The 144,179-nt window shown below is 40.6% G+C and overlaps 5 protein-coding genes and 1 long non-coding RNA gene across 8 annotated transcripts; 1 reads left to right on the top strand and 5 right to left on the bottom strand.

Annotated features, from left to right (window-relative positions):
* Window positions 1-5,952: 5,952 nt before the first annotated feature.
* Window positions 5,953-19,715, bottom strand: LOC114703458 (membrane-spanning 4-domains subfamily A member 12). The gene is made up of 6 exons (XM_037202269.1): window positions 19,264-19,715; window positions 10,304-10,435; window positions 9,543-9,599; window positions 7,036-7,152; window positions 6,223-6,333; window positions 5,953-6,045 (listed from the first exon to the last, which is right to left on the bottom strand). Exons 1-6 carry the CDS (start codon window positions 19,534-19,536, stop codon window positions 5,953-5,955), a joined length of 783 nt encoding a protein of 260 aa, XP_037058164.1. The 5' UTR covers window positions 19,537-19,715.
* Window positions 19,716-37,573: 17,858 nt separating this feature from the next.
* Ms4a1 (membrane spanning 4-domains A1) lies at window positions 37,574-51,817 on the bottom strand. 3 transcript variants are annotated; one of them, XM_037204854.1, is made up of 8 exons: window positions 51,636-51,817; window positions 51,343-51,438; window positions 45,555-45,728; window positions 44,982-45,101; window positions 43,575-43,634; window positions 41,710-41,946; window positions 40,524-40,625; window positions 37,574-39,256 (listed from the first exon to the last, which is right to left on the bottom strand). In XM_037204854.1, exons 3-8 carry the CDS (start codon window positions 45,711-45,713, stop codon window positions 39,032-39,034), a joined length of 903 nt encoding a protein of 300 aa, XP_037060749.1. In that variant the 5' UTR covers window positions 45,714-45,728; window positions 51,343-51,438; window positions 51,636-51,817; the 3' UTR covers window positions 37,574-39,031. The 3 variants fall into 3 exon arrangements, with proteins under 3 accessions (XP_037060749.1, XP_028740175.1, XP_037060750.1); XM_028884342.2 differs by lacking the exon at window positions 51,343-51,438 and having other exon boundaries at window positions 51,636-51,815; XM_037204855.1 differs by lacking the exons at window positions 43,575-43,634; window positions 51,343-51,438 and having other exon boundaries at window positions 51,636-51,816.
* Window positions 51,818-51,963: 146 nt separating this feature from the next.
* On the top strand, window positions 51,964-107,188 carry LOC119087848. The gene is made up of 2 exons (XR_005091338.1): window positions 51,964-52,409; window positions 98,091-107,188. It is a non-coding gene; the product is annotated as an uncharacterized LOC119087848 (long non-coding RNA).
* Window positions 58,574-68,466, bottom strand: Ms4a5 (membrane spanning 4-domains A5). The gene is made up of 5 exons (XM_028884191.2): window positions 68,204-68,466; window positions 65,226-65,354; window positions 63,650-63,706; window positions 62,221-62,373; window positions 58,574-58,959 (listed from the first exon to the last, which is right to left on the bottom strand). The coding sequence occupies exons 1-5, from the start codon at window positions 68,354-68,356 to the stop codon at window positions 58,873-58,875; spliced, it is 579 nt and encodes a 192-aa protein (XP_028740024.1). The 5' UTR covers window positions 68,357-68,466; the 3' UTR covers window positions 58,574-58,872.
* Ms4a14 (membrane spanning 4-domains A14) lies at window positions 75,946-89,364 on the bottom strand. The gene is given in 8 exon segments (XM_037204846.1): window positions 75,946-77,750; window positions 77,753-78,139; window positions 78,185-79,111; window positions 82,229-82,327; window positions 84,444-84,593; window positions 86,575-86,628; window positions 87,166-87,294; window positions 89,096-89,364. Coding segments are annotated over 8 exon segments (3,444 nt in total). The 5' UTR covers window positions 89,234-89,364; the 3' UTR covers window positions 75,946-76,190.
* Ms4a7 (membrane spanning 4-domains A7) lies at window positions 94,282-104,842 on the bottom strand. Its single transcript, XM_028884341.2, has 6 exons — window positions 104,718-104,842; window positions 100,902-101,036; window positions 99,432-99,488; window positions 97,988-98,194; window positions 95,198-95,299; window positions 94,282-94,479 (listed from the first exon to the last, which is right to left on the bottom strand). The coding sequence occupies exons 1-6, from the start codon at window positions 104,814-104,816 to the stop codon at window positions 94,411-94,413; spliced, it is 669 nt and encodes a 222-aa protein (XP_028740174.1). The 5' UTR covers window positions 104,817-104,842; the 3' UTR covers window positions 94,282-94,410.
* Window positions 107,189-144,179: the final 36,991 nt, after the last annotated feature.

The following is a 144,179-nucleotide window of genomic DNA, read 5'->3' on the forward strand; positions in this document are numbered from 1 at the left end:
TTGGGTATATGCCTAAGAGTGGTATCTTGAGGTAGGTTGATTTCCAATTTTCTGGGAAGTCACCACACTGATTTCCAAAGTGGCTGTACAAGTTTGCACTCTCACCAACAGTGGAGGAATGTTCTCCTTGCTCCACATCCTTTCCAACATAAGCTGTCATCAATGTTTTTAATCTTACCTGGATTCATTTTTAAAAACAAATAGTTTATTGAATTTTACCAGCTGAGCCATGCTCCAGGCAAACTCTTTTCTACATCACCTGTTCATAGGTAATCACTGTACCTACAATTTAACTTCATTTTTCACCACTCCTCTGGCTCCTCAACAGCACTTCAGCATGTGACGTGGACGTTTAAGCTGAGTGTCACTTCACATGCCCATTCAGTACTCACTCCTAGTTTATAATCCTGATTTTACAGATGAAAAAGCCAAGTTGAAGAGTAATACAGTGGAGTACACACAGCCAGAACTGATGTGGAGAACCATCCCTGGACCTTGTGCTTTCTTAACAGTGTTCTTTACACAATCCCATGACAGTCACAAGCCAGAGCCTCTCCTAGCGATGGCTTGGAGGAAATAAGGGGTGAGAAGGTGAACTCTAGAGCTCCATTTAGATTGCTGGAGTAAGGTTCTCAACTCAAGTATCTATAAACCAGATGATTGTGGAGAAGACCCTTAATGTTCTCAAATCTCTCATCTTCAAACATGGAAAAAATCGATGATGTGTGTGTCACAGGAATGCTACAATGCTGAAATAAAATAAACAACATACAGGACTCAGCATATTGTTCTAATAGTGTAAATGCCAAAAAGGAAGAGAAAATAATTTGTAAGACAGTAGTTAGTATTTCATTATAGAATAGCAATTAAGTGATGTAGAAACTCCAAGAAAACTCGTTATGATTTGCATATACATAGGTGCCTATGTGTATTTACATATGTTTGTAGTAATTTAACACATATCTATGTGTATTTTCATATATATAGTATATTTAACACATATCTATATATAAATTTTATATAGTGATAGTTGGACAGAAAGCAGTAGTACAATATATTTTTGAAGCAATTAATGAACAAATGAATGCTTTCTTAAAATATGCCAGAATGAAATTAGTAGCAAGTATGTAACCTCTATGTTGGGACATATTTCTGTTTCAGTCATCTTCTCAAGTATCAACTCACAGGCACAAGTTTAGAAATCTTAGACACATTTAAATGTTTAACCTGCTTTTATTGTTTAATATGTTTATGTAACATTTGTTTAATATTTTTTATACATTACATAAATATACATTTTATTGTTATTTTTAAACTGTATATATGCTTAACATTTACTTGATTTTACTTTCCACTGGCAGCTTGAAGTTTATGTGGTACAAACTTCCAACAATGGGGAACCTTGGTTTTTTTCTCCAGAGCAAGAAATACTGCCCTCTAGAGTAGGAGCTCAATAAATACTTAATGAGTGATTGGATGGCAGTTACTCCTATCTGGATAAAACTATCACTGTATAAGAAGCTTATGCCTTCATCTTTGTTTAAGTTGCTAGACTAGGTTGCCTTTTTTATCCTACTCTGAAAAATAGCAAGTGCAAATCTTAGGCATTTGAGACCCAACTTTTTTAGCATCTTTTGATGATTCAGTACAAAGAGAAGTTGGTAAGTTGAGAATTGAGAGGCTCTATGACATTCTAAGGCAGTGGTTCTCAAACTTCCTACTGGTGCAACCCTTTAATACAGTTCCTCATGTGATGGTGACCCCCAACTATAAAATTATTTTCATTGCTACTTCATAACTATAATTTTGCTACTATTATGATTCATAATGCAAATATCTGTATTTTCTGGTGGTCTTAGGTGATCTCTGTGAAAGGGTCGTTTGACCCCCAGGTTGAGAATGCTGTTCTAAGTTAGGCTGGAGACTCTCAAGAGTGATTCACAGGACATAGTAGCTTTCAGGAAACAAGTGTTGGAAGCAGTGACATCATATTACCTGATATAAGCACCCCAAAGGAGGGTGAACTAGACCTTCCAAAGTTACTACAAATCTGCTATAGGGAAACAAGCTTTGCCAACTTACTGGTTTCCTAGCTGTAAATCTTTGGTTGTTTCCAAATATGAAAAAGTAAAGGTCAGTAGAAGTGGATGTATGTAGGTACCAGACTGCTTGGGTTCCAAATCCTACTTGGGAGGTACTAAGTAACTCTTCCCTTGAAATAATGCATGTAACTTCACAGATGCAAAATTTCTCATCTGCTTCTTCTATGACTTTTATTTCTCTGCCCCATCTATCTATCTATCTATCTATCTATCTATCTATCTATCTATCTATCCATCCATCTTTATATATCTAGATTTATTCCTATATAATCTAGTCTGATATATGTATATTTACATAACTATAGTTATATCTATTTATCCATCTGTCCCTATCTGATGCTTTACATTTGAAAACTTCCAATACAGATAAGCCTTATTTATATTCAAACTATTTCAATCTACCATTATCTCACTTGCTCTTCAACTTTTGTTTGCTTCATGCCAGAGTTCTGTCATCTTAAAGCCGTATTAACCATAGAACACACCCTGCTGGCTTGCTGCACCAAGCACACTGACATAAGATACGTGTTCAGAATGAGACCAGTGCATACAGAGAGCTAAATACTTGTTAATATCATTGTTATCACTTTTAAAGAAAAGTGAAATATAAAATATATTACACATTTATTTTAAAAGTCAACCTTGCTGAAAGCACTACTTTTATAGTTATTTTATATGTCTAGACAGGTCCTTCTTGTAAACAGCTGCTAACACACAGTGTTTCTTTAAGGGAGTTAAGTCACTGGGTTCCAGCTGGTCCAAGTCTTTAACTGGCAAAAAGTTTGATCTTTGTCAGATCCTTCCTCATGTGTCCAGCTGCCTCTGGCAGCGAGCTGTCAATCAAACAGCCCCTCTTCTGATGGCCTGTGTGTCAGGGACTCCTATTGCACTTGAATGCTCTAATGACACCTTGAGGACACACTATCCCACCTGCAGGTAGCACTGCACTGAAGCCACGGCCCCTGTTTCCCTGCCTCCATTCATGAAAAAGACATCACTCAAGAAAAGCCAGAGTACCCTTGAAGTAATCCTGATTTCCCTGCACTCCTTGCAACTGTTTTCTTTAGGCATGATGAGAGGACTTCACTGATGCGTCCACAGAAAGCTTGTGATTGGTTCACCACTGTGCCTAGTGGAACTGGAAGCTAGGTAGTGATTAGTGGCAATGACATTGCATCGTTTGTGTGTTGTGCCACTCTTCTGGCCACACAGCTAAGATATTTGGTTCACTTTTCAAGTCAGCCCTGGGGTACCCTCTTGTGCCGTACCCTTGTTTTGTAACAGTAGACCCCATCAAACTGTTTCTCTTGGAATGATCTTTTCTTGTCTACTTGTGATCTTTGTCATGAGCAGAGTGTGCTAAGTTGATAACTGAAAAGAAGAGGGGACAGAGTAGAGAACACAGTTCAAGAGTTCCAGGGAGGGATCAGAGGCAGAAACTATAGGGCAGTGAGACAGCTGAGATGACACAGGATAGTGGGGTAAAGCAAAAAGAACTAGAAAGCCAAGACTACAGAAGGTAGAAGGTTGTGAAAGTTAAAGCTTGTGAGAGACTGTGGGCTCTATTTGGCTGGAAGAGGTCCAGGGAGGTCGCAAGCCCTAAGGGGCCAAGGTTCTGATCTTCAAGGCCCAAGAGCTATTATGATTGCTGCTGTTAGGAGCCTCAGGATCTGAAAGCCAAAACACTGCTTTTGCCTGTTAGTGCTAACACTAGTGGCTGCTGAGAGCCATTGATGGCTGATCACTGCGTGTAGGGCTGTTGACAGTGGAGACCCAGAGCTATAAACCCCCAACTTGAGTACCTAGACCCGTGAGTCTATTCCCTTGGATCCATGATCCTCTGTTTTTCAGGACTAAGAACTATATAAGTCCTTGGATCAATTAGTCCAGTCCATGGCTCCTTGGCACTCAAAGACCCGAATTGCCTGTGCTGAAGAAGCCACCCTTTGCTTTTCTGTGGCTTCCATCTGCATAGAGTAAAGGAAGCTTGAGATTTGGGTAGATCGATATTAAGTGAGATTACCAAACTCATAAAGACAGAGGCCACACATTCTCTTTCATATGCAGACCCTGGCTTGTGATATACAAATACATACCCCCACAATACAGATGTAATTGTGAGTAAATCTTTCAAAACTTGGAAGGAGATCAAGAAAGGAGAGAAATATGTGACGAGGAAGGATAAGCACAAAAGGACACATGGGACATGAAGGAGGCAAAGAGACTGGAGGACTTGAAAGGAGGGGTCAAGGGTAGTGGGAGGGGAAAGTGAGGGAAAGGAGACTATTAAAACACACTTTGTCCAAAAACACCGTGGTGACAGGCTGTCTCACAGCACTCTGGTTCTTACAATCTTTCTACCTCCTCTTCCACCATGTTCCCTGAGCCATAGATGTATGATTTGTGATACAGATGTATCCACGGGGGTTGGTGACACCCAGGACCCATTGATCTCTGCATTGTGTCCAAGTGTGGTTTTCTGTGATGGTCTTCATTTGCTATATATATTGGATGAGGGGTGGCAGCTGCACTTATTGGTGGGTGTAAGCATAAGATTTAGACTGTGGTTAGGAATTATGCTGGCCTAGTAAAATAATGGTAATAGGTTCTCTTCTAAGATCTATGACCTCACGCGTCCTGAGAAGTTGGCTAGGTTTCTAGTAACAGGCACAATTTCCCTCCTGTTGAATGGGCCTAAGTCCAGTTAGATAGCTGTTGGCTACCACTGACGGTCAGTGCCACTCTCCTCACCTTTATGGGTATCTTGCCATGCTGGTCATTGTTGTGGTTCATGATTGTCACAGTTGGGTAGGACTGTTAAATGCTTCCTTCTCTTAGCAGCTTGTGCAGTGTTTTCTGGTACTATGGCTACATAAACAAGACTGGAACAGTGGCAGTATCAATTGACATGCTAGTGTGGAAGGCGGGGAGATCTCATGAGGTCCTACTCATGGACACAGAATTACAGAGAACCAATGACTACTTAGAGAGGGAGAATTAGCTTTTTTCATAGATGAACCCCCTAATTGGTTATCCAGACAAAGTGGTCAGCCCTGAAACCATAGGCACACAAACAACCAAAACAGACTAAGCAGGTTATATGTATGTGTTTGTGCATACATATATGTAATAGCATGGCAATAATAAAAAAGAGGCTATCAATTTGGGAGTGTGGGGACATGGGAAAAGTTGGAGGGAGGGGACTTGAAAGGGATTGTAGGGAGGAAAGGGAAAGGAAAAGTGATGTAATTATATTTTAATTAAAGATGTATTAAAAACACCCCCCCAATTCCACAGTGATATCTAAGATCGTGTATGGTAATTTATAAAATAAAAATTAATAAAAATATAAATACCAGTCAGCTGGTTGGAGATTATGTCGATGTATAAAATAATGAGGCCCCCAACAAACGCCGCTGGACCTGTGGTTTCTGAACATAACATGGGGAAGATGACTAAGGAACTCAAGTGACTGGACACTATGTAAACCTCCATTCAAGAAACATCAGCCTTGCCAACATCTGTCAGAAAGATATCAAAAGAGGCTTATGTCCCCTTGACATTTTATTGTGGAAAAGGTAACATGAATAGAAGGTTTCTAACGGTAAGAGCACCGCAGAGTCAGTTTTCAGCCCCTTGTCCTTCCCCCTTGACAGCTGCAGTAACAGCAAGCAGAAAGAGGCCCTGATTGAAGACCCAGTGACTGTTAGCCTAGGAACAAATTCCAAATACAGGCACTAAATAGATTTGTAGGCACCGTGGGCAGCAAAAACCAGCTTCATAAGAATTTTTTTCCAGAGAAGTTTTACTATATCAAACTGTACCAGTGATTCTTTATGCCTGTTATTGTCTAGGAGCATATGCTGTCATAGCTTGGAGGATCTGGGAAAGACTCTTGCATCAAGGGGTTGGCCGCACACACAGTTGGAATAGCCAGGACAGACTAGAAAGGATAAAAAACAAGCAGTGTTGTTAACAGTCCATTCATTCTCCTCTGTCCCAGCAGAGTGGAGTACAGAGAGCTCTGTAGTCAGCCCACAGTGGAGTTTGGCAGCCATGTGAGCCTGCGTTTCTGCAATGTGTGTTCAGGTTATTTTTATAAAGAAGAGACTCAACTTACCCTGTTGCCATGGAGCATGGCTTGGTTAGCAAAGTAGGCCATGACACTTGCTATGCTGAACTCCAAAAAGGAAAACATTGCCAGCACACCTGTAATTCCTTTCCCAGAAAGCTGAAATCAGGAATACATAGAATGTGAGGCTGAATGTGAGGGTCTCAGGTAGATTTCAGAAATGTCCCGACTCATCAAAAGTGCTATCTCACTCATGTTCAACTTACTCTGTGAGTGGAATTTTTTTTCATAACAGCAAGGAGACTGTTGCAAAGAAAAAAACCATACACACACACACACACACACACACACACACACACACACACGCACTTATTTTCTAATATTCCTAAATAGTCTACTTGCTGAAAGGAAAATTCTTCTGGTATTTTAAAGAAAAATCAAAATTAATTTTTATTTTTCCAAAATAAGCATTTGATGACACTAAAGAAATAATCAGAGGGACTTGATTGCACATGAGCAGACAATCGTCATCTCTGTTTTCATTCTAAAAAAGCACTCAAAACTTTGATATCTTATTTATGCAGAATTTTAAAGTGCTGAAAAAGAAATTCTGAGTATATTTTGGAGCTGCCAAGCTCTATCCATTGTTTCTGCGATGGCAACAGGGTGATCTCTCTGACTTCATCTATCTACAAATGTAATTTTCTCACTTTGTTTTTTAGCAATCACATTCCTAAGAGTAGGGTTAGAAATAGAGAGACTTTTCTCAATGGAGCTGCTGTATAATAAATAGGAGACAGCAATAGATATACTCTGGCAGTGAGGAGAGAGCAGTCATATGGTCCATGTCAGGGTACTCACCACCATCACATAGTTTTGATTATTGTAGCCATTGATGTTCAGATCCCACAGGAACAGAACCACTCCAACAAAGGCACAGATAGCGCTAATGATGTTCATTACCAGGGTGCTTTTCACCTGTTGGAGGCAATAAGAACAGTACATCATGAAGAAGACAAATGAATTTAAAGAGAGTGGGAGTTTGTTCAAGTTAATGGTTCTTAATCTTTGACATCTTATTTTAGTTTTGATCATAATGAGGATTGAACTCAAGGGCTGATGCATCCTAGGCAAGTGCTCTACCACTGAGCTATGTCACTAGCATGAAGCAATATTTGAAGTTGATAGAATGCCTTTCTTCTGTCCTTCTGAGTAGTTGTGAAAATTGCTCTGTATCCTAAATGTCAGTCTTCTCTAAAAAGCTGTAAATATTGGAAATAATAGAAATATAATAAATCATATAAATATAATTTGAATCAGAAGTTCATTTACTACATTTACATATGAGCTTTGTTCACAATAACAGCTCTGCCTTGTGAGACCCACAAATGGACAATGTGCAGAGAGTGAGAGACTTTGGAGCACTCAAGCCTACATGAGATGCCTTCATCAAACCCCTCCTCTCAGGGGTCAGGGGTCTACGGGGAAGAGTTTGCTATTTTTTTCTTTTTTTCCTTCTTTCCTCCCTCCCTTCCTCTGTCCATCCCTCCCTCCCTCTCTCCATCCCTCCCTCTCTCCATCCCTCCCTCTCTCCATCCCTCCCTCCTTCCTTCCCTCCCTCCCTCTCTCCCTCAGCCCCTCCCTCCCCCTTTTCTCTCTTCTTCCTTCTTTCTTTTTCCTTCCTTCTTCCCTCCCTCCTTATTTCCTTCCTTTCTTTCATTTTTTTGTGAAAGAGAAAGAACATGAAGTTGGGTGAGTAGGGAGGTCAGGAAGATCTGGGAGGAGCTGGGGGAGGGAAGAGGATATATTAAATACATTGTGTGAAATAATTTAAAGTAAAAATTAAAAAACAGCTGAGAGAGGGAGTGCACACCTTTAGTCCCAGCACTTGGAGGCAGAGGCAGGGCATCACTGTGAGTTCAAGGCCAGCCTGGTTTACAGAGTGAGTTCCAGGACAGCTAGGGTTGTTACAAAGAGAAAACCCTGTCTCAAAATACAATACAATACAATACAATACAATACAATACAATACAATACAATACAATACAATACAATACAATACAATACAATTATACTTTGTAAAAACAATAAAAGAAAAAACCTAAGATTGTTGTTTTTTGAGATTTATTTAATTTTTTTAAAATTTGTAGGTGTTTTGCCTGCATGTATATCTATATACCATGAGCATGCAGTGCCCAAGGAGGCCAGGAGAGACCATCAGATCCCTTGGACCTGGAGTTACAGAGATCATAAAGTCACTGGGTGAATACTGGGAATGAAACTCAGATCCTCTAGAGGAGTGTCAAGTCAGTAATCTTAACTGCTGGGCCATCTCTCCAGCTACAAGAACAAACTAATGGGCGTTATTTTCTGATAGGTATTTTGTTTTATATTTAAAATGATATCACTTTTAACACTTACAGCCATCACACATGAGATGGTCCTAGTATCTGACTTTATACATTCCTATCTAGTTGTACCACTCCAAAAGACAGTCTCTTTCTACACAGACTCTGGCAGGCAGGACCTATACAGAAGAGGATGCTCTGGTTTTTTATTTTTATTTTTTAATTTTATTTTTTTTGTTTTTGATTATAGTAGATGCAACTAATCAGAGCTATGCTGATTCTAACTTTAGCTTGATCCATTATTTTATCTGGAGCGCATAGACAACATGATTCCATGTTCCCATTTCCCCCTTTTTTTGTTCTCGTGCATAGCTTCACACAGTCTTGAAACGACTTCTTCTCTAGGTTTAGGGGAAAATGCCTTTTTTCCTGGTTTGCCATTAAGCCAGGAAATTGGACAAGGGGCATGCTGTGGCTTGGAACGTTAAACCCCCATCTCTGTGGACATTTCCATGTGCTGTTCTTGTCCTCTGAACTAGATGCTTTTAAAGATGCAGCTTAAAGAACTGACAACAGAGACAACCTGAATAAGAATAGGAATTACACATGAGTGAAAAGTGAAGATACAAGATAGAGCCGAGAAAAGGCAGTGAACACCCCAGAATTTGTTATTGAAGTGGCACATAGATGGGTTTTGGCTTCTCGATTCCTCCTTGGTTTTACCTGAATGCTGTGTGAACCAACAGAACCTGGGAGCCATCGGGTTAAAGCTTAAACAATACTTATCTATACTAATTCCCACTCTTGTGATTCCAAGAGCCTGGATGTGGTGCTCTGCCTTTCTCAGTGGCAAACTGCTTCCCTCCCCTGCACCAGCACAGTCATTACCCAGCAACTGGCAGATATTTTGAGAGAGCTTCCGTCTGCACTCTTTGAATCTATTATCTCAAGTTTTCCTTGCTAGTAAATCAAACCAGTCTTTAAAGGAATTTAAAGTAGAAATAATTTTTTTTAACTTACCAGACAGGGAGAGAATTTCTTGAATGCTGATATGGAGAGTGAGCCAGACACAATGAACTATAGAAACAGACAAATTCATGAATGGTAGGTTCTCTGCTGTGCCTGGGACTGTCTCCTTATACAAGATGTTGCTCTAGCTATGTATGTTTGGTTTTACTTACCTACAGCTCAGTTTTTTAAGACTAACTCTTGGGGGATACATCTCTGATTCCCCACCCTCATTTTTTTTTGCATGTAAAGAACACCTGTTACAGATGACTCTGAGTTTGTTTGGATGATTGTGCCTCCTACTTAACCTCATCTTATCCTCAGCCTCATCTTGTCCTCATCCTCATCTTGTCCTCATCCTCATCTTGTCCTCAGCCTCATCTTGTCCTCAGGCTCATCTTGTCCTCAGCCTCATCTTGTCCTCAGCCTCATCTTGTCCTCAGCCTCATCTTGTCCTCAGCCTCATCTTGTCCTCAGCCTCATCTTGTCCTCAACCTCATCTTGTCAATGGCCTATTTTTGTCATGTTTCAGATCATCCCCTTTCATGACTCTCCATCCAAAACATTGGTTCTTGATCTGCACATGCATTTGGAATGAGTTTAAGCTGCCAATCTAAAGTGGGGGTGACAGGCCCTCCTTTCTTCTCTCAACCAGAGAGATTATTTCTCAAAGCCCTCTAGCCCTCAGACATGTCATTCATCAAGAATTGAGCTGTAAACAGGCTGGAGATACCCATATTGTACAGGAAGAGGTGTCCTAGGAATCTACTCACAGAGACTCCACCCCAGAATGGATATCCACCAACAAAAGCAGTAGAGGAAAATGTCCAAGACACATAGGTGCTCATCAACCCAAGAATAGCTCCAAAGCCAATGTGCATCAATCCAATTACGATATGGACTGCCTGAAAAGGAAAACAAAGAGGCATCTTGCTGTGGGATGGTCTGTATGTCAAATTGTTCTGATTGGTCAATAAATAATACACTGATTGGCCAGTGGCCAGGCAGGAAGTAGGTGGGACAAGGAGAGAGGAGAATTCTGGGAAGCAGAAGGCTGAGGCAGAGAGACATTGCCAGCTGCCACCATGACCAGAAGCATGTGAAGATGCCGGTAAGCCACCAGCCACGTGGCAAGGTATAGATTTATGGAAATGGATTAATTTAAGCTATAAGAACAGTTAGCAAGAAGCCTGCCATGGCCATACAGTTTGTAAGCAATATAAGTCTCTGTGTTTACTTGGTTGGGTCTGAGTGGCTATGGGACTGGCGGGTGACAAAGATTTGTCCTGACTGTGGGCAAGGCAGGAAAACTCTGGCTACAAATGGTGCCCAACGTGTTGGCAAAAGTTTCTACCTAAAACCTGAGAAAAGATTCTAAAATGGAGCTAAAAACAGCTTCCTAATTGTCTCTCTCAAATCGCAGTGGGAGCATGGGGGTTTGATGCGAGCTCGGTTGCAGATGCAGGAATGAGGCCTCTGCAAGTGGCACATTAAGCTGCGTGGTGGAGTTAGCCTTTACTAGTACAAAACAAAAACAGGTTTCTGGGCTACACGCTGCTTGGATAAAAGCACAGACCCACAATGGCTCCCAGAGCTGGCGGAAAACGTACCACCGCCATGTTGGGAAGCTGAAGTGGGAGGAGCCAGCAGCCACAGCGCCGTTTCAGGCTTAGAAGGCTGCAGTTTAAAGCAATAGGCTCAAGGTAATATAAAACATAAGCCACATAAAGATGGATACCACACAGAGAATCTGGATTATGTTCTCTTTGATACTCGTAACTGAAGAGAAACATTTGATTGCAAAAGCTGTTGAGTTATGCCAAAATGTGTATTTTAAAGGTACCTTAACTTCAAAATTTGGATGTAAGGATATGTTGCTTTGGAAAGGAGGCTCTGCTTTTGTTTCCACAGAAAGCCAGAGGCTATGGATTTGTTCCAGATTAAGATACATCAGGTTTCACCAGCCAAGACCCCCTGAAAGGTCTTCGATGACACCATGGCCCAGGTGATCCAACATCCAGAATCGTTTCAAGGCAACTGGCTCAGATGATACAGCCTCATGGACTATTCCATGATCCTAAAATTTTCTTTGTGTCCCCATAGATACAGCGCCCCCTCCAGCAGGAAGTAGTAAGAGAAGCTACGCCCAAATTCCCAAATATACCAAGCTGGCTTTGGAGATGTGTAAAAGTTAAAACCTTCCTTTTAAAAAAAAGAAAAGGGGAAGTGCTGTGGAATGGTCTGTATGTCAAATTGTTCTGATTGGTCAATAAATAATACACTGATTGGCCAGTGGCCAGGCAGGAAGTAGGTGGGACAAGGAGAGAGGAGAATTCTGGGAAGCGGAAGGCTGAGGCAGAGAGACATTGCCAGCTGCTGCCATGACCAGCAGCATGTGAAGACACCGGTAAGCCACCAGCCACGTGGCAAGGTATAGATTTATGGAAATGGATTAATTTAAGCTATAAGAACAGTTAGCAAGAAGCCTGCCATGGCCATACAGTTTGTAAGCAATATAAGTCTCTGTGTTTACTTGGTTGGGTCTGAGTGGCTATGGGACTGGCGGGTGACAAAGATTTGTCCTGACTGTGGGCAAGGCAGGAAAACTCTAGCTACAGCATCTAAAAATGACTTCTTTATTTCTAGCCTGTGAGGCTTTATGACTGCAGTTACTCCTGTTTATTTACTGTCTGTCTTTCCAGGATGCTTGAGAATTCACCCAAACAGTGAATACTTTGATGTATACTGAAACAACTAGGGAGGGGGGGCCTCAGGTAAAAGAGTTGTTTGACATCTTAGCCATCAAGGAAATGCAAATCAAAATGACTCTGCGATTCTATCTTACACTTGTCAGAATGGCTAAGATAAAAAAACACAAGTGACAGCCCATGCTAGCAAGGATGTGGAATGAGAGGAGCACTCTTCAATTGCTGGTGGGAGTGCGAACTTGAACAGCCACTTTGGAAATCAATATAGTGGTTTCTCAAAAAACTGAGAATTGACCAACCTCAAGACCCAGTTATACTACTCCTGGGCATATACTAAAGGATGCTGTACCATACCACAAGGATACCTGCTCAACTTTGTTCATAGCAGCTTTATTTGTAATAGCCAGAAACTGGAAATAACCTAGATGTCCATCAACCAAAGAGAAGATAAAGAAAATGTGGTTCATTAAACAATGGAGTATTACTCAGCTGTTAAAACAATGGCATCGTGAAATTTGCTGATAAATGGATAGAAATAGAAAAGATTGTAGGAGCCTGGCTGGGATACTGGCTCCCACATTTACTCCAGGGTACTCTGGAGGAGTGAGGGATAAAAGAAGGATAGAGGGGAGAGAAACAGATAGAAACACAGGATAGCCTCAGGAGGGCCTGGATCCTTATCCACTAGCCCCTCCTATCTCTTCTAAAGGGCTATTTATAAGAATGCCAAGGGGTGGAGCAAAAGACCTCCCCCTAGCTCAGCCAAGTGTAGACCTTTCCAGTCACTTAGAAACCATGCACATGGTCAAGCAATCCTCTAATGCAGCTCTGCTGGGTAAAGCAAGTGCTGTGGGATGTCTTTCTGTATGTTGTGAATATGTGTTGCTCTGATTGGTTGATAGATAAGGCCATTTGGTCTATGGCAAGGCAGCTTAGAGGCAGGTGGGAAATCAAACAGAAAGACAGGAAGAGAAAGGAGAGGCAAGGCAGACACTGCTAGTTGCCGCCAGAAGAAACGAGATGTAAAGTACTGGTAAGCCACAAGCCACATGGTAAGTTATTGATTTATGGAAATGGGTTAATTTAAGATATAAGAAATAGCTAGCAAGAAGCCTTCCCTAGCCATAGTTTAAAAATAATATAAGCCTTTGTGTATTTATTTGGGTCTGAGCAGCTGCAGGGCTGGGCACGACACAGGAAAACTTCCAACTACAAGCAAGCTCAGCTCTCACTAGGAAACCTTTGTGGGTCTCCACAAAAGATTATGCTGAGTGAGGTAACCCAGACCAAGAAAGATAAAAATGGCATGCACTCACTTATAGCATGATATTAGCTGTAAAGGTTAACCATGTTACAATCCATAGACCAAAAGAAGCTAAGTAATAAGGAGGGATCAAGAGAGGACACATGAATCTCACTATGAAGGTGGAATAGAATATACATCACAGGTGGATGTGTGTGTGTGTGTGTGTGTGTGTGTGTGTGTGTGTGTGTGTGTGTGTGTGTGTGTGTGTGTGTGTGTGTGTGTGTGTGTGTGTGTCTGAATGGGGAAGGGTAGATATGGGAACAGGAGGTATCAGGTGGGGAGAGGATAGAGGGAGAGAGTACTGGGAAAGACAACTGGAACCAGGGGCCTCTCTAGGATGAGCTAGAAACATGGTTCTATGGAAACTCCCAGGAATGTATGAGGGTGACCCTAGCTAAGACTCCTAGCAATGGGGGATACAGAGCCTGAATGGCCATCTCCCACAACGAGGCAAGACTTCCAGTGGAGGGATTGGGATCCAAACTGACCCATTTAACCGTTGACTTACAATTTGCCCTGCTTACAAGATAATCTGGGGGTAAAAGTGGTATAGAAATTATGGGAATGGCCAACCAATGACTGATCTAGCTTAAGACCCATACCATGAGAGGGAGCCTACCACTGACACCGCCTGGAGGGTTAGGACCCAGAGTCTGGACAGCCCAGAGACCCAGGATAGAACCAAACATGCCTGGTCAAAAAAATAGTCAATGAAATGATTCCTAATGATATTTTGCTATACTTATAGATTGTTGCCTAGCCCAATTGTCTTCAGAGAAGCTTCACCAAGCAACTGATGCAAACATATGCAGAAACCCACAGACAAACATTAAGCAGACCTCAGGGAATCACATAGAAGAGGGGGAGGAAGTACTGTGAGAGATAGAGGTGCCAAGACAAGAAAACCACAGAATCAACCAACCTGGGCTCATAGGGGATTACAGAGACAGACTGCTAGCAAGAGAGCTTGCATGGGAATGACCGAGGCCCTCTGCATATAATGTTATAGTTGTATAGCTTGGTCCTCTTGTGGGACTCTTAACAGTGAGAGCAGGGGCTGTCTCTGGCTCTGTTACCCACTTTTGGGACCTTTCCTCCTACTGGGTTGCCTTTTCCAGTCTTAGTAGGAAAGGAGGTGCCTAATCTTACTGCAATTTGATATACCATGACTGGCTAATACACATGGGAGGCCTGCCCTTTTCTGAAGAGAAAAGAGGAGGAATGAATGGGGGTGAAGGTTGAGGAGAGGGACTGGGAGGAGAGGAGGGAGGGGAAACTGTAATTGGTCTGTAACTGTAAACTGTAATTAATAAAAGCCCTTGTTTGAGGTGTCAGTGAGATGACTCAGTGGGTAAGGACATTTCTTGTCTAGTTTGGTGAACAGAGTGTGATACCTAGACCCCATATGGTAGGAACTGAGTCTTGCAAATTGGCCTCTGACCTCCATGTTTGTGCTTGCGTGTGTGAAAACTCTCTCTCTCTCTCTTCTCTCTCTCTCTCTCTCTCTCTCTCTCTCTCTCTCTCTCTCTCACACACACACACACACACACATTATAAACATTTTAAAAGAGGCCTTGTTTGATTTATGAATGGTCTACAGAGAAGCCTTTAGAAATTGTGATTACTTAAGCATCTCTTAGTGTCCCCTGTGAGTTTGCAAAGAATGCTGTGCTGGGGTGACAGCAACTGTCTTGCAGAAGTAGCACAGCTCCCTGCCCAGGCAGTGCTAGTCATGAGAAAAGGAGTCAATGAAGATGAAGTCACCTAGAGTATTAATCATATGCCTGACAATGCTCTAAACATCTTGCATGTCACTCTACTAACCACTAGGTGGCAACACAAAGCCATAAGAAATCAAGTGCCCAAGGGTACATAGTTATGAAGGGGCAGATGCCCAGAATGCAGGGTAGTGGACTGACTCCAGAACTCATTTGCCATCTGTCCTTTCAGGCTCAGCTTGGTTCCACCCATTCTGAGTTGTCTTGGTTATTATACTAGTCAAATAGACTTTTTTCTTCATAAATTCCTCTTGCATTTTAAGAAATAAAGCATGTGGTATTATTTGCTTTTATATTCTTTCATATTTTTTAATTTAAAAATTATTATTATTTTATTTTCTGTGTATGGATGTTTTGCTTGTATGCATGTCTGTGCATCACCTGTGTGCCTGGTGGTGCTCAAGGATGCCTGAAGAGGGTGGTCAGATCCCTTGGAACTAGAGCTACAAACAGCTATGAGCCAACAAGTGGGTGCTAGGAGTGGAACTGAGGTCCTCTGCAAGAGTAGCCAGTGCTCTTAACCCTGGCACCATCTTTCTAGTCCTTGTTTGTTTTTGAAATGCTCGTATGCAACTGTTATCATACCAAATAAGAGGTATTTTACCAATGATACGGGATAAATATTTTATTTCTTTGTAACTCTTATCACCACTTTCTTTGTAGAGTAAGCGCGGATTTCTGTAGTTGAAGGTGGATATCACTCTGTATAAATAAAATGCTGATTGGCCAGTAGCCAGGCAGGAAGTATAGTCGAGACAAAGAGAGAGGAGAATTCTGGGAAGTGGAAGGCTGACTCAGGAGATGCTTCCAGCTGCTGCAATGAGAAGAAAGATGTGAAGGCAGAACTGGGAAAAGGTACCAAGCCATGTGGCTAAACATAAATAAGAATCATTTAAGTGTAAGATTTAGCTAAAAAGAAGCCCGAGCCATTAGGCCAAACAATTTTAATTAATATAAGCATCTGTGTGTTTATTTGGGTCTGAGCGGCTGTGGGCCCAGGTGAGAAAAACTTCCAGCCACAGATTTCTGAGAAGCAACATTTGCTATTTTGGTCCAAAGCTCAATAACATACCTATAGTCTATGTCTTCTCAAGTTTGTATCTTATCTATCCAGGAAGACTATTGCCACAGAAACCTCTGTGTTTATTTATTTCCTCAATGAATAGGTACTGAATATAATTAAATTGAATTAAAAGAAAAATAACAATTTCATAAATGTGCTAAAATAGTAATATATTGTTGAAATGCACTGAAACTTGTGAAAGCCATGAACCTTCCCTCTGAGCAAATACTCTTGCACATCCACATATGTACATCATCCTTTAGATACAGCTTCTGAGAGCTAATGGTCTTGTTTTAGCCAATGCTACATCTGAGACTGGAAACTCCTGTGTATGACTTCAGATTTGTCTCCACAAGTTGTTCTCCAAGAGCACAATCTGAGTACAAATTTCCCATCCTTACTGTCATCTTGATGAGGGGCCGTTACAGCTTTAATCCCTATTGGCCCCTCTTTTCTACCTATATAGCCTTGGGTTTACACTTCATTGATTAAAATTGCCCATAGCCTTACCCATTTTGACATTCAACTTGTTCTATGCTGATTTCTTCCCAATTTTCCTTTGTGTTGCTGTGAAAAATATCATAGACACAAAGTAACTTAGGGTAAAGAATTTATTTTCAACCCATAATCCCAGGTTATAGTCTATCACTGTACAGAAATCAAGGCAGAGACTTCAAAGAGCTAATCATATCACATGAGATAGAAATGCATGCACACCTGCTTGCTTGCTTATGCTCAGATTGATTTCTCCACTCTTATATCGCCTAGGACTCCCTTCCTAGGGAATAGTGTCACCCATGGTGGGCTGGGTTCCCCCATATCAATTAACTTAATTAAGACAAACCCTCAAAGACATACCCACAGGGCAACACAATGCAGACAATCCTTCATTGAGTCTCTCTTCTCAGGTGATTCTAGGTTGTGCCAAGTGGACAATTAAAGCTAACCATCACAATGGTTTTGAATGGAGGGGGACAGATATCCCACCATTTGTGGTCCCTGAAGTATAACTTGGGGTGTAGCTTCATAGTCCTCATGGAGAGGATCCCGCTTCTGCCAACTGTGTGTTTTTGTTTTTTTTAAAGCAGAACTTCACCTTTTCTTTAAATATATTTAGATTGCATATATTTTTTTTCTACCAGAAAGAATGCTCCAAATGAATCCTTGTTCCACACAGGAAAAGCCAAAGCTGTCTGCTCCAGATGTTCCACCAGGTATGCCCCCATGTCCCCTCTGGCCTCCTTCTAGCTGCTCCTTCCTTTGTGCATTCTGCTCTCTTTATTGGCCTCCTCTTGTTCATCAATTACATCACACACATTTTTCTTCTGAAAACTTTACACTGGTCATTTTTTCTTGTCCTGATATGTGTGGCTCACTCTGAACTTCATGTGTTTGGAATGCCCATCTTGATGAACTTCAACTTTCTACCCATTCACTGCCTGCTTTTTCTTCTCCCTCTTATGCTCTGTATATTACTTACTAAATTTTTAAGTTAGCATATAAAGTACTAGGATTCATTATGGCATTTTCAATTGTTGAAATTGTTGAAATTATTGATATTTTCTTTCTCCTCTCATCTCATCTATTTCTCTGTATCCTCCTTATACCCTTCCACTCCCAGAAGCCTCCCTTCTGGTTACATGTTACATGTGTCTTATTGCTCATCCCCTTTCCTCAACACCTCTTTTTCTCTTCTTGGGATCTCCTTTCTAGTTTCATAGCCCATACTCACATTCATACTCATGCCCTCATGACCCCCCCCCAACAGTAAAAGAGGATGTGCATATGAGAGAGAACACAAGATTTTTGTCTTTCTTAGTCTGTGTTACCTCATTCAGTACCTATGTATTATTATTTTTTTTTTTACCTCCCAACACACTCTCTAGATTGTATCCTTGTTATATGTACAGCTCTATTTCCCCAGCTAGGCCCTAAGTCCCCTGATGGCAGAGACTGTGCCTGCCTTGTACTCCCAGATATTTTCAACAACTGTGTGGATTGGCTTTGTGAACTATGAGTTTGCAGGTAACATACTCCACTTGGCAGGCGAATATCCTTCCCAGTGTAGACTGGCTGCTGGAGTGGAGGGTGGGGTACTGTTCATTTTTACTTGCCTGAAACACTGTGACTTGACTAGACTACCAAAACCACTAGCTAGTGAATGGCTAGAAGAATTCCAATACATAGTGGGCACCTATTGTCTACCAACTCCTGTAGCCAAGATTTTGGAGCTGTATACAGGAAGAGATGTGACACATTGGTAGGAGTGTGTGAAGAGGTATGGGAAAAGATTAGCAAATGATGGTCACTTCTGTCTAAGCATGTGGAGTCTTTATGACAAGTCAGGCTGGCTTTACAATGTGTATAGGAACAAGATTGTGGGTATCCAGTTCAAATCAACTTTTGTGAAGTAAAGCAACGAAGACGTAACATTTCCAAGGTTTTTTTTCACATTCTGTTTCCCCCAGACTGATAGCAGCTCCATTCCCTTTAAAACAATTATCAATGATCTCTTTAAAGTTAATTCATCTTTATAGGATATGCATTTATAACCAGTCCAAAGACAGAAGTGAGGTTGTCTAAAAAGACTTTCACAACAGTGAGATCAAGTGAGAAATAGCTGGGCTCCTGTCATGTCACCATTACTGGATCTTCCTGCTAGGGAGAGCCTTCTGTCAACTGTTAGACTCATGACTGAATCTAAAATAAATTAACCCAGGGTGACTCATACACAGACTGATCATTTTTTTCTGGGAAAGACAATTATCAGAATAATTCTCAAATGTTTTTGCTCATTGGACAATATACTATTATAACTGACAGATGCATGGAAACCTTGCAAATGCAACATTAAAATTCTAGTGGCAAATATACTCACCCCAAGAGCTATTGCTGCATCTTTAAAGTTGGTGTTAGTTGTCGTTATTCCTGGAGCTGGATGTACCGTTGGCACATTTTCTAGACCCAGCTGACTGGTAGTGAAGATTCCTGGAGATGTAATGAAGGAAAGTTGCCCAGTCTGTACTTGGTTTCCTATATTTAAAAACCCCAGAGGTTGTTGAGGATGAAGAGCCATGGAACTTGTTGGTGGGTAAGGATTGGGAATGGTGACATGCATTCCAGGGTAGGTAGTTGTCTGGGAAGACGTCATTATGTCCTAAGCAGTACAAAACATACAAAAGTAACACATTTACCAAGATAAGAAATTAAAGGATATCTTGTCAAGCATCAATTTTCTATGCAAATGGAGAGAGCTAGTGATAAGCAATAAAAATATGATTTTTATTTGATCTTGGAATGCCATATATCCTGGGGCTCAAAAGAAGTAAAAGAGGGGATGATGGAAATTAGTTAGTTTTCAGTTCTTCATATTTAGTTTTGTAGTATCTTCATGCGTGTGTGTGTGTGTGTGTGTGTGTGTGTGTGTGTGTGTGTGTGTGTTTTCCTGAGTTCATTGCTTCTGAAGGGTAACAGAAAGGCAGGGGGACTGAAATGTCAGGACTCTGAACACATGGTCTGAAAAAGTGCTCCTATAAAAACGCCAGTGATTTGATGTACCAGTAGGTTGTTTATATAATTTGTACTTTAGACAAAGGGTGAAGGCATCCCTTCTCCAGGGCTCTTTGACATCTGTGAATACAAGAAAATGGCTCACAGAGAAGATCTCAGAAACGAATCTAAGAATACTGAACACAATGTTTTTGGTGTGTAGTCTTTCCTTCTTTAAGGATTACTAGTGATTTTTGTCCACATTTAATCATGGAGAGCTACTTCCAATAAAATCCCCTTGTTCACATTGGGTATGAGATATTGAATGAATAAGAATCCTCAAGAGTAGTTTATCTAAATAACATTAGGGAGACTAACATCAATGGCCATATGTGAGCTAGTGACTTTCCCTAACAAATGATTTTAATCTTGGACCACTTTCCTTGCCATCAAGTTGCATTATTAACATCAATATAGTTTTCTATCTGTTGCTGTAAGAGATTAGCAGTAAGATAGTGAGGTCTCTCCTAAGCAGGCTTCAAATGAGCTAAGGGTAACATTCATTAAATACCACAGGGTGTGTGTGTAGTGTTCAGTTATAAACATCAATCTGGGTTTAGAATTCTGGCTCTGACACCAGATATGTGTTTAGAAAGTTTGTTGAACTTTCTTTGCTCTTATTTCTCTGCAATACAGTACTAAAACAATAAAAGAATACCTTCCTTCTAGGGCTACAAGGAGTGATTCCTCATGACATGCAAATAACTGCTGAAATAGGAACCATGCATTTTGTTGATCCATTTTCTGAGACTAAATAGTATTCCAGATCTTTTTAGCCTCCAACCTGATACTTCACTAACTATGGTGCCTTGAGCAGCTTTCTCAATTAATTCACTGTTAGTTCCTGCATCTAAGTTGTAAAAAAAAAAAAAAGATGTTGGCATTTAAATGGTTGGTACAAAGTTTGAATGATGACAATTTTTATAAAGCTGTTGTAAGAGTTCCCAGCATAGTACAAGAGTTTGATGAACATCAGTAACTATTGTGTTATTAGAACCCAAAGTCTATTTCAAGTAGAGGATGTGAGTCCATTTGGTAAAAAGAGTTGAACTTCAAAGAGTCAATTCCAAGAGCAAGGAGACAGGAGATGGAGGTACAGTAATGAGTCAGGACAAGATTTTTCTTGGGCTTAAAAAAAGTACATACAGTGAAATAATTGTCCTATGAGAGATAGAGATAGAGATAGAGAGAGAGACAGAGACAAACACACACACAGAGAATATTATTGTCTTTGCTGCAGATCATTGCAAATTTTTACCTCTGATAAATTTGTTAGGAAAATTTCAAGATTTTTATTTACTATCAGTTTCTGATTTCAATATGTTACCTAGTTGCTCCATATGGAAGTTTCACACAGAACACAAACTACTAATATCTGACTCTATAAAACTCACACTAGCCTCAGAATGTATTTGTGCCAGATCAGGCTGTAGTTTTAGAAAATGATTAGGAAATAATCCAGTTCTGTATTTTTTGATTCATACCAAATGACTTAGTATGTATATATGAAAGTGATGCCTGGATTGTAGGGGACCAGCCCCCACACTTATTTACCCTAGGAACTCTTGAGAATTGAGGGATAAGAGACTTAGTTAGAAATAGAGAGTAAAGAAACAGAGAGAAAACACAAGATAGACTCAGGTGGGCCTGGATCCTTATCCACCGGCCCAGAACTTTATTCCAAAGGTCTATTTATAACAATGCCAAGAGGTGGAGCAAAAGACCTCCCCCTTGCTAGTTAGACCCTTACAAACACCAGGTACACAGGTCCATGGTCCAATCAACCTCCCATGAAGTCCTGCTGGGTACAGCCACTAGGAAACTTATTAGGCTCCAACACTGGATGACAGATTAACTGATTATCCAATCAAAATGAGGATCCATATAAAGCGAAGCCAGTGAGTTTGGTCATGAGTCAGGTTTTTTTTTTTTTTTCAGAGTTATTTCATTTTTTTTCACTTAGCAATTGATAAGCTATTTATCATCAGTTGTCTTTTTTTTTTCTAAAAAAAATGAGAACTAGCACAACTATTTTTTAAGCACATGAATACATAAAAACACCCAAGTTTTGATGAAATTTAAAGCACAGGGACCACAACAATAAGAGAAAAACTAGCCAATAAGCTAATTTCAAATAAAAATGGGAAAAATACGATTGTAATTTCTTTCTAACTTTCTTTGAACAGAATGGAGATGATGCTATCATTTAGAATGTATTATAGCATATAATGAAACACCAGAGCGACTCATAAGCATTTTCACAGAATCATGCAGCCTATACATCTAAAAACATCATCTTTCAACAAATATAGAAAAATGCTGACCCAGTGAAGGATGAGCCCCCTTGCTCTTTTCCAAAGAAGCATCTTTAATGACTCATATTCAGAAACCAAGTGCTTCAGTGTCTGTTTTTCTATGTGGTACCGTGGTCACCATATCATCACCAAGGAGTCCTGTTTGTTCGTTACTATTCACAGAATTTCATACGTTCTTAGCATTAGATTTATATATGTGCAAGTGTATGTGGCTAGACCTGAAGTGCCTTTAGCCTGCCCTGTAGTAATTGTCTTCATTTCTGGGTTTCTCTTTCCCTCATTTATCAACTATCTCAATACAGATTCAAGAACTTGCTTCCTCTCTACAACCCAGAGAATAAAATGCGGCAGCGAACCCACCCAAACAGACCAGCCCCATTTCATACCCACTAAGAAAGAAAGGCAGAGTGATCTCAGTGGACTTATGCAGCTTCCCCGGCACCTCTGACTTTTCTTTTTCTCAGCTCCAAGATCTGTTCTGGTCTCAGATATTTATCTGGAGTTTATAAGTACCTTTACTTCCTTGCGTCAAACCAGCCTATCCCATCTTTATATAATTCCAAAGTCCTTTTATTGCTCACTTTCACTCTATTTGTGAATTTGGAAATGCGCTGTGGTTTGCACTTTCCTCTCACTTATGCTGGGAAGTATGTCTGAGTTTTTTTTTTAATATTGCTTTTTTATTTATTAATTATTTTTTCATTTATTTTACATCCCAGCTGCAGTTTCCCCTCCCTACTCTCCTCCTATTCTATTCCCCTCCCCCCTCCCCCCTCCACTCCCCCTCCGTTCAGAAATGGGCAGGCCTCCCATGGGCATCAACAAAGCATGGCGCACCAAGCTCCTCCCCTGCATCAAGGCTGGGTGAAGCAATCCAACCTGGATGATTGGTTCCCAAAAGCAAGCTTAAGTGCCAGGGACAGGTCCTGATCCCACTGCTAGGAGTCCCACAAACAGACCAAGCTACACAACTGTCACAATCATGTACAGAGCCTGGGTTGGTCCCACGCAGGCTCCCTAGCTGTCGGTCCAAAGTCCCTGAGCTTTCATGAGAATTCAGGCTAACTGTCTCTGCAGGTTTCTCTTCAGGACCTTGACCCCCCTGGCTTGTACAATCAATCCCTTCTCCCTCTCTTCAACAAGACTCCTAGGGTTTGGCTGTGAATCTCTGCATCTGCTTCTATTAGTTACTGAATGACGGCTCTCTGATGATAGTTAGAGGAGTCGCCAATCTGATCACAGGAGATGGCCAGTTCTGGGACTCTCCACTATTGCTAGAAGTCTTAGCTGGGGTCATCCTTGTGGATTCCTGGGTGTTTTCCTGGCACCAGGTTTCTCCTTAATCTCAAAATGCCCCCTCCATCAAGACAACTCTTTCATTACTCTTCCCCTCCGTTCAGCCCCTAACCTGCCCAACCCAATCCCTTATGTTCCCATCCCCCTCCTCAGTTTACTCAGGAGATCTCTTCTATTTCCTCTTCTGTGGGGACCAACAGAGGCTCCCTAGTAAGGCCTTAATTAAGGTCAGAGACTCTGAGCTTGCTTTGCCCAGCAGGGCTGCATAATAGGATGGTTTGGCCAAGGGTGTGGTTGCCAGGTGTTTTGAAGGGTCTATGCTTGACTGTATGCTGTGCTTTGATCTTGAAAGGGAGAGGTCTTTTGCCTCTTGGTAGTGTATAAAGAGCTCATTAGAATAAAACTCAAGGTATTGACCCAGGGCCCTCCCAAAGCTATCATGTGTCTCTGTCTTTCTTGTCATCTCTGCCTATATTTCTATTTAATTCTTCCTCATTCCTCTCTTCTCTCCCCAAGAACCCTTTGTCACGTTGGAGCTGGACTCCAACAGCTTTCCCAGGGAAATCCATTCATTTAGGCCCTCCTTGTTACTTAGCTTCTCTGGGGCTGTGAATTGTAGCCAGCCTGGTTATACTTTACTTTACAGCTAATACTCACTTATGAGTGACTACATAACATGTTTGTCTTTCTGGGTCTGGGTTACCTCACTCAGGATGATTTTTTTTTAGTTCCATCCATTTGCCTGCAAATTTCATGACACCATTGTTTTTACAGCTGAATAATATTCCATTGTGAAAATGTGGCACATTTTCTTTATCCATTTTTTTTTTTTTTGGTTGTGGGGCATCTAGGTTGTTTCCAGGTTCTGGCTATTATACTGCTATGAATATAGTTGAGCAAGTGTCCTTGTGATATGATTGAGCATCCTTTGGTTATATGATTAACATTAATATAGCTGGGTCTTGAGGTAAATTGATTCCCAATTTTCTGAGAAACTGCCATATCAATTTCCAAAGTAGCTTTACAAGCTTGCACTCCCACAGCAGTAGAGGAGTGTTCCCCTTACTCTACATCCTCTCCAACATAAGCTATCATCAGTATTTTTTTTTTTTATCTTGGTCATTCTGACAGGTGTAAGATGGTATCTCAGAGTTGTTTTGATTTGCATTTATTTAAGTGTATTTCAGCCATTTGAGATTCTTCTGTTGAGAATTCTCTGTTTAGATCTGTACCCAATTTTTAATTGGATAATTTGGTATTTTGATGTCTATTTTCTTGAGTTCTTTATGTATTTTGGAGATAAGCCCTTTGTCAGATGTGAGGTTATTGAAGATTTTTTCCCATCCTGTGGTCTGCCGTTTTGTCTTACAGAAACTTTTCAGTTTCAGGAGGTCCCATTTATTAATTGTCCATCTCAGTCTCTGTGCTACTACTGGTTCAGGAAGAGATCTCCTGTGCCAATGTGTTCAAGGCTACTTCCCATTTTATCTTTTTTCAGGTTCAGTGTAAATGGATTTATGCTGAAGTCTTTGATCCACTTGGACTTAAGTTTTGTGCAGGGCAATAGATATATATTTGCATTCTTCTATGTGTTGACATCCAGTTGTGCCAGCACCATTTGTTGAAGATGCTTTCTTTTTTTCCATGGTATAATTTCAGCTGCTTTGTCAAAAATCAGGTGTTCATGGTGTGTCGATTTACGTCAGGGTCTTTGATTCGATTCCATTGATCCACCTGTCAGTTTTTAATAATCTAGCTTGAAGTCAGAGATGGTGATTCCTCCAGAAGTTCCTTTATTATAAAGGATTATTAAAGAGAGGGTTTGCTTTTGTCACTTTTGATGACCACGACTCTGTGGACAAGATTGTTATTCAGAAATACCATACTGTGAATGGCCACAACTGTGAAGTCAGAAAAGTCCTGTCAAAGCAGGAGATTGCTAGTGCTTCATCCAGCCAAAGAGGTCGAAGTGGTTCTGGAAACTTTGGTGGTGGTCGTGGAGGCGGTTTTGGTGGCAATGACAATTTTGGTCGAGGGGGGAATTTCAGTGGTCGTGGTGGCTTCGGTGGCAGCCGTGGTGGTGGTGGATATGGTGGCAGTGGGGATGGCTATAATGGATTTGGTAATGATGGTGGTTATGGAGGAGGTGGCCCTGGTTACTCTGGAGGAAGCAGAGGCTATGGAAGTGGTGGACAGGGTTATGGAAACCAGGGCAGTGGCTATGGCGGGAGTGGCAGCTATGACAGCTATAACAACGGAGGAGGCAGAGGCGGCTTTGGCAGTGGTAGTGGAAGCAATTTTGGAGGTGGTGGAAGCTACAATGATTTTGGCAATTATAACAATCAGTCTTCAAATTTTGGACCAATGAAAGGAGGAAACTTTGGAGGCAGAAGTTTTGGCCCTTATGGTGGTGGTGGCCAGTATTTTGCTAAACCATGAAACCAAGGTGGCTATGGTGGTTCTAGCAGCAGCAGCAGCTATGGCAGTGGCAGGAGGTTCTAATTACAGCCAGGAAACAAAGCTTAGCAGGAGAGGAGAGCCAGAGAAGTGACAGGGAAGCTACAGGTTACAACAGATTTGTGAACTCAGCCAAGCACAGTGGTGGCAGGGTCTAGCTGCTACAAAGAAGACATGTTTTAGACAATACTCATGTGTATGGGCAAAAAACTCCAGGACTGTATTTGTGACTAATTGTATAACAGGTTATTTTAGTTTCTGTTCTGTGGAAAGTGTAAAGCATTCCAACAAAGGGTTTTACTGTAGACTTTTTTCACCCATGCTGTTGATTGCTAAATGTAATAGTCTGATCATGACGCTGAATAAATGTGTCTTTTTTTTCTTTTTTCTTTTTTTTTTCTTTTTAAATGTGCTGTGTAAAGTTAGTCTGCTCTGAAGCCATCTTGGTAAACTTCCCCAACAGTGTGAAGTTACAATTCCTTCAGGGTGGTGCCAAGTTCTATTTGGAATTTATTTATAATTGCTTGGGTGGAGAAGCCATGGTCTTCAAAAAACCTTGGTGTAGTTAAACTGCCAGTTACTGTTGTGACTTTAATGAGTTTTACCATTAAAAGGGTCATCCAAGCAAAGTCACAGTTTGGTTACAATAAAATGGTTGTTGGCACACCCTATGCAATATCAAAATTGAATAATGGTATCAGATAAAATAACAGATGGGAATGAAGCTTGTGTATCATCCATTATCATGTGTAAATCAATAAACGATTTAATTCTCTTGAAAAAATAAAAAAAATAAAGGATTATTTTTTTAGCTATCCTGGTTTTTGTTTTTTTTGTTTTGTTTTCATATGAAGTTGAGTATTGTTCTTTCAAGGTCTGTGAAGAATTGTGTTGGGATTTTGATGGGGATTGCATTGAATCTGTAGATTGCATTTCATAAGATTGCCATTTTTACTGTGTTAATCCTACTGATCCATGAGCATGGGAGATCTTTCAATTTTCTGATATCTTCTCCAATTTCTTTCTTCAAAGACTTAAAGTTCTTGTCATACAGGTCTTTTACTTACCCCAAGATATTTTATATTATTTGTGGCTATTGTAAAGAGTGTTATTTCCCTGATTTCTTTCTCAGCCCACTTATCATTTGTATATAGGAGGGCAAATAGATCCATATCTGTCTCCCCAAACCTCCCCTCTTCTCTTGCCATCCATTACTCTTTCTCTTCAGAAAAGGGCAGGCCTCCCATATATATTATCAGCCATGGTATATGAAGTTGCAGTGAGACTAGGCACCTCCTCTCCTACTAAGGCTGGCTGAGGCAACCCAGTAGGAGGAAAGGGTCCCAAAAGCAGTAACAGAGTCAGAGACAGTCCCTGCCTCCACTGTTAGGAATTTTAATTCAGGAGAAATTGCCCAACTGCAGAGATAGATTTCTTTTATCCCCCCCTTTTTTTTATTAAGAAAAGTTTTTCATTCATTTTACACACAATCAAAGATCCCCCTCTCCCCTCCCCCACCCCTAGCCTCCCCCTCCCAACCCACCCCTCTCTCCCACTCCCAAGAATGAAAGGCCTCCCCTGGGGAGGCACATCCAGTAGAAGCAAGTCCAAGCCCTTCTCCCTGCCTCAAGTCTGCACAAGGTGTCCCATCATAGGTAGTGGACTCCAAAAAGCCCACTCATGCACCAGAGATGGATTCTGATCCTACCGCCAGGGGACCCCCTGATCAAGCAGATCAAGCTACACAACTGTCTCGCCATGCAGAGGGCCTAGTCCAGTCCCATGTAGGCTCCACAGCCATTGATCCAACTTTCATGAGTTTCCTCTAGTTTGGTTTGGTCATCTCTGTATGTTTTCCCATCATGGTCCTAATGCACTTGCTCATAGAATGCCTCTTCTCTCTCTTTGACTGGACTCCTGGAGCTCTATCTGGTGACTGGCTATAGATCTCTGCATCTGCTTCCATCAGTCATTGGAGAAAAGCTTTATGATGAGAATTAGGGTATTCACCAGTCTAATCTCTCGGGCAAGCCAGTTTCATTCATGAACCCTCTCCACTTTTGCTAGTAGTGGGGTCATCCTTGGGGATTCCTGGCAACTTCCCTAGCACCAGGTTTTTCTCTATCCCCATGATATCTCTCTCTATCATGGTATCAAATGAGTTAGCCATCCAAATTTTGGACAGGATTCAAGAAGTTTTGATTCAGGCCTAGCTCTGGGGCAGTCATAGTTCAGACCTTTGTAACTGAACCCGGAGGATATGCCTGCCACACTCCTAGGCTATTTCCTTTAGGTCTTCCTCTCCACCCTGTCTGTCTGAAAGGTTGAACTGTGCAGAGAACCTACATGTTCTGACTTAGGCTTTCATCATCAGTCCTCCCAGTACTGCTGAACAGCGGATCTGGCATGGAAGGGAAACAGCTACAGATACTGTTCTGTATGTTGTGTTCATGTTAGGATGGAAAATATTTCTAACAGAGTAATACCTTTCATTTTGCTTGTCATATGGTTGAGTTTCAAAAAAAATCTGGTGTAGCTAGAGTTTTCCTGCCTTGCCCACAGTCAGGACAAATCTTTGTCACCTGCCAGTCCCACAGCTGCTCAGACCCAACCAAGTAAACACAGAGACTTATTTTGCTTACAAACTGTATGGCCGTGGAAGGCTTCTTGCTAACTGTTCTTATATATAATTAATCCATTTCCACAAATCTATACCCTGCCACGTGGCTTGTGGCTTACCGGCATTTTCACATGCTGCTTATCCTGGCAGTGGCTGGCAGTGACTCCTTCTGCCTTCCTGTTCTTTCTTTTTTCCTCTCTGTTAGTCCCCCCTATACTTCCTGCCTAGCCACGGCCAATCAGGTTTTATTTATTGACCAATCAGAGCAACTTGACATACAGACCATCCCCCAGCACAGCCAAGTGCAGACCATCTCAGACACCTGCACTCAGGCCCGTGGTCCTAAACATCCTCTATGTGGACCTGCTGGGTAAAGCTACAAGGAACCCAAGAACGGGCTCCCACAGGACATACAAAACATCCCACAGCAATCTGGCATTTATTTTTTTTTTAAGTACAAAGGAGTCTGATATTGCTCAGTACCAATTGCCTCTGGAGAATGTTTTTCATGAGCAGAAGTCTGTTTAACCATCTCCATTCCAGGTTGAACGGCAGCTAGTTAGAAAGGAATTAACATTAGCACTGTGTATATTTAAGTATTTCAACTGCAGATATTCTAACACCAGTCTTCATGCACATGTTCAGATTAAGTAGATAAAAATGAGATCCTGAAGCACCTTGCATCTTCAGAATCCCTAGATTATCCCTGACAGATGAAGCATAGGAGAGTAGAAGTCTGTGAGTGCCATCAAGGCAAACCCCACACCTATTCAATAGAGCTACTAAAACGACAGAGTGATGGACTTTATTTATTTATTTATTTACTTCTGCATGTTCATTGTACATAGTACCAGGCTTCATAAAGATAATTCCTTTTAAGCAGATCACCTACTTAGACCATGTTGACCCCTACTCCCTCCCTAATTCTTTCCTGTTCTACCACTTCATGTGAATTTGTCTGTCTGTCTGTCTGTCTGTCTGTCTGATTTTGTGTATCTACATAAAATTTAGGGCTTACAAATGAGAAAAATACAGTATTTATCTTTCTGAATCTGGTTTATCTCACTCACCCATTTATCTGCTGATGGATACTAGGCTGACCTCTAACTTGGCTCTTAGGAATACTGCATCCCTGAATCCGAGGGAAGCAAAAGGTGTTCAGGAACTTCTTGTATTATTTGAAGGCTGCAATATATGAATCTAAATTTATTTCCACAAAACAAAAGCAAAAACAATGGAAGATCTATGTATGTGAAGTCATACATGGGAGGATTACAAATAGTGTTTGGAAAGAGAACAAGGAAATGCCCAAAGAAATGAACATTATGCCCAAAGAACATTATGGAACCTAATGCAGACACTTTCTTTCTGATTCCTGTTTCCCTTCTGCTTCCTTGAAGCTCAGGGCAGACTGGCTAACCTCCACCAGGCAATAGAGAAACATCAAAGGGTAGTCATGAGGGTGAAATGGGGTGAGTATATAATCTACTCAGTATGCTTGCTGCCAGGAGAGGTTACCAAGATGTCCCATTATTGCCTTAGAGATAGGAGAAAAGAACCTTCAAAGCTTGAGTTGAAATGGTTGTGGGGAACAAAGCCAGTGGGGGACCCTAGGGGAAGAATGGCAGACTTGTCATGGGGGACAGTAGAGAGGTAAGGAGAATAGCCTGCTTCGAGGAGAGTACCAATGAGACCTGCCTGTTTGCTTCAGGTCACAGGGCTTTATGAAGAATCAGATAGGAGGATCACATAAATATGCTTCGAAATACCTGTTTCTCTCAAAATGCTTGATCCAAGAGAATTAAAACCCAATGTGCTTAGAATTGATCTCTGAATTAATTTATTGATTATTTTAATTGGTAAATGAAAAATTGCACATGCTCATGGTGTACACTACAGTGTTTTTATATGTGCTTACCTTGTGGATTGATTAAGTCAAGTTCATTAACACATCTGTTCACCCACATACCTCTCCCTTGTGGGGAAGTTAGTGTTGCTGAAGGAGAAATTGTAATGAGGTAATTTTCCTGGGTTCTTGAAGAACGGCATCTGATATAGTTATTTAAAGATGATTGGCTGAGTAGGTGCTCAGGAGGCTGTGTTTAGTTAGTAATAAATTGTTTTGTTCTTAAGAAACTTTCTTCCTAATGAGGGAGGCTGACCCAAGTATGATGTTTTGAATAAGAATGGCTCCCATAGGCTCATGTATTTGAATGCCTAGTCGCCAGGGAGTGGCACTACTTGAAAGGATTAGGAGGGGTGTCCTTGTTGGAGAAAGTGTGTCACTGGGGGCAGGCTTTGAGGTTTCAAAAGCCTCTGACAGGTCAGCCCCTTCCCCTATCCTGTGATCAGGATGTAGCTCTCAGCTACTGCTCCAGTGCAGTGTGTGTGCCCATGCTCCCTGCTGTGATGATAATGGACTAATCCTCTGAAACTGTAAGCCAGCCCCCAGTTAAATGTTTTCCTTTATAAGAGTTGCATTGCTAACAACAGTTTCTTTTTGTAGGTACAGTCTATATTTTAAAAAATCAAAATAAGCAAAGCAATAGAAGTTAGTGGAATATCCTAGTTAGTTGCCTATTGTTGTGTTAAACACCATGACCAGAAGCACCTCGGGTAGGGAAGGGTTTATTTCATCTTATAGGTTATAGTTCATTGTGAAGGCAGTCAGGGCAGGAACTCAAGGCAGCAACCTGGAGATAGAAACTGAAGCAAGCCGAGGCCATGAAAAAGTGGTGCTTATTAGCTTGTTCTCTATGGCATGCTCAGTCTGCTTTCTATATAACCCAGGGCCACCTGCCTGGGAGTGGCACTACCCGCTGTGTTCTAGGTCCTCCCACATTAATCATTAATTAAGAAAATGTTCTGCAGATTTGCCTACAGGAAATCTGATCAAGGAATTTTTTTCAATTGATGTTCCTCTTCCCAGAAAACTCTAGCTTGTGTCAAATTGACAAAAAACTAACCAGGACAATGAATGATGGCATCTATATTGTGTTGGATAGCAGACTATTTTAGAATGAAATATTATTGAAGTAAGTGTGGGAAATTTAGAGTCAAACCAAGTCACCTCTTAGGGACTTTTTCTGTTAAGGCCTCTTTCATCAAAGTGAATATCTGACTCTAAATTATTATCACCATCATCATCTTCATCATCAACCATCATCATCATTATTTAAATATCTCTTCCAGCACCTTTCTTAAGAGTTAGTCATATACTTAAATATTTCATTGAATCTCTTATATCAGGTTTGGTAAGACATGTTATTATTTTGCTTATCCCTACGAAAGAACAACTCTGCTATTCACCTATAATACTGTAAAATTTCAAACATGCACAGTGAGAGAAAAAGTAAGGAATTAACTCAAAACAGTGCATCTAGGAAAAAGATGTTCAAATGACTGTCTTGTAGTTCTACGTGGGTGAAAGGACTATAAATACATCCTAAAATGAGCTTTACTTACTATTTTTGACAAGCACTTGAATCACATTTATTTAAAAGAAAAAACTGTGTTGTCTGATTTAAGAAGTTTTAGTAATGTTTTCCAACATATTGCAACACACACACTTTTCCTGTCATATGCTAAGATTCATCACAGCTGTTTCCTGTAACATGCAAAAGCCAATGCCTAACCAGTTTCATTTCCTATAAAGACGAAAGCAGAGGTGTGGGTAGCTAGCTGTGGGTGGCCCCTTACTGGGGAGCTAATGAAGAATCGTGTCTGAGCTGTTACACGGCAGGAGCTTTTGGACATTTTAGAGTCATGCACTTCTCAGCTGGTCCAGGGAGCTGGGTCCTTGTCCTTGAGGCTGCAGCCCACAAATTTGACTGTATGGGCCATAGTGATTATCCCTGTCAAAGCTAAGAATAAAAAATGTGGTGCATACCACACACTACTGTCAACACATCATTAGGCTATCAGTTAACTGGAAGTGACATGATTGGTCTTCAGTGCCAGGGATGCATTACATTCTTTGCCTTACATTGTTGGTGAAACGTAGACTAACACATCAGAATTCTGTAAACCCAATGGAGACAGAATCTGCCTGTGCTGTTCACGGCTTTTTTCTGTCCTCAGAATAATACCACATGATAGCAAGCAATACATTTTGTTCATTTTGCTAAAAGATGTGGCCTTGTACCTATTTATTCTGAACAATTTCTTGCCCTGGTTTTTATGCAAAGCACTGCTATCTCCTTTACAGCAAAGACATCTCATAAGCAGAGTCAGCTCTCAGTGTGAATTCTTCATAGCTTGATTATTTTCCAGTGAACTGTACTCTGACGTTTCTTATTAATGCTGTCCTCCATATGCTTTCCCTAACCTGGACCCAGTGGCTTTTGCTCAGCTGTCATTCTTGAGAGTGTCTCCACAGCAGTGTTCTGCTTCTCTTCCCTGCCCCTTGAGGCCTTTTCTCCTTAGCTTCCTGTGCTGGTTTGAATATAATGGCTACCATAGGCTCATATATTTGGATACTTGTTTGCCAGTTAGTGGAACTATTTGGGAAGGATTAGGAGACATGGCCTTATTGGAGGACATGGGTCACTGGAAGCAGGCTTTGTTTCAGAAGACCCAAGCCATTTCCAATGTGCTCTCCGCCCTTGCCTGCAGATGAGATGTGAGCTCTCAGCTGCTGTTCCAACCACCTGAGGCTATGCGTCCACTCCACCATCCTAAACTCTCCCTGGAGTCACAAGCCCAATTAAACTCTTTCTTTTATAAGTAGCTTTGTCATGAATGTTTTATCATAGCAGCAGAAAAGTAACTAAGATGTAGGGGACCAGCCCCCACACTTATTTACCCCAGGAACTCTTGAGGATTGAAGGATAAGAGATTTAGTTAGAAACCGGAAAGGATTCAAAAAAGCCAGCTCATGCACTAGGAACCTAGTGCCTATGGTGGGACACTTTGAGTAGCCTTGGTGCAGGAAGAAGGCACTTGGACCTGCCTCAACTGAATGTACCAGGCTCTGCTGATTCCCCATGGGAGACGTTACCTTGGAGGAGGTGGGAATAGGGGGGTGGGTTGGGGGGAAGGCTGGGGTGAGAAGAGGGAGGACAGAGGAATCTGTGGTTGGTATGTAAAATGAATAGAAAATCTAGTTAAATAAAATTAATAAAAAACAATCACTCAAAAAAAAAAAAAAAAAAAGAGGAGAGAGAAAACACAGGATAGACTTGGGTGGGCCTGGATCCTTATCCACCGGCCCAGAACTTTATTTCAAACGTCTATTTATAACAATGCCAAGGGGTGGAGCAAAAGACCTCCCCCTTGCTAGTTAGACCCTTACAAATACCAGGTACTCAGGCCTGTGGTCCAATCAGCCTCCCATGCAGTCCTGCTGGGTACAGTCGCTAGGAAACCCAGTGGGCTCCAACACTAAGACACTTCCAAAACAGGCCTGTAAAGCCCTTGCTTTACTTTCTTGGGTGTCCTCAATCTCACTTTCATGAGTTGCCTTTTTCTCTGACAGGTATTCCTAATGAAGTGTCACTGTCCGGTCCACTTCATGATTTTCAATCTATCAATTTTAAGTGACTAATTCATGCACTTTCATTTTCCTTTTATGGACAGTCTTTCCTCTTTTTCTCTTTCCATATATTTTCACCTATTTGCTAAGATTCAATTCAAATATTTCCTGTTTCATAAAGTGCTTTTATTTTTTTTATTATAGACACTTGAGTTCCCTCTTATGCCATATCATTTAGCAATTATTTGATGCTAAGCTATAGGGCTTATATTATGATATTCTTTAAAAACACTTTTTATCAATGTAAGGCTCAAATACCATACAATTCACCCTTTTAGGGTTTTTTTTTTTTTAAATTAATTCACAGGGTTGAGGAAACATCAATTAGCATCCACTCATGATTTTTGTCTACCTCCAGTCTCAGGAAACCGTTCTGGGCATGTCATGTAAATGGAATCAAACAGCATATAATTGGTTTCTTGCTCCTTAACATGTTGTCTTTTAAGTTTCTGAAGACATTCTTTTAGCAGATGAGTAATTTTTCATGTGGATATGCCATGATTTTTCCTGTTCATTCATTAGTTGATAGATGTTTGAGTTGTTTCCAATTTTTAGTTATTTTGTCTGTGGATAATTGTACTCAAGTTGGTGTGTTCATGTTTCTATCACACTTGGGCATCTATCTGTCTGGTAGTGAACTTCCTGGGTCATATGGAACTTTACATTTAACATTTTTAATAATTGGAAAATAATTTTCAAAGAGATTACATTAATTTGTTTTTAATAAGTATTTTTTGAGCGTTTTGATTTTTCAGCTCCTCACCAGCACTTGCTGCTTTCTTGCTGCTGGTAGTCAACCTGACGACTGTGAAGCTCTGTCTGTCATTGAGATTTTTATTCACATTTTTATAGTGTATAGTGAACAGTTTATTTGCTTACTGATTATTTGTACAATTTGTTTGGAGAAATATGTGCGCAAATCATTTACTAATTTTAAAAAATTAGGCTACTTGCCCTTTTATTATTAAATTTAAGCTTTCTCTGTGAATTCTGGAGATAGCACCTTTATCAGATTTAGAATCGTAAGTGTTTTCCCCTTATGTGGGTTGTATTTACACTTTTTTTTTCATTTTGTTTTTGTTTTGTTTTTTCAAGACAGGGTTTCTCTGCATAGCTTTGGAGCCTTCCTGGAACCCACTCTGTACCCCAGTCTGGCCTCCGAACTCACAGAGATCCGCCTGCCTCTGCCACCTGAGTGCTGGGATTAAAGGCGTGCGCCACCACCACCCAGCTTGCATTTACACTTTTAAAAACTGTGTCCTTTAAGTCATAAAATTTTTAGGGCCTAGAGAGATAGCTCAACTGCAGAGTGCTTACCTGCTCTTGCAGTGGACTTGGCTTTGGTTCCTAGTGGCACATGGTAGCTCAAAGCCACTTGTATCTCTAGTTCCAGGGAATCTGACACCCCTTCCTCTGGCTTCTGCAGACTCCAGCACACATGTGGTACAAATAAACTCACAAAGGCTCACATAAGCACACAAAAATAAAATAATTTTAAAAATATTTAAAAATCATAAAATTTTAAAATTTTGATGGCATTCAGTTTTTTGTTGGTTTCTTATTATTTTGGTATCATATTTAAGAAACCAGTGTCTAGTTCAAGGTCATAAAATTTAAATCTGTATTTTTCTTCTAGATGATTTTTTTAATGGCTGCTCTTACATTTATGCTTCAGATCCATTTTGAGTTAGTTTTTAATACTGTGTGAGGTAAACTTTCAGTTTATTTATTTATATTTTTGTGTGCCATTATCACGCATCCCATGAGCATTTGTTGAAATGATTATTCCTTTCTCATTGAGTTTTCTTGGAGTCCAAATTATTATCTTTGAACACATTTTTTTTATTAAGAAATTTTCTACTTACCCTACATACCACCCACAGATCTCACCTCCTCCCTCCTCCCACACTCCAGCCCTCCCTCCCAAGCCATTCCCCATACCCACATCCTCCAAATCAAAGGTCTCCCATGGGGAGTCAGCAGAGCCCTGTACACCAAGCCCAGGCAGGTCCAAGCCCCTCCCTGCTGCACCAAAGCTGTGCAAGGTGCCAGACTGCAGGCACCTTGCACCAAAGCTGTGCAAGGTGCCAGACTGCAGGCACTGGGCTCCCAAAAGCCTGCCCATGCACCAGGAATGGATCCCAATCCCCCTGTCTGGGTGTCCCTTAAACAGTTCGAGCTAAACAACTGTCTCCTGTATCCAGAGGGCCTAGTCCAGTCCCATGGGGGCTCCACAGCCACTAGTCTACAGTTCATGGGTCTCCACCAGTGAACACATTTTTATCTTCAACCTTTTGAAATTAAGGCCGTTCTCTTATTTTTAATTATACCTTTCTTAACAGTATGTCTTATCATGTGTTGTGGTTTGGATCTTAAATACCCTCTAAATGTCTACTGCTAAGCCTTGACGTGCCCTTGAAGGGTCACTGGGAGCCAGGCCTTTTCAGCCCTCTTTTTGCTTCCCAGCTGTCACAAGGTGAGCAGGTTTGTGTCACCACATGCCTCCTTCCTTGACATTCCGCCTCATTGCTGGTCCCCAAACAGTGGAGCCAAGCAACCTCTCCACTGACGGGTGTTTAGTCAGTGGGCATAACTGCCTTTTTCTGTTTGTTTATTTTTTTTACATCCCAATCAAAGGTTCCCTTTCTTTCCTCCCCTCCCCTGCCAATGTCCCGTCCACTCCTCCACCACTGTCTCAGATACAGGCAGGGCTCCCATTGATATCAGCCAGCCATGGTATATCAAGCAACTGACTTATTTTTTTAAGATTATGTTCTTTATGGTTACAAAATTGTTTTTTTTTTTTTACAAAAATAAAAATTGAGAGGAAAATTAACTTAAAGTTAGAGAAATATGTTCTGCTTTGATAAACATGTCTGCCACTGGGGACTGTTATCAGATTCTACATTGACAGAAGGTTCTTGAGGGGAGATCAGCAAGAATTTTCATTCTTTTTAAATAGGCATTAAAGTTATTCCATTAAGAGAAATGAGAATTTTGTAAAGTATTTGAGAACCTAATAATGGATAAAGTAAGTTCCTTAAGGAAATGATGAGTTTCAGAGAGGAAAATATTTAGAAATTAAATGCCACTCTTTAAAGATTTTTCAGCTTGTTACTCACCCTCTCACCTCCCCACCTTACTCCAGACACTGCCATGATATTATTTAATTTAGGCAGGGGCACCTTCCATATGTTGGATGTGGAGAATCATGCTGTTGCTTGCAAGAATGGGCAGTAATTAGTAATGACCTACTGAATGAATAATTTCCTTGGGAGCATGTGTGAGGTATGTAGGAATAGCCCAATATGCCTGATGTGTCTCTATTCAAACACAGGTTGGTGTTATATAAATATGAACTGAGGCTGCAGGAGCATCCTGTTGTTTGATGTTATGAAGAATAAGGAAACACCCAAGGTGGAGTTAACCATTGCAGTCATGAACACACAGTTTTATTCATCTAGAGCTTGTTTTGAAGACTTCATGAGGGAAAAGTTCTACTTCCATTTTATTTGTAATTACAGGGAATACCTCCCACCAGTAACTTCTAATGAAATGGAAAAATTCCAGGGAGTGTAACTTAAGTTGTCCATATACCCATCATGCCTCAAAGCAGACTGATTATGGTATCTAGCTGATAGGTTATGGTGAGATCTTCTTAGGCTAACAGTGTTCCTAGGTCAGGTGCTAGCCTCCCTGCACATGAACAGGAGTGGAAAATTAGGGTGACCTGAGATTTGGCATCTTAACTATATTGTTTCTAAGCTTGATCTTTCTGAGACCATTTATAGTGCTTAGTATCTGCAGCTTATAGCTTACTAGCTAATTGCTCATTAATGTCTTGACTAGTTTTCTGAATGATGTAAGTTTTTAGGTGTCTTTATTCACATGGAATCAAATCCAATTCTGACTCTTCTGTGACTCAACACATTGCTCATAGACTATGCTCTTGATACAGCTTATGCAGACATTGGGTATATATAATTTGGTCATTTCAAATATCACCAGGATTTGAAGAGCTAGGTCTGAGTCAAGTCCCCACAACCCTTAGGTATGATGGTTATAGGATGCTTTGGCTTGCTTCCTACTTTCAGTTTAATTAAAAACAGTAATATGGATTCTTTCATGGTCGTGAAAGATCAAATGAAACCATTTCATAAACTACTCTGCCCTCTGGAAAGCATCCTGTAAGCACAAGTGTTGCTTATGATTTGAGATTTGGGTACCCATTGTGTCCCACCATCCTTTCTTCTTTTGACTAAAGAATACAAGGAAGAAAACAATGTGACCAGAAGCCCAGAAACAGGAGTTGGGCAAAGTTAAGACCAAGAGACTTGCTTATTTGTAAGCTCTGCTGTTTGTACAGAGATAGGGTTAGTTATTGTCTTTCACAGCTTTCCAAATGGGATACAGAAGCTGGAAGAACATGCTACAGGCTCTGTTACCCTGAAAAAATAGCTGTCTCATTTCCTTTCATTATTACTTCTATTTTCCTTAAAACAATAATGCAAAAAGGACTACACTAAGAGTGCAGGTAGGGAAGGAGTCCGAGAATTCAGAGACAGATGGAACAGTAATGTGTCTTTTCCCTCAGCTGCAGCTGCTGATGGAAGAAATGGGGAAAAGCACCCCACCCAAGAAAAAGGTGAATGAGAATTGGGTTCTGCAGCATTTCTGCCGGTGTAAGATTCCCAAGCAAAGGACAACACAATCTGCTATAATTGCTACGTTCTCCAAATGTGAAGGAGAGCTAGATGTGGCTTCTCTATGCAAAGATAAGCTGTGGAAACATGGAGAATAGATGTGGAAGATCACAAGAAATGGGGGTAACTGTGTGTCTTGGAAGCTCTCTAAATAATAATGCTTATAAAAGAATTTAAGGAGAGATCTCATTTTCCACTGGCAAAGATTCCTGTTCCTGGGGAGGTTCTGGAAAGTTTATTTCTGTTTCTTCTTCTTCTTCTTCTTCTTCTTGCACTGGAATAATTTCAATTTCTTCTTCATTCTTTGGTTGGGAAGATACTCCACTTAGCTCAATGATTTCTTCTTTCATTTTAATCGTCTGTTCTTTTTTCTCTCCAGCTGACAGCAGAACCACATTCTAGAATATAAACAAATGCCTCTTGACCTTTACCCTTGACACGCCTCCCAACAATGTAAATCTATCCAAATGCCAACTTATTCTCATGTTCTTTATTTAATTAACCAAGTACTATAGATACCAGGATTGGCTACTTGGATGTGCAAATTCTTATCAAATCACCTACTTATTAATCTCGAGTATGAGTTAATTGTTCAGGACTTCAGGCATTTGCCATTTTGCCTGGAACAATCATACTACATGGGAATATAACACACCAAAAATAGAGGAGTTGGATTCTAGAATTGATTTGCCTTTAGTGATCATAACCTTGGGAAGATGCTCTCATTCTACTGTGTCCCCATCTGTATAGTCAAGGAATCAGTAATGGCTTCTAAGCTATAAACTAAATCTTACAGTCTGTAGTTTTGATGGAGTTTATACGAGAGCTACTATTGGAGCATTGATATTTCCTAGCTTTGGAGTCTCTTTGAAATCCTATTTTTTTGGAAGTGGAATGAAGTGAAGAGAGTGGGAGGAGAGGGGAACACTGAAAAGTCCAAGAGCCAGTGACTTTATCCGCCTCCAGCCTTCAACATCCTGTGTTGCATTAAGATGGGAGGGGGCATGTAATCCAGGCATGTGTGAGTAAGAATGGCTCTCATGGGCTCAAAAATTTGAATACTTGTTCTGCAGTTGGTAGAACCATGGGGATGATTAGGAAATGTGGCCTTGTGGGAAGACATGTGTCACTGTGGTTGGGCTTTGAGTTTTCAAAAGCCAGAGTCATACCAGTTAGCTCTGTCTGCCTCATGCTTATGGATCAGATGTAAGCCCTCAGTTACTGCTCCAGAGCCATACCTGCCTGCCAGCTGCCATACTCCTCCCCATGATGGTCATGGACTCTAACTAATATGCAGGAACTGTAAGCCCCCAAATAAATGCTTTCTTTTATAAGTTGCCTTGCCATGCTGTCTTATCACTGCCGTAGAACATAGTAACTAAGACAGGGCGGGGTGGGAGTCTGAAGTCAAGTAGAAGAAGCTGATTGACAGGCACACTTGTACACATGTGGAACTGTAGCTTCTGTCTAACCATAGACTTCATTTACACTTCAAAACATTTGCTGTCACTACTGGTATTATCTGTTTCCCAAAATATAGCAGAACCAGTTTATTCCAGTGAAGCCCTTACTTTCAACATTTTGTCAGATTACATTCTATGTAAATAATTCTTTGTAGATATTAATTTTCTAGAAGGATGTTATGAACAAGTAGCTACAACTTACAGATTTGGGTCTGGAGCACATTCTTTTCCACTCATTTTCCACAATGCCAGCTGTTACAAGTTTCTGGAAGAAGGCAAAGATCAGCATCACTGACAAAATGCCCTGGAAACCAACAGAATGGAGGCAAAGATGAGATGATGGCAGATGGATGTGTTTAGCGTACAGTGATGACTAATGACTGGAACTCAATGAGCAAAAAATCAGCTCAGTTCTTAGGGTGAGTAAACTGAACAGCTGGGGCGAGGTGTGTAGGGGGAGTGGCTGCTATAAAAGGCAGCATCTTTACAACCCAAATGCTGAACATAGCATCAGGCGCAAGAAAGTAAGGTAGGAATAGTAAACTGGAGGATCAATTCTTTGTAAGAAAGAGTCCCACATTCAATTTTGTCAGTTTGGTCTGGTACTTGCCCAGCATACTTGACACCCTGGGTTCTAGTCCCACTGTGTAAACTAGGTATGGTAGCATGTGCCTGCAATCCCAGCACTAGGGAAGGTAGAGACAAGATGATCAGAAGTTCAAGGTTGTTTGACTTCGCAGCAAAGTGAAGGCCAGCCTGGATTATGAAAATGTATCAGCTTTAGAGGATGTGACATCACACCAAGGAAACTCCACAACACTTGGGAGATGTATTGCCTTTCCCCTTTAAACTCTGTATTTAAAATTCTATGAGGGAAAACATGTTAATAACAGTGTAGGAGTTTCTTCCATTTTTATTAATAATAAGTATTAATGTCATCGATGATATTAACAATGACGAATGATGAACACATAAAGCTTGGTGTGGTGGCACATACCAGTAATCCCAGCATTCAGGAGGTAGAGGCAGGATTGTTGTGAATTTGAAGCTAGTCTGGGCTAAATAGTCAGTAGCAGACCAGCCAGGGCTACACAGCAAGACCATTTCTCAGAAGAAATAATAAAGTCACAGGTAGAATCTTCCATACCAATGATTTTAAGTGCCTTGCTTATGTTAACTAATTTGTTTCTCAAATCAATCCAAGGAGATACACAGTTTTACTCTCCTTGTTTTACAGCTGAGGAAATAGAAGCAGTATATGAAGAGGTTTCCTGCCCAAAGCCACATACAGAAAAAATAGCAGACACAGACTACCTGGACCCAGAGTTGATATTCGTAATAAAACATAGCACTTTTCTTCTCTGGTGGAGCACCGTTTTCATACTTACCAAAAACACAGACTGCATGCTGTAACAGTACCGTGTAGATGGAGAGTTTTTCTCCGAGGAATTAGATGGTTCACAGTTGTAGATATCAACATACAGGTTGGGAGTTTTACTAAGATCCAGACGCTCCATTTTTAAAAAATGAGAAACGGTAATGTTCAGTATGTCCATAATTGAAAGAATTATTCCAGAAATGGCAGCAAAGAGGCTCAGGGAGCTCATTATCACTTTGGCTTTGACCTGAAACAGAGGCAGCCTTGTTAATTAGATTTGATTTCTATTCAGAAAATATAAAGTAGCATGTGGGATTCCAGTTGCTATCTCCCTGACTCAAAGATGCCACACTTGAATTCTAGTTCAGTTCTCGCTACGGGTGTTAGCCTCGTTGTCACTGTGAAGTACAACTTTTAGCCTCCTTCTCCCTCCTTCTCCAGTCTTCTCATCTTATACAATCACCATTCACCCAATTTATGAAACCAAAATCCCAGTGATTCCTTACCCACATGTTGTATCCCAGAACGTTTTCATTGGCACCATCCTCCCAGACGTACAGTGAGGACTTAATGGGCATCCAGATTATCATCTCTTTGCATAATAAGGCAGTGGGCAGAGGGATAAGAAGCATTTTACATCATGACTAAAGATCATTGCTGTAGATATAGTTAGAACCTTCTAGGTTTGTACCATCCAATAAAAAAATGCATCAGCCATAATAATGCTACCACTCCCTGCTGACAAGGTCACTTCCAGTCAGCTGTCTTCCCCCAGTACCATTAGGGCAGATGTCTCTTGATACACAGGTTAGAGGATATGGCTGTGACTGCTCTGTCCTACATGGTGATAAAAGCTTGGCATATCATATGCCAAGTACCACAATTGTATGGCATTTTGATGATTGTTTCATGAAACACATATTTTATTCCTAGCTACATGGCTTATTAATAGCAATTTGGTAGTTTTGGTTGTATTTGATATTTGTAAACCATTTGTCTCTTCCCACAAATTGAAATTTTCAGACCGCTTATAGAGAGGAATTGTCTCAATCCACTCAGATCCTTACCAACTCAAAGTGACTTAGGTTAGTAAGTGAAAATATTGTTAGAGGATTTTCTGGAGAGAAATTTGGTAGTGAGATCTAGTCACCCATCCTTCAGGAATTCTGTATGTTATCTTTTTAAAGGAGGCTACAAATGAATCTTTAAAGATAAGATCATACTGTAGGCCTTACATCTTCCACTTTATCACACTATCACACACAATGCTCTATTCATCTTTATCTTTTTGAGACAGCATTTCTCTGTGTAGTTTTGGTGCCTGTCCTGGATCTTGCTCTGTAGACCAGGCTGGCCTCGAACTCACAGAGATCCACTTGGCTCTGCCTCCTGAGTGCTGGGATTAAAGGCATGTGCCACCACTGCTCCGTCTTATCTTGATTTCTTATGCTAGGACTACAACTTCTGTTCATAGGGTGAAAAATCAGGAGCACCCTGTACTCACTCACTCAGGGTTCTGACTTAGCTAGAACATGACTCAAGCATATGATCAGAAAAATGTCCTAAATAGTGTGTGAGAAAGATGACATTCTTTCAGAATACATCAGTTCTATCATCTCCACAGGGAACTTAGCATTGAAAGACTGTAAGTGCCATCTTCTGGGCTCTTCCTTTGATTTCCTTGCTATGGACAGACTAAAGGCAGATGCCATTTTTCAGTTTTTCATGAAGAACGTCATATCACAACCAGGGTGATACAGGAACTTTGCTCAGAGAGTCAGTGATTGCTAAACTCTTTAAGGGTCCCTAGGATTTGTTTTCAACTGAGAAAGTCATTATTGTGTCTGATGTGTGGGAAAAGACATGATTACTTGCCAAACTCTTCCTGGAGTTTTGCTCTGCTGATGCTGCCAGGAGTGATCCCGAAATAATATACTGCAAAGAGAGGGGTGAATGGGAAGGGAGAGGGAGGAGGAGGAAAAGGGGGCAGAAGGGGAGAGGCAGAGAAGGGTCACTGCTTTCCACTGATGATTGGTTGGGAAGGAACCACCTACATTTTTAGAGTCTTTCATTAAACTATGCATCAAATTTTATCCCATTAAATTATTTCTAGGTAGCTATATTTCTTTGTTATTAAGGTTCATATACTCAGTCTGCACTATTCAACCTCTGGGTACCATTAGAATAGAATAAGAAAAAAGAGACAGAATTCATACTTCTGTGTCAGTGAGAATCCTCTGGGCCCATACCATCAAATAGAAAAATAAGAAATCACCCTCCATAACATGACTTACTCCTTCTCTACACAGGCTGCAAATAGGGGTCTCGGAGGCATAGGTAGGAGAGAATGTCAGTGTGAATTAAAACACTTACTCTCATTCTCTTTCTTTTTGAAAATAAAAAAATTAAATTTGTTTTATGTGTGGGTGTTGGGAATTGAACCCAGGCCCTCTGGAAGAGCAGCCAGTGTTCCTAACTGCAGAGCCATCTCTCCAGCCTATCTCTCTAATTGTAATTAGTGAAAATGTTCTTTTGGGGTCATAGTGATTTAGTAGCTCTGATGCCACTGAGAGATAGTGTACAAGGCAGTACTCATCTTGAATATAATACACTTCACCAAAATGTTGATTGCTATAGGAAGTAATAGTGATTATTTCTCAACTTCCTTTTTTAAGGGTCAAGCTATAAAGTGCAGAAAAGTCTTGCAACCAATCCACCTAAGTTCTGAGAGCCTCAATTCTGCACTTAGAGTCATGAAAAGTGTCCTGGCAAAATAAGCACTACCTAGCCCCATGTCACACACAGAATTATAATTTGGGAAACATGTACATTAAGTAGCCCCAAAGAGTGTTGCTGCATTTATAAGTACAGAGGGATTATTTGGGATGGGAATAATTTTATCAGATGCCATAGTAACTAACAAAATTGCAGGGAGATGGAGGACTTAGGATGTCCCATTTTTCTTTTCCTTCCAAATCACCAAGTATCTGGTGTCTCGCACCCTGCTGGAGTTAGCTGTGGAGAGACCCTGCTTTGTACAGTCTTGTTTCTCTGAGCACAGCTGGCAGAGCTCCTTTCTGTGAATCCACATGAAGCATGACCACCATCAGCCACAGGAGTCACGTGGTATAGTCTATCCTTCTTCTCACTTAGCTATGTCAACCCAGTAGCCTTCTTCCTGCCCAGATTACTTTCATCAGCACGGAAACAATCTAGATATTTTTTTTGGCTTTTTTCCCCCCTCTAACATCTCACAAATGGTTGCTGTTTATTCTAACTTACCATAAGGCCTCCCCAGAGAGGGTACCATACACTCACAGAGATGGGTGCAAAGACCCCTGTGGGGATCAGCAGCAGCCCCCCAAGGGAAATATGGAAGAGGCCATTCATGATCTGGACAACCTGGGGAAAGAAGAAAAGCACTGGTGGTGAACTGAACCCATCATTGGTGAAGGTCAAAGGCCAGGTGGGAAGCCTGAGACCCGATTGAGGACCACACAAAGATACTAAATGGAGTGGTAGCACTACCAAGAACTTTGCCTCCTTCTCATTCAGATCTATCTCTCCCACTATAAAAGGCATTTCCAAGGAACAGATATGTCTGGAATTTGAACAATGGACCCAAATGGAAGATTCTTAACCTCCAAGCTAAGAGATGATATAAGATCAACCTACAGTGATCCAGGTGGTAACTCTTTTGTACCCTCTGGCCTAGCCCACTGTGTGAGACATAAAGAACACATCCACTCAGATCTGCCAGTGCAAGGTAGACTGAATTCCATATATAGCTTGGAAGCATCAGCATCTGTAGGCCAGAGCATCTCCCGGGTGCAGAATAGAGGAGAACAACCTTACCCCCAAAGCTTTTGATTCCCTCATGAAGAAGCTTTGTGTTGGGCCCATCAGTGAAGATGTCCTCCTGAGGTTTACTTTTTGAGAAGGCTGCATGGCAAGAGGGCCTTTAGTAGACTCTATTGGGAAAGTTCCACTCACTGAGTTTCTGGGTGTTGTCATTCTGTTCTCAAGCTCCTAAAAATAAAACAGTAAGGAGAGTCAATGACAAAGTCTTTGGCAATCTTACCTTCTGTCACCATCTAATACTTCTCTTAGTATTCCCTTGATGGTGCCACTGAGGCATGCCATCTTCCTAGTAGCTTCCGATGTGAGGCAAGGTCTACCACTGTGTTCTAGGAAAGTATCTGGAGGGGCTATCTCAGGCAAGGACATATGGGCCCAGGAATCTGAGCTGGAATTCCTGCTAATCATGTCTGGATACACATTAACATTTAAGAAAATACTAGGCAGTCAGTTCCTCTACCAATGAAGTATACCCTAGGACACACTGTGAATTTATGTCCCCGTAGATTTTTGTCTGTGCTGGGGCTTGGACCCAAAGCCTTATGAATGTTAGGAAAATATCACTGAACTTCATCCCTGATCTATGCATTTGGCTAGCTGGCCCCTCCTTGAATACTCTTCTTACTATTTTATACTGTAAAGCATACTTTTTTATTGGCTTATTCATCCATTTGTCTCTGAATAGTGTGTTGGCCCAGAGGTGTCATGCCTGACTATGGTAAGGACTGTCCTTAAAATCAGGAGGGGATGATTCTAGGCCTCTCTCTCCCTCTGACTCTGACTTTGAACAGGTCACATCAAGAATGCTCTCTGTTTTCACATGTAAGACCACAGGCCCTGAGTCTGACTGTCTGGTTTAAACAGTAACTCTAATTACAAGACAAGTTCTCTTGGCCTCAGGTTTTTCAGCTCTAGACTGGAAGCTTGTTGTAAGAGATAGATGGTGATGGTTCATGTTTGGGTGGCTTTTTTCTTAAAAGCCCGGGCATAGCTTAAATATCAGTTATCCCCAGAGGCCTTATCTAAACCCTCAACCTATCACACATGTTCTTACATATTCTCTCTGGCTTAACACATCCTGTTCTATTCACCTCATTTCAATTATTATTGTGGTAAATTACTTGTTTTTTTGCAGTCCTCTCTCTATAGAAACAAATGATGTCGTTGCCTCTTGACCAGGATCTAAAAGAATGCTCACATGTTATAGCTTCTTAATAAACTTTGAAGAAATGCTAGACTTATGCAAAGCACATCTGAGTAAATATTAGCTGCTTTGCTGCAATTCTTGTTATATACTTTTGAGCTGTAGTTTCCATTTTATCTGTGAAGTGAGAATAGTGCCCTTCTCATAGAATTATCTTAAGAAATGAGTGGACATATGTGCCTAGAGGAAGAGGGTAGCAAGTGTCTTCTGTCAGTGCTCATGAGTTGTTTCTGAAGTGATGATGAACCACATTCTTTCCAGTTCTGACAGGTTAAAGCCATTAAGCTTTCTTCACGTGCCATCTGTTGCGGGTATTCACTGATTGGTCATGTCAAAACCACAGACATGAATTCCCTTGATATTTTCCTGTGCCCTGGATATTATTCTCTAGGGCCACATCTCTGGTCTCATCTTTATTGATTGTAAGCTGTGTAACAGGCCTTGGGAATTAAGACTGGCTACTCGGGCTGCTGAGTCTTACACTAAAGTCAAGGAGAGCTGGGCAGCTGAATCTCTTAGACTTCTGCTGATTTTATAATTACAAGGAAATTCCATCAGGGACATCTCTTCTGAGCCTAGTAGAGGAGATAAGGGATGAATCATTGCCTGTGCTTTACAGAGTGTGTGTGTGGGAGGGGCAAGGACAGACAAGTTAAGCAACTCACTTGAAGTTATATAACTACTAATGATCTGAAATGAAGCCTCCAGCTTGTCAACTGCAGTGTCCATGACTCTCTCACTGCTTTGACTCCTGTGGGAAACAGTTCACTTTCTCTTCCTTTCCCTTCAAAATATGCACACTCTTCATGACTTAAAGCAATACAGAGCATGAGCTGTCTGCAGTGTGGGCTTTAGGGAAGAGTTTCTCACTTGATTGCCTTCCTGTTCCAAATTACCAGATGTTACTTGGCCCAGAGCAATCAGCTTCATGCCACAAACCATCCCACGAGACCACCAACCAAAATAAAAATTATTTACATAACCCGCCAAGGAATTTTCAAATGAATTCTGGTCTAGAAGTAGAAAAATCTCAGAAACCAGTTTGCTCTTGTCACAAATAAGGATCGTGCTCCTGGACATGGGGCATGCTTTTGCAAAGTCCTTATACTTAGTAAGGAAGTCAAACTTGAAGACACTGACACCAATGCTCATTCTGTGGACCCCCAGGCTAGACTGTAGTTGTTTAATTAGGCATGTACTGTGTCCCCAGGGATATTAGCTGTGCTATTTTCAGTTTTTTTCATACCTCTCTCTTTCAGTAGGCACTGTATTTCCTTTTGGTGGATGTATAGAAGACCCCATAAGTTAATTTTCCCAAGATCCTTTGGTAACTATGGAATGAGCTAGAATTCACTTACTCCATTCTAGGGGACTAATTTTAGTGATGGTGACTTAAAGTGCAAGATCATTAATTATTCAGGGTGATGGAAATGATTGGACTACCATCATTATAATTCTTCTGTAGTTACCAACTGCTCATTAAGTCTTGGGTCTGTGTTGTTGCTGAGATAAACTTTGATTTAGGCAAAGTCTCATGGAGCTATCTGTATGGGCTATTGGCAGTAATAATATGGAAAGAAGAACATTCTGTCTTTCTGTTAGAATAGTATCTTTCTAATAACTGTATTTCTACAAAGTGTTAAATAAATATTACTGCAAAATAGTATTTTATAACACTATTTATAATAAGACTTTGACATGCCATTTTATGCTCATGATCTCCTTCCCCTCCCTCCCTTTTTCTCACACACATGAGGACACTGTAGATTGACTGTGCAATAAAATTACATTCAATGGAAACTTGTGAAGCTAGAGCTAGTCCACATACTCCCACAAATGTAGATTTCTCCAACTTTGCCTTATCATTAAAACATTATATGAAGTGGCTTCAGTGGACCCCAGCTCACAGCAAAGATTGTCTGGTAGATTATCAAGATTACTGACCACATTGGCCAAAAATGTAACAATACAGGGCTTTATTTTCACAAATGTGAAAATAAATACTGATACTGAAATCCCAACTTAATTTGCTCACACACCATCCCATTTTACCATCACTGCAACTTCCACAAACCTTTGTGACTTCTAGAGCATCACCATCTTCTTGTCCATTCCCCTGAAGATGTCACAGCTTCTTCTGTGGTTTTGGTTTGAATAATGACTTTTAGGTTCAGTAACTCCATCATCTACTGAGATGCTTGAAGCCCCCACCAACCTCAACTTCCTCCTTTGCCACTAAAAATAGCCTTGCACTTATTCTTCCCTCCCTCTGCCCTGTGTTTATGGCTGTAGGTGAATCTTCTTCTAATCTTTCCTCCTCAGCCCTTTCAGTCCATTTCCTTTCACCAGATGCTTGCTCTTTCCAGAAATCTCTTCTTCCTGGGATCTACTCTCACTCTTTGTGTGGCATTATGCACATTCGTGATCTCTGTAAAATTAGGATTATATAAGACGTGCTGTGATTGATAAAATAATACTCAAGGAATAATTATTATTCCTGAGCCTTATTTGAACAAAAATGTGGTACCTTGTTCCCCAGTCCCTAAACTCCCATTTTAAAAATTCTGGTAAAGTCCCCAGTTACGTCCCCATTTCCCCTTTCTTCACTTCCTGCTTCTTCAAATTTTGCCTTCTACCCTTCCCCAGCTTCCTCCTCACTCACACAATTCTTAAACTAGTTTCTGTCACTTAGCCGAAACTTCTCTGCACAAAGGTTGTGCTGCAGTCTGTGGCCTTTTCTGGGCACAGTGCCTTGGGTCACTTTATTTTGCCAATTGCCCAGACTCAAAGGTCTAAACCAGGGGGCTTGTGAGATGGCTTAGGTCATGCATCACAAGTGTGAGGTCCTGAGTATGGATTTCAGCATCCACATAAAATGCTAGCTGTGGTAGCATGCACTTGTAACTCCAGTGTTGGGCAAGTGTAGACATTCAGATCCCTGGAGCTTGCTGGCCAGCCAGTCTAGCCAAAATTTTAAATTTCAGATTGGGTGAGAGACCCTGTCTTGTGACTGAAGAAGGCGTCTAATGTTAACCTCCATCTTCCACATGTGTGTGCATGGATGTGCACTGACACATACAGGCTTGGAGGCAGATTTTACTCCTGCTTCTTCAGCTGCCTCACATATTCAGGCAATAGCAAAAGCATGCCATTTCTACATCTGCAATACCTCATACACATGGACCTTTTCCTTACATCTAGTATCACCTGTAGATTCATTCCCATTTCCTTTCCTGGTATAGCATAAGAAAAAAAAAATCTTGTGATGAGGCTAGCTATATGGCTTATTGCCAAGGCTGATGACCTATGTTCCATCCCCAGGACTCACATGGTAGGAGGGGAGAACTGACTCCTGCAGGATGTCCTCTGACTTCCACATATGTACGCACATGCGCACGCGCACGCACACGCACAAACACACACACACACACACACACTTAATGTCAGAAATGTTAGAAATATTATGGTTATTGTTTTCCTTCGATAATTTTTCTAATACACCCTTTACAAAGCAACTGAGACACGTCCCCTAAATCACTGCTAAGTTGTGCTCTTCCTGGGCCTCAGCTCTCCCCAACCTATCTCACTACCTTTAACTCACTTTCTTTGCTTTCTTGATACATCCTTCTGACTCCTCATTACAGTCCAGCTCTGATGACTTTCAGAATCCATGTCCTCAGTAGTCATAATTGGATATGTCTCCTGCCTTCTTTGTTGAATCTGCAAAAACTCCCCCCTCTTCCCCAATTCTGTCAACCTCCACAAAAGGATGTTCATGAGGCCATTCCTTGCCTGATGGTAAGAACTTCTTCCAAGTCCACAGTCATTCATGTTTATTACTTTCCCACCAACCACTTTCATTTTAGTATGATATGTAACTTCTGAAACAGTGTTAATCCACTAAGGGAGCTGTGCAGGATTATACAGGGAACCTGCCTCCTGTGATGCTGTGATCTCACTCAGTGTTAAACAGATCATCAAGCTCAGCTTCCTCCTCTGGAAGGTTTGCAGATAAATACTCAGGATGCTATCTATTCACAAGATGATAACCTCCCTTCACCTGACCATCGATGAGACCAAACCATTATAAGGGAAACAGGGATAGTCTCTCTCTCTCTCTCTCTCTCTCTCTCTCTCTCTCTCTCTCTCTCTCTCTCTCTCTCTTTCACACACACACACACACACACACACACACACACTTTATGGTTTAGTTTTGGGAACACATTAGAACCTAGTTAAAGTCAATCCTCTAGTCTGTCTCCAGGGCCCACTCTTACCCTTGGCTTCTTAGATGGTACATAGAAAGCAGGAGTTGTCCTCAGTGTACCAATAACATGTAGAAAATGCTAGCCACTAAAGTTTGACACCATCTATGCATGTTTACAGTGAAGTTGATCTTTGGAGACAAAAATCAGCAGAAAAAAGAGGAACGGAATTAGACTCTTACGGCCAGGTTTATTTTCTAGTTTATTTTCTCAGGCCGTCCTAAAAAGATTCCGTATTTTAGGTTTAATCCTCATGATGCAGAGGGCCTTTCTATTGCTCCCATTTTATGGGGCATGGAGAGGTTTGGCCACTCACCCAAGGTTATGCAACTTCAATGTAGTAGAGCCTCAGGTTGGGCCCAACATGCCGGAGACTTGACCTCCATGCTGGCATCTGCTTACCACGTATTGCCTAGAGTCATTTTTGAGAGGGGAGCAGTTAGGAGGAAGGTGGCACATCCAGACTTGAAGCCATCACAGCTTAAATCATGCTGCCATTTGAAAGTCTCACCGGGGCCAGTCTGAAAGACTCTCTAGTCTCTAAAACCACTCCTCTCCTCATCCGGCCTCTCTTTTTAATCATTTAAGCAGAGCAAACTCATGCCTTACCTGAGTCTCCAAGGCTTCAAGGCTCAAGGGCCAATTCAGACACTGCTGAGATCAGCTGGCTCCTTCTCCTATCTCAAGTACTTGAAGATGAGTGAGATAGACCAGGCCCTGGGGCTGGTACCTCTGATTGACACCAGGTGACAGGAAATTAGCAGCTTCTGCTACCTTGAGATCCGCTCCAATCACTTTGCTTTGATAGAAAGGATATACAAAAAAGTTTCTGCCTTACCAGGAGGTTTCACTTCTTGAAAAATACCCTGGGGACAGTCTGGTGTGCTTCATGCTACCTTAATTAGAAGAAGTTCTGCAGCCCCCACCCTGTAAGCAGGTGTGGATGGTGGGTCCCTAAGGGTTAGGGGGGCGCTAGAAATTCTCCAGAGATGGGCTGCTAGGGACATGACTACCTTTATGCTTCACTTTTAGGGTTGAGCAGGTAGGGGAGGCACCCATGCAGAGACTCAGAAGCCCCGAACAGGTACACTTGGGAGTGTTGTACCTGTTGGTTTGCAAACGGTACTATCATTTGCTCATACACAGTTCTAGCGGGCCATGGAAATCTTGTGTCAAATTCAGCAGAAATGGCCTCAAATATAATTTGTTCTCCAAAGAACATGAACCCAGAAGCATGAGGCAAGACTCAGCTCCCATTTTGGGTGCTATGAATTGAAACAACACTTTCACATATGAGTCCACCGTTCTTCTCCACCTTCCTGCTGCCCTTTCTCTTCAGTATGCCTGGAGCTGTATGCCCACGTTCAGTGCCAGATCAAGTAGGTAAGTGGAGGAAGTTGGTGGCATGGCGAAATTCTAAACATCTGGGAGGTGAATAAAAGAGTTTTCTTAAGGTTATTATTATCCCCTCCTCTATATATACCCTGTATGCTCATATGTTAGGCTTTTTTTTATTAATTTTTAATCTCATTGTCTATTATTTTATTTCATTAGAGGTACAGAGCTGTAGATATGTATCTTTGCCCATTTAATCTAAAGGGTTGAAACGCAGTAACTATATTAACGAATCTGAGGCTATTCACCTCTCTCTCATCTCTCTTTTTTCCCCTCTCTATTTCATTTAAATTGGTTTAGAGACATATTATTAGGACCAGTGAGTAGAAGTATTTCTGGGGAGGTTGGTTTTGGTGCACCATATTGCTGAAGTGGTTTATTAGTGTAACAAGCTGGCTATTTGGGTAGGGAACGCACTGCCATTCAGAAAACTGAGGTGACAGCCTTTCAGCCACCTGTCAGAAATGTTGTAGTGAGGAGGGGAGGGAAAATGGCAGATCCCCCAACCATTAAAGATTCTAGGTGCATATCTGTTGAAAAGTGTCAATGGTTGGATATAATGACATAATGTCTTTGTTTTGTGTTGCTCCACTAAAATATCCAAGACTTTTTAAATTTATAAATAACAGACGTATTACAATTTAGTAGTCTGGAAAGTTCAAGGTCAAGGGTCCCACATCTGACAGGGCTTTTGTGCTCTAATATCCCGTGGAGAAAGGCATAGGGCAAGAGAACACATATTCACGGAGGGGATTTGGGATGGGTACTAGCTAGTTTCCATGGTGACGGTGTTAGCATTTTTAAGGTCAGAGCCCTTATGACCAATCACCACTTAAGGCCCACTTCTCAGCACCATCACAATGAGAGTTAACTTTTCTAAGATCTTTAGGAATATATTCAAACCAGAGCTCTCCAGGCCTGGGCTGTAGATGACTGTGAGACCTGAAGCTCCTATCCAGGCATGGTGGGTGGGTTAGAGATAAGTACCTTTCAGTGCACTGCATGTGAGAGCAGGACAAGGCCTTGTAAATGTATGGCCTTTGAGAGCCCTGACCCAGGGATGTACAACCCAACCTTCATATCTGTTTCTAAGTCCATTTTCCTAGTCTTGGGATATTTGTTTCTCTTGTCTTTCTAGCCAAGGAGATGACCTTGTCTCAGTGTGAATCCTCCCAAACCAACTCAAATTCAGTTTATATCATCCACTTAATTTGTCTTGGCTGATTTGGACTGAGTGTGCTCAAATGCTCACCACAGTTAGGATTTGTCAACTGCCTTGCCTTTGATTTTCCTGTTTTATGTTGGATGTTTTGTTGATGCTGTTATACCCTTAACAGCTTTTTCCTTTAAACTATCCTCTTATCACTATCCTCTGCCTCTAATTTGGAAAAGATGCTCTGACAGTGCATATAAACGTCTAATAACTCTGATCCAGCTAGCATTTGCAGACCCACATATGTTCTCAACTCCCAACTCTTGGTACTGTGCTTCCCTCTGCTGAAGACTGACTTCTACATTGTGATTGTTTGTGTCCTTTCCTTACTCAGCCTTTGATCACCATGTCCTTTAAAAGCAGGGCTAGGCTTTTCTGAGTCTTTCTAAGGGCTCTGTTTGGCTTTTTCTCTCATGAAGGTAAGGACCAGCAGGCTACTCAGAATTAGGAAGGAAATTGATGCCATGTTGTCAGCTTCTCAGCAAAGTCCTGGCACCCAGAATTATCTGCCTTTGGAGGGATTTTGGTTCAGAGCATTGGTAAGGGAGAAGCAGGTTGCTCAGAACTGAGGCTCAGTATTGAAATGAAATCGAATCTGGCTGTAGGCCTGAAGATCCCAATGTTGTACTTATAAGTTCAAGTACTTAACATTCTTATAGTTCTTTGTGTTCTGAGGAAACACTTCACACTTTGCACAGAAAAGTAACATTCATCAAATGTCCATGCACATGCCACGCTCCACCTGTGTCAAAATTCTGATAACACCCACAATATCAACTGATTGTTTTATGATTAGAGAAACCAAGGCTTAGGAAATAAAGGAGCTGGTCCCCAAACACACTGCTAGAAATTAATAGTTTTAGAAGCAAAAAAAAATTTCAATTATAAGTACCTACACCATTTGCCCAGTTCACAGCAAAGCATTAGGTAAATGTTACTGAATTTTAGCCATAGAATTTAAAACCCATAGTGTTTAAATACTCTGTTAAGTCACACGACTGTACATGATAAAATAACATCTAATAATTAGTCTAACTTACAAGTCCTTACCATAATGTGTCAGGTTTTCACCTTTAAATACTTCTAAAGCCTGAATATCACTCACTCAGTTACCAAATATTCTTTCACCAGAACCTCAATCTATGGGAAATAAAAACTAATGTCTCTTGCTCCACACCTTCATCCATGTAACTTCCAGCTGAGAGCACACGTCAGCTCCTTCTAGCTTAGGGCAGAAATCTAAGAAAGCTTGTTAGTTTATTCATTTGAACAGGCTACAATTCTTCCTATGCCCAAGGCAGCATGAAATATGAGCTTTGCAGTTAGGAATATTAATTCAAATCCTGTTTTTAAATAAGATGCCCTTTGTGTTCTCAGAAAAAGTTGGCTGCTTTGAGTTTCACTTTCATGTCTGTGACTGAAGGCATACCTTCCTTAATGGGCAGCCATGCCAGTTTGAAATGACACAGGCAATGTCTCAGTGCTGGTGGCATCCAGCTAGTGTAGGGAAATGCAGTACAATGCTGTGATTCTTAGAGTGAGGATTGGAAATCTTTTGGCATCCTCAAGACCTTTTTTGGGATCTATGAGTTCAAAAGTGTTTTCTTCCTTTCTTCTTTCTTTTTCTTTCTTCCTTCTTTCCTTCTTTCTTTTTCTTTCTTTCTTTCTTTCTTTCTCTTTCTTTCTTTCTTTTTTTCTTTCTTTCTTTCTTTCTTTCTTTCTTTCTTTCTTTCTTTTTTTTTTTCTTTCTTTCTTTCTTTCTTTCTTTCTTCTTTCTTTCTTTCTTTCTTTCTTTCTTTCTTTCTTTCTTTCTTTCTTTCTTCAAGGAAAAATTATCTTTATTGGGTCTAGAAGATTCCAGAAATAAATTCCAATGCTTCATTCTTTTTTTTGACTCTAATTTGGTTTTTAATTTTAATCTAAACAAATTGTGTTGTTTTAAATAAAATGTCATGATTGCTTTCAATCTTTAGAACATACTTTTCAGTGAATGTTATATATACACCCTCATACATGTAGCTCATCATTTTCTATGACAAATATTTATAAATAGAAGTATGGCATGTCAGTGTGGTTTAGGTTTTTTCTTCCTATGGTGCCGATGGCAATGCCTATCTTCATATATGTGGATGGTTTTGTGATGTTCTATTCTATAAAGTGTCTAGTCAAGAGTGTGGTCCATTTTTCCTATCAAGTTGTTCATTTTTTCTTTTAGGTACTCAATTTTATTTTTCTTCCCATCTTTGATTCTTACTTTTATCATGTCCTATGATGTGTGTTCAAATATTTCTTTGTTTAAATTTTATTAAGAGATTTTCTATTCATTTTACATATCAACTTCAGATTCCCTTGTCCTTCCTCCTCCCACTCCCCAGCCTTCCCCCCCCCAACCCACCCCCCATTCCCACCTCCTCCAAGGCAAGGTCTCCCATGGGGAGTCAGCAGATCCTGGTAGATTCAGTTAAGGCAGGTCCAAGTCCTCCTCCCTGCACCAAGGCTGCGCAAAGTGTCTCACTATAGGCACTGGGTTCCAAAAAGCTGGCTCATGCACTAGGGACAGGTCCCAGTCCTACTGCCTGGGGGCCCCCTAAACAGTTCAAGCTAAACAGCTGTCTCACTTATCCAGAGGGCCTAGTCCAGTACCATGGGGGCTCCTCAGCTATTGGTCCACAGTTCATGTGTTTCCACTAGTTTGGCTAGTTATCTCTGTACTTTTTCCAATCATGGTCTCCATATCTCTTGCTCATATAATCCCTCCTCTCTCTTGTCGACTGGACTCCTGGAGCTCCGCCTGGGACCTGGCCATAAATCTCTGTACCTGCTTCCATCAGTCACTGGATGAGGGTTCTATCATGACAGGTCATTCAGCCATCTGATCACCAGAGTAGGTCAGTTCAGGCGCCCTCTCAACCATTGCCAGGAGTCTATGGTGGAGTCATTTTTGTGGATTCCTGGGGACCTCCCTAGCACTCTGCTTCTCCCCATTCCCATGGTGTCTTCATTTATCATGGTATCTCTTTCCTTGTTCTCCCACTCTATTCCTGATCCAGCTCAAACATCCTGCTCTCCGAAGCTCTCTTTCCCCCAACCCTTGCCCTCCATTATCCCCACTCACCCCCAGTTTGCTCCTGTAGACCTCATCTGTTTCTCTATCGCTGGACGATCCCTGTGTCTTTCCTAGGGTCTTCCTTACTAGCTAGCCTCCCTGGAGCTGTGGGTTGCAGTCTGGTAATCTTCTGCTTTCCATCTAGTATCCACTTATGAGTGAGTACATACCATGTTTGTCTTCCTGAGTCTGGGTTACCTCACTCAGTTCCATCCGTTTGCCTGCAAACCTCATGATGTCATTTGTTTTCAAAACAACACGAGGACCTTAAAACATTTTATATTTTATTTATTTGTATATGTGTGTGTGCCTGCCTGGGTGTATGTGCACCACAAGCTTGCAGATGCCATGGGAGCCTGAAGAGGGTGTAAGAGACCTCAGAACTGGAGTTACAGGCAGCTGTGCTCTGTCCAGTGTGGATACTGGGAACCGAACTGTGGAAGAGCAGAGAATTCTCTTAACTTGAGCCATCTTTCCAGCACCCACATTAAGATCTTATTTAGCTCTTTCACTAGATGTTACTGGTACATTCCACAGGTTGCAGAGCACGAGACATGATGGACTGCAGGGAATTGTCATAGAGAGTATCTTGTTGCCCCTCCACCCCATATATACTATGCTGTCTTACAGCAGCCTCTTCCAGGATTCTCTGCATTGGAATCCCCTGTAAATCTCAGAAAACTGATCAAGTGCATGGCTCCCACTATATTCTGATGTAATTGATATGTTTGCCTATGGTGCACTGGGGATTCTGGAAGTTCCTTAGATGATGTGAATGCACAGCCAGCCAAATCTGTGAACTGTTTCTTTAGGGGTTTTGAAAATAAAGCCAGTGCTATTCTTCACATTACTTTGGAAAATATAGTTGTTTTAGGAAGGCATTATTTCTGTCAACATGAAATTACTTTTAATTTTGAAGGGTTGTAAAAGGGTTCAGAGACCCAACAAGAGCTTGAGAGACAGATACCGGCAGATGAGGAGTGAGACCTCTCAGGCTGTGGAACCAGACTGCATGTTGATGCGGACCCACCACTGCAAGCTTTGTAACATCGAGCAGATCTTACCCTTTTCATGCTTCAGCCTCCTTGTTTAGATGTAACAATCACAGTTTTCTCAGGATTTTGTGAGGTCAAAGGAGCAGCAGCTTTACCATTTGGTACAAACTCTGTACCATAGTAGCTCCACCAATACTTGTCATCGTTGATTATTGATTTGAGTATTAATTATTGATTGAGTATTAATTATCCTAGTTTGCTTCTCTGCTGCTTTGGTCAATACTATAGCCAAAAGAAATTTAGGGGAGGAAGGGGTTATATCTGGCTTATACTTTCAGATAACAGTCCATCACTGAGGGAAGTCACTTCCGAGACTCAAAGCAGCAATCTGGAGCAGAAACCACAAAGGGATGCGGCTTACTCTGCTCTCTGACCCATCACCTTGCCAGCTTTTTTATACAGCTCCCCCCACCTGCTGGGGGGTGTCACCACCCATAGTGGCATGGACCTGCCAAGTCAAGCATCACAGTGCCCCAAACATGACCACAGGTCACTTTATCTGGGCAATTACTCAATTGGCCATTTCTCTTCCTGGGTATCTTTAGTTAGTGTCAAGTTAAAAATAAAAACTAACCTGCATGCTGTAGCTACTCTTGTAGCTGGCTAATAACAATTGACAGTCTTGGGGCTTCAAGGTAAAAGTTTCTGACCGACCTATTCTTCCTTTCAGTTCATCTTCTTGCTTCATGGAGCAGGAGCCCTTGTGTGGCGTCTCTTAGGGGACTCATCAGGAAACTGTCATGTGTAGACTTCCAGTCAGATGATGTGGTCACCTGAGTTTGAGCTTTGGTTCCTCTCTTTACTTATAGAGTGGCCATGCCACAAAGAACAAGAAGGGTGATTACACCGAGGGAATCATTCTGTTCGGAGAGGAAGTGGCATTGCCGGGATGCAGGATGGGTTTCATCGGGCAAAATGATCCCCCTTGAGTCGCTCCCAGCCCCCTTTGCTTCAAATAATTACGAACTTTAAATATGTATTTGTGTTGGCTCTTTATCACAAGCAGTGCTGGCCTCTAAGCTGTCTCACATTGCATCTTTACTTGCACAGTGCTATTCAACAACAGCCTTCTGCAAATTATTTTTTGGTGTATCCCAAAAATGAGGAAAAGAGGGAAATAAGCAGTTCAGCAATGCTGAAGATCATCAACATAACCAAAATCCCCTGCAACAGAAAGAAAATGGAGTCATGATGTTAGGACAGTGATGGGTTTTCTGATCACAATGAAGTAGCCATTACCACATAATAAACCATTACTTCTCAAATTAGTGAAGGATAATGGGAATATAAGCTATACCAGAACAGCATAGGATAACATTATTGTCTTAAAGAAAAATTAGACAGAATATTTGCTAAATTATATTCAGGACATCCTCCATTTCATAGACACAACATCCACAGAGCAATGCATATCGAAAAAGTGGTCTCTTGAAGGACAAAGATAGAAGAAAGCCAAGATATAGGAAAATGGTAGAGACAAAAATAGAAAAGGCAAGAAAAAGAGGGGGAAAGAGAAAACTACTACCCCAGAAAAAAAGTAACACATGGAAAAAGAGACATGGAGAGAAAGCTAGGCTAGAAGACTTTAAAATAGATTGTACCATGCTAGCTAAGAGTACACATAGCCATACATACCTGGCCAGAAGTCCACAGGCTGGACCCTGGCACAGAGCTGGTCGAAGCCTGCCCTCTTCCAAGAATGGATCCTTCTATGGCCATTGCAAAGGCTCATGTGATTAACAGTCTGTTCTATGCTATATTTGTTTATTGTATCTTTATGATAGGTTGAATAACCATTTAAGGCCACCTGGTTTTTAATCTAATGTCATGGTGTAAAGCATTTCAATACTTTACTCTTCTGTGACAGGAGCTTTTTCTGTCTTTTCTTTTTTGTTTTACTCTAAACAAAGCTGCAGTGGTGTTCTTGTAACACATGTTTATATGCAGGTGACTTAGTTGCAGTGGAGATAGATACTGGGCTGAAATCTATGTGTGCCTTTTATGTAAATGAATGTTGTCTCCTTACTGTGCTATCTCAGATGATGATGCATCTTTTCATCATGTCTCTGCTTGCCATCCTACTTCCTCATTAATCCTTGACTGCAGCCTGGGAGCTTCTGATTGAATCCTGGTGGATGCTGAATACATTGATTAATAAATTACCAGACTTTTGACAGAGAGAAAGCAAGTTGAAGAATTTTACAGATGGACTTAATTGAACTGAAGAGTTCCTCCTCTATTCATGGCTTGTTGAGTGTTTTTATCATTTAATGATGAATTTAGTCAATGTTTTCTTTCCTATGTCCACTCAAATATCATGTGAGTTTCATCATGTGTTTTGTTGATATAGTATAGTAAATACATAGATTTACTTAAACATACATTTCATTCTTAGGATACAGGATACCTGGTTGTAGTTGGGGACCCTGTGTATATATCACTAGATTCAACATGCTTGTATTCAACTGGGGATATTTATATCTATATTTATATTGGTCTGTAGTTATCTTCATGGGTTTGTAGTGTTTGAGCCTGGTTAATTTCAGCCTTACAGAATAGCCGGACACTGTCACAGTGATGTCATGTTAGTAAGGTTGTCTACTAGTTATTTTGAACCTTGAACTAGCATGGGAAAAATAGGAAAATAAGAAAGCCACAATTAATGATAACTGGCACTTTGAAGGAGGGTGCTTTTGCTCCAGCAGTCTTGAATGGAAAAGATGTAGTTGCTAATTCCAAGGAGTTTGAGCTGCCTATGAGCTGCTGTGTCTTATAGAACATCTACTTTGGAATTTCGTAAGGACTACTGTTTGAGACTACATGAGGTAGACAGGTGACAGTGGGTGGTGGTTTTAGTAAGATGTTATCCACTGATGCTTCAGTATACAACTTCTCTGAATACACACACACACACACACACACACACACACACACACACATGAACATATCTATATGTTATAAAGATATAAAATATATACAATATTATATGTATGTATATTCTCTTGCTGAAAATCACAAAGAACAATGATAGATTGGATTGGATTATTGGCAAAGGAGCATGGTCTATCTTGCTTCTATTAGCTGTCATTCACAGAGTCATTTCTTTTTATACATATTTTCAGTTTGAGTTGGAAAAGTTATAGGGCTTCTAGAAGCTATTGGTCATTTATCCCCATATATCTTTTAGCATTAGCAAATGTTCAAGTTGTGAGCATTCTTGGATCATATCGTTGGTGTGTACTGAAGGTTAAAATCTCAGGGTGTGGGGACAGGGCTGAGGAGTGGGAAGAAGTCAGAAATTTGGTTTGTTCCTACAATTTCTTGAGTACTTTTTTCTGTATTCACCTTATTCAGGCAGGCCTCTGTACCACTTTACTGCATGACACTTTGTCTTATCCTTACCTGAAGGCTAAGAAGCCTATTGAGGGCCTAGGTCACTGTAGACCTTGAGTGGACAATGGCCCCCATGTCTTTCTCATAATTATATTGCAGAAGGCCAACACTGGCACATAGCTGTGACATGTAAGCAGCTTCTGTGTTCTTTAATATTCTGTTTAGAAATTCCAAGTCCTAAACTTTTCTCTTACAAACTTCTAGTTTGTGAATAGCAGACTTTTAAGGTTTTTAAACATCTTTGAGTGAGTTTTGTTTTGTGTGTTTTATATATAGTACTTCATTTTCAGAGAAGGGATGATTTGAAAAGTTCTACTCAGCATGACCAGGATAAGTTCCCTCTTTTCTGCTCCCCTCCCCTGATTTTGGGGGCCTATTGCACCTAATCACACCACACACTATTTTAGAACAGCTCTCTTTTACCTGAGCTCCATTCTCTTAGGTAGTTTGGAACTTCTTCAGCAATTTTTGGGGGGCACTAGGATCCAAACTATTGCCCCATCTTGACTAAGCATGCACTCTATAATGAAGTTAGCCATGTTAGCAGTCTTTAATGTGCCTACTTGATTATCATTTTATTTCTATATAGATTCACTCATACCTTTTACATTATTTTACACCAATTACTGCAGTAGTTTGGACAGAGCAGCAATGTCTATTTTCAGTTTACCATACTTTATCAGAAATATCATCTAAATATTAAAACCAAAAACACAATTATAATATATATTGGCAACTTTGAACCACAAGCATACCACCATGCCTCTGTCCTTTAGTGTCACTTGCTCTTTTTATTATCCTTAGTTCACTTGCATGTTTTATACCTTTTATAAGTTGTTGACTGTTCATTGTTCTGCTCCACAATGTCTGACATAATGTTGGTCTAGTATAGTGGACTCTTGGATGTTTTGAGCAAAAGGAAATACACAGGTACCTATAATATTATCTGGATGGTGCTGACTGCGTGCTATTTTTTTTTTTTTTTGTTTAAACCATTGGCTTCTCACTCTAGAAAAGGCACAGGGTACTTACAAGGAATAGAACAGTAATAGGACCACATTGAATAGCATCTGGAGAATAGCCACAGATGAATTCTTCATCTAGAAGGAAACCAAATATGAGGAGAATGATTCCAGCTGCTGCTCCCAGGGCACTAAGTAAATTCATCACCTGGCTCATTTTTATCTGCAATAGAATCAGAACATAACACAAGACTCAGGCCTACCTTGTGCCACAAACAGAGCAGTGTGGGGTGGGTGAGTACTGGAGAGCTGGATTAGTCACAACACCAAGAAGCCACCATGTGATCATTTAAAACATTTACCACTCATAATACATCTTTAGACATTCACCCACAGTGAATGGGGAAGTTAGCCAGCCTTTGATAACCTCTCCATCTCTCACATTCTGGGCCTGGGTTAACTTCCATTCAAATAGAGGTAGCTATGGCCTGTTTAAATGTTCATTTAAAAACCGTATTTAACCAAACACTGCATTTCTCTGTCACTTTTATATCTTCCTAAAATTACAAACTTTTAGGGCTGGTGAGATGGCTCAGCAGATAAAGGTACTTGCCACCTGACAACCAGAGTTCCATCCCTGGACCCACACCGTGGAAGGAGAGAACCAGCTCCTGATAGCCGTCTTCTGACTTCCACAGGTACACTGTGACTTCCACAGGTACACTGTGACTTCCACAGGTACACTGTGACTTCCACAGGTACACTGTGACTTCCACAGGTACAATGTGGCTTCCACAGGTACACTGTGGCATGGACATGCCCCCCCCCCCACATACCTAATAAATAAAAGTAAGCACATTTTAAAATTATAAAATTTTCCAATTTTTTTTGCTCCAAATAACTTACTGACTTATTAATTACTATCTAATGTTTTTGTTTCTTTGAGTGAGATAGAATATTCTACGCCTACAAATTTATATAGATCATCAATGTATTCTTTACCTCTGGAGTCCATTTATGGTTTAATTGGGTTGTTTACATTGTGCTTTTCCTGGTAAAGCATCTGGTGTGCAGTAGGCACCAAAACTACTTATGAAAAGAATGAATGAAGCCGGGCGGTGGTGGCGCACACCTTTAATCCCAGCACTCGGGAGGCAGAGCCAGGCGGATCTTTGTGAGTTCGAGGCCAGCCTGGTCTACAGAGCGAGATCCAGGAAAGGCGCAAAGCTACACAGAGAAACCCTGTCTTGAAAAGCAAAAAAAAAAAAAAATGAATGAATAACTGGATTACTGAGACAGAATCTGCATTAACGACCAGAGACCATGGTCGAGTCATTGAACTGTTCTGCGCCTCAGTGTCTTCATGTAGAATATGAGACTCAAACATGATAACCTGGAAAAGTCTCCTGATGACTAATGGTTTCTGATTATATGATGATTTCCAAAGCCAGGCAATTACTTAGCCATTAAAATTTTTATAAGGTAGAAATAGAACTCACCAGAGTGTTCGTAGTTTTTCTTTTCAGTGCAATCAGAAAGGCTCCAGAGTTAATGAACTACACAAACAAATAAATAAAGAATAAATATTTTAATGATGGACACAGGAAGCTGATGTGGAGGGTTTCTCAGTCAGGTCTCTGGCCATTTCTTCCCTATGCCTCCCTCCTAAGGTCGCAGAAACCCCAAGGGAGTGAGGTGGGTGAGCCACCTCACATGGCTGTCCACAGAACAGAGAACAAAAAGGCTAGATCTGCTTTAGTCTGAGCCACCTGTTTGAAGAAGAGGATGTTTCTACTGGACTTTTATTTCCTCATCCATTCTCCTGTTATTGATAACCATGACTCAGCTACCAAATGATACCAGTGTCATCAGTTTATGAATACTAAGGTTGCAGAGTCATTATAGTACAATCAGTGTGTTCTGTTGTATGGGAACACTAGGTATGATTTCAGTCAACAGACTGGAGAAAGAGAGAGAAGAAAGGAAGGCAGGAAGGAAGGAAGAAAAAAGAAAGAAAGAAAGAAAGAAAGGAAGGAAGGAAGGAAGAAGGAAGGAAGGAAGGAAGGAAGGAAGGAAGCGGGGAGGAAGGAAAAAAGGAAGATATCACACACACTCATTTTTGTGGAGGTGGGTCAAATATGGCAGCCTCATTGTCCAGTAGAAACTTAAAATCTGAGTTCAACCCAGCTATGTTTAAATTTTTATCCTCTTCTTTCAGCCCCATTAGTAGTGGATGCTCTCCTAGACCATCAGACAGATAATGAAACCTCCCTCCCTTTATACCCAGACACCCTCTGTTCCCATCTTTTGAATATGCTTTTCACCTAATTAAACAACCCCTCATCCTTAAGCCATAGACCAGCTGGAAATGACTCTGCACAGTTTCCTTTACACTCAGATGCCTTTCCTCTAGAAGCAGCTTTTGTGTCCTCTGCCAAATACTTGTCATACCCTGTGGTATGAGGACTTGTGACCAGGGACTGCCTTCTACTGAATCCCACACCCTACCCAGTCTCTGATGCTAAGCAGGTGCAAAGTCAATGAGGACTACATGTGATTAAATAAGCTTCTCTTTGTGGCTCAGAAGGCACATGCAGGAGCTGTCCCTGTCCCTCCTTCTTTACTTTCTGCAGAGCAAACCACTAGCATATCAGCATCAGAAGCAGTATCACATAGGTATAAGAAGTATGCTGATCTCTTGGCATGGTTTCATTTTTATTAGACTGAATGTCCATTGGAGGATAACCACTGTACTAAAATTTGGATCCTCATTGGCTTGCTCTGTGAATACAGTTTATCATGTATTGCAAGAAATTTTGGATGAACTGATGAACCAATAAACAATCATAAAATCCAAATAAATAGTCCCTCCAAATTTCAAGACCCAAAGATGGGCTACCACCAATTCTGGTGATTCAGTGGAGGATAAAAGTAGTCGTAATGGGGTTAATGTCTTTGTGGCATTTCTGCAGAATCATATACCCAAACCTATCTTGTTTCATAACTAAGAATTCATTCACTAACTCATTGCCTGGTTGACATGCCTTTAAATTGAACTAAATGCATTAAACTCACCAAAGCAGAGCCCCAAAATGGATATCCTGAGATAAATATAAAAGGAAACCTTGGGTATGGGTTTACCAAGGTAAAAAGGAAAACAACTCCAAACGAAAAGTTCATGATTCCAAACAGGATCTGGGCGGTCTGCAATAGAAGGGAAAGTCAGCTCAGAAGAAACGCGGGGGTGGAGCCCATTCTGCTTACATCTTTACTGCCAAGATTTGGCAGTTACCCTCTTTATAGTCTAGGGAAGGATAATGGATGTCCCTCTTCAATATTCCTTGGTGTTTTCTTAATCCCTCCATCTGATAATTACTAAGAGGAAAATGAGTCTGTCCCACTGCTCCCAAGCTCAAGGTCAGCTGGTGCTATGAGAGGAAGCTCTCAGGCCCCACTCGCTTATTACTAAAGCCCCCAGTTCTTCAGCACATACATGTGAATGTCGACTTTAAATTACTGAACCATTTTGGCCTCAGGGGACACTCAGGAAAATCCTCTTGGAGGTGAGTAATCCTTTGAGCCTTCTGAAGCAGGGCTGCATCCCCAGGCCTGGAGGTTTCCTCATAGGTTGTTCTTCATTCTCCCTGTGCTATGCTTGTAAGGCACATTCTGGACGTACTGTGAATGCTAGGCAGGGGGCCCAGGGGTGCTAAAGAAGCCTGGCGAGAATGACAAGAAGAACAGAAGGTGTATGACCCAGGAGTTATGTCCCCTGTCGTCTTTTTGCTGTACTTCCTCAGTCTGGGTGAGCTCTTTTGTTGCAGTACCAACATTTGGTAGCTGAATCCTAAGAGGTATGGTATGCATATCACATCTGGATGACTATCCCTCTTGAATGTCCCACTACCAACTCATATTCCATGTGTCCTAGAATGGCCTTGCTTTCCCCCTCTAAGCCTGATTTTCTGACTTCTTTGTCTCTGTTGTTGGTGCTGTCATCCTTTTAGGCCTGGGGCCATCAGGTCACCTGTCCTTTCCAAGTTCCCTGATTGCAACAATCCCAAAGTAGCTAACTTTTCCTATTATCTCGTCTTGTGAAATCATGCATACTTCAGCCAACAAGATGGCTCAGCAGGTAAAGGTGCCTGGCACCAAGCCGGACAATTTGAGTTCGGTCCCTGGAACGTGGGTGGTGGAAGGAGAGAGTGGACTCCTGAAAGTTTTTCTCTGACCTCCACACATTTGCTGTGGCATGCATGTGACCATATATGCACAACAACAAATAAATACAGGTAAAATATAAACTAGCAATCTGATAGAGGAATTACAAAAACACACGTATTTGATTTTGATCCCATTTTCCTGCTGTAGGAAACATTGGGGTGCTTATTTCATAACTTTTATGTTTTTCCCACATGTTGGTGGATTTGTAGAGAGAGTCCTCCATTGTCTATCATCACCCGAAGCACTCGTTGGCTTCTTTCACTTAACAATATGAAAATGAGATTCTTTATGCTTCCTCTTGGCTTGTTAGCTTACTTCTTGTACCACAGAACACTGTTCTTCTGTATGGGTATGTCATGGCTAATTTATCAGACAGATTAATTCTTTTTATTTTTAGTCTTCTTAAATCTTTTAGGCCTAGATTGACCCCTCCCAGCTCTCCTCTACCACCCCTCCCTATGCTAGCGGGCTTCTGCTTTCCCCTTCATGTATATTTGTTGAACTTACATTATTTCATCAGAGTCTGGGTTCAATGTCCACTTCATTGTGAAATGTGCTCATCCCCTTTTCATTGGTGATGACTGTTCCAACTCTGGGGCTCCCACTCTCATTATCACCATTTATGCTCTTCCTACATGCTCCATTGAAATATTATTCTCAATATTTTCATGCTATTATTGTGTTTGAATGACACATTTCTTTGCCTCAGTGAGGAATAACTAGCTTGTATTTGTTTCTGTGAGTACAGAAGCTAACATAGTTGCTCGCACCTAGTTCCATTTCTGTTAAAGTATTATAAACTATTTCATTCGAGATTGGACTCCATCGTATTTGAAGAGATGCTGAAGCAGAGTGCACTAGTGGTCTTCCACGTGCCACAGGATGGTCTTTCTTATTTCTGTTTTTTTTTTTTTCAGAAAAAGATTATTTTCTATTTTCCATTATGGGAGGCTGGAGTTCAAAGGACAGCATATTCTCAAAGATATTGGTGACATTACAACCTCAAATATACCTGACTACCTCTCACCTGCCCATTGTCTTAAGAAAAGTTTGGTAAATAAAATTAGTATTTGTAGAATGAATGATGATTGATGGAGAAACGAATGTTTGCCAGGACCCTACCTCTAGACAAAGAACTACAGGCAACTAAGGACTTCTGAGAAAGGGAGAATTAGTCTTTTCTAGGGATAAGCATACTCCCTCCTCTGTGAATTGATTATCCAAGTACAAGTGGTCAGCAACACTATCAGAATCAGTAGGTTGTATTTATGTATTTGTGTATTATACATATATGTAACAATAACAAATAAAAAGAGACCACAGTTTTCAGAGAGAACAGTGAGGGAGGGAGCATAAATTAGGTTGGAGGGAGATGATGTACTTATATTTTTAATTTAAAAAATAAAAAAGAGGCTATTCTAAAAATCTTTATACTTATATGCATAAATAAGCCTATAATGTGCATGTTATATAAAGCTGTGAGTTCTGAGCTTTGAGAAGGTATAAAATTACATGTTGCAGTATGCTGATAGAAAATCTAGCTTAACTTCTTGATTGCCATTTTTCCTTTTTCTCTCTGAAACTGACTAGAAAAACCTCAAAGATGGTTAGTTTGGAGGCTGTGGTTTTTAAGAGTCCAGGAACATTGAATTTATTCATCTTGTGTTTTTATATTCACAGAATCTTGTGCATAATTTATATAGAAGTCCAACCCACACTTCCTTAATTGAGTTTATTCCTATTGGAGAATGTGTGCCACCAGATACTTTCTTACTCCCCCTGTCCCCTCCACCCAGTGTAGAATATGCACAGGGACACATTTTACTTACCCCTAAAATCTTCAATTTTCTAATAAGGATTTTCTGCACTCGTTTTTGGGAGTCATAGGCTGTGGCTGTAAGTCCTGTTGCTTGGTATTCTTGACTGGTAACTTCTGGAGGAAGCACCAGGAACACAGGACTGTGCATATTGTTTGAATCCATGATGGTACAGTTGGTTTCTTCAAGTGAAAGAAAAGGATTTAGCTGGTACTTCCATTTAGACCATGTTTGTTTCCTGTACTGAGGCTGGCTAGAGCACTGGCATTGTTGTACTTTGGCTTAGAATTATAGAACCATAAAGTCACAGAGTCATAGAATCTCAGGAATGGTCAAGAGCCCAAAGATATGAGTTAAAGTGCCCACATCTGTGTGTTGGATTGGAGAAGCTGACTAGTGGTCTTGATTTGGTCAGAAAACACTATGTCCTTGGGCAAGTCACATAGTCCTCTGTTTTTACAACTTCCTCATATATATATTAACCTGTGAAATCTTTTAGTTCCCAAATTTCCAGTTTTTCCATTTTAGATGTAGAGAGGACAAAACCTTTCAGACCTTAGAATTAACTAGTCAATTTTTTAAGCACACACCTTATGCATGTTGCCTGTCACTTAAAAGATAATTTTTGCAACCTCATTTTAGTAGCTTTATGTTATAAACCACCCCAAAGCATAGTGGCTTCAAAGAACTACAATTTGATTTTGTGGACACTCTGTCACTTACACTGCTGGTACTGTTCTATTAATCCTCGCCAAGTTTTCTTACACATCTGTGGTCCACTAGTAGATTGTGTAGGGTTAAATGAGTGAGGATGACGTCAGTCATGCATCTGATAGTTGGAGACTTTTTTTCAGGACAATATTGCTCTTCAGACTTCTTCTGAGTCATTTGCTAGTGTCCCATTCATTAGCCTAAATTCTGTAGGCAGTTTAGACTCAAGTGATAAATAGAAATAGACTACTTCATTAGTGGATCTGGCATGTAAAACTGCAAGGACATAAGTGAGCAAAAAAAAAAAGAATTTGTTTATTTTTTTAAGGTGTGTGTGTGTGTGTGTGTGTGTGTGTGTGTGTGTGTGTGGTCATGCTCTGTTATTCTATTGATCTCATACCTTCATTGAATTTTTTGTCAAGACCAGCATCTTACTAGTCGATTACATCCATATAGCATAGTTTCTATTTTGAGTGGACCTTTGTCACATTCAGCTTAAGTGAATGTGGATTCCTGCTGATGGTTATCCTTCATGAAAATCATCGGGTATTTAATTAATTTCTTTTGAGTTAAGTAATCTTTGGGCCAATGTAACGGCCTAATTGTAATGGACTGTGTGAACTTCATTGCCTATGTTTTAGCTTTGCTGTAGGCCTTTTCAAGTTTCTCTGTTTTTCTCCCAAGCATGGTAACATTCTTATAACTGCTTGGTAAGTGGGGAAATAACTTGTTTATTATGTTTTAATTTATCCAAGCCACTTCTCATGATGCACCACAGAATTCAATCCTTGGAGCATGAAAATCTAGAATTAATCCTAAGCATTTAAAAAAATAGTTAGATTGTTTTTTTCTTTGAGAATTTCATACATGTATCCAATGACCAGTTCTATGTCTCATTCTCAAGTTTATTTACTAGTTCTAGGGTCAAGATAAAGTTACTAACTTCTGTGTTCATATTAGTTTATATATTTATTGAAACATGACATGTCTTATTTGGAGTAATGATTATATAATAAGGCTGTTTTGAGTGAATTATATTCTTGGTATATAAATAAATTTTAGTAATAATAAGAAAATGCTACCAGGCAGCATTACTTCTTATATTATTTCTGTTCTGACCATGACGGTCAAATATTTTGTCTCACTTTACTTCCATAGTTCATTTTGGCTATTTCTTTATCAGCTGAATATGTATTTATAAGCTTAACCATAAGAACCTTGGCAGTACCACACTGAGTTACTACATATGTTATTGTCTTGTATTTCTCCATTGTTGGCGGTTGCTTGCTAATAGACATCTCAGTTGTGTTCACACATGAATGGCATAGCTGATCATAGCCTTAAAAAGCTTCATATATTCTTACATACCTTATTTCCCGACATTACAAAATCTCATCTTTTCATGAGAGGCCCTCTAATTTTTTTAAATTTAATTAATCTATTTATTTTTACATCCCAACCACAACCTCCTCTCCTCCACTCCTTCCTCCCCTCCCCTCTGCCCTCCCTCAATCCACCCCTCTCTCAGAAAGGGGCAGGCCTCCCATGGGCATCAACAAAGCATGACATATCCAAGTGCTTGTAAGACCAAGCACCTCCCCCTGTATGCAGGCTGGGCAAGGCAATCCAATATGAGGAATAGGTTCCCAAGAGCCAACCAAAGCACTGGAGACAGCCCCTGCTCCCATTGCCAGGAGCCCCACAAATAGACAAAGATATACAACTGTCATATATATGCAGAGGGCCCAAGTCAGTCCCATGCAGGCTCCTGGTTTGTTGGTGCAGACTCTGGGTTCCCGTGAGCCAGGCTAGTTTTCCTGTGATGACGCTGACCCTCCTGGCTCCTACAATCCCTCTTCCCTCTCATCATCAGGACTCCCCAAGCTTGGCCCAAGGTTTGGGTCTCGGAATCTGCCTCTATCAGTCACTGGGTGAAGACTCTCTGATGACAACTGGAGTAGTCACCAATCTGATCATAGGGGATGGCCAGTCTAGGCTCTGCATCCACTACTGCCAGGAGTCTTAGCTGGGAGGCCCTCTAATCTTAAAGTGGTTTATGAATGATTGGATACTATCTTTTAGGCCTTAATGTTCCCAAATCAAACCTTTTGTCATAGTTAGGGTTTCTATTGCTGTGAAGAGACACCATGACCAAGGTGGGGTAGCTCGCTTACAGTTTCAGAGGTTCAGTCGATTATCATCAGGGCAGGGAACATGGTGGCATGCAGGCAGACATGGTGCTGGAGAAGTAGCTGAGAGTCCTATTCTTGTGGGCAACAGGAAATGGTCTATCTGTCACACTGAGCAAAAGGGACCTCAAAGCCTGCCCCCACAGTGACACACTTCCTCCAATAAGGCTACACCTACTTCAACAAGGCCACACCTCCCAATAGTGCCATTCTCTATGAGCTTATGGGGTACAATTACATTCAAACTACAACACCTTTATTTTATCTTGTTGCCAGTTATTCTTGGGAAGTTATGATGATGCAAGTGGTCAGACCGAGTTCAAGGCTTCTTCTCTGAATCCCTTTCTGGGTGGTTGTAAGAAAGACTCCCAAGTCCTTTCATTTATATCATACCGTAGATGAAACTTATTTTTCTTTGTTTTGAAATATCTTGTCTTTATATTGAAAACTGCTCTCCTTCCAAAGACCCATATCCAACCACAGAAAGCAGGACAGTGACAGGTGTCCTTTGCCTGGGGGTCTGCAAGTCTTCTGGGTGTCATTTGATATTTAAATTATAAACACCGACTCTGGACCTTATCCCATGAAGGACAGTGAAAAATCCATTATTTCTCCTAGTATTTTCAGCTGTCTTGGGGAGTAACAAGGAGACATGAGAGGGAAAAAGCAGCTGGTGTTTCTCTCTTGCTGAGTTGTCCTGGGCTGTTGTCTTGACTTTTATGGATATCTCTTCCCCACTGTGTTGTCACGGTCCTGAGTCCTCATTACCTTCAAGCAGTGATGATGCAGCATCTCAAGATGTATAGACAATTTTAAAATAAAGATTGCAAACATTTTATAGAACCCACAAGGGCAGGCACTAGGGAGTTCCCACTGGATGTATCTTCTGACTTACACTCTCTAATTCCTATTGATTGGCACATGAGTATGTCCACACAGCCTCTCTATATATAGTGTTCCCTTTTTGACTACCAGGGATTTTTCTGTCAGAGACAAAATGGTATTTGATTCATGAGGTCAGATGATTTTTTAAAATACCTTTGCTCTTTCTACCATATAAGAAGAAATATAAAAGGTTTGTGTTAGTATGTTTGGGCTGCCATAACCATGTGCCTGAGGTTGGGGGATTTAAACAACACAATTTCATTTATGATTCTAGAAAGTGGAAAATATTAAATCTGGGTGCCATCAAACTTAGATTAACTTTTTTAGATTAATATAATTACAACATGTCTCCCCTTTACTCCCTCCAATCTCTTCCATATACCCCTCCTTGCTCTCCTTCAAATTCATGGTTTTTCTTTTTTCACTGTGAATAAATACACATATATTTCTAAATATAACCTGCTTAGTCTTTATAATGTTGTTTGTATGTATATGCTTTCCTGACTAACTATTTGTCACTAGACAGCCATATGGTGTGCCCTTCTCTGGCAAAGACCTCCCACTCCCAGCTTTCCTCAGTTGCCTGTAGTCTTTGTGTAGGGTTGAGGAATCATGGGCTTTTCCTCATCCAGTCTGGCATGTCAACTGGTGTCATCCTCCTTCAGTTGATGTTTGGGCAATCATGTTGGTAAGACTTTATGGATACATGTTCTGATGTTATTACATGACACAATCTCACAGAAAACTCCTTGATTTTGTGCCTCTTATAATCTCTCTGCCCCCTCTTCCACAGTGTTCCCTGAGCTTTATGTGTGGTTTTGGTTTGTATATGTTTCCACTAATACTGTGCTCTACAAACCTGTGCTTTTGAGTCCTTGTGGTTTTCTGTAGTGGTCTCAGTCTGTTGCAAAGTTTCTTTGATGTGGGGTGAAGACTACGCTTGTCTGTAATGTGGAACTGACTTGAATGTCCCCTCCCTGAGGCCTAGTTTGCATGGTGCCAGAAGGTACGATGCAAGCTTCCAAAAGAGGGAGGCAACCAACAGCTCTACCCACTCATGATGCCTATGAAGCGCATCAACCAGCATGGCACGATAACCCTAAGGGTGTAATAGTGGCACACAAATCTTGGTGGAAAACAAAAGCTCTATAGTTATACTGAAACCCATTATACAGGAGAGAAACCATGCCTGGCACCAGGAATCTAGTTTTCAGTGCTGGTGAAATCATGGTTATTGGAGGATTATCTAAGACCCCTAATTTGTTAAACCAGCATAATCCCTAACAACAGTCTATAAACAATTGTTCTTATACCTGCAAACTTAGTTTTTCATGATGTCTCTCTTCTTGGCATTCAGGTGGCTGATTTCTTCTGATGCCTTTATATGACATTTCCTTAGATCTTTATGTACACTCTTTCTCTCACCTTCCTCCCTCCCTCCCGCTCTCTCTCCTTCCCTCCCCCTTTGTCTCTCTGCCTCTGTATCTTTGTCTCTGTCTCTTTCTGTATCCCTTTCTCTCTGTGTCTCTGTCTGTCTGTCTGTCTGTCTGTCTCTGTCTCTGTCTCTCCCTCCCTCTCTGTGTGTGTGTGTATGTGTGAAAGAGTTTCACAATATAGTCCAAGTTGGCTTTAAGCTCACTAGCCCAGGCTGGCTTTGAACTCACAATTCTTCTTCATACTCTTGAATGCTGGAATTGCAGGCACGTACCACTGTAGAAGGGTACTATTCCCACCATGAAGGTCACACTCCTCTATTTTCATCTGAACCTAGTATCTTCAAAAGCTCTATTTCCAATGTTATCACATTAGGACTTAGGACTTTCACATTAGAATTTAGAGGTAGGATATTTCAGTCCAAAGCAAAGAGATAATTTGATTAATACTATAAAACATCATCTATCAACTATTTGTCATCTAATAATGATTTGTTCATGCAGACATCTATGACAATACAATTTTTGGTCTAAGAAAAGCTTCTGTGGAACAGAATAAGCTTCCTTTCCTGATGTTCACTATTTAAAAAGAATGACTCTTACAGATGTTTTTCTGGAGTTTCTAAATAAGCTCTCCAATTTCATCATATAAAAAGATGCTAATGAGTCTCTTTTCAGTCATAGAGCACTGTTAGTCCATGGCATGACCTGGCTTCAGAATCTTACAAAATTTCCTCACCTACTATTCCTAATTAAGCATTTACATACAAGAGTCTGGGTGACACTGCTCATGATACTTGAAAACACTTTTCAGAGTGCATAAATATAATGAAGTTGATTGCTGCCACGTTTGTAGTTTTTGCTTTTTTTTTTTTTTTCTGGGCAAAGTAGGGAAAGAAAGGGAGGAGCTCGGGGATTTGAGTTCCTAGATCAAGCCCAATAGACAAGACCCATTGCTGTGTGTTCTGAAGGATCCTCTTCTCATCTGTAGCTACAGAGTTAAAGTTGCTGAAAACTAAGTGCAGAATCTGATTTAGCAACTGGCTGGATTACAATGCAAGGTGAATTCTCTGTTCTTCAGCAACATTGCTGTTGAAGCAGGGACATTGGTAAGAGCAAGTGGGATTCTAAAGTTGGAATGGCTAAGTACAACAAGACTTTGCAAATCTGAAAACACTGGACCCTAAATTCTGATGAGTCTATCATTTTCAGGGAAGGAGGTCTCTCTGTCCCCAATGGGGCCTGGCTATCTGTGTGAATAATCCCTTGCCTGAAAAAACTATGATGGCCTTTTCTGAAGGAGTTGCTGTGTCAGACAATCCTTCTCATCAGGACATGACTGTACCCACTGTCATTTTTTCTGTATTCTAACTGGACTTAACTGACCACAGGCCCCAACTTTATGGTGGCTCAGGAAGCTTGTTAGACTACATAAGAAGTACCTGAGATCCATCATTATGTGCTTCCAAAATTAGCTCTTACCCTTAATATCTATTTCCATGTTTGTTCTTGGGGGCTCTGTATTTACAGATTAGAAAGTTCAGGTACACATACATGCGAAGGAAACACTGTGCAGCCTAGTAAAATGCAAAGCATCAGAGCTGACAGAAAATCAAGATTTTATCAAAGACATCAAAGAGGAAAAGAATTCGAAGAGTCCAATCGGCGAGAGAGAGGAAGGATTATATGAGCAAGAGATATTGAGACCATGATTGGAAAAAGCACAAGAACAAATAGCCAAACTAGCAGAAACACATGAACTGTGAATCAATAGCTGAGGAGCCCCCATGGAACTGGACCAGGTCCTCTGGATAAGTGAGACAGTTGATAAGCTTGAACTGTTTAGGAGGCCCCCAGGCATTGGGACCAGGATCTGTTCTTGGTGCATGAGCTGGCTTTTTGGAACCTAGGGCCTATGCTGAGACATTTTTCTCACCCTTGGTGCAGGTAGGAGGGGACTGGACCTACCTCAACTGAATCTACCAGGCTGGGCTGACTCCCCAGGGGAGACCTTGCCTTGGAGGAGGTGGGAATGGGGGTGGGTTGGGGGGAAGGCTGGGGGGTGGGAGGAGGGAGGACAGAGGAATCCATGGCTGATATGTAAAATTAAATTAATTATAAAATAAAAATATTTATAAAAAATTCAAAAACTGTGGTTGGCTTGGAAGACAGAGGGTAACTGACAGTTTTTAACACAATTCATTTGGCCAGAGAAGGTGCAATTGGCTCCCAATACTTACAAAGCTGTGAGTGCAGGCGTGTGAGAGCAAGAGCTGCAGCTTCTTTCAGTACAGTCCACTTTGCCATATTTTCTATTATAATATTCACATGGCCACCCTTCCCTGACTTCTACTCTTCCATCTCTAGCTATGCTTTCTCTTTCACCAAGTATTGGACACCAAACCTGGTGCACATATCTTCAACACAAATGTGGGGAGAAAAAATATTAGCATTATGGGGAAATAGATCCATTTAGTAATAAGGTGTGAGATGAATTGACGATCATACATTGAAATACTAAAATTGATGACAAAAGTTTTACAGCTTAGATGACATTTATTTCTTCACTCCCAGAAGGTTTTGATATAGTCTTAACATTTGACTTGTTGTCATTTTGCTTTTAAAAGGAATGAGTTCTTTGTAGGTCCTGCATGCCCTTTACTCTGGTGAGTGAATTAGACAGCAAGCACAGGTGAGAAGACAGGTTAGGGAAAAATCAACCACTTCATCCTCATCTGGCTCCATTATCTGGGATCTGTGGTTTTTGGTTAGATATGCATGTTAGTCTGAATCTTCAGATTGAGGTTGATCTCTCTGACAACATGAGGAAGAAGTAGCATTCAGATCTTTGGATGAATATGAATGGGGTGATGTACTGTTTTGCACCTCTTGCTCTGAAGCTATATTGGATAAACAGGTTACATATGTGTATGGAACCAGGCTCTGACAAGAAGCAGGATAATTATCTGGCCTCATGTCTTCTGACTGCTCATCTTTTGGTTTCTGGCATGTATCTTCTGTGTCTCCAGGTTCTCTGTCTCTTGTTTGTACATCATCTGCATATGTATCTCCTCTTACAACACTAGATTCAGAATCTTGTTGGTCGTTACCTTGACACAGACCTACTTGAAATATAAAGTTACGCAATTGATGATCTTGGGTGTATTGGACTATGGTGCTGCGGGGTTGGATTTCTTGGTATAGTGCCCTTTGCCTTAAGGATTCTCTCTCTAATAGCTCTTGGGATTCCCAGTCTAGGGAAGGATGTATTTCGAACTGCCATTCTTGTGCTTTCCAATCTTTGTTTCTCCAGCCTTGACTTCTCCAGTCTTGGGATCCCAGGCTAGCAGGCTGCCAGGATGAAGTTGACCAGTATGAACATGACTTTTCTGTGAACTGAAAGCTTTGGGAGTCCCAGTCCTCACATGACTGCATTGGGACTCTCCTTACTAGCACTTGTTGTCTTTGTTGCCAGTTTGAGGACTGGCTCTTTGGGGCTTTCTGCTCTTGGGGCTGCTGGTCTTCAGCTTGTTGAACTTGAGCTTGTTCTTCTGGAGGTTGCTCTTTATTAGACTCCTGATCTTCTTCCTCTTTGTTATTAAGCTGTTCTTCTGGGTATAGTTCCTCTACAGATTTTTGGTCTTTGCTTTGCTGATCTTGGGATTCTTGTACTGGGACCTCCTCCTCATCTGCCTGCTGCTGACCAGCTTGCTCTAGGAATTGCTCTGAGGTTTGAGTATATGCATCTTGTTTCTCTGTGGTGTGCTTCTTTGGGGATAGCCAGGCTTTGATTTGCTGATCTATGGATTTCCGTCTTGAAGTTTTCCTTTGTAAGTCTACAGAATATCTCCTTGGGGGTTTGTCACCTTTGATTTGCAGGTCCAGGGAATGTCTCTTGGGATAGACTTTTTCATGTGTGCCTTTCAAGGATAAGGAAAGTCTTCTTGGGGTTTTCTTGCCTGTATCAGACTTCCATTCTTGAGTCAACTCCATTACTTCTGTTCGAATGTCCCTATAAATTATTTCTGGATATTGTTGGCTTTGAACTTGAGTGTTTGATACTTGAAGATCTGAGAAAGACATGTCATGGGGTGCTGAATCCTGGGTTTGTGTGCTCTGGGATAGTTTGTCTTGAGACAGTAGATCTTGGTATTTCATATCCTGGGATGTAGTATCTTGGGAGGGAATCTCTTGTGATGGAGTCTCTACAGCTTGAGTGTCTTGGGATGGTATGTCTAGAGTTAGTGTATCTTGGTATGGAGTTTCTTGAGATGGGGTCTTTTGAGATAGAATATCTTGGTATGGAGTTTCTTGGGATGGAGTCTTTTGGGATGGGATATCTTTTGGGATGGGATATCTTGGTATGCTTCAGATGGAGTCTTTTGGGATAGACTGTCTTGGTATGGGGTTCCTTGGGATGGAGTCTTTTGGGATGGGATATCTTGGTATGCTTCGGATGGAGTCTTTTGGGATAGGGTATCTTGGTATGGAGTTCCTTGGGATGGAGTCTTTTGGGATGGGATATCTTGGTATGCTTCAGATGGAGTCTTTTGGGATGGGATGTCTTGGTTTAGGGTTGCTTGGGATGGAGTCTTTTGGGATGGGATATCTTGGTATGCTTCAGATGGAGTCTTTTGGGATAGGATATCTTGGTATGGGCTTCCTTGGGATGGAGTCTTTTGGGATGGGATATCTTGGTATGCTTCAGATGGAGTCTTTTGGGATAGGATGTCTTGGTTTAGGGTTGCTTGGGATGGAGTCTTTTGGGATAGGATATCTTGGTATGCTTCAGATGGAGTCTTTTGGGATAGGATATCTTGGTATGGGGTTCCTTGGGATGGAGTCTTTTGGGATGGGATATCTTGGTATGCTTCAGATGGAGTCTTTTGGGATAGGGTATCTTGGTATGGGGTTCCTTGGGATGGAGTCTTTTGGGATGGAGTATCTTGGAATGACATGTCTTTTGTTAGTATATCTTGGAATGACAGCTCTTGGTATGGAGTCCCTAGGGATAGAGTCTCTTGGAATGGTAGGTCTTGAGTTAGCGTATCTTGGAATTGTATGTCTTGAGATGGCATGTCTTCAAAAGGCAAGTCTTCAGATGTCAGATCATAAGAAAAACGGGATGATGGGGGTTTAGAGCGTAAAACTTGTGTTGACAGACCTGCCATTGATGTTTGGGATGATAAAGTGTCAGGTAACAAAGGGAGGAAATCATGTGAGGATGGAGTTTTAAGAGTTGCAAGTGACACATTTTGGTTGTCAAGCAATTTGGGTTGCAGATCAGAGGTTTGAGGTGTAATAGCTTCTAGGTCCTCATCTTTCAGGTTATTGCTTCTAGACTCTTTTGGAGAAGGAATATTTTCTGAAGACTTTGGTGTTAATGGGGGAGGTAAAGCATTCAGTTTAGTTTTTTCCTCTTGTGGGAGTTGAGTAATAGTCTCTTGTTCATCTGGAACACGCATAGAAGATGTACCCTTATCACTTTTCTGTGGGATATTTTTGGGAGCTGTGGGAGCTGAAGGATTTCTTGAGACTCTTAACTTGAAGAAAGCATAACCCCCTAAGAAAATGGTTTTTATGTTTGAATCTGCATTACCACTGGGAGATTTTCCTTGAAACTCAAATTGTAATTGATTATTTTCTTCTGGCACAGGCTGTTCAGTATTTTGAGGAACTTCTGAAGGAAAAAAGAATACAGCCTATAATACCAAGGGGAAAGCAGAGTGTTAATAGGCCAGAATTGTATTTGTGTCATATCCTTACTGTATTCTCATATTATTTTTCCTCTGTCATGTGTACATGAGAAAGGAGATGAAGCTCTCTAGCCTTTCCTGTCTGTTCATCAGATTTGGGTGATGTCACTATCCTTATATCCTAGAAACTAAACAAAGGGATTTTATCAAACTTGCCTCAGGATTTTTTCTATACTGAATAATACTAAGTTTTCTAAGACATTTAAAGTATCCAGTTAATATTCACACACAAAAGTCTACTATATGATTTGTTAATTACTTAAACTATCAAAGACAATCAGAATTTACCCTTAAAGTGATAACAATTATAACCAGACTAACATATGAGTAGATAATGATAAAAATCACCCAGCACTATGCCTATTATTGAAATAGTTACTAGGTTCAGAGGAAGAAGCTAATTTACAGTATCATTTAAAAGAATAATATATTCAAGAAAAATGCCTACCCAAGGAGTTGAAAGACTTCTATGCTGAAACCTCCAAAATACTTCTGAAAGTATTTGTAAGAAGAACTAGACAAATGGAGATCTTCTCCATGTTTGTTTATAACAAGGCTTAAACTTGTTTAAAAAAATCTATGCTATGCAAAAATATACAGATTCAATTTTATCCATGTCAAAATATAAATAAGCTCATTCTCAGCATAAAACACATTTCAGATTTATATGGAATCTTAAGGGGTCCAGAATAGCAAAACCATTTAAACAGAAGAAAAATATTTGGAAAAATAATAGTTGCCAATTTTGCAACTTCCATAAAGTTATGGTAAGATGGATAGGTAGATACAATAAAGAACCCAGAAGCAAACATAACATAAATAGTTCATTGAGTTTCAGCAGTGATGCCAGGATCATTCTATGGGAGAGGACAGTCTTTTTAACAATCAGCACTAGGAAAACTGGATAGCCACATGCAAAGAATGAATTCAACACTTACCCAGTACCATAGATAAACTTAAAAGCACAAAATGTACACTTTGGTGGGCCCCATTTTCTTTAATCCCTTTGTCCTGGGATGGTGCTGCCCACATTCAGGACAGATTTTTACTTACCCTTTCCTTTCTGAAAATAGCCTCAAAGACAAGCCCATAGGCCTAAAGTCATGTAGGCTTTTTGTAATCCAATCAAGATGGACACCAAGATTAACTGTCACAGTTGGATCTGGTGACAATTTTATGGGTAAGACAACACAAGATGGATAGGGAAATGGCTCATTTGGTAAAGTACCTGCTGCCCAGGCAGAAGGACCTGAGTTCAGATGGCCAGAAACCATGTAAAAAGCAAAGCATGACACCATGTTCTTGTTACCTTAGCCTTGGGAGCATGGAGATGAGCTAGGCAGATCCATGAACCCCAGGTTCGGTGAGAGTTCCAGTTTCAAAAACAAACATAGACTCATCCAATTGCTGACCATGGGTACATACAGTGTGCATGAATGCACATGTACACACCACATATACAATATCACAATATACTCAAGTATGTAATAATGAAAGAAATAAAAGAATACATAAATCAGATTTGATCAATATATGGCTTCTGTGTATTGAAGATACTGTCCAGGATGGAAAAAAATAATAACCATCTGAAGGGACAGAATGGGATGAAATAGTTATAGACAATATGTCTAATAAGAAATCACCAAACTGTACATATGGAAACACTACAATCCAACAACAACAACAACAACAAAATGAACAGCCTAATTAAGAAGTGAGCATGGGCCAGTTGTGGTGGCGTACGCTGGTAGGATTTGCTGAAGGAGGTAGAGGCAGGAGAATCACGAGTTGGAGGCCAGCCTGGGCTACACATTTTAAGGTGGTACACACCTTTAATCCCAGCACTCGGGAGGCAGAGGCAGATGGATCTTTGTGAGTTCGAGGCCAGCCTGGTCTACAGAGCAAGACCTAGGGAAGGTGCAAAGCTACACAAAGAAACCCTGTCTCAACTCCCCCCGTCCCCAAAGTGAGCATGGGCCTATAAAAGCTCTTGTTCAAAGAAGATCTGTTCCTGCTAATAGGTGCATGACTAACCCTCAGGAACATCCTATTAACCTTTGGGAAGGTGGGATTGAACTGTATCTTGATTGTGATGATCTTTAAATAGATGTATGTCATTTGTCAAAAATTATTGCACAGTGTGCTTAGAATTGGTGCACTGGATTGTTTGAAGTTAAAAGCAAGCGAGGATGTAAGCAAACACTCTACCAAGCACAATCCAGACTGCTGTTGTAACTCAGAAAGCAAGGCCAGGAGCTGTACCACACAGGTCAGAATCCTGTGTTCTGTCATACTGGCGGTGTTAATTAACCTCTCTGTTAAGCTTTAGTTCATTTTGATGTATAATGAAGGTGTTGATATAATATTAACATAATTATTAAGTTGCCACTAAGCGATTATAATGATGTTTGACATTATAAACAATCAGTAGGGCTATAAGCTCCCAATGTCGCAGTACTATGGGATTTCCACAAAGTCCCATATTTCCCATTTTTTCCCCAGGAAGATAAAGAATTATATATTAACAGAGATGACTGAGGACAGTAGATAGGACAAGAAAGGAAAGCAAGTTACCTGAAAGAGTAGAGTGAGCATCAGTCTTAAGCTCAAACCCCTCTGACCTTTCTAATTTAGGAGTTTCAGTGTGGTATCTGAGCATACTGCTTCTGCACAGTAATAGAGGTCAATGTGGGGTGATGTTCTCAGTGTGGATGCAGTAGTACCAACCTCTGTGCTATTTGTACCCTTAGAGGGAGTGTGGGAGGAGACATGAAAATCAGGATCGCTGGAAGCTCATCGGCAAGCTAGCCTGGAGTATGCAGTAGTGAACAGCAGGTGAGACATTTTCTCGAAACAACATAGAAGGTGAGGGCCAACTCCTGAGGTTGTCCTCTGATCTCCACACTTACACTGTGGCATAAGAGTACCTGCTTCCTCACACACAGGAACATGTACAAACACACACACACACATGCACACACACACACACACACACACACGCACGCACGCACGCATGTACACACACGCGCATATACTCAGTTCTCGTGACAACCTTGGGCGCACCTCTCTTGAACTGGTCCAGCACTTGCTTCTTAAGGATGCAATAGTCACAGATATGCTGAACTCTGCTATGGTGATGATTAATAAGACTGACAGAATTCCCTGCAAATAAGGAAGAGAAAGAAATCATATTTAGGACAAAAGCAGCATCACTTTAAAAACAGAAGCCCAGAACACTTTACACATGATGACCGAGTTTGGGAAAACTCATGTTCATGCTGTTCTGTAGCTATTAAATATTGCATCATTTTAATGTCTTTCTGGCAAGGAGTGGGCTAAGACAGTCTCTAGAGTGACACCAGGAGAGGACAGTAGAGAGAAAGAGCATTCCTATAAATAGCTGCCATTTCATTAAAATAACTTGTTTCAGTGTGGAAATATAGTACCCCAACACCTGCTTTTTCTTCCCTGAGGAAGCTGCTAATGCATATTTTTTGAAGTGAAAGTTTCAGCTATGTATCCACCTCTGTGCCAAATAAATCTGCAAGATGGATCTAGTACCCAGATCGGCTTTTGCCGACACTACTTCAGGTAATGTTTTCATTGAGAAGTGAGATGGTGCAGTGTGGTATTCAAAAAGGCTTAAATACCAGAGGCAACACAAGTTGGGCACAGCTGGTCCCAGGGTCACGCTTACACTAGGAGAGTGACTACAGCTCTCTGCACCTCAGTTTCCTTTGAGCACATGCAGGAGCTTAGGTAACGGCCGTGTTGCTGAAGCTGAAGGGTGTGCACATTTTGCTGTGTGAAGCTCCCCTGTCTGTCCTCCCCACTGTCCTCCCCCACTGTCTGTCCTCCCACTGTCTGTCCTCCCCACTGTCCTCCCCACTGTCTGTCCTCCCCGCTGTCTGTCCTCCCACTGTCTGTCCTCCCCACTGCCTGTCCTCCATCAGGAGGGAATTGGCCCCAGATCTTGCAAACCTTCCATCCTATGCACTTGGATCAAGTAGGACAGGATTTCATCCTTTGTTTTCGGACTGTCCTTAGGAATTCAAGTCTAATTCTGGAATTTATCTCAGCACAAAGAGGTCATTTAGTCCACTTCAACAGGTGGTTACATGGATTAAATCATGGGAGATAATTTCCCATGAGTCTACTTCATTTTTGTCCTTACTAGTTCAAATTTTCAAAATCTGGGACTGAATGCTTCCAGATGTTGCTATCAGAAGCAGACTAAAAGCTCAGAGTTTGCTTTGGGAGCAGAGGAAAAGGCTCATGGGAGTCTTTGACAAGACTGAAAATGATGTCAGGGCTGGTGTGGTGATAGCACTTGCTATTAAGCCTGACAGCCTGAGGTTAAGCTTCAGGATCCACATGTTGGAAAGAGAAAAAGAACTCCTGCAAGTTGTTCTCTGATGTCCACATATAAGCTGTGGCATTGCAGACTACACATACTTCAAATAAGTAAGTGTAAAAAATAATTAAAATAATTATAATGTCATATATTACTTATACAATAGACTCTTAAAGCCTTAACTATCATTAGGGGCTGGAGATAGCTCAGAAATTTTGGGCATTGGCTCTCTCCTGGAGGAGCTGTGTTCAATTCCCAGAACCCACACTGCAGCTCATAAACATCTGTAATTCTAGTTCCAGAGCATCCATTAACATCTATTGACCTCAGAGAACACTAGGCATGTATGTGGTGCACAGTCCCACATTCAGGCAAGATACCCACTCACGTTAAAAAAGTAAAATAAAAACATCATGTATAATTATATTTCCTGGTAAATTTACCATACTGAGTAAAAATTATATAATTATATAAAATGGCTTGTATATAAAAAAAAGATTGAAACACCTCACTGAAGTACTTTCTTCCACCGTATTTTGTTTCATACCAATAGAGTAATTTTTTTGATTAGTAAAAAGGTAAAATTTAATACAATTGAAGTAATAACAGTTGTAATAGCTAAAACTATTGAGTATTTATACTTTTCCAGGTATTATTTGAAGTAATCCTTACCACAGGTCAGTGAGGCAGCTATTATATTACTATCTCAAGTTTTTTCAAGAGGAAAAACCAAGATGTAGAGACACTACAATGTTATGCCAAAGTCACAAGCTCCCAGGATCTAAAAGTAGGATTAAAAATCAGAGTCTAGGGTTCCAGAACCACCTGTAGTGAGGTCAGGGGTAAAAATCAATTCATCATTGTGTCATGGACACAGCCTGGCTAAGGTTACTCAGCCTCTTCATCCAGAATAAGGTCACTCACAAGGAGAAGTGTTCTGCCTACAACACATGTTCCTTCGAGGGAGGGCGCCTGACAGAATTTGTGCTGCTGTGTGAAGCTGATGAAGATCAAGGCCATCCCAGCTAACGCAACCAGTGAGCTGAAGATATTCATGGTCATGATTCCTTGTCCCTGGAGAATAGATTTAAAACATGGGAAAGTAAATAAAAACTAAAGGTAAAGATACCTTGCTGGAAATTCTCAGAACTTCTCCAGTTCTAGAGGCCTCACCAGATCCATGTGATTGGAAGGCTTGATAAGTTCAGTTCTGACTGGTCAAAGTCAGGAGGCAAAGCCCACTGTAGAATGGGCCAACAACACTGTGTGGTTAATGCTCCTGAAAATGTCCATCTCATCTCAGCACAAACCATCTTTTATACCCTGAAAGGACATGGTGCCTTGGAAAGCATCACAACATGGAAATCAGACTTGATTGTGAGTCCTGCTTTCATTAGGACTTATACCAACTATTTAATCTGTCTGAGCCTCAATTTCTACCTTTAAAAAGGAGAATGTCTTTAGTGTAGTGTTCATTTATTTTCTAAAAATTTAGTGTATACTAAATATGTGTCGTTACCACATTAAGCCCTGAATGTATAGACTCATGTGGGAACTGACGGCTCACCATCTGGCTCCCTTATATTCCCCAGGAAGAGTCAAATGATGACTGACAAAACCAGATGGTTAAAGATGGTAAAATTCGGACTAGTGCTTAAAGTTGCCCTGTTTTGATCTTAGTGCTCCAACATGGGAGGCATAAAAAACTGACCTGCTTAATTCCTTTTAATTTTAAAAATGATTTTATTTCTTTTTTGAGAATTTCATATGTGAATATTGTGTTTACATCATCCTCCCACTCCAACTCCAACATCTCCCATGTTCTGTCCCTTCACTCCTCAACTATTCACTCCTTACTATTTCATGATTATTTTTTACATATATGTACATAAAAATTTATAATACAACCTACAGAGTTAATTTAGTATTGTTCATTTGTATGTTTGTTTAGGGCTGAACACTTATAGGAACTGTCAGCATTTATCTCCAGAGGAGCAGATGGAGCATTCATCCCTCTCCCTAGGATTTCACTAGAGTTTGTAACTGTCCCCAAGGAAACTGACAGAGAGCCATGAAAATGGATTCGGTGACTTGGAGAAGAAGCCCACAACTCTAGGGTTTTCTGCAATTATTAGATGAGAATAGGAACATTAAAACATCACCATGTCTTTTGTAAGTAATATTTTAATTCTCAAAGTAGCTCTTAGGTAATCTTCCCTCAAGTTGACAGAGCAAGGAGAGCCAAGCAGCTCTGACTCAATCCTACAACTGTGTGGCATCAGTGACACACTTTTTGTCTGGTCCTTGGGCAGGCCTCTCTGTTGGCATTGGAGGTGGGGCTGGAGATAGAAAGTGAGGCTGACAGGGTTCTGGGATGAATTTTGGTTGAGGTATGGCTTCTCAACTTGGAGACTGTAGATGTTTTGTTCCGATAGTTTTTCTATTGTTAGGAGGCCTTTCCTTGCTTCCATTGTTTTAAAGGGTGTTTAGAGGGGCTGGAGAGATGGCCCAGTAGTTAAGAGCACTGGCTGCTCTCTCAGAGGACCCAGGTTCAGTTCCACATAGTGGCTTACAAATATCTGTAACTCCAGTTTCAGGGGATCTGACACCCTCTTCTGGACTCTGTGGGCATCAGGTAAAACACTCCTACACATAAAATAAAAACAATAAACCTAAAAAGAAAAAGGATGCTTAGAGACAACCCTGGCTCTTACCCTCTACCTGTCGATAGTATACACTACCCAGTTATGACAATCAAAAATATCTTTGGATATTGTGAACTATTCCCCATGGAAAGAGAAGAAGCAAAAATCCACTCCCAATTGAGAATCATTTAATTACAGCAATATAGGATGGTTCCCAAGAATAACTTTCAGTTTACTTGATCAGAGAAGTGGGAGAAAGGGAAAGAATGCAGGGATAAATCAACCACAAATGGTTTTGAACCACAAACTTGATGCATAAAGATCTTCCAGAGAAACCCTGAAGCTTAAGGGCAAAGATGCTACAAAGAAAAGAGATTTGAAATCAGGTAGAAGTCATAAAAACTACTTACCAGAATTTGTCTTGATTTATCATCGAACACTGAGATGAATCCTGTCAAGAAAAACTGTCCAGAAGACAAGAGGCAATGGTTAACAGGTGATACATCTAAATGGTCTACAACACAGTCTCCTTTGGGTTTTCAAGCTTCGGTACTACTTACCCCCCCCCTCCCCCTCGGCATCTAGTCTTTCTAACCTGAGTGTTAGAAAGGTACTTGTTTTAATTCCATCTGTAGGAGTTGGTGTCAGCACTTGGGGACATTTAGGTCTTAGACTCTAAAATCCTTCTGCTGCAGTACAGACATCGGGAAGCTACTCTTGGCATCTTCCTCTGCTCCACCTGGCCCATCCACCTCCAGTCCCTGTCAAAGCCCTTCTCTCAGTGCCACACAGTCCCACCTTCCTTCTCTGGGTAATTGCAACTCCTTTCCAATTGATTTTCCCAGGATAGCTGTCATCTTTGAATTTATTTCCCACTCAAAAACCCATAATGTACTCACTCTAATGAGAACACATTATGAAATTTATTGTCATAGAGCCTAATCCAATTCACATTAGTCTTTATAGCAATTTCTGTCAAGTTCTTAGTAAGTGGTACTCACAATAAATGCTCCCCAGAATGGATATCCTGTGAGGATCACGAGAGGAAATTTTTTGGAGAAAAAGATGAAATTAAATGCTAATATAATCCCAAGGCCCACAATGATCAGAGAAAGAAGAATCTGGATAGCCTGGAAGGAGAAAAATGAACATGAGATAACAAGAGCCCAGGCCTGTGGGCTGCCCCAGACATACTTGTGGCTGCCCACTACCCCAATATAAACATCTCCAATGTCTCCATCATGCTGAGTCCCTCCAAATTTTAATTCTTCACTCTTGTTCTTTACTATTTCTCAGAGTCACTAGTATATCTTGTAGCAGACGTATTTGAATTCACGTGTGACTAAACCTAGACTGCAAACTTTGTAATGATTGGCCCCACAAACTGCTTCCTTGCACCCCTTCCTCTTCCCTGGCACTGAACTCTTAGGATCATCCTCATAATTAGCCTCCACATTGTCTGTGTTAAGTGCAGTCATTCCTTGGTTTGCATGGGAAAGTGCGTGGGAGGCTTGATTCCAGGACCAAAATCTGAGGATGCTTAAGTCTCTTGTGTCATAATATTTGTAGGTAATCTGCACATATCCTCTTCTTTGTACATTTTTCCTCAGACAGGATCTCCTGCATCCCAAACTGTTCTCAAACTCACTATGGAGCACAGGATGATTGTAATCACCTTCTCTTGTGCCTCCCCCTCCCAAAGCTGGGATGACAGGCTTGTGGCACCACACCCCTCTCCTTCTGTACTCTTTAAATCGTCTCCTAGGATGGTAGTATGCGATGTACCATACATACAAACACCAGAAACTTTTAAGCATCACCTGCTTAGGAGTGAACAAAATACTTAATAGAATGTAAAAGCAGGAAGTAGCTTTTTATTGTACTGTCTGTGGCATCGGTACAAGAACACTAGCTGTACTTGTTCAGTACAGGAGTAACTAAAAAATATCTTCATTCCATGTTGTTTGAGCCTGTGGTTATGCATCCTTTAGACCTATACTCCACTGATGGACTTTGACCTCACCTTCATTGGCTTCTTAGTTCCATGAGAGGCACTGCCATACCCTCGGGTCACTTCCTCAAGAAGATATTTGGAAAAATTACATAGTTTCCTACTTCCCCTAGGTTGGAAATCAAAGATCAGAACTAGCTCCCCATGAAATAGCCATGGGACCTCCCTGGGGTTAGGTGAGTTAGTAGACTAGTTAATTCCAAGAGTTACTTAATCCATCACCTCAGAAACATTTCTTCATTGACTGCTGAGAGTTAATGTATAATACAGACCCAATGCAAACTGTGCACTGCACTTCTAAAGAGATCTTTTGTTTCTCTCTCTCTCTCTCTCTCTCTCTCTCTCTCTCTCTCTCTCTCTCAATTCTCTCAAAATTCAGGGAACTAGCATGTGATGACTCTTCTCTGAAGGATCCATTTTTTCACAAGCAATTGTCTTAGATGTGCTGCCTTTTAAAAATATTTCATATGTGTATACAATATATTTATCATATTAGCCCTCTTATCCCCCTTCCATCCTCCTCCCATGCTGACCCTTTCTTCTTTCCAACTAGGCCTTAATTTTCAGGTCTTTTTTTTGATGACTTGCTGACTTTAATTAGAGTTGCTTATATAAGCAGGGCTATGGGGTTATTTTTTGGAGCATGAGCAAAACTTATCAGTAGTTACATTTTTGAAGAAAATTACTGATTCCTTTGCTGCCCCCCAGCAACCATTAGTTGTCAATAGCTCCTCTGGGAAGGGTGGAGACTAGTGAGCTTCCTCGACTGTAAAAGGATACATTGCAGATGAAATGCCAGGAAGGAAGGGAGATCAACTCCTTCCCTGAATATTATTGCACAGAACTACCTGTGTAGAAAAAAATGGAGATGCGGTCCCTTTCCTCCCTTCTGGGAGGATCCATGATAAGGCAAAACTCACCCCCAAAACTTTTGGCTCCCCCTTCAGGAAATCCAGCAGAGAGTTATGAGGTCTGTAGGGAAAGGCAGTCAAGACAGTTTCATCTGGATCTATAGTGATGACATGGGTCCTTCTTTTCTCCTCAGATGGTGACGCCATGATTCAGTGGCAGAGCTGTTAGGGGAAGGAGTGAAAGGATATTGTAGCCATAATCATGATGTATTTCCCCCCTAGGGCCACATGGAGTCCTCCGCAGTGAGCCCGTAGCAATTACATAGTACTAGAACCACAGAATCCCAGTCATTGAGTCATAAGAATCTGAGAATTCTAGAGTGTACCAGCCCTCTCGATTCTCACAGAGGAAACCTGGAAAAGTTACTATTATCAGCTTGCTTAAAAAGCATGTAGTAAACACAAAATTTGATAGATGGTACCCACAAAACAAGTGCCTGTATCTGTATTAATATATATATACACACATGCATACATATACACATATACATACATACGTGCACGCATATATTTCACAATTATGCTCTGGTCTCTACCAAGTACTAATTATAATTATACATGGTTTAGAACTTTGTTTTTCCAGACCAATCTTTTAAATTTATGTATTTGTTATGATTTCAACTGCTAAGTCACTGAGGTGAGCCGTTTAATAAGGCCAGACAGATCATGCAAGAATCCTCTCAGCTATTTCCTGGCTCGCAGCAGTCACAAACGCCAGGGTTTCTTAACTCTCAAATGCTGTTGTTTGGACCCACTCCAGCTCTTGAACTTCCATGGGCTTGCTGAGGAAACATGAAGGAACTAAGCCTTTGGCACATCTGCTATGTCCCAGGGACTGTGTCAGGTGCTTCGCTTCCGTGTGCACCACAGTGGCACATCTGACCATGAACAGTGCTCAACCCGAGAAGCGGAAAGGCCCAAGTGCCAGAGGATAAACACCAGGCATAGGTGGAGGAGGCTGTGCTTCTGTCTCCACAGCCTGTGTGTTTACTGTTCAGCCATACTTCCATCCTTTGGCAAACAGAATTTACTTCTTTTAGGAAAAATGTTCTTGTTTAACAACATCTCTTAATAGTATAAAAACAGTAACTTGTGATTATGTTTTCAAGATTTTTAAAGTATATTTAAAGCTTGCATATACTTACAGTGTTCAGGGTAATGTTTTAATATGCATATACACTGCATAATGATTACCATAATGAAGGCAATTAATGTATCCATCACCTTACATTGTTATTGTTTTTCCTTCTTGTGGTGAGAAACTAAAGATCCACTCTCAGGGCTGAAGAGATGGCTCAGTGGTTAAGAGTTTTTGCAGAAGCTGAGGAAACAATCAGTTGAGTGAAGAGATCCAGAGTTGGAGGGACTCTTGGCCAGCTACACATCTGATAGAGGATTAATATTCAGAACATGAAGATTTCAAAAAACAGATAGTCATGGAAGCAAATGATCCAATTAAAAATGGGCAAGGTGATACTGCCACTGTGAAAACCCTGTGAGCTGTTCTTTGAGTTGTAAATAAGGGCAACCTTTCTGATGACTCAGCCATTTAGCAGCTGTTTGTTTTCTTAGAAAGCCAATAAAGAGGGTATTTGGAATAAAAAAAAAGTGGGCAAGGCATCTAAACAGAGAGGTCTCAACAGAAGAAATAAAAATGGCTAAGAAATAACTCAGAAAGTGTTCATCATTCTTAGCAATTAAGGAAATGAAAATTAAAACAACCTTAAGACTTCATCTTATTCCAATAAGAATGGCAATGATCAATAAAAACAATTGACAAGAAATGCTAGTGAGGTCATGGGGAAAGGGGAATCTTCAGTCACTGTTGGAAATGCAAACTGGTGCAGCCATTCTGGAAATCAGTATGGTGAATCCTCAATAAACGAAAAATAAATCTACCCTATTACCCAGTATACCAGTCCTTGACATATGCTCAAAGGAACTGGCATCCTGCTCCACTTATACTCAGCAGTGTGCATTGCTGTCCTGTTCACAGTTGCCAAGAAGTGGAAACAACATGAATGTCCTTAAGCCGAAAAATGGATAACGAAAAATGTGGTACATATACAAAATGAAATGCTATTTAGCCTTAAATAGTTGAAAAAAATGAAACTTGTAGGTAAATAGATGGACCTAGGAAAGATTATATCGAGTGAAGGAACTCAGACCTAGGAAGACAAATAATTTATGTATTCTCCCATCAGGGATAGTGAGGTCAGGACATGAGAATAAAACTACTACCTCCACTTTGCTGGATCAGTGTAATTCCTAACCACATTGTAAATCTTACAGGTAAGTGTAGCTATTACCTCTCACCAAAGGAGCTTCTCTTTACAGCAAGTGGAGACTGTCACAGAAAACCATAACTGGATATAATACAGAGATCAGTGGATTGTGGGAATCCCAGCTCCAGTGAATACATCTATATCACAGCTCCTGCATCTCTGGCTCAGGGAATGTCTTAGGAGTATAGGCAGAAAGACTGTAAGAGCCAGAATACCAGGATGTCTGCTTGAAACAGTCTTTGATAGAAATGGCTGCGTGAACAAGATCTGAAGAATAGCAGTATCAATAGACATGTCAGTGTGAGAGGGGGGAAATCTCGTGTGGTTCTACCCCTAGACAGAGAACAACTGGCAACTAATGGCTGCTGGAATAGGAAGAGTTAGCCCCTCCTAGGGATGTGTCCCCTAACCGGTTGTCCAATACAAAGGGGTCAGCCCTGAAACCATATACACACAGCCATTTTTATTATGAATATATAATTATTATAATAATTATATTAATATATTTGTGCATATATGCTCTATATACCAATTGTAATCAGGAAGGCAAAGGCTATCAATTTCGGAGGGCGGAAGCATGGAAAGAGGTCAAAGAAGGGGACTTGGGAGAGGGTGGAGGGAGGAAAGGAAGGAGAGAAGTGATGCCATTATATGTTTTTAAAAAACTTTTTATTGATTCTTCCTGGATTTCACATCATGCATCCTGATCATACTCATCTTCCTGTCCTCTTGATTCTGCCCTCTGACCTTGCAATCTCACCCCCCCAAACTAAACAAAATTTAAAAGCGAAAGTCAAACAAACAAACAAACAAACAAAATATTGGTGCGGAAGCTGTAGTGTATCACAGTGAGTCACACAGCATACCCTTTAGTTCACAGGTCATTACTTGTAAGTGTTCATTGCAATGAGTCATTGTTCTGGTTCGAGGCCTCTGGGTCCTGCTATACTATTGACACTGGACCCTCACTGGAACTCCTCTTGGATATCCTTTTGTTGTCCTGGATCATGGAGATCCTGCAACTTTGGATCTGCAGGTCTGGCCCCTTCAATCCTCCAGCAGTCCATAGATGAGGTGGATATTAGGATGGGCTAACTCACAATCCTGGTACTGGGCCTGGGTGGTAGCTGGATTGGTCATCCCACCAGCTTTCTCTCATTGTCATCACCCATGCCATTATATATAAATGATGATGATGATGACGATGATGATGATAAAGGAGTGTGTATTGCTCTTTTAGAGGGCTAGAGTTCAGTTCCTAGCACTGATATCTGGTGGCTCATAACTGTAAGGGACATCTGACACATCTGGCCTCTGAGGCACATGCATTCACATACACATATGTACACACACCACACACACACACACAGACACACGCACACTAAAAAAAATGAATCCAAGAAAAAGAGACCAGCTCTGTTTACACTCTGCTTTCTGAGTTCTCTATAGATTGTAATTGTCTTTTTTAAGAGTTCTCAGGCATGTAGGGAACCAATCTATGTACTGCTGCATTTCCATAGTACAGAGTACAATCATAGTACATGTTTGGAAACCTTACATATTTATTTCAGTTGCACTTTTCTTTGTGGGGAGCAATATTGGAAGCTCTCTTTCTTGGGCTAAAATATAACACCAATTCTAGCAGGTCTTTTAATAAAAAGAAAAAACAAGCGGAGCCAGATATTGGGGTAAATGCTGAAAGATCAGAGAGACAAAGGAACAAGCCACTGTCACGTCTTACCTCTAGGACTCCTCAGCCTGAAAAGCTTTTTAGCCAAAAGGCCTCTAGCTCAAACGGCTCTCAACCAAAAAGCCTTAGTTCCTGTCTCCTCACTACCTTTCTCCACCCAGCATATCACTTCCTTCTTAGTGCTGGGATCAAAGGCCTGTGTGCTTCTCAAGCAAAGGCATGAGATCTCGAGTGCTGGGATTAAAGGCATATGATTCCCAAGTACTGGGATTAAAGGTGTGTGCCACTACTGCCTGGCTCTGTTCCTCTCCCAGACGGAGACAATCTCATGTAGTCCAGGGTGGCTTTGAACTCACAGAGATCCAAATAGATCTCTGCCTCCCGAGTGCTATCATTAAAGGTGTGTGCTACCACTGCCTGGCATCTATGTTTAATCTAGTGGCTTGTTCTGTTCTCTGATCTTCAGGCAAATTTTATTAGAGTACACAATATATCACCACAGGTGAGCAATGTTGATTTTTCCAGTCCATGATTGAAGTTGCTATTGCTTATCTATGTCCAATGACTTATTCTTTCTAGTACTTAGATGAGAGAGTGTACTATGATTAATTATAGTCTTTGAATTCAAATAAAATATAAAGCCAGTGTGTTGGGGAGCTAACTCAGTGGTAGAGTACTTTCTCAGCATATCTAAGGTCCTAAATGCAATACCTTGTTCCTAATACATGTGAAATTGTTATGTGAGACAGAAATAAGACATTTTCTTGCAACAGAGTCTCACTCTGCAGCCAAGCTGACCTTGAACTCAGGACAATCCTGTTTCAGCCTCTCAAATGCTGGGATAAAAGGCATGAACCATCATGCCTAACTATGATTTATTATTGCTTACCATTGTTGGGGATCAAACCCAAGTCCTTGCACAGGCTGTCATATTTCAAAGGATCTCAAATGTTCTTGCAATGCATAATGTTTAATATTTTAGCAACAGGAATGTGCAAGTAACACAAAGAAATATCCTACCCAGCTGCATGACCTCATTAGCCTCCACCACTACAGGACTGCACACTTTCTCATCTAACATCAGATGGATGAAACACTGTCTGTTCACTCTGTTCAGAGACATTTATAAAGTCTTTGGTCATTGTGGACTGTTGGATGATAGAATCTTGCTGACTTAGACTTTGAGGAAATGACTTTCAATGGAAATGAAGTGACTCATATTGAAAGTACCACAGGAAAGCTTTTCTTCAGAAGTTTATTGAGATCTACCAAGGCTGGGATTTCAGGAACGTCTAGCTGTGCTCTGCCATGAGCACTGGATTTCTTCCTTCTTCTTCTGTATTTCACATTCATGGCCTCAACAAACTGCTTTTGATAAGTTGGGTATGATCTTGTGACTCAGACATGAAATATGCACTCTAGAAGAATAAAATTTATTAATAGATTTTAACACTTTGATTTGGGGGATAAGGTTTAAAATATTTTCATCTTTCCTTCAAATACATGATATGTAATATATCATATATATTATAGTAATATTTCATAGTAGTACTTTTGCAGCTTTATCATAATATATAGTTGGAGCAGTATTATTTCAAGCAAATATCACTCCCCATTTCCTCATCTTGTTGATTTCTAGTAGCCTCGGTGTTGAAGCATAATTTGTTGAAATTATAACATTTTCTTTTTTGCTGTAGCATTTAGGAGAAATGAAAACAGTTTGAAATTATAATGTAAGAGGCTAAGAAAAAGCAAGGGGAAGAGCAGAACAACATAAACAAAACAGTAAAATCTTGGTAAAAATCACACTAGCAAGGGCTTGGCTATGGAGACAGACGTCCGTGTCCACGATAAGAACAAGGCTGTATAAACTCTTATTCTTCCCCACGTATTTTTTTAATCTAAGTTTTGGTTCATTCATGAGATTTCATGAGTTAACTGCTAGAGCCAATTGGTTTATTGGGGAGGGATTCTCTTTCAGCACTGCTGCCCTGTAGGCACTCTGATCCCCGGTGACCCATCAGTGAACTCTTATTTTCATTATTAAAGTCGGTTTCCATCTGATCCTTTGGGCCTGAATCATTGTAGCTCAGAGTGGGGACACCGGGGGTGTCACGGAGATATCAACTTGCTTACCATAGGCTTGTTGATGTAGATTCGCTTCCACCAAAAGACAGAACTGTAGACAGCTAGGAAAAGCTCCAGCACAGTGAAGACGAGCATCACCACCAGCCCACTCTGCAAAAGAACACAGACCTGGGTGAGACCACACACAAAGCCTTTGGACCCTACTGAGAGGAGATAGGGGCGTGGCGTGGCGTGGCGTGGCGTGGCGTGGCGTGGCGTGGCGTGGCGTGGCGTGGCGTGGCGTGGCGTGGCGTGGCGTGGCGTGGCGTGGCGTGGCGTGGCGTGGCGTGGCGTGGCGTGGCAGGGTAGCTTGGGCACTGAAGCCCTCAGCAATGGAGACTAGGAGGAGCAGAGGCAATGGCTCAGTTCTCTGCTTTCTCGTTCAGGTTTCTTGGTGATCACACAGAGATGAGAAGTAAGAGTGACTGGCCACCTGTCTCTGCTTGTTTTCACCAATTCCTGTTTGTCCTTGGTGCTTTTCATTCATCCTGTTTTCAGGTGTGGATTCAGATTCACTTACCCTGTAGGATTTTCCCTGGGTTCCTTTGCATGCAATTTCATGAAAAATTCTTAGATAATTATTTTTTCATAGTCTCCTTCTCTCTCCCACATTTTTCTACTAGAACTTACATTCATGTTCAACCCTTTCTTGTAACTTCAGCCTCAGTGTCATTCATGTTTTTCAAATTTGATATGATTTAATAAGGTATTTCTTTAGATGCATTAAATCTGCTTTTTGCTGATCTCAGTTTTTAATTTCTGAGATTTTTTTTTTTTAATTTCTAGTCATAGTTCCTCTTTATCAAGTCCCCTGTCCTTTTGATCATACTGTCCTGTTCTTATGTTTTGGTTTTGTCCTAGTCAGGGTTTCTATTACTATTATAAAACACCAAGACCAAAAACACCTTGGAGGGGAAAGGGTTAATTTTAGCTTATACTTCTGGGTAACAGACCATCACTGAGGGAAGTCAAGGTAGGAACTCAAGGAAGGAGCCTGGAGGCAGGAAGTGAAGCAGAGGCCATGGAGGAACATTGCTGATTTGCTTGCTAAGCCTGCTTTCTTGCAGCACTCAACAGGATTGAGCATTTTTCTCACATTTCCCATATGCTTATCATTATATAGTTTAAGTGCATATGCAATGGTGATGGTATCAGTGTGTGTCTTCAATACGTAAGAATCTTATAAGTGGGATTTGTTGATATGTCCCTACATAGTTGCTTTAAGTCTGATTTTGTAAGGACTTTAAGAATATCAGAGATACAGAAGCAGTTTTAAAATCCCTTTAGTAGAATCTCTCCTAGTATCTATGGACTGTGAGTTTCCATGTGTCATCTGCACGGGGTTGGGTGAGCTGAGGGCAGGGATTCATGAAACTTCCTGTGGTATCGAGTACATTTCCTTGTCCAGTCATCACAAATGACTTTTCAATCTCTGTTTCTAATACCTCTGCAGGGCTCTTGGTGTGTGCAGTTGAGCCTGACAGCCCTGAAGCTTTACCCAGGCGTTGACAGTTTTGGATCCTCCTCTCTAGCACCTGTTTATGTGCAGACTCCCAGTTTTCTGCTTTGATAATTTGACTTTAGAGTCCTTATTAGCTTCTGCAACTTACATCATCATTATTTCTTCCTTCCTCTAGCTCCTTTTTTATTTTTTCCAGTCTTAAGTACACACACACACACACACACACACACACACACACACACACTTTTGTTCAGATTAATGCCATATTTATTAAGTACTAGCATACCTTTGAGGTTGGCTTACTCTGCCATGCTACAACTTTTCTGATGTTGAGGAAGTTCTTTCTGACTCTACTTGTATGAGCATAGGAGACAATTTGATGTGCTAAAATAAATCCTAATTAAAGCAATCCCCCAGTATCCCAGTGGGAGGCTGCGTCTCTCACATTGCTTTACCCTGTTTGTCTTGCGGTATGACCTCTTGGGCTTTCTCATGCTCACTTCTAACCAGATAAGACTCTGTTCTTTCACTTCCTCAAGCTCCCAGGTCAACACTTTTGATCTCCTCACATGGTCAGACTCATAGAGGGATGTGAGTCCAAAAGCTTTCACACATTCTCTAAGACTCCTGAGTGAGATGGACACAAGGCATGAAAGATGTTGGCTTGGTCACTCATTGCTCCCACTAGGAGAAGTCATGAAGGAACAATCTTCTTCTTTAAAAGACTCATTGTTAGGGTTTAGACACTCTAACCCTACATTTAGAACATTGACTAAACCAGGCTTGTCACTATCAGTAGGCAGTGGCTGTCACATTTGGGTGAAAGGTGCCAAGAAAACTCTGCCCAGGAACACTGATGTTTTTCATAGGAGTCATATCTACTGGTTAGCTGCCTCCTGCCCTCTCTTCACTTTGCTAACACTGAGCAGACGTGTACTTGAGGACAGAAAGCACTTTGTGTCTGCTCCAAGTCTCAGAGTATATGTGACCAGAAGGCAAACCTCTCTAATATGTGGAGCTTTCCAGCGCCAGGAAATAACCCCAAAGAACTTTCCAAGTTCAAGCTCAACACAAATACCAAAGAATAGCTTTGCCTGTTGTGATTTAAAACTCTTCATTGTATTTCCTTCATCTCTTCATCTTCTTCCCTTTCTGCTGTGTTTCATTTATCCCTCAACACACAATCTGCTAACTTTCTGTCATACTTGTTTTTTTTTTCCCTGTCTGCCCCAGACAGTCAGACCAACAAAACCAGAGATTGCTGAAAAAGCAGAAATTACCCAAAGGGGAGAAACTGGTGCTTTACATGACAAGATATTTAGTCTGGAATGACTTACCATGACACCGACATCAGCAAGGAGACAGTTCTTGTCTTCACTCATCCAATGGTGGGATTCCGGAGAAGATAATAAGGGCAGAAATTTCTTTTCTGAATTACAGTGTGGAGAGGCAGTCCCCAGGATGATGAGGCCGTGCGTGAGGAGGAAGAGGCCAGCTGCAGCAACAACAGAGCTTGCAGCATTGGAGGCCAGACTGCTCAGTGCCTGGAAGACAGAGTGTGTATCGGAGTCTCATCACAGCTTTGTGCAGGATGCTCCGTTCTTTGCCTGTTATACTCAATGGTGCTTCCCCAGAGTTGTTTCTAATACAGTCTGTGGCCTCTTATCAGGCAGACCATGGATAGTTTGTCATTGGATCGCTCAGCGCTCTGCAGTCCATTCCATGAGACAGTTAGAAAACATGTCTTGAGTGGGAGAATGTGAGCAGCTCCCCACAGGCTGGCTTCCTGACTCTCTATGACACTGAGCACTGAGATGGGGATCCTCAGTCTGCTGCCACTATCTTCACTGACTTTCCCAAAGCTCCCAGAACTGTCCTCTGAAGACCTCTTACAATATGGCCTTTGACACCCTCTGGAGAACCCAGACTGTAGTTTTACCTCACATAAAAAGGAGTGTTAGAGAATAATGGAAGCAACCTGAAGAGGTTGGATACCCTAGAGCAGTGGTTCTCCACCTTCCTAATGCTGTGACCCTTTAACACAGTCCGTACAGGGTGATCAGGCCAAAGGGAAGATAATGTACTTTCATCTGACAAGCAGTTGACGAATTTGGACCTTCTTTTACCTTCCAAGAAAGGGAAAGAAGTATTGGTGTGTGGTCTTAGTTCCTGTGGTTCTGGCTATGCCCACCCTCAACCAACACAATGAGCAGACAGTAGCCTTGAAAACACAGTAGGAGGAAGCAGTAACACTGCTGCTCCTGTGGGTAGCAGCCCTTCCTACTTCCTGCCCCATACCCACCCAGGTGGGAAAGGCACACCCTGACTCCAGAAGCCACAGGGTCTGGCTAGCTATGGCTGAGAACACAAGGTGGTTTAGGAGCTGGCACATGTTCCTGATGACTGAAGCTGCTGTATAGACCCAGAAGTCCTGGGGTGGTTGAAGAGTTCCCAGCAATGAATGGGGGTCATAGTTCTGGGCTTGGAATCAAGAAATGTAGACTCCCATCTCTGCTGTCGTTAATCTCTCTGTGTGTGACTGGGCAAGCTCCTTTCTACTCTGTGTTTCAGTTTTTCTCCCATCACATGTGGAAAATGAACACATTCACCTCAGAAGTGACGTCCCAAGTGTGTCAGTGGGCTAGCGGAAGAATACATGCCCTCTAACCTGTTCTGAGCTTTGTTTACCTAAACTGTGCAGTGGAGGCTTGGAACTAGAAAAATTACCTATGAGTTTCCAACTAATACAACCAACTGGAGATTGATGGTCTTCATACTTACAAAGGGTTTGGCTGAGGTTTTCCCAGAGATAATTGAGAGAGCTCCAGCAATGGCAAACTGTTCAGGAGGGAAAGAAAAGAAAGAGAAGAGTTGGCCTAAACTGCTTTCAAACCACTCACAGAAAGCAGTGGGAAACCTCTAGGGAGACAATCCTGCAGGAATGACATGTCCATATTGCTAGGGAGGCTTCATATCTACTTGGGATGGTTATGTATGCTGACTTTAAAGAACAGGCATCTGCTCAGGGAGGTTGAGTTTATGTTATTGGAAAGCAGCAGTTGCTGCAGGCAAGATGCAACAGATGCCTGGCAGATGCTACTAATATTGAAAGAGGAGGTTGGGGGTGATCAATGACTTGAGACAATATGGAGATAAGGAAACCAACAGAAGTACCTATGAAAGAGCCTCTGATACTGCAAAGGACAGAGAAATATGGAATTGAAGCTATTGGTGTATGTGGAATGAGTATTATCCAGAGTTTAGGAAACCAGGAGGACAAGATCCAACATAAAACCTTTATTATAACTGCCTAGAAGGCGGTTTTTTATTCCAGTGGTACTAGGATCCCAGCAAGCAGAGGTATGGTGGTCTGGGAAGCTGAAACATTGATTATGCCTGTGGCTTGAGTATTGGGTATTCACAGATAATGAGAGACAAAAATGAACTAGCAGTAGATTCACTAATGAAATATGGAGGCTGCCACCACTGGTTAGACAGTGAACTCCAGGACAAATTGTGCTTTGGGGACAGGAGCAGACTTCCTTGCACACTGTATAGTTGTGTCCAGGCAGGGACCATGGTCACTAAAACCCCTTTGTATAATTCATCTTCTTAGAATGTGCCTCTTTCCCTCGTTTTTACAAGATTTTCTACGAAGAGAAATGATCGTTGGTAGGAGGAACACATGGTGCCTAGCTACTCTCAAAATAAACTGCAGTAGGGCCCTTGCCCATGAGTCATTATATGACAAGAAGCCCCCAAACTCTACAGATGTTTAGGGTTACCTGGAAGCAGAAGAATGCCTCTATTTCCTATGAATCTTGTCATTACTGAGATAAATGTCTGCAAACCTGTGACATCTGATAGAGGCCCCAGGTTACTGTTTAACCAGTGTTTTTCACTCTCTACCTGAGAAGTGGATTACCCTTAAAATGGGTAGAATCTAATGGCCTCTTCAAAGCCCCAAAGAGGGCTGTAATAATATCCCTCTTGTCTAACATGATGTGGTGTCAGATAAGAAATGTGCTGATATGCTCAGTGTGTTGTCTTTTCCTCCTGCCTCCTGTCCTAATCAGATCCCTCCTGAGGTGCTGATTTTGAATAGGCAAGACAGGACATGAGATGATGACAGGAATGTTGAGCTGGCTTTCTCTTGCATTCTTTCCTCTTGAAGAGGAAGCTATTCTATGACTGAATGCCTGGTGTATATTTAGGAGGCATAAATGCTTTTGGAGATCAAACTTTACTTACATACAGGGATCCAACAAATGGGTACCCGGACATCAAAGTGGTGGAGGCTGCTGGGTTGAAGTAGGGAGAGTAGGAAACTGACACCAAAATGCCCCCCAAGCCTGCAATCGTCAGGGCACATAGTATCTGGATGGTCTGCAACAGACAAGACATGGACCTCTAGAATATGTTTTTAAGTGGATGCAAAGGATTATTTGAATATACACTGACTTATAAGGAGTGTAAAATATGTTATGATTTCCTGTATTAAAAAGGGTAAACCCCACAAGTACCAAATATGCCTATTCTAAGAGAAAAAAAATTCAAAATTTACCTCTTTTATTTTGAAAGGCTCATTAAACTCAGAAAGTGATCATTTGAATGTTGTAATTATGAAAAAACTACTTCACAAAGCATTTCTTTGTGTTGGAAAAGTCATTGGGAAAAGTTGTTTGGACTAGAGCACAGTTAAGAAAATATGGAGAAGGAACTTCCCACAGGAGTGTCAATGCAGGCCTCAGCTTCAACTGAGAGTTGGTGAGCATCGTATTTCTAGTGCTGTCTCCCATCCATTTTTATTTGTGATTTGAATTTAAGAATCGCTCTGATTGTCGCAGCACCAAGTGTCAGACTAGTTAACATGTTTCAAGTGTCTGCATTCTCAGCAGTATTTGTCACATCCGTGTTACAGATGAGGAACACGAGGGAGTTAAGTTGTACAAAACCACACAAATGTCAAAGACCTGGAATGTTGTTTGGACTCTGCAATTTGAATGGGAATCCATATTTTTATTCACTGCTGGGTATATATTGTAATTTACACACAAACAAAGTAAATCAAAAGTACAAGATGCTATCTATTACCACAATTCATCATTGAATATCCACAATTCATCATTGAATATCCACAATTCATCATTGAATACCCATGTACCAAGAGGCAGGCATGAAACAAATGAAAGTCATTGTGTAGAATCTTACCTCTTACTTGTACCATGTAAGGACAGGTTTCATGGCAACTGAGATGAAGTATTACTAGAGCATGTTATCAAGGATGGGGCCATCAGGGATAGAGATTTGTGGCTAAATAGATGGGAGACATTGTAATACAATAGAAGATCCAGAAGAGAACACACACAGATATAGCAACCTAATATTTAACAAAGGTGTCTTCAACAAATGGTGTTGGGGAAACTGGAAACCCACGTGTCAAAGAATGAAGCTAGAGCCCCATCTCTCACCTGCTCATAAATAATTCAAAATAGAACAAATACATTAAGGTAAGATCTGAAGCTCAGAAACTGCCAGAGGTAAACATCAGGAAAACACTTCAAGATGAAGGGATTTTATGAAAAGGAGCCCAATAATTCAGATAACAATGGGAAAAATCAACAAGATTGCATGGGATGGAAAAGTTTCTGCCTAGCATTGGAAACAAATAGGAGAGTGAAATTACAGACTAAAACATGGGAGAAAACCATTGTTGACTATATATCCTTTGAATAGCCCCAAAAGTTAAACGCTAAGAAAACCAAAGCAATCAATAAATAGGCTCATGAGTGGAATAAACAATTCTCAAAACAAATAAGGATAGACTACAAATATTTTAAATAACATTCAGCATCCTAATGACTAATTAGAGCAATGTAAATAAAAGCTGATTTCAGATTTCTTCTCATCCCAGTCAGACTGGCTATCATCCAGAAAACAAATGACCACACATCTGATGAGGATGTGAGGAAAGAGGAACTGTTAAATGCTGCTTATGGGAATGTAAATCAGTGTGGCCACTGTGGAAATCAACATGGTGGTTCCTGGAACAACTAAAACTAAATTAGAACCAGCGTATGATCTAGAGGATGACTTCTGGGTATGTCCCCAAGGGAATCAAAGTCAGCATATCACAGAGAGGCCTGCACAGCCAAGCTCATTGCTATACAATAGCCAAGGCATGGGGCAATTTAGATGTCCATCAGCAGCTGAATAGAAAAACAAAATGTGGTCTTTACCCACAATGTAATTTTATTCAACCATGAAGAAGAATAAAATAATGTCATGGTAATGGGTGGAACAAAGGATCATCATACTAAATAAAATAAGACCAACTCAGAAAGACAAATAATGTCTTTTCTCTATCATGAAAAATATACATTTAAATATATATGTATGTGTATATCCATAAACATGAGACTGGAAGAAACACTGCTAGGGGAGAGGAAGTGGTCCAAGGTGGGAGATAAGAGAAAACAATGAGAGGGAAAGACAAGTGCCATGCTCTCCTTTCATATACAGAATCTGAAGTTGTGCACTGTAGGTACACACACACACACACACACACACACACACACACACACACACACACATCTTTTCACACATGCTCATGGTAAAAAAGCAAAGAGAAAATATTTGGGAGAGAAAGAAAACCACCAAGAGGGTGGGAAGCAATCAGGAATGTAATCAGCAGGCAAGTATATATATCATCTATCTACCTGTCTGTCCGTCTATCTATCTATCTATCATCTATCTGTTGAAAGCAGTGGGAGTGATATAAGGGCCAAGGTCTTGGTATGCAGGTAGTGAAATAATCACTGAGTAGGATGACACGAGTTTCTAGAGTGGGAATTTCCAGGGGTGAGAAGACAGCTAAAAGATTGATCTCAGAGTCCTGAAAAGCAAAGACAGTGCTGACTTCCTTTCAATGACTTGGGGTGAGAATTGCTGACAGAGTGTCTTCTGGAAGCAATGTGCTGCTGAGTCAACAAAGAAGAGAGAGAAAAAAATGGATAAAGAGTCTAATGATTAAGATTTAAGATGTGGTAAGGAATTATGCTGGTATAGATAGCTAAGTGGCTATAGGAGATTATTTTTCTAAGACCCATAACCTTACTAGTCTCAGGAGGCTGGCTAGGTTTCCCCTCCCAGGCATGATTTCCCTCCTGCTGAATTGGCCTTAAGTCCATTTAGATAGCTGTTGGTTGCCACTGACTTGTGGGTGCCACTTACTTCACCTCTATTCATATCTTGTTATGCTGGTTAGTTGTGGATCATAGTATTGTAGCTGGGTAGGACTGTTTGTTTCCTTTCCTTGGCATAGTATTTTCTGGAACCATGGAAACTAAACCAAAGGAAAGATGCTTTTAGAACCAGCTTGAATCACCTGAGTCCTGTCTCCTAAGTCTGCAGTGTCTTCAGCAGTAAGGACCCTCCCCCAAACCCTGAGAAGCAAACAAGGGGCTACATCAATTATCTGTACTGTTTTGGGAGTCACTTAGTCTACCCTGCTCAACCCGAATCCCAGAAGACACAGTTGGTAAGGTTTCTGAAGATGGGAAGGAATAGAGGTTGGGTCTTAATAGGAAGAATTTAGAACCCAATGATGAATAGGGTCCAGCTTATGAGGAATAATGATGTTGATACTTAGATGTCTTACAGCAGCTTATGTGGACACAGAGAAATGTGTGGATAAAGGTGATCTAGATGGTGTCATCTGAAAATGTTTGAAAACCAAACTTCAAGTAGGAAGACCTAATTTAATCAGACTAAATAAATAAAATCATGCATCTAAGTCAAAAATCTGCACTAAAGACACATGAGAAGAAACTAATTTCTTAATTATTCAGTTTTCTGTTGAAAAAAAGCACAAGTGGGTTTAATTACTTAGTTATTTAATTAAATGAAAGCCCCTAGGAGAGTATAGTTTCCAGAACAGCTGTATTTCACATTCTGGTTAGCTTGTGGAGTCAGCCAGAAACAAGGCAAGGACGCTCCCAGACCCACCAAACCTCTGTAGTCTCTGTATATCTCTTCCTTGTTCTCTTTCCACCAAGATGGACTTACCCCAAGAACTGTGGCTTCCTTCGGCACACCAACCAGCAGCTCATCTCCTTTTTGGTATGTGTGTCCAGCTTTCTCTCTTTTGTGAATAACGATGTCCATTGGAAGGCAGGCACCCAAATCCCAAGCCGTAGAAGTGTGACACTGACGAGGCTAGAAGAGGCACTGAACTCATTAGTTCCTAGGGCTTGACTGACAGACACTCACAGGCACCAGAGTCTGCAGGGAGTGAAGAAGGATGACTTTTCTTTAGATGAGAATTGGGTACATGTAGGGTGTGATGACCATAGACTGGCTTGTTTTCTACAAATAGAACTGGATCTGAGTTTCAGGGAGAGCATAGGAGAGCTAGTCGGTTTGCTGCACTTCATTCATGATGAAAAAGAAACATGCTTTTGGGGAAAATTGCAAACATTTCAAGGAACCCCACAATTTGGATGTTAGTAATTCAAATAGAATTTGCTCTGCAGCCCTGAGTGTATTCACCTCACTGCCTGCCCTGCAAAGCCTTTAGTTTTAGGTCCCATTCTCTACCTCTTGTACTCCTGCTTCTTTATAGTACAATCCTCTGTCACATCTCCCAGAACCTTATACTGAAGCTACATTTATGCTGTCTAATCCTCCACTGTTCATTTTCTCTCCATTAAATGATTGGATGAGTGCTTTTCTGTCTATAAAAAAGAACACATCTAATCTAGAATGTGCATCACTTCTGTTTTTTAAAACCCACATTGAATTCCAGGCACTGGAGCACCAAAGGTCTTACTCCTTCTAAGAGTCTTACATCCTAGATGCTAAGTCCATTTCATATATTAGCAGCTCAGAACTACTAAGTTCATTTCATTAACTGAAAGTCACAAAAAGCACTTACCTGCTGCATCACATGTGTTTAATACACTGTAGCAAATATAATTATCATTAGTCTGTTGTTTGCCTAACTTGCATGTACCTGGGCTGTGTCTACTGGGCTCAGGATCTTAACAATATTTTCCTTTATGTGACAATAATTTCCTCTCTGTGACATTTCACCTTGCCTTTTCTTCCATCCCAATATTGACAGCTCTGCTCCAGGAGAAAACAGTGCTCCACCAGGTTGACAGTACCGAAATGAACTCCAGACTCTTGTTATTTGTGGGGGCAGGTGGGGATGGTACTGCAATGGAGTTGCATATGTCTGCCACCTGACACCATCACCTCCAAATCCAACAATGGAGAGGGGATGCTTTGCCCTTTGGTGTTCGTTATAACGAGGTGAATGGGAGTGGCCCATAGCTTTTGAAAAAGTTCAAAAATTCCTACCATTCAGGCAAACAGCTCTGCACAATACTTTTCTGTGTTACAATATTAGATTAGAACTATAGTTTTCAAATTCAACATTTGATCAAATCCCAGTCTTCCTTGAGAACATGTTTTTGTAAAACTGAGTGACTACAGTGAGGAAATGCAGGCAACTTTAGAAGATCATCACTTCAAATCTCAAGTGAAATCAAAGGGTAGTTTGCCTTTTGGCAGGTAAGTAAGTGAAGGCCCCAAATGGGCATCTGACTCACCAGTTCATACAGATGGTCAACAGAAAGGTCAGGATGTGAATCTAGTTCTTTGGTTGTCTATCCAGAGCTCAATCTCCCCCAGGGGTTACAATCCAAACCAAGGCACCAGGTGGTCAACAGAAAAGACAGGATGAGAATCCAGTTTCTGTCTGTCAGAAGCACAATCTCCCCCAGGGGTTCTAACTCAACCTAGTGTACCTACCTGTCCTCACAGCCCTGTGCTGTGTGCTCCTGTGCCTGCTCACTCAGGTCCGGGGAGTTCTCAGGCACAACCTCCCACCAGCTCTTTCCTCCAGAAGTTTTGAAACTCAGACGGTCTGTATGCTTTCCCCGGAAGGTATTCGTGATTACTCAGGATGTGAATTTGTGGTTATTACAAGCAGTTGGCAAATGAAAAGCTTCTCTGCTTCCCCTTTCTGAATTTTGAGGTTTGGGAAAATAACACAAAATGAAAGCATCTCATGAAACAAAGAGTTCTGTGGGAAATAATCCCCTGCGCTTCTATATGTAGTGAAGTAAGCACATTGGTGATATTAAGTCTTTCTTCTTATCTGCTGAATGAAGGATGGATATTAGTAATTCTGCCATCTGGCTGTTGCAGAAGTAACAAGAAAGGAAGAGTTTACAAAAGAGAATTATTGCTAATAACAATTGTACATTTGGATTTGAGAGAATTTCAATTTTTTTTTGTGTGTGTAATCCTTCTAGACATTGAAGAAAAAAATTGAAGAAGACACCAGAGGGTGGAAGGAGCTCCCATGCTTATGGATCATTAATATTGTGAAAATGGCCATCCAACTAAAGGCAATCTATAGATTGAATGCAATCCCCATCAAAATTCCAGCACAATTCTTCAACTTCATATAGAAATATAAAACAAGTCAGTTTAGCTAATATAATCCCGAATTTAAAAAAAAAAAAAAACTACTAGAGGCATCACCACCCCATATTCCAATTTGTTTTACAGAACTATAGTAATAAAAACAACATGGTATTGGCATGAAAATAGACATCTCAATCAATATAATAGAATTGAAGACACAGACATAACTCCACACAAGTATGGAACACCTGTTTTTTGACAAAGAAGCTCGCTCTCTCTATACACACACACACACATACACACACACATGAATGAATGAAAAAAGACAATATGGTGCTGATCAAACTGGATAACTTCATGTAGAAGAATGAAAATAGATCCAGATCTATTACCTTGCATGAAAGTCAACTCCAAATTGATCAAGGATCTCCAGTGAGCATGTGTATGTGTTTCCTGTGATTTTCTTTTTTATTTCTTCTGTTTCCTTTGTTTTATTCTGTTTTTTATCTGCTTGTTTTCTAAAGACAGAAAGAAGATGTGGAGTTGCATGAGTAGGGAGGTAGGGGAAATCTGGGAGAAAAAGGAGAGGAAACAGTGAATATATTGTAGGAAAGCAAAATTTTGTTTTCAATAAAAATATTTTTAATAAAAAAGAAGTCCCCAAAATAATTAAAAACAAAAACAAATAAACAAAAAACCAAACCACATCCATTGTGTTGGTCTAAAAGAGGACTATCTATAAAGCAGAAGAATACTGTAGAGATGAAGAGAAAGATGGAGATACCAATACCATGATGGATGTTCAAACACTGCTAGTGTACTTGAAACTAAAACTGTTGTTACCATGGCCCTAAGACATTCTGAGCAGACAAAACCACTATTGGTCAGGCTTTATGTGGGCCCTCAGCATGACTTTGTTTCAAACATAAGCAAAATTAATTTGGTTTGTTTGTTTTGTTTTAATTTCATATGATAGCACCCACCCTTAATCTGTAGTCTTGCTTTCTGTGGTTTCTTTACTCACAGTCCACTGTGGTTTAAAATGTTCATGGGTAACTGTAAAAACAAATATTTATTAGTGTTGTTTCTGTTCCCTGAAGTGTGGTGACATTGTACCATAAGTGAGACAGACAGAGACAGACAGACAGACAGACAGACAGACAGAATGAGAATTTATGTTAATGACAGTGTATTATAATTGTTCTATATATGTATATGAAAAATCTAGAGTATGTAGGACTAAGCCATGCAGTTTGAGACCCCACCACCACTACTGCTGATCGTGACATATATCTTCTGAGAATCAGGTTGGATGGGAATGGGCCCGATGTACCCAAAGTATCTAACAAACCTACACTTATATCATTTTCTTTTTTTAATTCATCTATTTATTTTATATCCCCTTCCAGTCCTTTCCTCCTTATCCACCCCCACCCCACCCCCAACCCCCAATCCCTTCTTCTGTATCCATCTAGGAAGGGGCAGGTCTCCTATGAGTATCAATAAAACATGGCATATCAAGTTGCAGTAAGACTAAGCAACTCCCCATGTATTAACGCTGGGTAAGGTGACCCAGTATAAGGAATAGGGTCCCAAAAGTTAGTACGAGAGTTGGAGACAGCCATAGAATAGGCATTTTCTAATAATAAAAAATAAGATAAGCAATTGTATAAGTATAACCAAATCTGCTTCACTTTGGTGACTGCCCTGTGAAAGCCCTACAAGGCCCCAGATGTTCCTTCAATGGGGCCACTGACAGTCTTTCATTTGGAGCTTCACAAATCATGACTACAATAAAATTCTTAAAATTTTAATATGCCTCAATTTACTTTAAAAGCATCCTTGATAAGTCACCCTCACTCCAATAGAAGGCCGTTGTAGGGTTAAAAGAGCCAGTGAAAGAACACCCTGGCTCTGAGACCAGAGCCAAGGAAACACACCCTGCCCCTAACCAACTCAGGAATCAAAATCAACCAATCCCTAAGCATAAAAACCAACCAATCTCCAAGCACAAAATCCAACCAATCTCTGAGCTTGTCTCAAGCTCAGGAATTGATATCATAACGATCCCTACTGTTGTGAAATATTATTTTAACTGTGTAAAGGTGTGTTACATTTGTTTCTGCTGCTTTTGTTATCAATGCAAAGATGTCTCTTTCTTTCTTTTTCTTTTCTCTTCTTTCTTTCTTTCTTTCTTTTTTTTTGATTAAAAAAATACTTAGGGGCAGGAGGCTGAGTCAGCAACTACCTGACAGGAAGTGATAGGAAGGAACTAAGTGTAGCGAGGGTTCTTTAGTGGGGCCTGAGCAGAAGGATGCCCCTTTTTCTGGAGACAGGAGCAAGGACAGAAAGTTAGCTATTTGCTATTCAGCCTTTCTGAGCTAGGAGGATTTCACCTCGACCCTTGAATCCTAAGTTATATAGAAGTACAGATATTTAGACAGTTTCCTTTAGTGGCCATGATAGAGCTGGTGTCGGAGTGAACAGAATTCCTGCCTGGCTGCAGCTCTTATGGCTGGCCAAACCACTGCCGGTAGCTGGGGAGTTGCAATTGCCCTTTGGGACAGCAGTTGCTTAAGGTACAGTCCCTGTATTGAATGCAACACAGCACCCCACCCTGAAAATCTCCACCTTGGAAAGCTCTGCCCCCAAGAAACCCAATATAAGCCGTGTACCTGTTCAGTTTGAGGCTGCCCTTTTCTACCCTGTCAGAGGCAGCCACTCTCCTGCATTCCTCCCTCCCAATAAATCTCTTGAGTGAAGTTTGTTGTAATGACTTTCTTTCACTCGAGTGGAGCAGAGATGTAACAATTTTAGATGGAGCAGACAGAGCTGTAATGACTCTTGCCAGAGTGGAGTGGAGCGGAGGTGGAGCAGAACAGAACTGTAACACTTTGGGGGAAACTTCCCCTTACTGGAACAGAGTTGTTACACTCTGGGGAGCTGAGCCAAGCTTTAACACTTGAGCAGAAGCAGAGCAGAGCAGAGCAGAGCAGAGCAGAGCAGAGCCAAGCTTTAACACTTGAGCAGAGCAGAGCAGAAACACTTTGTCTGGGGAAACTTCCCCTTACTGGAACAGAGTTGTTACACTCTGGGGGAGCTGAGCCAAGCTTTAACACTTCTCCAGAGCAGAGCACAGAGCAGAGCAGAGCAGAGCACAGCACAGCACAGCACAGTACAGCACAGCACAGCACAGCAGAGCTGTAACAACCTGGCTGGGGAAGCCCTCCCCTGATGCAGCAGAGTTGTTACACTTCATTAGGGAAACTTTTCTCGGAGCAAGGACTGTAATACTTGGCTGGGGAAACTGTCTCTCATCCCTGGCCCCCTCCCGGTCCGCCAGAACAGAGCTGTAACACTTCTGCCAGGGTACCTTTCCCTTCAGAGCTGTAGGTGTTTCTTGGCTTCCAACTGCCAGGATACCTTTCCCTTCCAAGCTGTAGGTAGGTATTCCTTGGCTCCCAACTGCCAGGGTACCTTTCCCTTCAGAGATATAGGTGTTTCTTGGCTTCCGACTACCAGGATACCTTTCCCTTCAGAGCTGTAACACTTAGAGGTATTCCTTGGCTTCTGACTGCCAGGGTACCTTTCCCTTCAGAGCTGTAGGTATTCCTTGGTTTCCAATTGTGAGGATACCTTTCCCTTCAGAGATATAGGTGTTTCTTGGCTTCCGACTACCAGGATACCTTTTCCTTCAGAGCTGTAACACTTAGAGGTATTCCTTGGCTCCCAACTGCCAGGGTACCTTTCCCTTCAGAGCTGTAACACTTAGAGGTATTCCTTGGCTTCCGACTGCCAGGATACCTTTTCCTTCAGAGCTGTAACACTTAGAGGTATTCCTTGGCTTCTGACTGCCAGGGTACCTTTCCCTTCAGAGCTGTAGGTATTCCTTGGTTTCCAATTGTGAGGATACCTTTCCCTTCAGAGTTATAGGTATTTTTTGGCTTCCAACTACCAGGATACCTTTTCCTTTAGAGCTATAACACTTACAGCCATACGTTGAAGAATATTTGGGCAGCACAAATTGGATTTGTTTAGAAAAATAAATAAATGGACACTAAGTTAGTTGGAAGGGAGGTAGGGATGGGTCTCGGAAGAGTTGGAGGAAGGTGAATGTGATCAAAACACACTGTATGAAATTCTCAAAGAACTAATAATACATAGTAAAAGAAAAATGCTTCAGACTACATGCCACTGCAGACTAAAGCCTAGTCCTCTGGATAGCACAAATAAGCTGTTTGAAACCAGAGTATTGTCCAAAGTTTATTTCTCAGCTTCAGCAGATTGGACAGGGTGAAGTGAGACTGTCACCATAGAGCATTCATCCAGTAATTGATGGAAGCAGATGCAGAGATTATGGCCAGGCACCAGGCTGAGCTCCAGGAGTTCAATCAATGAGAGAGAGGAGGGATTCTATGAGCAAGGGACATGGAGATCATGATGGGAAAATGTACAGTGATGGCCAGCTAAACTAGTGGAAACTCATGAACTGAGGACCAATAGCTGTGGAGCCCCTATGAGACTGGACTAGGCCCTCTGGATAGATGGACAGTTGTGTAACTTGAACTGCTTAGGGGTCCCCCAGGCAGTGGGATCAGGATCTGTCCCTGGTGCATGAGCAGGCTTTTTTTTTTCCATTTTACTTTATTAAGAAATTTTCTACTCACTCCACATACCACCCTCAGATCCCCCCTCCTCCCTCCTCCCACCCCCCAGCCCTCTCTCCCAAGCCACCCCACATCCTCACGTCCCCACATCCCCCAAATCAAGGTCTCTCATGGGGAGTCAGCAGAGCCTGGCACACTGAGCCTAGGCAGGTCCAGGCCCTTTCCCATGGCACCAAGGCTGTGCAAGGCATCACACCACAGGCACCAGATTCCCAGGCTTTTTGAAGCCCAGTGCCTGTGGTGGGACATGTGCAGCCTTGGTGCAGGGGGAGGGGCTTGGACCGGCCTCAACTGAATGTACCAGGCTCTGCTGACTCCCCATGGTGACCTTGTCTTGAAGGAGGTGGGAATGGGGGTGGGTGGGTTGGGGGGAAGGCTGGGGCAGAAGGAGAGAGAAGAGGGGGATCTGTGGTTGGTATGTAAAATGAATAGAAAATTTCTTAATAATAAAAATTTTAAAAAATGGGGGAAAAAAAGGTTCAGGGTTGAAAAGGGGGTGCAAAAACAGAAAAAAATATGAAACAAATGTCACTGAGGTACATTTTGTATTTCATTTTTTGGAAGGTAGATGTTGACCACACACAAGTAAAATTTTAGAACATTATAACTAAAACTCTCTCTCTCTCTCTCTCTCTCTCTCTCTCTCTCTCTCTCTCTCTCACACACACACACACACACACACACACACACACACACACACAAGCAAATGTTTTTAAAATGATGACATAAAGGGGCTGGAGAAGAAAGGGATCAACAGTTAACGACTGCTGTAATTGTAGAGGACTCAAATCCAGTTCTCAGCACTTATAGCAGGTGTTTCACAACTGCCGGTAGCTACAGTTCCAGATGGATTGATTCCTCCAGCCTCCAAGGGCATCTGAACTCAATGTGCATATACTTACACACACACACACACACACACACACACACACACACACACACACACACCATACAACAGATGATTTAAAAATTAAATTTTAAAAAGGAAGTCAATTAAAAATAATTAAAAGCTGAAAAATATAGTCAATCGATAAAATGATTTTTTAAAAATTTAGCCAAGAGTTAGAGAGATGGTTCAATGGCTAAGAGCACTAGCTGCTCTTCCAGGGAATTCGGGTTGAATTCCCAGCACAATTGTCTGTGACTCCTGTGCCAGAAGCCAATACCCTCACACAGACATGCATACAGGCAAAACACCAATGCACACAAATACAAATAAATAAATTATTTTAAAAAATTAGCCAACATGAAAATCTCATCAGCTGTGTATTGAGTCAGAAGGGTCACAAGATTCTAACTCTATTCTGACAAGATTCCTTGCTCATGTCAAAGATTAAAATAAAAAATCATTAGACTTATAAATAAAATATATATTAAAAAGCTCAATTAATCTACTATAAATTAGCATTTCCCCTATTTGAATTTCCAAAAATCTTTGTGATTTATAGTGGAGTAATGCGGAATCAAAACATATGAAGAGACAACCTTATTCTCCCTGTAACTGTCCTTTTTGGATACACTTTAGTAGAAAATTCCTCACTCCTGTTAAAATCTAAAGTAAGTTCTTTTCAACCAGAAAGCTAGTGTTCAGTCTTATATAAGAATCAAAACCAGCTATTGCTTAAAGCCCTTGTTCTTTAGATTGGGTTTGCTTCAGACTGGATCCCTGGAGCGGGGCCTAGGGGAGGATGGATGTTCTTTATCTTCTCCACCTCTTCTTCCTAGTTTTCTGAGTTCCTTACAGAGTCAAGAACAGGCATGAGAAGAGGGAAGAGGCAGTGAATGTCTTCTCTAGTTGGCTTTTTCTGGCTGGATGTCAGCATTCTCCGGGCTGTCAAAGCATGTGTGGTGCCATCAATGAGGCTCTCGCTAGAGGATCTTGTTTCTTTTCTTTTAGTAACTTTTTGAGAATTCATACATGAGTACTATATTTACATTGCTTTTTGCCCTCCAATTTCCTCCTTTGCCCCCTCCACTCCCTCTCAAATCCCTACTCTTCTCTTTAATCATTAATATTATATATACAAATAATATATACAATGTATTTTGTAATTTTATATGCATATAAAATACGCACAATGCAAGTATGTTTATATATAAATATAATCTGCCAAGTCCATTTAGTGTCACTCATATGTACATGTGTTTAGGGCTGATCACTTGAGACTGGGTAGCCTATTGGGGACTCCTCCTTGGGGAAGACAGATTCTCCCTCTTTCAGAAACCATTAATTGTCCATAGCTCCTCATCTAGGAGTGGAGCCTTTTGAAATTCCCCATGTTGACATAACAACTGGTATTGTTATTGTGTTAGTCTTCTGTAGGTGACCATCTTATTAAATAAAAAATATGGAGCCAAATATAGGGGTGAAAGCCTTAGAGGTCAGGAAAATAGTGAGAGCCACCAACCAACCTTACCTCACCAGCTATGCAACTTCCAAAATGCCACAACTTTCTGTCTACCCAGGCTTTTATTGCCTTGCTGTTCTGCCCTTTCATTTCCTTTTAGCCCAGTTTCCTCACTTCCTTGTTACTGCCTGTCTGTACAGACCTCTAGTTCTCATGGTTGGTACTGGGATTAAAGGAGTGTATCACCATGCTTGGCTCTGTGCCCTAGTGTGGCCTTGAACACACAGAGACCCTGCCTGCCAAGTGATCGGATTAAGAGCATGTGATACCACTGCCTGACTTTTGTGTTAACTTAAAACGGCTTGCTATTTCCTCTGATCTCCAGGCAAACTTTATTTATTAACATACAAATAAAATAACACCATAATATTGTTGCGATTTAGCTACTCATGTAGACGCTGTCCTGCCCCTTGGTGTGAGTCAGAAAAATTTCCAGCTTCATCTTTTTCAGCATTCAGCATATGCTTGCTCAGCCTTCATATTCTCTTTTAGAAAGTTCTAAGACCACTTAGGTGAAGGATCTTTCACATGGCCCACATGCAGAAGTAAACTCTATCTTAAATATAATCTACTCCTCTTGCTCGGCTGTGGGAGACTCTAGGGTGGCTCTCCTACCTTTTGCTTACTAGTTAGAGTTCAGCTCATTTGCATTGCTAATAGAGGCAAAGCTTCTATGACTTGCTTGACAAGTATAAAGTACTAGAATGTGTGTGATTCCATGGTTTTATTAGAGACAGTTGCAGATCTATATTCAATTGATAGATTCTCATTCTACCTCTTGCTACTTTGAAAACCCTGTCTGTCATGTCACAGTGCTTTATGTAGGTGGGCAGCTGTTAGGAACTGAGTGTGCCTCTAGTCAATGGCCTATATGAACTTCCTGTCAACACCTAAAAGGAAATAAGTCTCTTTGTCCTACAACTGCAATGAATTGAGTTCTGTTAGTAGTGGTGCAACATTGGAAGTGGGACCTTCCCAAGGCTGGCATCATATTAGACCTCAATTCTCCAAGCCTATTGATCACAGTCTAGTAAGGCCCTGAAGCTAAGCATCTCTCTGGCCATGTTCAGAGTCTGAAGCCACAACAATTTAATGAGAATTAATGTGTCAAACCTCTCTGGTTTGTATAGCAATAAAAAAAATAATGGACCACAGAGTAGAAGGCCCTGGTCTTGATTTCTTTTTGTTCTTAAGAAATGTTGGACACAAGTCTATAATTTCCACAAACAGGGAAGGACTCATGTCAATCTTCTCACTTGCTCCCACTATGGTCTCTATGTCAGAGGTGGAGTTGAGGGGAGTTCTCCTTCTATGGTAAGAGAGAAATCACATACAACCTCAATAATTTTCTCATTTAGTTTAAGACAGAGTCTCTGTGCAGCCCAGACTGGCCTTGAACTCTCAGAAATTCTCCTACCTCATCTTTCTGAATGCTGGGATTATAGAGATCTGTCACCAGACCAAGCTCAACAAGTTTCTTCTAAGGAAATTCTCCAGTTGCATTCTCAAATAAAATTATGCCTCTAAAGAAGCTAGCTCCCAAATAATGACATAGAGATTTCTTATTAATTATGAAAGCTCAGCCTTAACTTAGGCTTGTTTCTAACTAGCTCTTATAACTTAAATTAACTCATTTATATTAATCTATATGCTGTCACATGGCTCATGGCTTTTACCTCTCCTCCTGCCCATCCTGCTTCCTCTGCATCTGACTGGCAATTCTCCCTTTCTTCTTCACAGAGCTCTCTCTGTCCAGAAGCTCTGCCTATACCGCCTGCCTAGCTATTGGCCATTTAGATTTTTTTTTTTAAAAAAAAAAAACAATCACAGTGACATATCTTTACACAGTGTAATCAAATATCTCACAATATTTTCCCCTTTTTTGTCTAAATAAAAAGGAAAGAGTTTTAACTCTAACATAGTAAAACTATATACAATAAGAACAATTATCAGGCAATTTTATTTACAATATCTAGTCCATTTGTACTTGTCAAATTTGGAGCAATTACTCTATTAACTATCTTATCTTGACAAGTTCAAAGTTTTATACCTAAAACATTTTAATCATAACTTGTATTACTAACCCAAAACTATCTTTTTAGACTTAAAACATTTCCTTAGATAAACAATTTAAGCTTTTATGTTTCTCAACCTCGTATGCTTTATACCTCTTTTGTGAGTTTCTTCTCTGATTTTGGTAACAAAGAAAACTGTAACTATAACTATTTCATCTTCATCTTCATCAGAGACCTAAGAATGAGATAATATTACCTGAGTAAACAGGAAGCATAGAACAAGCAACTGCCAAAACTATAGAAATGTCAAAAACAGCTGGCTGACTGGACAATCACCCAAGGTTCCTTTGTAACATTGGGGCATCCATCTTTGGCTTGCAGACCTAGAATATCTGACAGACTTTTCTCTGAAGCAGGAATTTTGAAGGACTGTCCTAATTTGTCTTGGCAAAGCTTTCAGTTGCCTTCTTTTGTATCCTGCTCGCCCAGTTTGGACAGCACACTGTCAGCAGATGAGACAAGGGCAGTTTCTAGCCCAAATGGCTAGCTTTGCCACATTGAAAGCCAACACCTTTTTTAAATTTAATTGGTGCTGCCAGGAGCAGATGTGTCTCACTGCCATGAAAAGTTTTATGTTATTAAAACATTTTAAATGTCATATTCTTTAGGTCTTTGAAGTATTTGAAGATCACCTATTTATCTAAAATATAGTTCTGTATGACCTTGAAAACATATCTAACATGACTACAAATTGATTGTTATAGATGACTAACTACTAACCTGTATTTCTTTATTATCCGAAATAGCCTTTAAGGACTATAACTATACATTACATTGTTAAATGAGGTGCATAGCTACAACACCTTAAACAAGAGTATTGACATATATACAGTATAACAAAAATAACCTTAAATTTGTATTAATATACAAAAATCCATACCAATGTAAAATATTTGAGACTAGTGGTTTTTTAAAAGTAGACTCAACAATTAATCCCTTCATTCCATCATTTCTATACTATATGCCCCGTTTTCCCTTCAGAAAGAGAACTCTGAATCTAATCCCCTTTGTTCAGCTTTTTTTCTGTGACCAAAACCAACTTGTAACCAAACCCCCCTAAATGATGACAAATATCCATAACCCACTGAATTACCAAAAATCACCCACCCCACCTCCTGGGAATGTGAACATCATGTTCTCTAGACTGCTTCCTGTTGTCTGGGATTAACAGAATTTTTAGAGGACCCTGAGGAAATTGGGACAATGGTCAAGTCATGGGAGAGATAGCTGTATTATTTTTTGTTTAGTCTCTGTGTGATGGGAAAGTACAGAACTTATCTGAAGTCTTGACTGGATAACCTGTCAGACTGGACCATCTCAGCTAGCAGCTTTGAAGTTATTCCCCATGTAGACTTTTGAGGAAACTGTAACACTGTTCCCATGCAGAGGGATAAGCATATATGTCACCTGTCCTGTAGTATTTCTTTACTTTCCCCGCTGTCTGTAACCAAGATCTTCAGGAGCTCTTCCCCAGCCAAGTCCGATCTCAATTAATGTTGAAGGAATCCATAGTTATTCATTTCCTTTGGAAACAAAAGCATAACCTCTCCCCCAACACCTTGTCCAATTTACATTTAGAAGCCTAGACATCCCTAACCAGTATAGACTGGTTTTAATTCAGCAGTCCCTTCCACAATCCAATGTCTTTTAGTAGCTGCTATTCTTTGTTCATTAGCATTCAAAATATTCAAAGTCAACAAAGCACCACTCAGAATCCAGATGTCCTGTGTATTTCCCATATTTACATGACTTTAAAAAAATATTACTTTACTCTCCCTTTAAAGACTTTATTATTTTTTCTTTTCTTTTTTATTAAGAAATTTTTTTTATTAATTTTACATACCAATCACAGATCCCCCTCTTCCCTCCTCCTGCCCCTCCAGCCTCTCCCCAACCCATGCCCCATTCCCTCCTACAAGAATACTTTATTATTTTAAATCTTTTTTTTCTACAACTGTCTATACCCATTTTTTTCCTTCAGCATCTAAGCACATTTTTTTAAACATACTATACCGTTTTAGAGGCTTTCTGTGTCTGGACCCGGCTTTACTAAGCACCTGCAGCGTTCTCTGACCACATGAGACAAATCTTAAACTGTCATCAGCCATTGTGTGGTTCAGCTTAGTGCAAGGTGCTGGCACAAAGTGCTGGCAGCTGGCTCCAGCCCTCAGGCAGCAGTGAGGAGCTGTGTCTCTGTATGCTGTGACCTGTCTGAGAGATTGTGGGACTAGGAAGCTATGTCTGCCTCCATGTTTGTGTATTTGGAACTTTTCTTTTTGAGCTTTCTCAGTTCCTATGTAGAAATACGTGCCCCCATGTTGGACACCATATATAACTAGTCTTTCTCTGTCCCACCAGCCAGGTCCCAAATAATGACAGACTTCTTGTTAATTATGAAAGCTTGGCCTTAGCTTAGGCTTGTTTCTAACTGGCTCTTATAACTTTAACCAGTTTCCATTAATCTACGTGCTGCTACATGGCTTGTGGCTTTTACCTCTCCTCTTGCATGTCCTGCTTCCTCTGTGTCTGGCTGGTGAGTCCTCCTTCCTTCTTCTTCTTCTTCTTCTTCTTCTTCTTCTTCTTCTTCTTCTTCTTCTTCTTCTTCTTCTTCTTTCTTTTTTTTTTGGTTTTTGAGACAGGGTTTCTCTGTGTAGCTTTGCGCCTTTCCTGGAACTCGCTTTGGAGACCAGGCTGGCCTCAAACTCACAGAGATCCACCTGCTTCTGCCTCCCGAGTGCTGGGATTAAAGGCGTGCGCCGCCGCCGCCGCGCCGCCGCCGCCGCCACCACCACCACCCGACCCTTTTTTCTTCTTCCCAGAGCTTCTCTGTCCAGAAGTCCTGACTCTACTTCCTGCTATTGGCCATTTTGTCTTTTATTAAACCAATCACAGTAATATATCTTCACATAGTACAATCAAATATCTCACAATAGTCTCTTAATCATTAAACTTTGTTTATAGGCGGATACAAAAAAATCATTATTTTGTTTTGGTTTTTTATTTTGTGTTTTCTTTTTGTGCATGTTTTTGTTTTTTGGGTTTTTTTTTGTTCATTTTTTTTTTTTTTTGTAAATTACCAACTCTCTGCCTACTAATAACAAGAAATGTAGAATTGGTCCCTCTAGTTACATTAAGGGTCAGTACTAGATACAGAAAATTTAAAACAAGCTATCTGCCTTTTCACATTCATATGAAGATGATTCTTAACAATACTGGTAATAACAGACTTCTCTCAGGAAAAAAAAAAGTAACGTTCTGAATTCCAATTGTTTCAGTAGAAGATTCCACCCCTTCCTTGCCCAGTCCTGGTGCTAGCATGAGTTTCTGTTGTCTATTGTCCATGGACCTCAGATAAAACTGAACAGTCTCCTGCCTAGGCCCTATCTTAACTGGATGGAGAGTCAGGCCTCTAGTTCTTCTATTTCCTTGTATGAATAAAGTAGAAATGTCTGTTTGGTACCAAGGTGCTTTGCCACCATCTGCTGGGTAATTGCTGTAAAGACTACAACAATCCATGAAGGTTGTGAAAAAGCATATAAGGTCTCCGAGCTTTGAGGTATTGACCCAAACACTCATATGTTGTGGCACTCTGTGTGCATTTGTGTGTGTGCATGTGCATTCACCATGAATACATCTGTGCATACAAAATAGATGAAATTGCATATTATCAAAGATACAAAGAATCAGGGTCACATGTTTTGCATCATGCATTATTCTCCTTGTTTGATCTAACAAGAGTGTATGAAAAAGTACTGTGAGTGACCTTGAGGATGCTTATTGTGCCTATTTATGGTGATGGGAGAGAGAGGGGAAGAGATATGAGTTTTCCTGTGTTGTATAGAGCTTTGTGTATGCTTTCTTCATTCTATTCCTTGGAGAACTGCTAATTCAGCTGTCTGCATTCTGTAGACATAGAGGAAGGCACTAAACACTTAAGAAATCTACCCAGAAAAAGAAGCTTCACACATGTGGGTGATAGAATTAAGTGGCTTCTGGGAGGAAAGGTGTGCATGCACCTGGTCTATAGGGTTGGACATCATGCTTATTTTCTCAGTGAGGATACGATAGACATCACTGTTGATGGTAACTTTACCCATATGGCTTAGGTAGTGGACATCAGTTTTCACCAGTGTAAATCTGTTGATTTGAAGAAAATGAATGGTGGTATATCTTAAGATGCCAGAAAAGATGGTCCACAGAGAAAGGCTCTAAGAAGACCCTAAGGAGAACAATCAAGATGTGGAAGTTACTAGAGCTGACGAAGCCAGAACAAGACATGCAACACTGAGCCCTCTGCAAGATCAGCAGGAAGAGGCTGAAATCCAAGTTCCAAAGGAGAAGATGTGATGTCTGTCACATCTGTGGTCAGTTTGGGGCCAGTGGTGAAACCCAGGCCCAGCTGTGTGCTGTTTGTGCCTATTCAGTCACGGCAGTAACAGCTGTGCTGCAGGTTCCCAGCAGAGCATTGGTATCTTGTCTTCAGGGCTGGAGGATGCCCAGGACAATTGAGGAAGGCTGAATGATGAAGTAGGACTTCAGAGTCATATGTCTAGAGATTCTCTGTCAAAAGCATGTCCTGAAGACCTAGACCCAGAAAATCCCAACACAAGGGCTATCTTCTTCCTGGAATAGTAAAAAATAATTTTAAAAAACTAATTTAGTTTTAATTTATGTGTAAATGTGTACATGACATGTGGGTGTGTATGCCCAGAGGCAGAAGAGGGAGTCACATTCTTCAGAGCTAGATTTACAGGTAGTTATGAGCTGCTTGATGCTGGTGCTGGGAACGGAACTCTGGTCCTCTACAAGAACAAGTGTTTTTAACCACAGAGCCATCCTCCCAGCTCCTATTTTACCCTTCATTAATAGTTACTTTCTTAATTCTTATATGCCAGTATGCCAGTCTATTATTAAATATTTATATTATCAATAAATATTCAATATTATCAATGACTCTGATAATTCTTGATGAATCTTTGATAAACCAGTACCATGTGTCGTTAATGGGATGTATATCCAGGAATAATAGAAAAGAGAATCAATAAGATTGAAGTCCTATGAAGACAAAGAAGAGGCTCCTTATTTATGTTAAGTCCTCTTAGCCCAAGGTAGGCTGGGGCTCTATTCTATCATCCAGCAAAGAGCTGGGTAGATATTCAATCATCTTCATCCTGCATGTTCCATACTCACCCTGAGCTGGCACAGGATCAGGTGGCCCAGTCAGGAAGAGGTGGCATTGCTTTTGTCCATTTAGCCCCATCAACCACAAAGGGTTTGGAAATGGGATTAACATTAGGGTGACAGATGGAATGGGAACAGTCTCTGAGGAACAAAAGTCATAGCTGGGGACAAAGGAGACAGCTTAATTGAAAAAGTAGCTTGCCTTGAAAGCATATGTCTCATTCCAGGAGTCCTCGTTAAAAAACAAATAACAAACATGACAGATGTGGTGGCTGTCACTCTGGAGGTACAGTCAGGCAGATCTCTGAGTTTGAGGCCAGCCTGGGGTCTGCATAGTGAATTCTAGGCCAGCCAAAGGCTACAAAACAAAACAAAACAAAACCCAGGGATGGAGGCACATGCTTGTAATCTCAGTGCTAGGGAGGCAGAGAGGGCCAGATCCCTGGGCTCAGTGGTCAGCTGGTCTAACATACTTGACAAACTCCAGGCCAATGAGAGACTGTCTCAAACGAGGTGAATGGTGCATGAAGAACAACATCTGAGACTGTCCTCTGCTTCCCCATCCATGTACACACATGTTCATGGCGCGCACACACACACACACACACACACACACACACACACACACACACAAAACTTCTGTGGATTGGACCTTCAGTCCAGAGCAGGTGTCTTATTGTGGACACGGGAAACATCAGACTTCTAAGTGTCAGCAGATGTGCGCTAAGGAGAAACTCACAAGAAATATCTGGACAGGAGAAATCCATGGAATCTGTCAACACCCACACGGGACACTAGAACCTGTGAGATAGGAGTTAGAGGCAACTTAGGAATTAAACTCCAGCATCCCTAGGCATGGAAAACTCACAGACTGGAGGAATAATCAGTGAAAATGACATGGGGAGCACATGATGCAGAAGGCAAGCAGGTCTGGCAGAAGCTGCTTCTAAGAGATCAAAGACCAATGACCTGCTTCTGACACTGTTGAGAGAGAGCAAATTCCACAGAAGGGGAGGAGCACAGAGCAGTTAATGTGCTTAGAAGGAAAGAGAGGAGAGAAAGCTGGGACTGTGAGGACAGGTAATTTGTGGCTCTTTGCCATATAGGGAAAGCAAATGAAGAGGTGTCCCTGAGCTGAGGGTAGCCTAGCCCCGGGACCTTGGCTTGGTTTTCTTTTTCTTTCTTTTTACCTTGTATTGAAAATAGAAATTTTTCTCTCATAAAATATCTTGTTTATGGTTTCCTCTCCCTCTACTCCTCCCAGTTCCCATCTCCTTCACCATCTAATTCCAAACCCTTTCTTAGAAAACAAGCAGCCTTCTAAGGGGTAATAATAAAATAAAATAAAACATAAGATAACACAAAACTAAACACAACAGAACAGAGTAAAACAAACATAGGGAAAAGAGCCCAAGAAAAGGCACAAGAAACATACGGAAGCAGAGAGCCACTTGTTCTCTCAGGAATGCCGGCAATAAGAGCACTAAACTGGAAGTCATAATACACGCACAAAAACCTGTGGGATAAATGGAGAGAAGAAAATAAATATACAAATAAAATAAAAATAAAAAACAAGAGAGAATTTTTAAAAAAGGAAAAGCCCTGGCCCAACATCATGAGACAAGGAACTTCCAAAAACTCCATCTGTTGCCCATCTATGACTGAGCATGCAGCCTATCCTTTAGCATATTTGGTCTCCCCAGTGAGACTCCCTTGGAGAAAACTAAACTTTCAATACAAGTGGTTATTAATTGGAGATTGCTTCTGGATTGGGGATGGGACTTGTGCTCAATTCTACTTTCAGTTCCAGAACCCCATCTGGTGCAGTCCCTTGCAGGCCCTGTGCATCTGCCTCAGTCTCTATGAGTTCATATGTCCATCGACCCTGTTGATTTAGAGGGCTTCATTTTCTTGGTGTCCTCCATCCTCTCTGGCTCTTTCACTCTTTCTGTATTCTCTTCCACAGAGTTGCCTGAGCCCTGAGGGGAGGGATTTGATGGAGACATACCTTTTATGGCTGAGTGTTCCAAGGTCTCTCACTCTTTGCATGATGGTTGGACATATAGGCTTCTATTTGTTCCCATCTGCTTCAGGGAAAAGCTTCTCTGATGATGATGGAGCAAGGCACTGATTTGTGAGTATAGGAGGAGGTCATTAGGAGTCATTTTTTGATATATATACATACATACATACATATATATTAGAACTGTGATATTTTGTTTTATCCTAGTTCCCTGGGCTACCTAGTCTCTGGTTCTTGATTACTCAAGCAGTGTTGGGTATGTATGGGTCCCATCACGTGAAGTGGGCCTTAAGTCAGCTCAGATATTGGTTAATCAACAATGAAAGCTCTCACAAACTGTGTCACCATTGCCCAAGAATACCTTCCATACACATGATACTATTGTAAATCAGAAGGTTTGTGGCTGGCTTGGTGTTTACTTTTATCTTTTGGCAGCCTGCAGAGTACTTTTTTGTACCAAAGACACTAAAATGTAGGGTTGAAGGCTCTATGTAGGCATCAACTCAACTTCTCTGTGTTCTATGTGTTGTGTAATTGTTGCCTTCATCAATAGGGACTTACTTTCAATTGGTGGAGAGCAACCTATAGATATGTTAACAGCCTGGGTTTTTTTAATTCCCATAGAACCCCTTTTGGCCAACAACTAAATTAGATGTAACTCAAGCCCAGTACCAGAAACTTCATTTGGTGAAAATAGATGGCCTCGTGGAGCTGTCACCACCATTATTTGGCAATTTCATTTAGATCACCTTCACATATGTATATATTTTATGAAACTTCTAATATATTACATTTCCATACTATAACTCAAATGGACCTTCATTTTATCTGTCTCTCTCCTGTTCCTTCCATCCTTCTCATCTTCTCTTCCTCTCCCACTTAATTCTCATTTTCCTGCCCCCCCATTTTCCTAGGGAGATCTAACTGCCCCCACTCTGTCCCTTTCTTTCTATATATATCTTCTGTAGTTTTACAGATTGTAGCTTGGTTAGCATTGACTTAGCAGCTATTCTCCACATATAAAATTCACATATTTCTCTTTCTTGGTCTGGGTTACCTCACTCAGGATGATTTTTTTTGTTCCATAATTCTGCAAATTTTATTTTTTAAACAGTGACATTCTATTGTGTAAATATAGCACATTTTCTTTATCCATTCTTCTGTTGGCGAGCACCTAGGTTGTTTCCAGTTTCTGGCTATTATTAATAGAGAAGCAATGGACATGGTTCTTCTGTGGTAGGATGAAGCATCCTTTGGGTATATGCCTAAGAGTGGTAAAATTGGATCTTGAGATAGATCGATATTCCCATCTTCCTGAAGAACCATCACATTGATTTCCATAGTGGCTGTAAAAATTTGTACTACCACCAGCAATGAATGAGTGTTCCCCTTACTCGATATCCTTGCCAGCATGAGTTGTCATTTGTTTTATTGACAGTCTGGTGAGTGTAAGATGGAATATTAAAGTAGTTTTGATTTGCCTTTCCCTAATTGTTAAAGATGTTCAACATTTCTTTAAGTATTTCTTGGTCATTTGAGTTTCCACTTTTGAAATTCTCCATTTAGATCAGTATCCCATTTTTTAATTGGATTGTTTTCTTGATATCTAGCTTTTTGAGTTCTTTACATACTTTGAATATAGCTTTCTATCAGATGTGTAGTTGGTAAAACATTTTCCTATTCTGTATGCTGTACTTTGTCCAAATGATAGTGTTCTTTACCATGCAGAATTTTTCCAGTTTGATGAAGTCCCACTTATTAATTGTTGATCTTAGTGTCTGGGCTAATGATGTTCTGTTCAGAAAGTCTTTTCCTGTGCCAATAAGTTCAAGGCTATTCCCCACTTTTTCTTCTATCCAGTTCAGTGTGTCTGATTTTATGTTGAGGTCTTTGATGAATTGGGAGTTGAGTTTTCTGCAGGATGATAAGTATGAATCTATTTGCATTCTTCTACATGTGGCCATCCAGTCTGACTAGCACCATTTGTTGAAGATGCTGTCTTTTTTCCAGTGTGTATTTCTGGATTCTTTATCAAAAATCAGGTGTCCATAGGTGTGTGAATTTGTGTCTGGATCTTCAATTGGATTCCATTAATCAGCGTTTCTGTTTTGTGCCAATGCCATGCTATTTTTATTACTATAGCTTTGTAGCTATTTTACTACTATAGATTTAATGCTATAGCTTTTTAGTTCTATAGTTTTGTAGTTCCCTGAAATTGGGAATAGTGATACCTCCAGCAGATCTTTTATTACTTAGGATTGTTTTAACTATTCTTGGGTTTTTTTGTTGTGTTGTGTGTGTGTGTGTGTGTGTGTGTGTGTGTGTGTGTGTGTGTTTCTGTATGATGCTGAAAATTGTCCTTTCAGATCAATGAAATTGTGTTGGAATTTTGATGGGGATTATTGCATTGAATATGTAGATTGCTTTTTGTAGGTTGGCATTTTTTACAATATTAATCCTACTGAGCCATTAGCATGGGAGATCTTTCTATCTTCTGATATCTCCTTCAGTTTTTTTCTTCAGTATTTTAAAATTTTTTTCATAGAAGTTCTCACTTGTTTGGTTTGAGTCACCCCCAAGATAGTTTATATTTTTTGAGGCGATGGTAGAAGGTGTTGTTTCCCTGATTTCTTTCTCAGTTTATTTGTATATAAGAAGACTACAGATTTTTCTGAGTTAATTTTGTGTTCATCTACTTTGCTGATAATGTCTGTCAGCTTTAGGAGTTTCCTGGTGAAATTTTTAGGGTCACATATTATAGCATCATATAATCTGCAAATAAAGATGGTTTGATTTCTTCCTTTCCAGCTTGTATTCCCTTGATCTTCTTCAGTTGTCTTATGGCTCTAGCTAATACTTCAAGTACTATATTGAATAGGTGTGAAGAGAGTGGATAACCTTGTCTTGTTCTTGATTTTAGTTGAGTTGCTTTGAGTTTCTCTTCAGCTAAGTTGATGTTATCTATAGGCTTATTGTAAATTGTCTTTTGTTGTAGAATATTACTTTAAGACATGTTACATTTGTTTATGCCATGGAACATTTGTTTAATGATGCAAAGATGTGTTGCATTCTTTTATGTTGCATTGTTTAAGTCTGTGAATCTGTGTTACTTTGCCTGTCTAAAATACCTGATTGGTCTCATAAAGAGCTGAATGGCCAATAGCAAAGCATGAGAAAGGATAGGTGGAGCTGGCAGGCAAAGAGAATAATAAGGAGGAGAAAGCTGGGAAGATGGAGATCAATGAGCAGGAAAAGGAGGAGAGGAGAACACTAGGGGCCAACCACCCAGCCAGTCACAGAGAAAGAAGTAAAGAAATAGAGAAAGATAAGAGGCCAGAGGCAAAATATAGACAGGATAATTTAAGAAAAGCTGGCTAGAAACAAGCCAAATTAAGGCCAGGCATTTATAAGAAAGAATAAGACTCTGTGTGTGATTTATTTGGGAGGTGGGTTGTAGGCCCCCCAAAAGAGGAAAGAACCAAAAGAGTAAAAAACAACCTACAACAGCCTTTATTATGTTAAGACATATCTCTTGTATCCCTAATCTCTCCGGGACTTTTATCATGAAGTGGTCTTAGATTTTGTCAAAGGCCTTTTCTGATTCTAATGAGATGATCATGTGGTTTTTGTCTTTCAGTTTGTTTATATGGTTGATTATGTTTATTATCTCTGGGATGAAGTTTGCTTGGTTGTGATGAATGATCTTGATGTGTTTTTGGTTGCAAATATGTTAATGAGAATTTTTGGATCTATGTTCATGAGGAAATAGGGTCTGTAATTCTTTTTAACTTTTTGGGTCTTTTTGCAGTTTATATGGTTTGGGTTATGGGTAACCATGGCTTCATAAGCTAGGAAATATCCTTTCTGTTTTTATTTTGTGGAATAATTTGAAGAGTACTGGAATGAAGTCTTTTTTAAAAGTCTGGTAGAATTCTGCACTAAAACCATCTGGCCCTGGGCTTCTTTTTTGTTTGGTGGACTTTTAATTACTATTTCTATTTCACTAGGGGCTATAGGGCTGTTTAAACTGCTTATATGATATTGATTTAAATTTGGTTGTTGGTATATATTGAAAAAAATATTCTTTCTTTTAGATTTTTCTATTTGGAAGAATACAGGCTTTTAAAGTAGGTCCTTATGACTCTGGATTCCCTCAATGTCTGTTGTTATGTCCCCCTTTAATCTCTAATTTTGTTGATGTGAAATTTTATCTCTGCCTTTGATTTAAATTGGCCAAGGCTTTGTTAATTTTACTAATTTTCTCAAAGAACCAAGTCTTGGTTTTATTAATTCTTTGTAATTTTGTTTATTTGTTTCTATTTTATTGATTACAGCCTGAGTTTGAGTATTTATTGTCATCTACTTTTTGCATGCAATTTCTTCTTTTTGTTCTAGAGCTTTCCAGTGTGTTTTTAGGTTACTAGTATGAGATCTCTCCTTTTTTTTTTTTACATAGGCACTTAATGTTATGAACTTGCTTTTTCCAACAGTCTTCATTGTGTCACAAAAGTTTGGGTATGTTGTGTTTTAATTTTCATTAAATTCTAGAAAATCTTGACCCATTTATGTCTTGATCTATTTTTCTTTCTGTGTTGAATTGTTCAGTTTCCATAGTTTGTAAGCTTGTTGTTGTAGATGATCAGCTTTAATTTACACCTGTGCATATATAAATGTCTTTTACATCTATTTGATTTATACATCAGTTAGTTTCAGCATTTCAATCTTTGTGGTCAGATAGGATGTAGGGTGTTATTTCAATTTTTTTTGTATCTGTTGAGACTTACTTTGTTCCCAAGGATATGGTCAATTTTGTAGGAAGTTCCATGAGGTGCTGAGAAGAAGGTATATTTTTTTTTGTATTTGGGTGAAATGCTCTGTAAATATTTGTTAGGTACATTTGTGTTATAACTTCAGTTAACTCCAGCATTTTTCTGTTTAGTTATTTTTCTGGATGACCTGTCTATTAGTATGAATCAGGTATTGAAGTCTCCCACTATCCTTGGGAGATATGTGATTTAAGCTATAGAAGTGTTGAGTGCCCTTGTGTTTGGGGAACAGATGTTAAGAACTGCAATGTCCTTTTGGTGAATTTTTCCTTTGATGAGTATGTATTGTCTTTCTGTATCTCTTCTGATTAGTTTTGGTTTGAAGTCTATTTTGTCAGATATTAAAATGGCTACTCAAGCTTATTTCTTATGTCCACTTTTCTTGGAATATGTTTTCCAACGCTTTACCCTGAGATGATGTCTATCCTTGATGTTTAGGTGTGTTTCTTGGATGTGGCAGAAGGATGGAGCCTGTTTTCATATCCATTCTGTTAGTCTGTGCCTTTTTATCAGGGAATTAAGACACTTTATGTTGAGAGATATCAAGGATCATTGGTAGCTGATTCTTGTTATTTTGTTGTTGTTGTGTGTATGTGTTTGCCCTCTTTTGATTTGCTGGTCTGTGATTATTTATTCCTTGTGTTTTCTTGGGTACAGTTAATCTCTTTAAGTTGTTGTTTCCCTGATAGCATCTTCTGTAAGGTAAATTTGTATATAGATTTTCCTTAAATTTGGTTTTTATCATAGAATGTCTTATTTTATCTGTCTATTATGATTGAAAATTTTCCTGTTTATAGTCTAAGCTGGCATCTGTCATTTCTTTAAATCTGCAGAATATCTTTCCAGGCCCTTCTGGGGGGCCTGGACTCTTTTAGAGTCTCCATTGAGAAGTCACATGTAATTCTAATAGGTCTGCCTTTATATGTTACTTGGTCTTTTTCCCTTGCAGCTTTTAATATTCTTTCTTTGTTCTGCATGTTTAGTGTTTTGAATATTATGTGCCTGGGGGACTTTCTTTTCTGGTCCAGTCTATTTGGTGTTATGTAAGCTTTTTGTGTCTTTAAAGGCATGTCCTTCTTTAGGTTAGGGAATTTTTTTTTCTATGATTTTGCTGAAAATGTTTTCTGGGCCTTTGGCCTGGGTTTCTTCTCCTTATTCTATTTCTATTATTCTTAGAGTTGGTCTTTTGGTCTTTTCATAGGATCCCAGATTTCCAGGATGGTGTGTGTGTGTGTGTGTGTGTGTGTGTGTGTGTGTGTGTGGTGTTGTTTTGTTTTAACATCTTCTTTGACTGAGGTCTCCATTTCTTATATTGTGCCTTCAATGCCTCAGATTCACTCTTCCATTTCTTGTATTCTGTTGGTAATGTTTGCCTCTGTGGTACTATTTGAATTCCTAAATTTTTCATTTCCAGATTTTCCTTAATTTGGATTTTCTTTGTTTGTTCTATTTCCACTTTTAGGCCTTGAACTGTTTTTTTTTTTTTATTTCCTTCCACTGTTTGCTTGTGTTTTCATACATTTCTTTAAGGGGTTTCTTCATTTCCTCTTTAAAGACCCCTATCACATTCATAAAAGCTATTTTTAAGGTCTTTGTCTTGTGCTTCAGCTACGTTGCAATTCTCAGGCCCACAGTGGTAGGGTTGCTTGGCCCTAGTGAAGACATATTGTCCTGGCAGTTATTGATTGTGTTTTTATGCTGGCATCTAGGTATCTGGGTTTGAGAAGATTCAAGGTGCTGATATCTGGTCTTGTCTTCATTTGGGTGGATGTTTTGTTTCTTGCTTTCTGTTGCCCTCTCTTGTTCTTAGGAGGGTGTGGTAGCTGTGTGTTTCCTGGTAGGAAATTCTTCTGGGATCTTGATTGGTATGGCCACTGGGGGTTCTGGGTACAGTAAGTTTATGTATTGGGAGCTGACATTTAGGAATGGGGATGGGTTAGGAGGAAGGTCTCTGGGGTCTAGTGTCTCTGGGGTCTAGCGGATGGAGGAAAGCAGGGTGTTCTGCCAGGTCTGATGAGTCCCCTGGGAATGGGGCAGAGAGTGAGGAGAGGCCACAGCAGGTAGTCTGCTAAAGAGCTTGTGATGAGACTGAGGGATTGGATTTGGAGGAGAGGATGGAGAGTGAAGATCTAAAGCTATCCTACCTGCTTTTGTTGGCCTATTTGCTTCTCTAGCAGGCTTGACTGACAAGTTCTTGCAGGGTATCTCCTGGAATTGGGGGCTGGGAAAAAGTGATGAGTTAGGGGAAAGAAAGACTGAATCTGTGTGATCCATCAGAGCTGGGGAAGGGGACCAGAGGAGGCTGCATTAGATGGTCTGCTATCGAGCTGGGAGTGAGATTAGGGAGTTGGATTTGGAGGGTTGGAGGAGAGGTGGAGGTCTGCAGTTAGCCTTCCTGCTTCCCTGGCCAGAGTAGCTTTTGGGTTCCCTGAGAATTCCTCCTGTTCTTGGGGGCTGGGGTAAAGCAATGAGTGAGGGGAAGGGGGTTTGGAAGGAAAGATCTGTGTGATCCACTGGATGTGGGGGCAGAGTGGAAAGGGAGACTGCAGCAGAAGGTCTGCTACAGAGCTTGGGGTGACACTGGGGGATTAGATTTGGAGGAGAGAAGGGAGAGGTGAAGATCTGCAGCTAGCCCATCTGCTTCTCTGGCCAGAGCCTGATTGTGACTTTCAAAGGGTGAGAGATGATAAAAATGGCTGTCATGGGACCATGCTGTAAGCACCAGTGGGATGCCCCAGAGAACTAATACTCATCAGGGTTTACTATCAGTCGTGAGTCACAGGCTCTGTCCTGGGCTCTCTTCTTTTCTGAGTAGTACTGACGAAAAAAGTTCTGGTTTTCTTTAGACCTTTACATTCTCACCTTTCCTCTTGGCCTTCCTTCCTCAAATATTGCCTCATCAAACTCATGCTGGCTCAGCCTTTGCCATATTTTCAGAAGCATTACTCTAAGCCCTCTCTCCTTTGAGATATCTTGAAACTTCTGTTTTTTTAATTTAAAAATTTAATTTGAAGGATTTATATAAGAGTACAATATTTATATCATTTCTAACTCCCTGCCCCCAACTTCTCCCACGTTTTATCCACTCCCTCTTAATTCATGACCTCTTCCTTAATTAATATTACACACACACACACACACACACACACACACACACACACTCACACACACTCACATACACACAACCTATTGAGTCTATTGAATGTGCTCATATGTATTTAGGGTTGATCAGTTAGAACTGAATAACTTATCAGGGAACTTGTACCTGGAGAAGACTGAAACTCTCAGCAGTCATTGGTAACCTATAGCGTTTACCTAAGGGTGGGATCTTGTGAAATTTCCCCTATCCACTTTGGTATGTCAACTGGTACTGTCTTGTTGGCCTTGTTCAGGCACTCATAACATTGAAATTCATGGGTACAGCTTTCCTGCCACATCTAGAAGACACTATCTAGCAGAAAGTGTCTTGGTCTTCTGGATCTTTCAGTCTTTCTTTCCCCTCTTCCGTAACGTTCCCTGAGCCTTCAGTATAGGGACTGGGTTATAGATATATCAACTTGTGTTGGGCACTCTACAGCCAGCTGTTTTCTGCATTTTGACCAGTGGGAGATCTCTGTAATAGTCTCCATGTGCTGCAACAAGAAGCTTCTCTGATGAGGGATGAGAGGCACCCTTACCTATGGGCATAAGAATATGTATTTAGAATAGTTAAAAATTAAAAGAGGCAGTTCTGTGTTAGTTTCTTTAAAGTTGCTTTTCTATAAACTTAAAAAAGATAATCATCATTATTGCCATTAACCAAATACTTGCTTGCATCATTCATTAATCCTTATTATTCCACAGGATAATTATTGCTAAGTCAGTTGTATGACAGAACATTTATGATTTACATTGTGTTAATCAGGGCTTTCTAGAGGAGTAACAAACCCAACAGTATATATATATGTGTGTGTGTGTGTGTGTGTGTGTGTGTGTGTGTGTGTGTGTGTGTGTGTGTACATATACATATAAAATATTTATATCATTTCTAACTTCCTGCCCCCAACTTCTCCCACGTTTTATCCACTCCCTCTTAATCCATGATCTCTTCCTTAATTAAGATTATACACACACACACACACACACACACACACACACACACACACACACAACCTATTGAGTATGTATATATACTTTCAACCTGGCATGAGACAAATGCATTTGAGTATAGAGCAAAAAAAAAAAAAAAAAAAAAAAACTAGGATCAAATACTGGAGTCTATATTTTTTGGCCTTTTTTTCCAAGCACATTTTCCAAGGAAAGGAAATGTCCTCAAGGGCCCTTGGTTGCCCTTCTTTGGATATATGATGAACTGACGAACTTAGCATTGCATATATCTTCTCCTTTTCCTTTAGATGCAAAGCTAAAGTCATGAGGAAGCTCATTGAGGAGTTGTTTGAAACACACACACACACACACACACACACACACACACACACACAACACCCCTTATAATAAAGAGGTGCTAAGACTAGGTTGTATCTGAGAGATGTGAAACAAACACTATAAATATAGAAACAGTGGATGGGAGGAGGGGGAGGAGCCAATCTTTATATATACTTTCTTACACTAAAACATGAGAAAGTATGACCTGAGGAAAGAGACTTGTGTGTTAGAAAGACAATGTGTGCTTGTTTTCAAGCCACTGTGCCTGACTCTCTTTCTGTTTTCTGCTTCCTTTCCTTATACCTGACATTAACATGGTGTATTTAATTGAGCCATAGGAGGGAGGTGGTGTGCAAGAATAGGTTCTCTGAATTCTCAGTTAACCTCTAGTGACATGGGAGGCTATAGTGAGAGGCATTAAGACACACAGCCTTGGCTCTGGACAGTGGCATTCTCATGTTTTGGTGGGAATGTTACAGACATATTAATTCATTTAATTGAAACTCAGTTTTAAATGTATTGCTCACGTTAAAAGGTACTTGTAAGAACACTCGAGAATGATTAAACACTGATTATCAAGCTAAGTATGATGATGACAGACATAGATACAACCTTGAATTCCAAAGAGTGATTTTGGTTCCTTCTACCTCCATCCCATTCTGTACTCTAGGTAAAGATAAGGGAATCTACTGGATTTTGTCTCTTATTTACCCTGTTTCCTTTCCCTTCTTTCATGTTCTTACGGCATAAGTGCCAGAAACTGAATTGTGGTCCTCTATAAGAGCAGCAAGTGCCCTGAGCACTGAACTATCTCTCTAATCCTAAATGTATTGATCATATCCATTCTTCACTCCATCTCTCCCACTCATCCCTAGGCTCTCCCCAACATATCCCCCTTTCAACTTCATGTCTCTCTCTCTCTTTTGTTTTAAATCTACTGTTTCCAATTGGGACATAATGCCTCCCAGCACTATGAAAGCTAGCCAGCAGGGATGAAGCTTCCAGGTCATTAACAGCTTGACTTGGCATGTTTTTAATTCAAGTGTGTTTTGTCTTCAGCAATAGGGTCTTACTGTCAAGTTTTGAAGTATAGCCAAGAAATATGGCAATAGCCTGCCCATATGCATAAGGGTAAAGAGTCATCTACTAAAGCATGAAAACTACTAGTGGACACCCATCAAAGCAAAATTACTGTCCGTTCCCCAGCAGCCATGAATTGCAATAGCTTCTCAGCTAGAGATGGGGCCTCAGGAGCCCCTTTCTACTGTATGCTGAAAAATTTAGCCTGATTGATCTTGTGTAAGTCTCATGCAGGTAACTACAGATTCTATTATTTAATATGCATAACAAGTATATTATGTCCAGAGCACAGCATTCCCCAGCACTCGATGCTATTTTTCATTCTGAGATTTAAGGTATTTCATCTAAATTATGAAATCTGTGGGCAAAGCACATGTTGGGAAAGTATGAGAACCTGGATTTGAATTCCAGACCCTATGCAGAAATGTAATTTTAGTGCTCTCACCATGAGATGGGAAGTGGAGGCAGAAGCGCTGAAGACTCGTGGGTCAGCTAGCCTGACATCTGCAGCAGGAAGGGAGACCCTGTGCCAAGAAAGGTGGAAGGTGAGAACCAATGCCTGAGGTTGTCCTTTTACCTTCACATAGGCTGTGGCATGTACATGTGCAAATTTACATACATTAACACATGCAAAGCATCACACACATAAATAGAAAGAGCAAAGAATTGCTAGTAGTTAAATTCATTTTATAAGTTTAATAAAAAAAAACTCTAGAACAAATTAAACAGTATGAGCTAATTTTTTAAATGGGTAAAATTCTTACACTAATAAGAGAATTATATGTGAGCATTCCCACAAATTCAGAATGTAACTTGAGTTTAAAATATCAGGCTCCACTGACAAGTGGAAATGGGTAGGTTAGAATCAGAGATGTCTCTCAAGGGTGGCAGATTCTATTTATCTGGAGATGGAGAAGGAGAATGTTTAGAGTTTTAATTTGATTTGCCTCACATTTGCAGCAAGAGCTGCCATTTGAAGAACACAGATGGGGACCCACTTTGGGAAGAGGCATACAACTAAGTATCTATCAACACTAACACTAAAACACTGAATCACGTTTTACCAAGTGTGTGTTGTGCTCTGGACACTCTACTGAGCATTTTATTGTGCACTTCCACCTCAATCACCCAAGCTACCATCATGGTGTGAAGAATCTGGGGCTTCAAAGTGTAAAACACAGGAGCCGGAACCACTCTGCCTCGAGAACAGGACCTTCACGAGTCTAACCACTTTGCTTTTCTGATCTTGTTCTCATTTCTTGTTTGTGACCACAGAATAGGGAGTCTACGCAGTTCACAGCTACCCATGTTGAATTCTTTCTCAGGAATTGAGAGAGCTCTGGGTGTCAACCACGGTGTCACTCAGGCTCTCACAGATGGGTACCACCCAAAATGAGCCTTTGCTCAATTCTGAGAACTGTGCCAGCATTTTCTCTAACCACCGTCCCTCTTGGTTTCCAGTCTTATCTGTAAAATGTCACCTTTCTCTCTTTGATGTAGCACAGCTACACCTGTGGCTTGTCCAATGAGCTTTGACTTACGTACTTTCCACCTTATAAGAAACCTGTAAAGTATCTTCACAAGAGTTTGTTTTTTTTTTTCCTGGTTTCTCGTGTTTACTTTAGGTACTTGAAATATTTTTATTATGTATCCTTCACATTCTTAATGATAGTCTTCTGAGATGCTTTCTATGCATTTTGCTAATTTAATCAAGATTCTCTATTCAATTCTTAAAAACTCAAATGCACATTAGCAATTTAAATATTTGTATAATTTCTTTATAATTTTTTTACTAGTTATCTTGCTTAGTTTCTAATAGCTTTAATTAGTTTATAGTTAGTACTTTTTAGATGTTTGCCATATAAGTTTCACTTGTATTTAAATAATAGTAATTTTAAACATTCAGTTAAAATCTTTTCCTTAATGTTTTCAGAGTAGTATCATGGGATCTCTCCATTTTTATATTGATTTTAATTTTAATAAAACACATTGACTATTTCCCTTTAATTATTTATGATAAGGGGGTTCAGACCAAGACATGTGTCCACACAGCATGATTAATGTTCGTCTATGTTTAGATGAACAATAATTTTGAATAAGAGAGAAGTTTCATTAGCATTGTAAATAAGTATATCAAGTTGCACATAACTTTTCCCTTGATTTCTTTTAAAAAGATTTATTTTATTGTATTTAATTTACCTGTTGGTGTGTGTTTATGTGTGTACACGTGCATGTCTGTAGAAGCCAGAAAAGGGCAGATTTGAGTTCACTGACATGGCCATTGGGAACTGAATTCTGGTCCTCTGCAAGAGTAGCAAACTCCCTCAACCTCTCAGCAAACCTCTCAAATCCCACTCTTAGTTTTATAAATTTCAATAGTATTTCCACATTATAAGTATTTGTCTGTTCACACTTGCCAGTTTTCCATCAGTATGGTGAATAGCCATGACAACTTGTGAAGAGAAAAGTTTTACAGTCATCCACTTCCCCTAACTCTTTCAACTTTTTTGCTTCCTCTTTCACAGTGATCCCTGAAGGATGTGTGATATAGATAGCACATTTAGAGCTTGGAAAGTCTCCAGTCCCTTATGCTTTGCACACTGATCAGTTGTGGGTCTCTGTGTCAATCACTGTCTAATGGAAAAGGAAAAGGAAGCCTCTCTGATAAGGGTTGACATGAACCCTTTTCTCCTTTTGTGGTGAAACTGCAGACATAAGAACAAGAACACAAAGATGGGGTGTGGAGAAGAGGGAGTGGATCTGGGAGAAGTGGGGGCGTGGAGGAGGTGAATACATTGTATGAAATTCTGAAAGAACAAACAAAATGAAAAATAAAGGTTTTTGTTTCCTTTAACTCCCAATTTGGAGAGGCACCAGTCCATTGTGAAATGTTCCCATTCGGGGTGGGGAGGTCTGTACCCTGACAGCACCTCATGGCCGAGAGCCATGGTGGAGCAAACTGTTGACTTTGTGGTCGGGAGGTCAGAGAGAAGGAGGAAGGGTGGTAGTTGCTGTTCTCATTTTGAGGGCACACTACCAGTGGTCTCAGACATCTCACTAAAGCCACACTTCCTTAAAGTTTCACACCCATGCGATAGCACCACAGTGAGTGCCATGATTGTAACCCAGGGTCTTAGAGGGACACACAAGTCCAAATCCAGGGCCGTTTGAAGGAAAAGTCCACATCTTCTTGATTTATTTCATTTTCTGTTATTTTCTTCTTGAGATTGTTGAATTCATTCACAAGAATTACTTTCATTGGTTAATTAGAAATGTGCTGAGGAAGATGGCAACCAAGGTGTTTCATTAAAGTCATTTGAGTGTTAGATTATCATTTTTAAAATTCTAAAATCAAGTTTAGCATACAAACACAGGGATTCAAATGATTCATAGTGTAAGGTATAAAAAAAAATCCCACCAGAGTGATTCCAGACATTTTGGCTATGTAGAAAATTACTGAAAAAGAAATAGTGAAATGAACTAGGGTTTTCCAGCCATCACTTAATGTGGAATTACTTGTTCTCTTTGGGATGGTTTTATTTACATCATTTAGTAGCGGTATTTTTAAATGAGACTATTTCATAGTTTCATTAAAAAATGTACTAATCAGTTTGGGTGACAGATTAGCAACATTTCACTTCAGGAATCTGAAGCCTTATCCTTTAGTGCCTTAAACAATTTTAAGGTTGCTTTCTTCTGTCTCAGCCCTGAGTCTACCAGGCTGGACTGACTCCCCAGGAGAGACCTTGCCTTGGAGGAGGTGGGAATGAGGGGTGACTAGGGGGGAATGCTGGGGGGTGGGAGGAGGGAGGAAAGAGAATCCGTGGCTGATATGTGAAATTAAATTAACTATAAAATAAAAATATAAAAAAACAATTTTAATAGCCCTCTTCTTGGGAAAACTTTGATAATTTTAAGTAAATCCATCATGTGGAACTGCACTGCTTGTTCTGGGAGTTTAGTCATCCATCTGTAAAGGTAGTGCTCCTGTTAAAACAAATGGTCTTGACAACATTACTTAGGAGTGAGATTTTTGTAAATTTTAATTTCCAGTAATTTTTCCTCTTGTTGTTAGTTTGTTGATTGATGATCTTTGTCAATTTCAACTGGAATAAGAGTTCTGGTGAGCGATGCTTTCTTTTATCTTATCTTAGCTGCCAAAAAAGGACTTAGTCAAATGCACGTCCACCAGGGTATAGGTGTTATCTATCTATCTATCTATCTATCTATCTATCTATCTATCTATCTATCTATCTATCTATCTATCTCTGTCATAGAGAGACTATGAGTTTTTACCCTGAAGGACCATCTTTAAAATTTTAGTCAAACAATTGACTTATAGCAGAGTTCTGACATGGATATTGAAACATGATACTGTTTTAAGGCAGTTGCTAAGAGAACCTTAGTGAAGATGCTGAAAATTCTGCAGAAGAAATGTCAAGTGCAGTTAGATAAACAAACTCTGAAGCTTAAGGAGGGCCCATGATAGTGACACCAAGTATTGGAGTGGCATGATTTTTATTGACAGACAAATCAAAACATGGATCCCAACCATATTAAAATGAATTTTCAATGAAATAATTTCCTGGAAAAAGACCATACTTGAGTGTTCTCTGCTTGAAAGAACTGGTTTCTGACTACTATGGCTTTCCTACCATGGTTTCTACCTGCCCCACAGCATCTACATAGAAAACAGGTAAGCTTCACCTTATGGCACATGCACACCAATCCACTTGCATTTTCATGGTCAATTCTAGTATTTGTGACAATTCCTATCTATCTATCTATCTATCTATCTATCTATCTATCTATCTATCTATCTATGGGTGTGTCTCATCACGTAGTTCATGCTGACCTGGAATGTGCTCCAAGTGAACTCTCAATACCCCATCTTCATTAGCCCAAGTGCAATTGAAATTACAATCATGGACCCCCATATAGAGACTAAATTTTAATTTTTATAGAAATTCTTCCATACTTTCATCATGGGAAGAGAATGTGCAGAAAGGAATGCACGGTAGAGACAAATAATATAGCATGATGGATGAATAATATGTATACTACTTGAACAATAGACACACTGAATGGTGTGCAATATATAAATGGTTCACATAATGTATGAGTAATATGCATAATGGATGAATAATGCAGTGAATGGCAATTTAGAAATAATACAGTGAATGGTATTTAGAAAAGTTGTGGATCAACACCTATAGCTGACCATAGTAGGTAATAGTTGCCAGGGCTGTCCAGCTCCAGTGTAAAAGCTTTGAAATTCACACTAAATTTGGAATTTACCTCTTATGCCAGCATGTCATCTTAAGAATTCAACCTGGGAAAAAACAGGATCACATTTTTGGAAAGAGATTTGAGATGGAACTAGAGTAAAGCCAGAGACATATTAGAAGGCTGTAGAAATAAGCACACTCAGGGGAGAGACACTTGCCCTGAGTAAATAAATAAGTAAGCAACAGTAACAAGAGAAATATGTGTTTGGAAAAAGAGTGGGAAGCTTAAAGTGGCAGCAGAGGCATTTCTGCAAATGTGGCTGAATTACATAACTGATTCCTATTCCTGTTCATGTCCAAGTCAGTTGAGGATGGAACACCACCTGCTCTGTTTACCAGTGCTCTCACAGTGATTTTCAACAGCACATTCTGCATGAGAATTTTCATTTGCCTGCCTTGATTGCAGTAGAATCTGATATCAGATAAATGCTCCATGAGTGATTCATTTTAATGGTCAGTGATTTTTGTATTCATGGATTTATGGTAGAAATAAATCTGAGGGACATTGGCTCTAACAACAATATGGAATAGCAGAATAATTTTTGAGAAACTACAAGTGATGGAGATAGCGAAGAGTCTATTATTTAGATGTCAAGTCTATATCTCATTCTCCCTCCTCTATATAAAAAAAGGCCAAGTGAGAGGACATTCACAGCTATAGAACATTCTCTTTATAAATCATTGCATCAGATTTTTTGTATCTCATTTCATTAATCTCAAAACACATACCAACAGATACTGCTATCCCTTCTAAAATTAGAAGCAGAGGTTAACTCTGGACAGCCTAGAAATTCCTGATGGAACTACATGGTTCTGTAGTATTTACTAAATTTTAAAGTTCATGTTCAACAGGAAGCAACCCCTTTACAGTCTTTGATAATCTAATTGTTCTCCTTGATATTTCTAATTATTTTTGTAGCAATGGTTTCTCAACCTGTGGGTTGCGACCCCTGGGGCTGCATATCAGATATTTACATTATGATTCACAACAGTAGCAAAATTACAATTATAAAGTAGCAACAAAATAATTTTATGGTTTATGTAGGGGGTCACCACAACATGAGGAACTGTGTTAAAGGATCTCAGCATTAGGAAAACCACTGTTTTATAGCAATAGAATTGCTGACTAAGCTGCTCTTTGTCACATTCCTAGATAACTTGGAAAAATACTGTATTCACAGGACAATCTTTTTTATATTATATTATCTTGGCCAAAGATTTGATTGTAAGAGGTGGCAAGCTTCCAGACCCCAGGTTTGTGCCTTTTCTCCTCTTCTGAGGCAATTAATAGCAAGCATTGGGAACCTGTGTCCTCCACTCTTCACAGTCCTCTGTTGGGAATACATTTTCGGGGTCTGGATGGAGGGGTGCTCACCTTATTTCTGTACTGCTGTGCTCTTCTCTGCCTTGTGATACAAAGTGACCTGTTACAACCCCATTTTTTGAAGATGTTGTTGCACTGTAATTAACACTACAAACAGAGTCTAAAAGAAAGTGTTTCAAAAGCCTCTGTTTCTGTAGATCATGACTCTGATTTTAGCTTAGCTGGGTCTTGGCTTAAGATCTAACAAGAATTTTCCCCTTGGGGTTAGCTCTGCTGTAGTCTCACTGCTTCTGATCCTTTTCCACGGCCATATGAGAAGATTCATGTCCTCTCTCATGCAGAAACTGTAACACTTTACTTTGACATCAGGGAATACAAAGCTACCAAATTCTTTTTGGATACTTTCCGAAAATTCCCGTGATTTGTGCTTGTTGATGCAAAATTACTGAACAGTGGCTCACTCATAGAGGTGGTATCTACCCTCTCTTTATGTCCCACCCATTCTTTATGTCTATCATAATGAATAAAGAACAAATATTTTTCATCATTTCTGTTCTAAAGTGTGGTGATACTGTGTACCCCAATATATTGTGCACCCTAATAAACTTATCTGGGGTCAGAGAACAGAACAGCCAGTAATAGAGGCCAGAAAATGGTGGCACACATGCCTTTAATCCTATCACTTGGGAGACCGAGATTCGTGTGGATCTCTGTGAGTTCAAGGCCACACTGGGAACAGAGCCAGGTGTGGTGGCACACACCTTTAATCCCAGGCCTTGAGATCTCATGCCTTTCTTGGGAAAGACACATGTCTTTAATCCCAGGATTAAACCAGAAAGTATATGAGGCATGAGAACCAGGAACTAGAGGTCTTTTTAAGCTTTTAGGCTTTTGAGCAGCAGTACAGCTAAAATCCATTCAGATGAGGACTCAGAGGCTTTCAGTCTAAGGAAGCAAGATCAGCTGAGAAGTTGGCAAGGTGATGTTGCATCTGGCTTGTTCTGTGTCTCTGACCTTTCAGCATTCACCTTAAAACCTGGCTCCGTGTTTGTTTTTATTAATAAGACCTTTTAAGATTCTTGCTACATCTGGCACCCAACATTTGTGGTATGAATTCGCGAAAAAGCCACTTGCCTGTGGCCTTGCAGTCCCCAGCTCAGGCCTGAGTTGCTCTTCTAGGAAAGAACGTTTTTGGTTCTGAGAGACAGACATTTATCAGACTGTGATTGCTCCAAATCACAGAGGAAGCACAAAAGAGAGAGAGAGAGAGAGAGAGAGAGAGAGAGAGAGAGAGAGAGAGAAGAAGAAGAAGAAGAAGAAGAAGAAGAAGAAGAAGAAGAAGAAGAAGAAGAAGAAGAAGAAGAGAAGAGATAAAAGAAAAGAAAAGAAAAGAAAAAAAAAAAAGAAAAGAAAAGAAAAGAAAAGAAAAAAAATTCTGCAGGGAACCATGACCAGGCCTAACAGCAAAAGGATGCTGGGACCCCACATCAATGATTCCACATGGACTATGATAAAGCCATTAAACTGATTAACACCACTGAAATATCTACTTTGGACTACAAATTGCTCAGGACAATTTCAAGATGGCTAGCTAAGATGATCCAGCTTCATCTAGCTTCATAGACTATTCAAGCAAGGACTTAGATGAGGCCTGCATTTTCCCATTATGCAGAAACTGGACAACAAATGATACAGCTACCTTTCTCAGGACTTGACAATTAACCCCCAATTTTTCTTTTTGGGTTCCCCTAAAGATGCCTTAGCCCACAAACAGCAGGAAGGGTTTGCTTTTATTAAGATCTTTTAAGATTTGTGCTACAACTAAAGGACATTCCACCCTTAAGTCCAGACCAGGGAGGAGTTCACATCTTAGAAGTCCCCAGAAAGTGCTGGACTTTTTTTCTATTTACCATAACTGTTCCTGGCTACTTAAGAAATGTTAGTGATTAAACTCCTTTATCAGTTTATGCACACCCATTTGTCCTGGAGAGAGCAGATTCTTATGGCTGTTAAAAATAAATAATATTACACACAGAAATAGAGAAGTGGAAATGGGAAGAGAGAAAAGACCAAAAAGTAGGTCATTGCAAAAAATATGTCAGGTGTATTCTCCAAGCACTGCTGGTCCTAGGATGAGGAAGTGACTAAGAAAATCAGAGAGCTGCTCCTCATTCTTGTTTCCCACAGAACCAAGGATAGACTTGACTCAGAGCCAATAATAAAATAATGGCATGAGGAGTGTTCAGCACCAACAACAGAAACAACATAAAATTTGAAGCTGGAAGTTACTAAGCAGAGCGCATTATTACATCGATTTGTCAGAGCAATAGAGACAGCACTACTTCCTGAAAACACATACAAAATATTTTCCTGATGTGATTGGGTTCTTGCACATATGAACTTGTAGTGGTTGTCACAGCATGTACAAGACTCACACAAGATCAAGCCAAGCAAAATTCCAGCATGGATGTGGGAGGGGCTTATGAAGTCCCACCACTATCTGAGGAGCTATTGGCAGTTGATGGCTTCTAGGGAAGGAGAGTCACTTTTCTTCAGAGGTAAGGACTCTGAGAGGCTGCCTATCCATTGATCCAATAGATTGTTCTACACTCATGTACATATAGACAGTACTAGGTGGACTTGGTGGGTCTGAAAAGGAAAGAATGTGAGAAGTTTGAAGGGAAAAGTGATGGGGAGTTACAGAAGAATTGGAGGAGTGGCAAAGGGCAGTGAATTTAGTCAAAATGCATGTGTATTAAGAAATTCACAGACAACAGAAAATTTGAAGATGGAAGTTCATAAGCAGGGCACCTTATTGGTAAGGCTCAGAAAAATGATACCCTGAAATCTAGTGTCTTGACATTCTGAACTAGACAAACTGTTTTAGAATTTGGGTCTCTTTGACCCACCTGTTTCCTCTTTCTCTAAATCATGTCTGGGTTTTTTAGTTTTCCTTAGAAGCACAGAAAAGGCTTAGCTGACCATGGAAGTTATATTCCCAGATGGAAAATAGTTATTGAGAAAACATTTTAGCTAGCAAAGATAAGATGAAAATCAAATACTACATCTGCAGTTGAGGGAAAATTTTTTTGGGGGAGCTGTCTCTTCTTTGAGCCCATCTAACTCTCCTGAAAGTCACTCAAGACCCTCAAAGTTACTTCCACTCTCCAAGTTCCCTCACCCTTGTGAAGAGTATATGAATTTCTTTTTTTATATTAAGAAAATTTTTCATTCATTTTCCACACAAATCAAAGATCCACCTCTTTCCTCCTCCCAACCCCCAGCCTCCTCCTCCCAACCCCCAGCCTCCTCCTCCCAACCCCCAGCCCCCCCCCCAACCCACCCTCCACTCCAACCCACAAGAAAGAAAGGCCTCCAATGGGGAGGCACATCCAGTAGAGGCAAGTCCAAGCCCTTCCCCCTACCTCAACGCTGCACATAGGTAGTAGGCTTCAAAAAGCCTGCTCATGCACCAGAGATGGATTCTGATCCTACCGCCAGCTCCCCCCCCCCCCCTCCCCGCAAGCAGATCAAGCTACACAACTGTCTCTCCATGCAGAAGGCCTAGTCCAGTCCTACGTAGGTAGGCTCCATAGTCATTGTCCCAACTTTCATGAGTTCCCTCTAGTTGTTTTGGTCATCCCTGCATGTTTCCCCACCATGATCCTGATGTACTTGCTCATGGAATCCCTCTTCTCTCTCTTTGACTGGACTCCTGGAGCTCTGTCTGGTGATATCTTTGGATATCTGCATCTGCTTCCATCAGTCATTGGAGAAAAGCTCTGTGATGACAGT

This window comes from Peromyscus leucopus, chromosome 1, assembly GCF_004664715.2.
Source record: "Peromyscus leucopus breed LL Stock chromosome 1, UCI_PerLeu_2.1, whole genome shotgun sequence".
In the NCBI taxonomy this organism is placed as follows: Eukaryota; Metazoa; Chordata; class Mammalia; order Rodentia; family Cricetidae; genus Peromyscus; species Peromyscus leucopus.

What these genes read in the sequence shown, in the direction of transcription:
- Ms4a7 (XM_028884341.2), bottom strand. Translation starts at nt 104,816, where the DNA reads ATGGACATCGTTATTCACAAAAGAGAGAAAGCTGGACACACATACCAA. An exon ending in AGGAAGCCACAGTTCTTGGG is followed by an intron (nt 101,037 to 104,717) that starts GTAAGTCCATCT and finishes TGTCTGTTGCAG; the next exon opens with ACCATCCAGATACTATGTGC. An exon ending in TTGCTGATGTCGGTGTCATG is followed by an intron (nt 95,300 to 97,987) that starts GTAAGTCATTCC and finishes GTTCTTTTGCAG; the next exon opens with AGTGGGCTGGTGGTGATGCT.
- LOC114703458 (XM_037202269.1), bottom strand. Translation starts at nt 19,536, where the DNA reads ATGACGTCTTCCCAGACAACTACCTACCCTGGAATGCATGTCACCATT. An exon ending in ATCAAAACTATGTGATGGTG is followed by an intron (nt 6,334 to 7,035) that starts GTGAGTACCCTG and finishes TCCTGATTTCAG; the next exon opens with CTTTCTGGGAAAGGAATTAC. An exon ending in CCATGCTCCATGGCAACAGG is followed by an intron (nt 6,046 to 6,222) that starts GTAAGTTGAGTC and finishes TATCCTTTCTAG; the next exon opens with TCTGTCCTGGCTATTCCAAC.
- Ms4a5 (XM_028884191.2), bottom strand. Translation starts at nt 68,356, where the DNA reads ATGGATTCAAACAATATGCACAGTCCTGTGTTCCTGGTGCTTCCTCCA. An exon ending in GAAAAACTACGAACACTCTG is followed by an intron (nt 62,374 to 63,649) that starts GTGAGTTCTATT and finishes ATTCTATTGCAG; the next exon opens with ATAAAAATGAGCCAGGTGAT. An exon ending in CTATTACTGTTCTATTCCTT is followed by an intron (nt 58,960 to 62,220) that starts GTAAGTACCCTG and finishes TTTCTGTTGCAG; the next exon opens with GGGATTTTGGTTATGTTGAT.
- Ms4a1 (XM_037204854.1), bottom strand. Translation starts at nt 45,713, where the DNA reads ATGACAACACCCAGAAACTCAGTGAGTGGAACTTTCCCAATAGAGTCT. An exon ending in CTCTCTGGGGAGGCCTTATG is followed by an intron (nt 43,635 to 44,981) that starts GTAAGTTAGAAT and finishes CTCTCTTTGCAG; the next exon opens with TATATTATTTCGGGATCACT. An exon ending in AAAACTCCAGGAAGAGTTTG is followed by an intron (nt 41,947 to 43,574) that starts GCAAGTAATCAT and finishes CCTCTGTTTCAG; the next exon opens with GTCAAAGCCAAAGTGATAAT.